At 34.4% G+C, this 144,179-nt stretch overlaps 3 protein-coding genes, 1 long non-coding RNA gene and 1 other non-coding gene across 10 annotated transcripts in view; 2 read left to right on the plus strand and 3 right to left on the minus strand.

The window, feature by feature from the left end:
- Positions 1-55,284: 55,284 nt before the first annotated feature.
- On the plus strand, positions 55,285-55,368 carry Trnal-cag (transfer RNA leucine (anticodon CAG)). Its single transcript has one exon. It is a non-coding gene; the product is annotated as a tRNA-Leu (tRNA).
- A 6,464-nt stretch (positions 55,369-61,832) lies between these two features.
- On the plus strand, positions 61,833-63,644 carry LOC127872463 (uncharacterized). The gene has a single exon (XM_052415796.1). The coding sequence runs from the start codon at positions 61,833-61,835 to the stop codon at positions 63,642-63,644; it is 1,812 nt and encodes a 603-aa protein (XP_052271756.1).
- Positions 63,645-76,756: 13,112 nt separating this feature from the next.
- On the minus strand, positions 76,757-104,867 carry LOC127870751 (dipeptidyl peptidase 3-like). Of its 6 annotated transcripts, none has more exons than XM_052413200.1 (18): positions 104,734-104,867; positions 100,751-100,926; positions 96,178-96,294; positions 92,109-92,198; positions 91,113-91,250; positions 90,013-90,169; positions 89,392-89,540; positions 87,992-88,122; positions 87,457-87,515; positions 86,163-86,357; positions 84,877-84,980; positions 84,082-84,174; positions 83,446-83,508; positions 82,801-82,925; positions 81,696-81,830; positions 81,053-81,215; positions 79,117-79,282; positions 76,757-77,281 (listed from the first exon to the last, which is right to left on the minus strand). In XM_052413200.1, the coding sequence occupies exons 2-18, from the start codon at positions 100,916-100,918 to the stop codon at positions 77,124-77,126; spliced, it is 2,211 nt and encodes a 736-aa protein (XP_052269160.1). In that variant the 5' UTR covers positions 100,919-100,926; positions 104,734-104,867; the 3' UTR covers positions 76,757-77,123. The 6 variants fall into 6 exon arrangements, with proteins under 6 accessions (XP_052269160.1, XP_052269161.1, XP_052269165.1 ...); XM_052413201.1 differs by having other exon boundaries at positions 104,617-104,747; XM_052413205.1 differs by lacking the exons at positions 100,751-100,926; positions 104,734-104,867 and adding an exon at positions 97,094-97,198.
- Positions 104,868-120,974: 16,107 nt separating this feature from the next.
- Positions 120,975-122,167, minus strand: LOC127870752 (uncharacterized). Its single transcript, XR_008044901.1, has 3 exons — positions 121,930-122,167; positions 121,455-121,672; positions 120,975-121,144 (listed from the first exon to the last, which is right to left on the minus strand). It is a non-coding gene; the product is annotated as an uncharacterized LOC127870752 (long non-coding RNA).
- Positions 122,168-130,978: 8,811 nt separating this feature from the next.
- Positions 130,979-144,179, minus strand: part of LOC127870753 (dipeptidyl peptidase 3-like) — a 68,056-nt gene continuing 54,855 nt past the window's right edge. The window contains exons 12-19 of the mRNA XM_052413207.1: positions 140,145-140,237; positions 139,560-139,622; positions 138,880-139,004; positions 134,805-134,939; positions 133,826-133,988; positions 132,990-133,155; positions 131,388-131,533; positions 130,979-131,185 (exon numbers count right to left, since the gene is read on the minus strand). Coding sequence (XP_052269167.1) covers positions 131,180-131,185; positions 131,388-131,533; positions 132,990-133,155; positions 133,826-133,988; positions 134,805-134,939; positions 138,880-139,004; positions 139,560-139,622; positions 140,145-140,237 — 897 coding nt within the window. The 3' untranslated portion in view covers positions 130,979-131,179. The remainder of the gene's footprint in view (positions 131,186-131,387; positions 131,534-132,989; positions 133,156-133,825; positions 133,989-134,804; positions 134,940-138,879; positions 139,005-139,559; positions 139,623-140,144; positions 140,238-144,179) is intronic.

Genomic DNA, 144,179 nt, shown 5'->3' on the forward strand with positions numbered 1-144,179 from the left:
GCCAACAAGTTATTATAAATACGTTTACAAACTTACAAAAAAATCAAACTGAATAGCGCCATAAAACCAACGTCCTTCTTTGCTTGAAAATAGGACGTCGATATAAAGGTACGAACAACCAAACGGTTAACAGTTTACGATGAAAATTTAGTATACGCCTTTTATGTTTGTTTTATGGAACATTGGTACTTCAAAACCCCATGATCATTTAGCACACGACGACTCGGAAGCAAACTCTTGAACCGTTAAGCTATACTTGAACCACGATAATACATTCCATATTTTACGCCAAAACATGGACGCGAATCAACATAAAATAGTTTTGCATTTAAATGTGCTATATATAATAAAATGTAATGTGGAATCTAACGATTTTGTTTAACAGAAAGGTTGCATGTGGATATACAGTGGCTTAAAATGTTGTATATATCTTAATATTAGTATACAAGTACATTAACTGTGTGTAAATCATTTAATAACACAATGTTAATACATACCATAATCGTACAAATAGTGCATCGGTAGCCATATAAATTTGATCAGTCGTTATTGATACATAAACTCCACAATTACTTTATATGGCGTGCAAATACCTGTTTGATACGAGCTTATTAAACTTTGATTTAACCGATACGTGTAATAAAGGGTCAAGACAATGTCAGGAAGCGATATGTCCAACTTTTGTTTATATTAAAAGAGGTTAAAAGTATGCATATGTTCTTGAGTTGTCTCATTCATTTTAAAACGATCTGCCAATGCTTTGCAATTGATACCCAGAGCTTTTGCTTTGAAACGCTGAACATAATAGGTATGAGCGTTGTTGAGTTTAGATTCCAAAGAAATGGAAATCATAAAACACTTGTCGTCTGGTTTCATAATCACATCAAGCCAACAGTTTAATATCGCACAGGAAATCGTCACAATAATTTCAAAATATATTTTTGGAAGCGCCTTTTTAAGTCTTCTTTCTTGTGATCAACTTAAACATGATTTAATGAGGACGCATTAACATATATTTCTTCTACCGTTTACAAGCGTACGGTTGCTTTAAATACGAACACTATGTCAAGCACATTTTGAAAATGCGTGTTGATAAATTACCAAATGACAACTCAATAAACATTGATTGAAGAAATCACATGAAATAACATACTAAGTAAGAAACATTTATAAATCACATGGTTTTGTGTAAGAAATCGTTAATCAAAATAGATCAGATTATAACGTGTCTATAACGTTTTCATCGTTTATTTTAATGCGTAAATTTGTTCACGCTTAATGACAAAGGTTCGAATACCGGCATTTCTTATCAAGTCTATTCTCGCATAAACACTCAGATTCTTAAAAAAGTTAACGTTTTGTCGGTAATAAATAAATAATAATTAATCTTATAATTGTTTAACCGCAAAATATTTGTTCATTTCAGTTTATTTAAACGTTCACGGTGAAAAGTTTTAGTTAGTTTTTTTATTAAGGACCACTAACTCCCTGAAATATGCGTTCTATGTTTTAATTAGTTATTTGGCGAAAGTTAGGAACCAATATATTATTCGAAATACGAAACAGATTTTAGTTGTAAGACAACATATAATATAAGATAACAACAGGTCATTGCTAAACGTGTTAATCTTCAGCTTGTTGTTTTTGCTAAACAATCGATACATCAAAACGCTGTTCTTGTGGCTCATAGCATGCAACATAATATGCAATGGAATAACCGAACAACGGGGGTTTTACAATTGGTCCGTATTTGCAGTTTAAACAGTTTAACAAGAAAAACAATTATTACATTCCTTAGTATCGTAAAAGTGCCAAGGTCCTGATAGAATGGAAGGTAATTCATCCAGAGTTGAGACAACTAAATTATCAGAACATGTGGGCCAGAAACATGCATAAGAGTCACGCATAAAAAGTAATCAAGCAGAAAAAAATTATTAATGACGTGATACGAAAGTGTAACAATATTAATGTGGTTTACTGGCAGACGAATATTTAGAACATATGGCTAATAAGATGACAAAAATGACACTGAGTAACCCGTGTTTTATGCAGTTTAATCCGATTGGCCTTATAATTCTGTTATGTATACCAATCGGTATTAAAATTATTTTAGTTTATTTGAAACATTTAATACTTAATGTTGGTGTTGCTATATCATTATTTATGTGTTACGATTATACGCGTTATCGTGTCAGATCTGTCAATTTTTTTCTACTTGAGAAGGTATATATCGACACATTCGTGCAAAAAGGTACCATGTGCATTCTTATTTCAATGTCACATGGTACATTTTTGCACCTATTGGGCGATATAGTAAATGCAGTGTCAAATGAAAACAATACTCCAATCTTATCCTTACTGCGTGCAATTTTGAACAACGCTTATACCTCAAGTGTACACAACGCAGAATTAACACTTAACCATGTATCTTGCTCAAATGGCATAGTAGGCGATAAAATGCCATTTTTGAGAATTTTACATATTATTAGGGCTTTACTCGTTCTTCAAGTAATTTATGTTCCACATACCTTCACTCGGTAATGACTTGATGCGTGCAAGACATGTGCCACTAGCAAATATGTAAAGGCAATACAAAACATTCAATACTCAAAGTGTGAGAATTAGAAAGTTTGTCCAAATTCTAACTGCACTCAACCAGCATGCCTAAAAATACTATTTTGAGTGGATGTTGTACACGAAATGCACGCGTCCCCATCTTAATGGGGACTATCATAGTCATTTTTTACTAGAGAACGGGCTCTACACTGTTTCTCGACATGCGGCAGATTTGTGAATGGTCAACGAAATTATGTTCAGTTTTCAGTGTAAACAATGTATATTGCTGGTTATAGTTCTGATATATTAAGTAATGCGTGAAAACTTATTTCAACGTATTTCAATTAATATGAATAAAATATTTAATATATCTAACATTTAATATTGCAAGAACTACAAGGCAATATTTGCTCATTTTTATGATATTAAATGGTGGCTTTTAAACGAAGAAACAAAGATTTTGGCACATGAATGCTATACGTAATTGCTCAGATAAGACGTTGATTGCAGCAAACTCGAAATGTAATAAAGCATTGCAAAAACGTCTATTTGTGCAACCTTGAAACTTCATCTCTGAACAATTAATTATATGCATCTGTTACGTAGCACACTGTCATTTCTGACATCCAATTTAATGTGTCCAGATTAACAACCTAAACAATTTAGTACCTTTTTATGACAACACCAGGTTCATATCTGTAAATTGTTCTGCTATTCATGATGATATAGTGTCAGTCTTTATAAACATAAACATATGTAAACAATCTAAGTTTAACACTTTCTTTCAAGATCTATCTTAATTCTTCCATCTTAAGATAAGAAATCCACATTTGTCAAAAGACCAATTATACAGGATATATCTTTATACAGCAGATGCAAAACTGCAAATCGGAAAATAGTCATCAGACAGGCTTTTGATCAAGCTGATTACACGTTTGTGATATAATTCTTCAGATGGCCCCTCAAAACAAAAACAAGTAAACTGAGCAACTCGATGAACATTTTTGAAATAAAAAAGGCGATGAAGTTCAAGGTTTGGTCTAAAGAAAAAATGAAAGCTGTAAAATATACTATAAATCGAAACAAATGGTGCAGAGCGCTTGATTATACCTGCGTTAGTTTAAGAAAGATGCATTTTGGGACATATAGTGTTTAAAAGTAGGATTTATTATTTCAATTGAACATCACGTATATGATATTCAAAAAAGACGATTCTAGTGAACTTAATTGACTAAGTTTGTAATGCAAGTACACAAAGAACATAGTTGTTCATTCACTAGGAAAATTGATGATGCTCAAAACCATGTTTAGTGTACAAGTCTGGTTCCTTGCTTATAACATGAGGTGCCCTATTTTTTGTAATTTATTAAGCTTAAATGGCGCCGTAGCTAAGGCTGTTATACCACATGCATTCTTTCCATGTAAGTATAAATTGTTTTATGAATCGTCTGTAAGTACTGCTTATTCTACGAGTAGAATAATGTTGGTCACAATTAACTTTGTATGACTTTGACAAACAATAGCATTTGTCCAAAATGTCTACCCTCTCGCTCTATCTGGAGAAGATATTGACAATTTAATTGTATCTATGCTTGAAGGAAGACATGTCACCATATATAATGTAGGCATTTTTGATTTAGAAAGGGTAGCTTTTGTGCATACTAAGCGACGAACACCTATCTGAAATGCATGGCTTATGAAAGGTATTTGCATATTCTGCTGACATTAATTAAAATATATTAAATATGTCGTAATATTATCTTTAGCTATTTATTCACTTTTTTTTTCTATACGCAGGTTAATGGTTGATAACTATAGTTCTGATACTGAACACGATCCAAGTCTAGAATTTGAAACAAGGATGATTATCTTTTGAACGTCAATGAATAATCAATAATAAATACATTTTTATACGAAACTATACGAAGTGCAAGGAACACCTATAATTTGTATAATTTTCTATGTTTATCTTCAAACATTGTCAACATCATCAAATGCCTCATTTATACCAAAGCAAGAGAAGTAATCGCAACAGAAAATGTGTAAAAAAAATGAAAACCACTTTTGGTCTCTTTAAAAGCCAACACTCACAGCGTTCTCGCAATTGCTGTCAATGACTGTATTTGCTATAGCATATTGTGTATACCAACAATTACTATTTGCGTGGAAGTTAACATACACTATTGCCTAGGATTAATTTTCTTTTTGTTGCTGAAAAATGTATAGAGTGTATTTGCTGTTACCGGTTATAATAATGTTCCAATAAACATAAAGCAGCAATTAAAATACATACGCTATTGCATAATTGCCTTCTAAGTTTATAGCAAAAGATTTGTTGTGGTCTCCGGAATTTCAAATGCTGACGACCCTGTGGTATCGCATTGGAGCATGTGTTGACATACATGTTTTGACATTTCCGGATGAGTTACGTTTGCGTTGATTAACAATTACATTAATAATCATTGCTTGGTGAAATGTCTGAATTATTGTTTCGTTTAAATATCATGGGTGATATATGATTATAGTTATCTATCAGTATCAATATATGTTCACTATACTGGGGAAAAAACGTAAATTTAACGTACATTTTGGGTTAACTTCAATCTTTAATGATCTATGTACCGCAAACACAAATGCAAAGTACATCACAAAGAAATATTATCCAAACCAATATTACAAAAGCAACGTTACTAGGAAAATATTTTGCGATGATTTAATGATAACCGAACCATCTAATACGTTGTATAAAAACCACCATTACCGAACCATTTAATACTTTGTATAAAACACCACAACATTACAATCATACACATATAAATAAAATGTTATCTTATTCCACATAAACTCTATCTAGCAAATTGCGGCGGCATTCATTTATGAAATTTGATTAAAAATATGACGAATATGTTTTTTATGTGATTGTAAAAGGGCTTTGGAGTAGCTGTACTTCAGATCTTTCTCTTTCATACTTCACTCCCACGCTCTTTATATCCTTGTTTATCACTATTAGGTTTATACGAGGTTTTGTGAAATAGAACGATGTGTACTTAAAAGATCCAAAAATAGAATGTGAAACAAAAATAGCACACGGGTTACTTAGACGTTTGTGAAGACTTGAATATCGTTTTTGATTCGGCGGTTGATATCCTTTATCACAAAAATTGAGAGCAATTATGGCTTAAAGTGTTCACCTAAGTACCGCCAATAAGAGACGTGGTCCGACAGCTGAATGACATTACCTACACATGTTTCACCTATCAGACATACAAGCAACTGTTATATCTGGTAATTGACAGGTGTGATGTAGAACTCTAACCTCAACCTTAGCCTTATAACCCCACCAAACTGTAATAATTTGATCTCAGTAAAAGACAAAGACTGTAAAAAAGATAACTCATCGTTTTGCATTTCCATTCAAACAGCTTGCAATTATACTGACTTTTTGTATTTATAATACAAACCCACTTGATGTTTAAGATCAGATAAAAAAAATGTTTTTTTGCCGCATTTTGCCAAGAAAACCATAACTCTCTGGATCTGTTTTGCTTTAGCCCAGTCTAGGGCCCAGGATATTCATGTCGTACACAACTGTGCACGTTAATAAATTAACATTAATTCACTATTGCGTCCGTCGTATCGACAATGGGCAGTTTTGCATTTTGCAAACAAAGTCACTAATTCTAGTAACATTAATATCGAAAATCTTTAATTGTTTAGAAATCTTACCCTTTTTAACATTCTGCGTAAGCATTATTAAGTTAGGATGAAAAGAATACATATCTTATGAAACACAGACTATTGGCAGGTATTTGAACGGGCAGTACCTCTGGTGTTGGCGACCGATTGGATTAAATATCGAAATTGCCATATATTCTAAGGACGTACACACGTTCGGTCGAAATGTCATGAATTAAAGTAGTCACTATGCCGTATATCTTACCAAAGGTTTGGCGCCAGACGGCCGAGAGACGGCGAATAAGATGTTAACTAGCTCACAAAACAATGTATTAATACATATGACTAACACGTAGGAAAATTACTAACGTAATGTATCGGTTGAAAACTATAAATCAGAACTAACGAAAAGAAATGTGTTTTTCATGTAATATACTGTTACATTTAATAGTTATTTACCTATTACAAAAACAATAAACTGGCGCTTTATGAAACATAAAGACTAAAGGACAAGTTATAAATGTTTGTCAATTAATTCATGATTCAGCTTTTGTAAGCTTAAATTGTTTGGAAAAGGAAATATGTTAATTTTAAATGTGAGTTAAAAAGTATTGCCTTTATAATGCCGTTACAATCGGTAATTTATCACGTACAATATAACGTACAATATATATATATATATGTGTGTGTGTGTGTGTGAATCCGATTTCTTATGAAAATATCCTTATGACCAAGATCAAAGAATATAAGGCGTGTGCGTCACCCTGCTGTACGGTAGCGAAACGTGGACGAACCTGAGGCAACATAATCGCCGCTTCAAACCCTTCCAAATGCAGTTACTGACACTCCTTACCCTCTGAATATCATTTGCAGGATCCTATCCTGCACATTGACATTCTAGAACGTGCTGGGATCCAAAGCATGATTGCCCTTGTCACTCAACCGCGCTTTCGCTGGCTCGGTCACGTGTGCCGAATAGAGGCTGAATGAATAGCTAAAAAGGCCATGAACGGCCAGCTTACCACTGGTATGTGATCAGTGGCTTACCCAGCCATCTGGTATAAGGGTACCTGCAAGAGGGACTTGGCAGCCGGCAATATCAATTTAGACGCCTTGGCGACTTTGGCCGAAGATCACACCACCTGACGGTAGTCAATTCACAGCGGCATCGAAGTAGGTGAAGAAAACTGATCCGAGCATGCAACTCGTAAGAGATCCCTGCAGAAGCGCGCGACGCTCTTACCCTGACGACAATCCCCTTGTGTGATTGACGTGCAACAAGTACTGCCATTCCCGACGGCATGATAAGCCACAGCAGGTTTGCCACCAGAAGTGACAAAGTCAAGATTGCATCAGCATTGTCTCCAGAGACTCAGCTCTGCCAACAACATATTAATGAGGTATAAACATACATTCTTTTCACCCAGCTTTAATCACACTATAAAAACCATAAATGCACTGTTTAAAACTCAGGAAAAACACAATTATCCATATCACTCTCAGAATCATCAAACTTATCATCATCATCGTCGTCACCACCGCAGTCGTCGTCTTATCAACTTTGTCATCGTCGGATCAAACTTAGCATCTGCATCAGTTTGCTATATTTACAGTCAATCGCCCATGATCTTATTTTGTCTGACGCTACGATAATCTTTTTAGCTTGCTTCTTCAACAGGTGGTTAGCATGTGGCTATGATATTAACTAGTTAAAACATCATTTTGAATGATAAATAATCATATTATAACACAAAACTAACTTTTCTGGAAAAAAATTACTATCAAATATATTTATAACAAGGTATTCAACTCGAAATCACCCGAAAACAGGGTGCATGGCTTTGAACAGCCATTACTTCATCAATTGTGCAATGGATTTCACGAGCTCGGTCTTATTCAACGCAGAAATGAATTTCCTTTCTGGAAATGTACATGTCTTGCAATATTTTTACAAATACTGGGTCAACTTTTAAGAAATAATACGATACACAACTCGCATGACCCACTTAACATCGATCAGACAGTATCTAAGACTGAAATCTTCACGGAGTAAATGCATTTTCCCTGCAAAGTTCACGGACCTCGATACCATAATTCAATAAAACATATAAAAAAACATTTTTACCGTGCATGCCCTTGCATTATGCATCAAACATTTGAAACATTTTTTTACATACATTTCAACTAACTGACATTTTAAACACACGAGTGATTTCATTTGTCCAATGCGAAGGTGTGTCTTTACAACTGGAGATTTCATTCATGAATTCTGTCTGATCGGTATCAAGTAGGTCAAGCAAATAGCGTATCGTTTTATTTCTTAAAATTTGACCCAGCATGTGTAGAAATATAACAAGATATATACATTTCCAAAATGACACTATTAACTGATAAAACGTAAAACATTTACAATTTCTTTTAATAATGAAACATCAAACCGGTAAAATTAGATCGATTGCAAAGTTTTACGTCGGTTGATTGGCAAATATGTGTGTAAGCAGCAAAGTGTTCAAATACCCTGAAGTTTAAGTCTGCGTAATACAGTGCTATCATCTTTTCGGATTAACACTTCGGAGAAGTCAGTACTTTTACGTAAAATATGGTTGCGTACCAGTTTAAAAATTAAAAATATCCCAAATGACATAGTTGTGTTCGTAAATGCATTTATAAACTAGTTCAGTTGGAAAAAATGTTTTAATGTCCTTCAAACACACTAAAAGCATGTACTTAATCGTCATATAACTTTACCTAAAAAACACTAACATCAACTGCACGGAAGGTTTGCGGTTTAAAAAGGTTATTAATTAAAATTATTTAAACACATAGCTATGCCAGCTTCGATTTATTTATGATGGCGGATATTAGTGACGACATACGGGCAAACAGCGTAAAAAAGAAAGCAACTTTGTTTGCGTGTCGTTTTTGCTTACAAGTGAGAATTTGTAAAACGCAGTCAGATTTGTTAGATAAAAATCGAAAACCTGAACTAAAATTTCATCTGAATACCCAATAACGAGTCTTTGTTGAAATAAAACGCAAATTGCGTGATTGGCAAAACGTACAGCAACAATAATTTCACACCACTTTACGCACACTTAAATACCTGTAAAACAATTTCTTTGTTTTGATCTTATCTTTAGTATTGACTGATCATTTTTTTACATAAATAATGGTTTGTTTTTAAGTTCAAGCTCATTATTTAATTTTAATTGTAATGAATGTCATCTTACCAGTAGCTCAATATTGTGTTTGTAAACTGTTCGGACACTGTAAATGAATTAAACAATAAATATATATATTTGCGTTAAATTTGTGAAGCATCGTTGTCTTAATGTGCATTCTCTAACTTAATCGTTTCGTTTCGATAAAATACATTTTATAACGACGATGCTAAAAACCATCGCAATCGCATAGGCTGATCATGTACAAAACTTTCCTCCTATACTGGAATTTCCTTACGAAAAAAAACATAATTTTTACTTCTTTTTTTATTGCAAAAATATTCTGTTGACCGCCAATATTGTTTTCCACACGAGGACTTAGTATCAAATCTTTATTCAACCCAAACGCTATAACTTTGAAAGTCAAACACGTATTTTTTTATAAGAGTAATACAGTTTAGAGACATTTTATCAGTTTTGATAATGTATATAGGACATAATATGGTTGTAAGCACACAATAATATTATTGTAATCTTGTTAAATTTGACGTATCACGGCAAAGTATATATTTGTGGCAATCTGTGCACAATAAAACTATATGTGTATGTGATTATAAGTACTACCGTATGTACTACCAATATTCTCGTCATAGTTGTGTCCATTGGAATGTAAGATGGGTATTTAATGAACACATACAATGATTTTGTTCATGTTAGTATTAACTTTTAATTATTTCTTTACTTCATTTGGAATTTATTTATATTTCTTAACACAGGGGACTTAGTTTCATTACACAAGTTTTAATAAGAAACACACTTTCCTAGCCTTAACCATTTCCATTTGTAAAAGAGATCTTTTGAGCAAATCTGGCTTATGGTTTAAGATTACTGACACTCAGTGTTGCTGTGACTATCTTTGCCAGACCAGTGAATCTCAGTCGAAAATAATCGACACTGCGATTAAGTGGCAGACAACTGGCTCTAAGTGCCAGACAGGTGTCTCATTGTCTGGAAAAAAAACTGACTAGAAAGCGCAAGACAAGTAACACTTTTTAATTTACAGATTATATGTTAATACGCGAAAGTATATGTTAAGTAAATGATATTCAACGTGATAATATTTATATAACCCATTCTTCATCGTAATGAGAGCATTAGACATACTGAACATTCTTTGTTTGATCTTGGATAGAACCGGTACATGGCGTTGTTGAAAAGAGGATGGGAATTATGTATAATAATTGGACCCAAAACTACTTCGCCAAAACATCAAACCATATTTTTCATTTTACTATCAGTTTGCGCGAAATATTATCGATTAGATATGCATTATGTGAATGTTTTTATTGAATGATGACCCTATTTCTGGGGAAAAAACTTTTAAAACATGGCTATTTTCTGCTTAATTTAAATCATGAAGCACCTATAAAAACCTGCACCTATTATTTAACTAACAGTTTTTTCTTCTATCCAATTAAATACGTCTAGTTTAGCATCGTTCACTTTGATCAGAAGGTTTAGAACAAAAGCGGAAAAAACGTGTGTTTCTTTGTACTTGGTTAATTGCATGGAATAATTCACGTTCGCGATCCGTTGTTTATAGCCGTATTGAAATGTGTTTCCAGAAATAAAGAATACATCCTATTATGTGATTACATTTAAACACTATGATTATGTCTGTCTTCTTTTTTAATAATCCCGATTTATTTATGTTCACGATATCGAAACAATTCAAGATGAAAACAAACTAAGCTGCATACGTTATCACACTATCTCATCTTCTGAAATTGCGATTCCTTAGATCATAGCAATCCTTGCAATGAAATGATTTAAGTTTTCAAAGACTCTCGTCTCTATAATAATATGTACTCATAATCAAAATGGTTTAATAGACGTTTACCGCGCGAAATACGACGTACAATATCATTTTGTTAACATACATGTAATGAACGTAAATCTTTGTGCAACAGTTGCAGAAATTGTCAATTAGTAAATAGACACCAATCGCATTTTTGATTGAGTATTTGACAAGTATTTCATATAATTCTCGTGGAGACATGGGTACGTTTAAAGGTAAAATAATGGTATAACTATCAGTAGCGTTTTTTGTTATCTCAAAGATACGTTGAAGATTACGCGTTTATCTCAATATACACAACGTGCCGTCTGTACATGTATGACAAGGCATATTATTATTATATTTGTTTTCAGGTTTTACGTCAATATATATTTTCTATCAATAAACGATAAATAATATAAAATAACCCTCTTCAGTAAATAGTGGTGTAATAAAATATATAACATATATTTACATATTTCATAGATCAAACTGCAAAATGTGAGAAATTGAATACACATTTATTTTGTACATTTATACATTTTATACATTTATTTTGTATAACTAAAACGCGTCTTTCATCAAACTAGATGCAGCACAAAGTTGTGTTTTTAAACGATGAAAACAACAACCAAACAATATATGCTTAATGGTATTATTATAGAGCAACCGTTACACTGTTCAGATTTTATTTCCTTCAAAACTACGAAGTAACCAAAATATGTTTGTATGTTCCAAGAGGCAGTACTCATGATATACCGATGTACTTCAAATATCCAGAGAAGTTTGAAATACACTGTTGCCCAAATGTGCTACAAATGCATGCCCTTGCTCCGACCTGCTTAGCTCTTTCTGACGCAATGTTGATTTCCTTGAACACATACGAAAGGTAAGACTAGTTTTAGTACCCTTTTAAAACATGTATGATTTTGTTTTACATGAAAACAAATATTTTAAATGTGTTATCTTAACGAGTAATATGTCTTGTTGATCATTATGTGTCTTTATAAAGCTAAGAAGGTCAAACGTTATACAGTACATATCACAGAATTAGAATAACGAAAGTGTGTACTTTTATATGAGCCTTTATATACATGTAGTTATATAATGATGTCAAATTTAATAATTGAGGGGAGCGACCGCCTCATACTTAACCAACTCGTCCATATTAATATCTTATCACGATATTGTATATTGTCCACAACTAGTCGAAATAATATCATTGCAATAAAGTAACCACCAACATTAGTGTAATGATCTACATGTGTTTGCTGCGCTTGCTGTTTTTAGTTCAGTAATAAAGGTGGTTGAATTAGATACTGCCACGCAAAGCTACCATCGAATCCCATGGAACATGAGCACATGTATTTTTTTACATGGCTATGGTTTTCAGTTACCATTCAAGAGTCGGTTACTTAGGTAACTGGCGACAGGCCGTAATTGCAGCGGTGTTTACTTACATTTCAAAACTAAGCTTGTAGTTCACATATTGCCGAGATAATATTGCTTGTCATAAAGTCTTGCTTACCACTGACATTAGTGTGGTCATCGTTCGATTATTTTCTGCGCTTGCTATTTTTATTTAAATGATAAATTTTGATACATCCATGCAAAGTTAGCATCGCTACACACTGTACATGAGCATATGTCATTTCAACATGGGTTTTGTTTTGCGTTACCGCTCAGGATTATGATCCTTAGGTATATGGCTACAAACCGTTCGACCCGCGATATACACATGAGTTTCAATCTATGTAACGTGCATCAAATATCTAGCATTTATTGTTTCAAATATGCGAATAACTTGTTTATAACCCCATTTTCTTGTTAAAATAATGTGTTGATAAAAGATATACCGCGTATAAAAGAAGTTACGACTACATAAATAAAAGCTCAATGTAATAAATGCATTAACAATTTACAGTACAAACCAAATGTGTGCGCCACTGGATTGAGGACATGTACATATTGTTTTATACCAGATTTACTTCTTTATTTCAATCCAAATCTACGACCCACATAAATAAACATGAAGCAACGGTTTAATCTGTGAAATCTTTACTGATATACCAAGCCTTTGTAGAAGATATAAAATGTTATTCAACTAGGCGCCAGCTGTGTAATGCTGTCTAATGTCAAACACTTTCGAAACTTTTATTGTTATTTTCTTTTCAGTGCTTTCTAATTGAAGCGTTCGGTCTGGTCCAGGAACTTAAAGTCAAATTCCAGACTTAAAATCCGTTTATTGCCCCCCAAAATGTTGCCTAAAGATAAACACATGCAAACTAAAGCGACACATGAATTACAACACTCCGCAGCGGATTACAAATTCGTAGATTAACAACTGCACACAGTTTATTGTAGCTTTATTGATCTTTGTTTGTACATGACGTTTGCATTACATATCGTTGTTGAGGGTCGTTTTTACAATTCAAATGTATATGAAAACCAAGCCCACTCAATTGTGATAGGCCCTACCGCACGTTTGGGTTTTACGGCATTACACTCAATTAAATATAAAGGTCATGTGTTTTGCGAGATAACATTACCTTATTGTTGTTTATCACATTATGTGTTTGTTTGAGTAATACGTTTACAATACGAAAAAAGCCTAATGAAACATAATGTATGAAAGGTGTACAGAATGATGTTACGAATATTTCAAGAATGATGTTGCGAACTACTTTATGTTAAACTGTATATATTATTTGTAAAAAGTTAATATCTATGTAATCTGCTATTTCGTCTCACATGTAATCACATGTTATTTCACTAAACCGTCGCATATACCATTACCTTACGTGCCAAGCACAAAACGGTGTAATTAACATTCAATCATCAATGCAATCGAATGACATAAGTACATCTTATAATGATTAATTAAAACCCACATAGAGCCGATAGGTCTTGTAAGATAAACTGACTCAAATTTAAAACATAGTGAACCACTACCTTAATCCCATTTATTTCAACCCAGGCGCCTCGGTGTTGCTTTTTGACGACCAGGTCGCTCACGTTAATTAAGACATTCAACGCAAACTATAAATTGATTCACAATTAAGTAGCCGTTCGTTACAATGATTTATGATTTTAAATCGGATAAAAGTCATTTTATTTGAAATATCAGTCACACTTTAAAAAAATGTTCATTTACGTGTCTGTATATGCAGTCTCTTCTTCGCCTCTCACATTGCAATTTTAAATAAAAGATTGTACCAGTTTAATGGATTATTCGTTCTTTATTGATCAATATCGCAATAAATACACTAGTTCTCATTGATTTTAATATAAAAAGAGCATGACTTGAAATTGAATCTATAGTCTAAAACTCACATAAAACGTTAACAAAGCTGATAACTCCAATGACATAATAAAGAAGGGATACTTCTCTTAATCACTACGATGTCCTTTGTAAGGGCAGGGACCGATTTCTATAGAAAAAAAAACATTTAATAAAAAACATTCACATTCATTAAAAACCTTTAGAAGAATATTTATTTCATCATATGTGTTTCATCGATAAACAGCAATGCCTTTTTGTTAATGATATATCTGTATGTGTTTAACGTACTGCTTTTCAATAATGATAGTCGTATTATGTTAACACTTCATGAATGCAAAACCTGCAAATTTTCAAAATGAAAATATCAGTATCGTTAAAGGCGTCAATATATTATCAATTATCTAGTTATAGCAAAACCCATTATTATAATTTTGATATATACTAACTGAATTGAAATAGACTACTAACCATCATGAATGAATGTTAACTCTTTTGAGGTCATGTCATAAATTACTACAGTAAATCAGTAAAGTAGTACTACAGTAAGTTATTATTAGATCAATAAATAAAATATTTGACAATCCACATTAGGCGAGGTCTGTTCTAAAAAATGTAAAAGATTCAATAAACAAATTATAAACTACCGGTGTTGAACTAAAATTGGTCATAATAATCATATAAATTAGCATTGTACGTCAATCAATAAAAATACACGTTATTGAATTAGACATATTTTACTTCCGACTTTCATACCTCAATGATATAGCAATGCATTTATAATTGTACACCTTGTTTGCTTATTAATGTTAAACAGAAAACTAAAATATAATAACTCGGCGTAGATACGCGTATAAAAGAAGACAAAAATAAAAGTGTAAAACAACACACAACGAAATTGGAAATAAAGAGGAAGATATTAAACAGTCATATTTTTTTATCATTCTTAATTAATGAAGTACAAGTCATTTGATTTAGTGCAAACAGTTGTTGCAAACGTAATATATTATTTAAAAACCATCGTGTGTCTACTCGATTTGCTCTTGAGGCATTACACGGAAGGTAAAATGTTCATCAGAATCAGTTTGTGAAAATCGGTGGATTGGATTTTCAACATAAGAAAGTATGATTATTGAATTGTGGCCTTACTGGTGAAAATCGCCTAGTCGTGTAATGACTAATGGTGTCGTGCTTTGACAGTTAATCGATCGACCCAGAGCGATATGTAACGAAATATAATGTTATGCATTTCGATCATCCACAAGGATTCAGGATAAATTACATGTCAATTGTCGATTATGGGTTTGTGTTTGAAAAAAATGTTTATATAGTATTTCCAAGGCAATCACTTACGTAATGTGTTTGCATAACGACATACTTAATTCGAAAGGCTTGTAATTTATTTTAACCAAACCACATCATTTAATCGTTTTATGTTATAAATTGCATACAAACATTCATAAATAGGTCTTACAACCCTAACGTACTGTAGATCACGTGAGTGACCTGAGTAACAAAACGGTTTTATGAAACATCTATCATCGATGCAAATCTTTGTTATCGACAAGTATAAATGGTTAAAGTACGCAACGACAAATCATATTATCCTTCGAATAAATTTATGAATAAATAAAAACATAGTAATTGATATCTTTGTAATTGTTTGTGTTAACCTGGCGCCTCGATGCTGTTAAACACCAAATGGGAGGTCATGAAAGTGTGTACCGTTTGAAGTTGATATGGTCCCTCCGCTTCTGAGATCACAGGATGTATTATGGGGAGGACCAGGAGTGTGTCTTTTTGTTCATACCATAATAAACTTTGTAGACTGACAAACAATTGAAAGAAGTGTATATTCCGGAATGTCGAGCTATTTTAAATTACTAAAAGTTATTTCTCTGCGACCCTGTGCTATGGGAGAAACCGGAGAACTTAAAGAAAATCCCACATGTCTATTGTGACGACGAGAAACAAAACTCATATGCGTCGGAAGTGGGAATTTTAAACACGGTCAACAAAAAAAGAAATATGATGATCATTGCGCTATCCGGAAAAGTTCTTGTCTTGCAAGGCTACAAAATAAAACATAATACCGCCTTTGTTCAATATATATATAACGATCATAAAGAAAACAAGATGTGTTTGTGAAACATTATGTCCCCCTATATATATATGACCTTTACCTTGACGTTTTAGCACGCAAAATATGCAGCTCTATGAGATACACATGCATGCAAAATATGAAGTTGCTATCTTCAATATTGCAAAAGTTATGGCAAATGTTAAAGTTTGACGCAAACCAACAAACAAACCAACAGACAGGGCAAAAACAGTATGTCCCCCCAGTATATACTGGACATAAAAAGATTCGTTCTTGTTTGAAATATAAATTTAAAAAAATGATTCGATGACATATACAACAAGTGAAGACACTATTGGTATACAAAAGTCTGGAAAGTAAGTCCCTGTTAGTAATTATGTTGTTTCAATACAACGTAAGAAGGGCGAATCGGCATCAACGTTTGCGTGCAGCCGAATGCGAACGCTTATTCTCAGTGTTTGACATTGTCAGTGAACGGCAGTGGGCCTTATCGTTATGCAGTGAGTTAACATGCGTTGTCTTTGGAATGGATATTCGTATTTTAATAGTGTTACTCGCGTGTCTGGTAAAACGATGCGCTCGCAAATCAGCAATGTCGGTAAAGCTCGAAGAGCTGTAATTTTGAGCAGCTGAATGTCCATGCTTTTCTCGTTTTTTTTGCATTTCGATAAATTTTGTTACAATGAGTCAATGTTATTATCGACATGTATGCGCTGCAAATTTTTTTAAATACTATAACATCACAAAGTATGAAATGCATCGAAAAGCTTACATGTGTTTTCAAAAGTAATACTCGCATCGGAGGTTGTGAAGTATTAACTTACTAAATTTGACCTTAGTAAACCCCATTTATATGACGCTTCTTGGAAAAAAAATCTAATTAATCGTAGATAGTAAACTAAATAGAACATGCGCGTGCTGATAAATTAGTATAATTATCATCAAAAAATACAAAACATTTTGTCTTGTCATGGTAGCCTTTCAATAAGAATACAACGCTCGTAAATACATTCATCGTTGATTTGATGTATTTCTCGTGAAATTTCCTCATTGTAATAAGCGCTACCGTCTAATTAATTTGAGGCAAGGTGACACATATTGTTAATAAGTGTTTCATTATCCTTCATTTGTTTAACTTTTTTTTCCACGATTATGTAACCTATATTATATAACGCTGGTAGGAAATTTTGCAAATACACAAATATCTAATTGTCTGGATACTTTAATTGCGTTTTAGCTAATCTCAATAAATTGCATTCTCAAAATTAATGTTATTGTGCAATCGACTACGAAACGATATTATCTGGGCGCAACTAGAGTTGTACTAGATTAAACAAATAATTAAACGTCTTAAAGAAACCTTTTCACATATTTTGCATGCATTGAAGTTGTCATTAAATGCTTGAAATTGATGAATGAAATTATTGGAACTTAATAGCTCCAGAAAAAAGAAATACAATTAAAAAAAGAATAAGAGTATAAATCCTCATCTGGGCTGGAACCACTGACCCTTGGATTAAAAGTATTTCTCGAAATGCACTCGGACATCCGTGCTCATACAGAGAGAGAAATCCACTCGGACATCCGTGCTCATACAGAGAGTGGTGTATTTGTATATCTCGAAATCCACTCGGACATCCGTGCTCATACAGAGAGTGGTGTATTTCCACTCGGACATCCGTGCTCATACAGAGAGTGGTGTATTTTAAACTTATATAAGCAATCCTCATAATTTCCGAATATGTAACACTAAGAACACAACTCTCCAAACTATTTAATCGTTTCGCGTTTTAAAAGTTGTATACTTTTTATGATTTAAAACCGTCAAAAGATGCATATAATGGATATTTTAGAGCATGGTTTCAACTTCTTGTACATAAGTTGAATTACTGTTAAGATCGTAAAGATAAGGCAAAAGATGCATACGTTAAAATATTATACAATTATTAATAATTTTATTTTCACAAAAATACTTTTAAAAACGACATATTGAAGATATTTTAAAATAAAAATGCTTTAATAGCTATTTATTATAGTCTTTAGATTTATAATTAAAATCACGTTCAGTTTACAAAACGAGTTTTTTTAAACCAAAATACTCAACCCTGTTTTCAGTTACCTACATAAGACTTTGTCTAGAGTGGTTTATATGTAATACTATATGATTTAGTGAATAAAATAGTTTGGATAGCAACCGGAGTATAAAATGATGCTTACCACAGTACATTTAGAAACCGAGTGGAAAATAAACTCAGTGCCACTTTCTACGTCTGTAAAACGATCTTCTAAATTCGAAATAGTGATGTTTACTGGGAATTATCATTTCATTATCCGTCAAACTATCCGGATTTTAGTTGTTTTAGTGATATAAAAAATTCTCCTTGTCGTGACTTACACAAAACAAAGTAAAAGGTTTATCGTACAGACACACGCGATACTATTAACACAATTTGTAGGTCACCGTGACTTATTGGATCTGCCTTATGGTGGCCGCCTAGTGACTGATTGGTCATGGGTTCGATCCCCACTGTGTAAACGTTTTAGATATCCCTACACTTTACCAAGTCCTTGTTCTACCCAGGAAATAGTCTCGAGAGCGTTTAAATAATCTAATGGATGCAATCGAGCTAAAATAAATATGTTTATACAAACAAATTTCTAGCCACTAACACATTACATCTTTTGTACAGTTTGGTGTATTTGTAAAAAGTTTGAATATTGAACTGGTAGAATATACCGCCCCATCCAAAACCAAAAACCTGGTAAGGCCTGAAGAATTGTGTTACCGCTTTGTAAAGATAAGCGATATTGTGAAAATTTTGATTAGAGATTGCACCTTCATGTGTGTGTGATATGTATATTACGAGAGCTACTGTCAATAAGGTAAATATAGTGGAAACTAGTTTTTGAATATTGCATTTTATATAAAGAAAAGTTTAACGCACGTTTTATCTTGAAAAGAAAAGGGATACAATTATCACCTCTTAACGAGTTATTTATTTTTTATAAAACGTAACATATGTGACATATAAAACACACGTCCTGAGATCTTCGTCATTATTTCATTATTAAAAAGCTTATAGCTTACAATGGCTGTGTTTGTATTGACATGGATATAATAAAACTTCAAATGGGTGCTTAATTATCCCCACGCTTTTCGGAGAAAAAGTGGGGATATTGTCGTTATCTCCGTCTTCCGTCCGTCCGTCTGTCCGTCCGTCCGTCCACTATCTCCTCCTACACTTTAAGCACTAAAACATTGAAACTTACACACATGGTAGCTATGAGCATATGTCCGACACTGCACTATTTGGAATTTTGATCTGACCCCTGGGGCAAAAGTAATGGGGGTTGGGGTGGGGCCGGGTCAGAGATTTTTACTCATTTTTTAGGTTATTTTAATATAATTTCTTCATTTCTACACCGATTGTCTTCAAAATGATACTGAACCTCTCTTATGACAATACGGTCAATCTCAACTATGCATGGCCCCATTACCAACCCTGGGGCGCCCCGCCCACATAGGCCACGCCCACCCAAAATTGCCTTTTACTATAATTTCTTCATTTCTACACCGATTCACTTAAAATTGATACTGAACCTCTCTTATGACAATACGGTCAATCTCAGCTATGTATGGCCCATTACCAACCCTGGGGCGCCCCGCCCACATAGGCCACGCCCACCCAAAATTGCCTTTTACTATAATTTCTTCATTTCTACACCGATTTACTTCAAATTGATACTGAACCTCTCTTATGACAATACGGTCAATCTCAGCTATGTTTGGCCCATTACCAACCCTGGGGCGCCCCGCCCACATAGGCCACGCCCACCCAAAATTGCCTTTTACTATAATTTCTTCATTTCTACACCGATTTACTTCAAATTGATACTGAACATCTCTTATGACAATACGGTCAATCTCAATTATGCATGGCCCCATTACCAACCCTGGGGCGCCCCGCCCACATAGGCCACGCCCACCCAAAATTGCCTTTTACTATAATTTCTTCATTTCTACACCGATTCACTTCAAATTGATACTGAACCTCTCTAATGACAATACGGTCAATCTCAGCTATGCATGGCCCATTACCAACCCTGGGGCGCCCCGCCCACATAGACCACGCCCACCCAAAATTGCCTTTTACTATAATTTCTTCATTTCTACACCGATTCACGTCAAATTGATACTGAATCTCTCTTATGACAATACGGTTAATCTCAACTATGCATGGCCCCATTTACAACCTTGGGGCACCCCGCCCACATAGGCCACGCCCACCCAAAATTGCCTTTTACTATAATTTCTTCATTTCTACACCGATTTACTTCAAATTGATACTGAACCTCTCTTATGACAATACGGTCAATCTCAACTATGTATGGCCCCATTACCATCCCTGGGGCGCACCGCCCACATAGGCCACGCTCACCCAAAATTGCCTTTTACTATAATTTCTTCATTTCTACACCGATTCACATCTAATTGATACTGAACTTCTCTTATGACAATACAGTCAATCTCAACTATGCATGGCCCCATTACCAACCCTGGGGCGCCCCGCCCACATAGGCCACGCCCACCCAAAATTGCCTTTTACTATAATTTCTTCATTTCTACACCGATTTACTTCAAATTGATACTGAACCTCTCTTATGACAATACGGTCAATCTCAGCTATGTTTGGCCCATTACCAACCCTGGGGCGCCCCGCCCACATAGGCCACGCCCACCCAAAATTGCCTTTTACTATAGTTTCTTCATTTCTACACCGATTTACTTCAAATTGATACTGAACATCTCTTATGACAATACGGTCAATCTCAATTATGCATGGCCCCATTACCAACCCTGGGGCGCCCCGCCCACATAGGCCACGCCCACCCAAAATTGCCTTTTACTATAATTTCTTCATTTCTACACCGATTCACTTCAAATTGATACTGAACCTCTCTAATGACAATACGGTCAATCTCAGCTATGCATGGCCCATTACCAACCCTGGGGCGCCCCGCCCACATAGGCCACGCCCACCCAAAATTGCCTTTTACTATAATTTCTTCATTTCTACACCGATTCACGTCAAATTGATACTGAATCTCTCTTAAGACAATACGGTTAATCTCAACTATGCATGGCCCCATTTACAACCTTGGGGCACCCCGCCCACATAGGCCACGCCCACCCAAAATTGCCTTTTACTATAATTTCTTCATTTCTACACCGATTTACTTCAAATTGATACTGAACCTCTCTTATGACAATACGGTCAATCTCAACTATGTATGGCCCCATTACCATCCCTGGGGCGCACCGCCCACATAGGCCACGCTCACCCAAAATTGCCTTTTACTATAATTTCTTCATTTCTACACCGATTCACATCTAATTGATACTGAACTTCTCTTATGACAATACAGTCAATCTCAACTATGCATGGCCCCATTACCAACCCTGGGGCGCCCCTGGGTCAAACATGCGGCGTGGGGATACGCGTCGGACTCTGCCGCGCCATTTCTAGTAATAACTTGTAATCATATCAATAATTTCTCGTTTTTTACGTGTCAAACCTTTATTCACACAATAAATAAAATGTTTCGATGGGAAACTGTTTCTTACAGTTTTACCTAAGTGTCAATTGTGATACGCTGTCTAGACGGTCTTATCAAAATATTATAATTATATATAAAATATTGCAACTTACTTTATAACATAGGCTATAATAATTATCGAATTCTTCGAGGTCAGTAATTTAATCTTCAAAGGTAATAAAAAATAGAAAATTTAATGTATTGAAATTCGCGCAATAAATTGAATATTAAACAATCAATATAGGCGTGGACTGTTCGCAATAATATACAAATATTCAATAATTACATTATTAACTACCGGTGTTGAATTTAAATTGGTATTATTGGCCCAATAAATCAGATGTATTCGTAAATTAATTATCAGACACTTTATTGAATTACATATTTTGCTTTCATTTTCAAATAAAATGGTATATTATTATCATTCCTGGCTTATTGTACGTGCTATTTTGTAAGCATTTATCTTAAATGTAATTTGTCTAATGACCCAAACACGTGAATTTTAAAATACAATTAAGAACACAATACGATTATAGTTGTTTTTTTTAAAGACAGACACACACACAATTTTATTGGCGAATACAATCAGTACATAGCCATTTAAACATAATACATATGTCAAGGAAATGTGATTGATAGAAATTAGTTTACATACAGAGAATGTTCTTAACATATTCGATGTGAACTTAATATTTGGAATCTTACTTACTGAAACAATAGATATTAAGTTAAGTATTATAACTGCTGATAAATAACATCTAACCGTTTCTATTAAAAGCGACAAACAAAGACAATACCAAATAGAAATTAACTTAATTATAATAATTACTGAAAATAACATTTAAGTGTTCCTATATAAAGTAACCTACAACAACGACAATACAAAATATGTATTTAATTAATTATAATAACTACTGAAAGATATGTACTTAATTATAATAATTACTTAAAATGACATTTAAGTATTCCTATATAAAAATACTTACAACAGCGACAATACAAATTATGTATTCAATTAATTATAATAACTACTGATTAATAACATTTAAGCATTCCTTTAAGAAGATACAAACAGCAATGATGCAATTTAACATACAATGAACATGAATTGACAATATCCGTGACTTTCAATAGCAGAGATTATATTAAACAACACATTTGGAAAAAACGCTTAAGATTAATATCAACCAAAACGGTGGTGTTACTGATTCATATTCATTAAGTCGGTTCTATGCATACTTGCGAAATATATATACTTAGACAGTCCTAAAAGTTCAGATTAATTTGTGGTCTTGATAAGCTGGAAGAATTTAAACATACTGGGCACAATAAGCATGTCCTCTCCTCTCTTGGGAGTCTATCAGAACCATATCGATCCTTAAACTATGCGATGATAATCGGAGGCAAGAAAAGGCGCGGCGGTAAGTCTTATTAAATAGCTTATCGAGATAAAGTGCTGGTTCAAACGGATCAGTTAAATGTATATAAAGATGGTTTAATAAAGCACTCAAGTTAATGTCGGCTCTAAGTTTCTATAGAAAACAGTCAACTGTTCTACGTTTAAATATTTGTACACATTCATTGAGGCTATATTTAAAGGGATTTGCCCACTTGTCGCTAAAACCATGAATTGTATCTTTTCTCGTGTAAATCTAGTGATGCATAATACGCTGTTTTAATTACTGCATTTTCTGAATATAGAATATGTAACCAGAATTTTATTATTTGGACATATTGCTGAATTTATATTGGGTACCGTCCTAATTCGGAATACACAGCTGCAGTACAAGTACTTTGTTTTACACCTAAAACTGATTTGCAGTATTTCAGGTGTACCCGTGCGATATCATTTGATTTTCAAAAAACTGCAAATCAATACGAGGAGTGACGTCATATTTATTTACATTTAATAACAAAACGTGTTGTGCCTATAGTGCCCTTCCGACAACATGCTGACTATTTAGCTGAATTGTAAGTTGTTACTTTGTCAAATATAACAAAACAATAGATATAATACCTTTCCGAGAATCACGAACAACTCCATTTAAGTAAACCACTGTAATCCATCTCCAATTATGCCCCTAAGGTTACTAAATACGTGAATTAAATAATGAAATCCCCGTTTTACTAAACTGTTACACACGTGTAAAATCACACGATACATGTATACATGATGGTGTCGCCTATTTGAGAACAATGGTTAAAATACACTACAATGGTAAATCGATAAAAAAACGGGTTACATTATACCAGGTTAACAAAGAACCCCATTCTATACATAGATGGTGACGTCACTACGTTATTGTCAGTAAGACCGGTGTGTACATTATGCAAAGAACCCAGAACTAGTTTTATATGTTCACCTTGTCCTCCTGAACGTTGTAATTTACCGTTGTTTCCTGTAAATGATGTGACTCTGTTATTATATTTTTTTTGTAAACTGTATTTGCTCATTCTGTTCACATATTGTGAAAATGTGCTTATGAAATAAACGAAACGAAACAAAACCTCCAGTGTAATTTAATACGACTCCAAGATAATTGAAATTATCCACATTTTGTAATTATATGTAATTGTAAGACCATTTTTTATTTGTAAGCGAAGCTCACAAATAGTGTAGACGCAATTTTGCAAATCAGTATGCCTTAGCTACTTTTTATTATTTTAACCTATGACTGCCTGTGTGGATAACTCCAGTCAAATTTAGCAGACGATACATGCCAGCAGACGAAAGCCTGTAATTATGTAAACAATAGGTTTAGGAGCTTGTCGGACATATTGGCCAGTCTAGTGTTTAAAACAGCTTGTGCGATGACATTGGTACGTTTATCATTGAATACATATTGGCTGCTTTCAGGGAAAACGGGGCTTAATGCCTCATTAAAAGTCTGTCATGTGGGCAAAATTGTTTCTCAATAATTTAAAGAAAATAGCTAAAGTATTAGATACACATATTACAACATGTACATGAGTATAGGCTTGTTATTCTTTAGCAAGGCAACAACAATTCTGAAGATGGTTGCCAGTGCAGCGACCAATTGTGAACAAAAATGACATATTGTTTTTATTTTGTCTAAGTTATCTCTATAACATAAATATGATGATAAACAGTCACACACATCTCGACTTGTGCTTTAAGACACACTCTTTAAAATTTGAATGGGTTGTGTTCATTTCAAACTTGCGATATAACAAGTTATAACATAAGTTTGAAAACTAAGATTATTCAATAGCGAACAAATTCAGTGCTTTCAGCGCTTTGATCTGTATTTTTTATGGGACCACGTTTTCTGAAGATTATAGTTTTTGTTTTTTCGGTATTTACTTCTAGACCCCATTTTTCACAATAAGTAAATACATTTGTAAGGCTTGTTTGTAACTCCTCAACTGACCTGCCTCTCAAGACCATGTCATCGGCAAACAGTAAAATGACAGACGACAAATCAAATAAGTTGAGACTGAAATCGCCTTCAGTATCCTGTTTTATAAATGATTCAATGTCTTTCAAAAATAATGAAAATAGGATCGGCGTGTTGTTTTGCCCTTGCCTTAATCCGACGGATATATGAAAGAAATCGGAAAGCGTATTACAGTGCTTTATGCACGATTTTTCTTTACAATACATGTCTTTAAAAATATATACAAGTTTTCCGTCTAGACCCATATTAAAAAGTTTAAACCATAAAGCATTACGATAACCGGAGTCAAAGGCTTTCTTTAGGTCAATAAATGCGCAATACAGGCGTGACTTTTTTGATAATATATGTTCAACTAAAGATTGTAATGTAAAAATGGCGTCGATAGTGCTAACACCGGACCGAAAACCAAACTGCACATTAGTTTGTATCTTATTTTCTTCAGCCCAATTTTCGACACGCTTTGTAAGTACGTTGGTAAACAGTTAACCAAAATTGCTAAGCAATGTTATTCCCCTGTAATTGTTAGGGTTGTTTGTGTCCCTTTTCTGATGTAGTGGCACGATATAAACATATGACCAGGCTTTCGGAAAATGACCCGAATCGAAAATCTTGTTGAAGCAATCCGTGATATTACCCATCAATATTGCCGTCGTCTCGATAATAAATTCATTTAATAAACTATCAACGGGGCATAGTGATTTGTTACGTTTTAACCGTTTAATTGCACGCGAAACCTCGTCCGTCGTCAAAGGAACGTTTAAAGATATGAAAGGTGGGTTATTTCAATTGAAATCATTGACATTGTTAAAATGTTCCACATCGTCTAAACTTGTAGCCTTAATATCATTAAATAAGTTTGAAAATTATTCACTGAATTTGTTCGGTGAAATGCTGCTTGATCCATTATTTCTTTTAGATCGAAAGTGATTCCATAACTGTTTCGGTTTATGTTTTCGAAGATCACATAACTCGTGTGACTTATTCATTTTATGTCGCCTTTTCTTTTTTCGAACAAGTACCTTATAACTCAGTTAAATTTCGCTCAATGCTATTCTATTTGATCGCGTTTCATTTTTATTAAATGTATTTAAGGCAACCAAATAATTATGTTTTGCGTTACCGCATTTGGAACCAAATCAGCCCTGGTTATTGTAGATAAGACGCGAAACTCGTGCTTTTCGTGTTTGGCTGAAATATGGCTGTGCCGCGTTTTCAATTAGCGAAGCAAAACTATTTACCAAATTATCAATACTATTGCTGTCTAAGATGTCATTGTTATTCAATATTCTGTTAAAGTCAGGTAATTTGGAGATAATTATCCGTCTAAAATTGAGTTTTTGTTCTTCATGCCATTTAAAGACCAGAGCTCCACATAATTTTTTCAGCCGAGGGGTATTTCATTCATGGAATTTTTAATTGATGAGTAAAAATCTAAATCCGATAATTTTAAGGAGTATTTATGTTCAAAGGATCACAATTAATAACAAATCGTACATGTGGTGTTAACTCGCTATAACAAGCAGTCTTGTACACAATAGAGCAATCACTTTCGTTTTATACAATGTATTTAACAGTTGTTCTGGGTTTTTTTTGCCCTTGGCTTATAAGCAGCCATTTATGGCTTTTTCCGTCCTCATTTGGCAAGCCACTTTTTAACACACACTTTACAGCCATGATCAAAGTCTTCAAAGCTTGGTCCACACAACCTGTTTATTATATGTGTATTCCGGATGCCATTTAAAAAGTGAAGTTGGGCGATTCGGATTTTATCGAATGAGATGTCAAATGTTTTCACCATAAGCGTATATCTATTCTCAACAATGCAGCGGGGAGCCCGTTGCGTTTACTTCGGCCTTTATTGTGGACCAAAATGAAATGATACCGTTCTGACTGAAGAGTAAATTAGGTCGGGAACCACATTCTATACGTTTTTACCGGTGTGGACAGAATGACGGGAACCAGTCATGTTTACATGCATTGTGTACACACCGGTCTTACAATAACGTAGTGACGCTACCATCTATGTATAGAATGTGTTTACATTAATTTATATGCATGTATAAACGGCTAATACGCATTGAAATTGCACACGATGCGTAATCCGAATTTAGTCAGGATTTTTTTATTCCAGAAAATTTTAAGTCATGCGTATTTTCTGTTTTTTTTAATGCGTATTTTACGCAAATACGCATCTTATCTGGCCCTCTGTCTAGAGCATGTGTAATCCGCTACCGGTGTAACGTTCGACGTATCTACGTGTAATGAGTTTACATCTAGTTCAAAATTAAGGGCGCATGGTCGCTGAAAGTGTTAAGAAAAGCACAAGATAAGTATTGATGCAAAGCATCAAAGGGCGTCGGGAATTTCAGTGTAAAAGGCACTCAATGAAGTTACATGGAACGATTTTTTTTCTTCTGTAAATATTAATATATTGGCCGATTATTTTAAACAAAATAGAAAAAGATACTGGTATAACCATTATCTATAATTTTGTGTTATAACCCCCAAACAACCATTATTTATGATGTTGTGTTATAACCCCCAAATAACCATTATCTATGATTTTGTGGTGTAACCCCCAAATATTCCATAGTTCATTTTATTTACATTGGTTTCCTTTTTTTTCTGGCATCCGTGTGCAGTTTTCATTAATGGAACAGAACTGTGTAGGTTTTTAAAAATCTGCTTCATCTTGTAAGCGTAATTTCATATTTTTCTCAACTTCAAGGGAAGATGATTCTGAACTTATTCTTACGTTGCTCATTTACGATAGGGGTTGAGTACTCATTGATATGAAAACAGTGTAAGTTTGAAAAAAAAGGAATGAAAACTGTAAATTGCATAAAGAAGCTGCATTTCACAATACTTTGAAATTCAGTAAAAGATCATAACAGATTGATTGCTCCGATATTCATCATTTTCAATAGGGATCGAGTAATACTGATATAAAAACACTTAACAAGTTTGGAAAGATTCAGACGAAAGTTGTGAAATCTTTTAAACAATTGGAAATTGTTTATTTTGTCAAATTCAATAGAAAAAAATTCTGGACTTATTGTCCCAATGTTTCTCATTTTAAATGAGGTAAACATGCCCATTGATATGAAGACACTGTAAGTTTGGAAAGAATCTGATGACAAATGTTGACATAATCACCTAACTAAGCAGTTTTTCACCTTTGTTTTAAATTCAAAGAGACATAATTCTGGACTTATGGTCCGATATTGCTCATATAGAGTTTGGGTTGGGTCCTCATTGATAAACAAAACCTGTGCAAGTCTGGGAACAATCGGATGAAAATTTTGGACTTCAAACAACGATTTCAAAATATTTCAAATTCTAAGGAAGATAACTATGGACGTCATGGTCGGATAATGCTAAAGGACCCATACCACCTGAATAGTAATACTTGTCGCGCTTCGCGCTCTATGTGTGGTTCTTAAAAAAAATCCGAGGAGTGCTTGACTCTAGGGAAACGGGTTGCTGGGACACAGCTCCTCCTTGATAAGCGGCTGCTTCCTTTATCGCAACTCATTGTTACAATCAATAATACGTGTCGCGCCTCGCGCTCTATATGTGGTAGGGATAGTACTTAGGGCCTATGATAGACAACCATAAAAATACATGGATAATAGATGTGCTGTTTGCATTTATTTGTTAATATAAAAACACGTGTATTTTTATAAGATATTTAAGTGATGTAAGAAATTTTAATTAACGTTGTCACCAAGCGGCATCCATTAATTTTAATAAAAATGTCCAATTGTAGTAAAATGGATTTTAAAATGTCTACTTAAAATAAAGCTGTCAGCCGCCGAACTGTTCCGTTCGTGCCGGAACCCGGGATAGAACCGGGGGCCTTTAGATGATTATTGCGTAAACAACTTCAGTCTTACGCTCTCCCAACTGAGCTATTCCGGCTAACATCATTTATGTACTGCTATTTGGTGAAGTTGTGTATTGCGATCGTTGTTATATGTCTATTAATAAACTAATACACTGTACGTTTTCGTACCACTACGCCTTCCAATAAACTTGCTTGCGCGATAGTTCGTCAAATATCGTACTACATTTATTCTCCACTAAATAAGCAAATTAGAAAAACCACAAAATAAACGTATTTTGATTATGTTTTGTTTTTATACAAGACCAGAAAGTTTCGCGTATTTTCCCAGTCCCTGTGATCTTTCCCCTGTGATCAGTTGTGGATCAGTTATTAATTAAAACAATTAGCTTTGCATTATTGGCAATAAATGTTGTAATAAATGTAATAGGCGCAAATGCAGTACTTTTTTACACTAATTTACACAAAAAAATCACCACTATGCAAGATATTCTTAAAACAAAAATATATACATTGATCCGTAAAATAACTTCTCCTCCCATAAGCGAAAAAAAATGCAGTACATACTAGTCGCCGCTCTCCAGAGCGACGCCAACAATACTGCTTCGACAGTACGATAATATTAACATGAGTCCCCTTACGACATAAGTAACCTTCAAGTAAATGTACTTCGAGTTTAATTAATGTGAGGGTTATTCGTCAACTGGCATTTGAACTCTGTAACATTTTAGGGTCATAAATAATAATTATAATAATAAACTTGTTTCAAGGTTTTGGGGACTGCCCATCTGATAATTTAAGATTACTCAATGTGAAGACAAAACTCGGCGAGACACACATAAAAGACCCATCGGAGAAATGCCGGTACGGAATTAAAATGGTAATATGTAAAATTAAATAAATCGTACAAACACGTCACTGTTTATTTAAATGTTTCTGGTACTAAACATGTTTCGGCCGTAGCCTTCATCAGTAGTACATTAATATAAACAAATACAAAGGAAGTGACGTCAACGTCATACAATAACGTAACGTCGTTTGGCGGAAAAATATATAGTACATAATATTACATAATACATAATACAGAGATGGATCATTGCTGATTCAACAGTCTATTAGTAATAATATAATTTATAAAAAAACATAGTAATAGACAAACATCAAATGTATATGTAAATTATGTTTATGTTCTATATGTCATACAGCAGTTTATTATTTAGACCGTTAGGAATCATAGTTTTTAATTTGTGTATCCAATATGTTTCTTTACATAAACGGTCTAGATTGTTTTGAACAACATCAATTGGTACAAAGGAGAAATCTGATAAAGTGCAATCATTGTCAGTAGATCCAAAATGTGTAGCAACATGTGAAATAGGATTTATTGAACAATTTCTGATATCAAATCTATGGCTATTCATTCTGCGGGAAACATTCTGATTAGTTTGTCAAACGTATTGTTATTACAATTTTTACAAGTAATAAGATATATAACATTGCGCGAAGTACAATCAACATCATAGCGTAAATCATACGATAAACCAGTAACACTACTGTTGAAACTTGAACATATGTTTATATTATTGCAATGTGTACAACTTGGTCGGTTACATTGACCCGATAAATGAATATCAGTACTCTTATAAGACACTGAACATCTTACAAGGCTGTTACGTATATTCTTAGGTTTTTTATAGGCCAAAATAGGTTTAAATGAATGTAAAGACTTAACACTTTCCTTGTTTGATAATCTGAACAAATCCCAGTATTTGTGTAAAATTTTAGCAATATTAGGAAGTGATGTGTTAAAACATACAGTAAATGGTATTATTGAATCAATATTTCTCTGAGTAACACATAATGCACTTTCCTGTGTCATATTTTTCACTTGAGAAAATCCATTTTCAATAACATTTGTTGGATAATTTCTACTTTTAAAATACTTAAATAAACTAGATAAGGACTGGTTGAATACATCATCATCAGAAATAATACGTCTGTAGCGCTTTGCCTGACTGTATGGAATACTCCGCTTACAGGACATGGGGTGAGATGACGTAAAATCTAAGTATAAATGCATATTAGTGGGTTTACAAAAAATATTTGTAACCACAGTGTCTAATTCACTTTTTGATATAGAAACATCAAGGAAAGATACACACTGTTGAGATATATGAGAGGTAAATTTTATGGTTGAATGGAAGTTATTTAAATTATTAATAAAAGTGTTTAAATCTTCTAAAGAGCCATTCCATATCATAAAAATGTCATCCAAAAATCTAAGCCAAATATATGGTTTAATAGAGGTATTGTTAAGAAAATCTTCCTCAAATTTACCGATAAAAAGGGAAGCATAAGACGGTGCCATAGGACTTCCCATAGCATTACCCATAGTTTGTAAATAAGTATCATTATTGAAATCAAAACAGTTATTTTCAAGAACAACTTGCAAAAGTTTGCCAACATCATCAACATTTACATGGTTATTTATAGTTCCTTTTCTTAAAAAATATTTACAAGCATCTATTCCTTCACTATGGGGAATGTTAGTGTATAAAGAAGATACATCTAAGGTTACAAAGGAGCAATCTTTTTTCAATTTAATATTTTTTATCTTGTTAATAAAGTCTGTTGTATCTTTAACATACGATGGTAAATGCTGCATAGCTGGATTTAAAACATAGTCCAAGTATTTAGAAATATTTTCCGTGCTGGAACTGCATGCAGACACGATGGGCCGACCAGGATATCCAAGTGGAAGACTGGCATCAAATGGCTTGTGTGTCTTTTTTTTTATAAATGGTAATATGTACACATTCATAATGCAATATTCACAAGAATTAAAAATTATAGTAGAACAAAAAAGATGCATGCTCAAAGTTGAATATAAAAGAAAACAAGGGTGATAAAAACAAGATAAAAAGTTATTCTATGACTTTTTAATAAGAAATTTTGTTGGAAATTTTAAAAATAACAAAATTAATATGTAAAACGAATGGAGCAAAAAGTTGCCATGCACTTGTTTATGGCACTTGTGTATTGAACCTAACGATGTAACTATCGTTCATGGATGAGCTGTTTTATAACTCACCGAAGATGCCGATAAATGTACTTAATGCAATTTTGAATACATTCATAATTACATTCATGTATAACAATAATTGTTGTACACTCATATTAATTGCTTCATTGTGCCATTGATTTATATATAATGTTCACCGTCAAATGAATAATGAAATAATTAATTGCTTAAAGTAGCGTCTATGTTATTCGGAGAAACTTTTTTGTTTAGCTGTACTTTACTAAAATAACTATTAAGTTTTCAATCATTTTCTACATTTTATCAAATTCTCCGAATAAACATTAATTTAACTGGAATAACAAAAAGAAATAATGTTAAATGATTCGGAACTTTTTGCGTGTCATTTAATATTCTTTATTTAACTGTGAATTGTGAAACAATGAACGACAAAAAACTTATAACGAGCTATATACCCTTCTTGTAAAGGTAATGTGAGTTGAACAAATTCCCTTGTTTGACCTTGTTTTAAGTGAGGTTATTTTTGGATGCATTATGGTTTAAGAGCACGGGATTTGCGATCCGTACTCGTAAATACAGTAGCTGGAATACATTTGAGAAATAGCTGGAAACAGTATTCAATCAAAGTACTGCCAGTACTGGTGTGACGATACTTTTGAAGAGGATTGATATAAAAGCTTCTATTTAAGCTAATCTACATCACCACAATTGTGTATGTGGGTACGAACATTTTTGGTTGGAAAAAAATGGGAACGAATATTTTGGGTACAAAAATAATTCCAAAAAATGGGTACGAAAAAAAATTTGGTTACGAAAAAAATGGGTACGAAAAATGTAGGGAACGAAAAAAAATTGGGGGTACGGGGAAGTAGTACCTGTGGGGAACTTGATCCATTCAGCGAAACTGGGAGGCGGGTTACATTCTCGATCAAATAAAACAAGAAATATCTTTAAAAAGATATTCGACGTGTATTTTCTGTACCTTCTGTACCACTTGTCTTAAAAAACGTTCTGTTACAGTAAAACGTTTGTGGGTTATAACATTACGTTTCAGCATACAAATACAAAACTTGACATGCTCTTTAATTACACCATGCTCTTTAATTTCACATGTATATCATACCAAACTTTATATTTCGTTGTTTCCTTTCCTAAGTTAATGATGCTATGTGTACGGACGTGATTTCACATGCCCATGTGCATGAACATATAATTTTTCTCTTTTGATTATTGTTTTTTTCTCTTATTCAATAAGCTTAGGCATGTTCGTTCGTTAATTACGGCAATTATTTCATGATGATTCCCGAAAGTAGGTATGAGCACATAGTCGTAAGAGCACTTGAATACGTGAGTTCGCCCATGAACACATGGTAAGGTTAACTAAATCTCCGCGATATGACCTAATATGTGTTTAAAACAGCAAACAATATCCAATTAACGAATGAATTATCAAACATAGTATGTGCACTGATGTGGCTCTGTAATTTCTGTTTGAAAAGTTTATTAAATATGCAAAATGAGAAAGCACGCTTTAGAGCGAGTTTCACAGATAGCATGTGTGTGTTTCAGAGTTTATTTACAGGTCCTACTGGCCTCTTCACGAGGTTACGGTAGCCCGACCTGATAGATAGCATGTGGCTATTATGTTGTTTATATACCATAGTTGCTATAACGTTTACAAACGGCAGGTTCGAAATAATTCGTTTTCTTTACACTCATGATCGCGTTGAAAGTTAATTATACACGTTTTAATTCGCAATTTATTTACTGAATCACGACAAATGTCAAATACAATAAAGAAAATGCATAGTTGTTTCATTGATCTATAAGCATATAATGGATTGAATATAACTGATTTAAAATTAACGTTTTCAAACTTCTGTTTAATCTTTTCCCAGAATATGCTGTCCTATTTATAGCTAGGCTTCCTCTACCTTTATCAATGATAATCAGCGAGGTAACTATGCCGATTAGAAAAATCTCAATCGGACTGGCTCGGTCTTTTACATAGGTCGCCATTGTGAAGAATTTTTGATGGTATGATAACTTGGGTGAGCTGCTTCGCAGCATCGTCAAAAACGATTATTTAGATTTAAGTCTTTTACTAAAGGATATTTTTAAAAACATTATGTCTAATAACTTCTAAACAATTCAGTCTTAAAGTGATATTATGGGCATCTTACAGTATATAGGTGTCTATCGCAACCGTTGTTTATTTTTGGTGTTTTCACTTCATATACACTTATATTTGTTAATGCAGCATCAACATACTAACAAGTAATCCATTTGACTATCAACCGTACTCTCGTTTTGACAACTGACGACAGAAATGATTCCATGTACGATGTCAGCCTAAATGAAGTTTTCAAGCAGATTCGTTCATACGACACGGATGACACAATTTTGTTTTACGGATCAATTCGGCTTAGAGGACTGGGTGAGTCATGTAAAATATCGAAATTAATATATATTTTTTATAGACAACTGGTAGCAAGATGAGTTGTAGATAAATGGTCAGTTACCACATTTTAACTAATTCTTTTGACCTGTTAATTCTTTTCAGCTCAATTCAACAGTGAAAAATGCCCATAATATCACTTTAATGCATGAACTTTAATACCTATCATTACAACATTCTTCATCTAGACCAGTTTGAAAATGAAATAATCATCATTTTATCTTGTATATATTCAAACTTTGCTGAATGTTTTATTGTGCCAAAGTCTCTGATTTAGTTTTAAATTTAAGAAGCCGTTTCTGAGAACGGGTTAATAATTCTTTCTGATGTTAAAATAACCTGACAACGAATAACAACGACTGTAAACTATCGACTATCGCCCGAGCCATTTCGGCAATCAATCAAAATAGTGCTAAGTAACCCTGACTAAAAAGTGAATGATTTTGTGACATAAGTACAATTTGTAAAAAAAAGCATTTATAATCGATGGAACCGGTGTTCGTAAAACGAACAAATGATAATGTTTAACCACAAATTGCCAATTTGCCATGCTAGATAAACTGCCAATGAAGTTAAACGTAGAAACAACTATTTATATGTGAATTTCTTAGAATCTGTGTGTGTAACCCAGGCGCCGAGAGATTGTACATTTAATTGAAGTTCTCCTTGTCGACATGAAGCTGTTAGGACAATTAAATAACACACTTCACGTGCGATTACTTATGTAATAAATACACAATAAGTACACTAAGGTCAACATTGTATTTAAATAAGAAATAAACCTTTTATGAGTTTTTGCACGGTGTGGCGTCACGTTGTTTTGATTTATTTTGTATAATAATTGAAGGTGTAAAATGATAATGAACGTATCATATAAAAGGTGTGTTGTTTCTTATCATGTGCAGCTTCTTTTGCTAACAGCACTTAACATTGCTACATAGCTATCGCACAGCCCTTAGTTGCGTGAAAAAACACCTTTCAACACGTGGCAGTTCAAAGGGTCGGCGGCTCATGATAAACCCTTACCATTATTTGCAAACAATAAAGAGTACTAGTTTCGGCAATTTTTGAAACAGCACAAAAAGATTGCAACCATTAGACTGACAATTACTTAGACTGTCGGTAGCTTCTCTAGCCATTTCTGAACGAAATCTGAGCACAAAGCCATTATAATTATCCGCGATGAAAATGTGTTAATTGACATTTAAACAAGTTGAAACAACATAAATCAAATATATTTTAAGTATTTGATTTAACCTTTAGATCTATAACAGTTAAACAGTGCCGCTTAAAAGTGTGAATTAATATATAAAGACGGTCTCATTGGAAAACTGGTTCATTTTCCAACCTGCGCTCAATTTCACTGTTTCCCCTGTGGTTTTATTTTGGTAGGAAAGATGTTAACTTTTATCGTTAGGTGTGCAGACATTATCCCACAAACTTACTGCCCACGCAATTTATTAATATTTAACCCTGACCTTATTATATTGATGCGATATCTTCTTTGTTACCGTTAAACCTTTAAACCTAACTTAACAGTTGTTCATTATCATTCAAATTCAAAATACATACGTGTTTTATGTGATTTTCATGTTTGACAGGCATGAAGTAAAAACCGATTAAGCCACACTTTAACTGTTCGTTCCAGTGCGTAGCATAGAAAAGATTCGAGCGTTTTCAGTGAATGTATTCCTTAATGTGAATTGCAATGTTCCAGTGCGTGCCATAGTGAAGATTCGAGCGTTTTCAGTGAATGCATTCCAAAATGTGAATTGCAATGTTCCAATGCGTAGCATAGTAAAGATTCGAGCGTTTTTAGTGAATGCATTTCTAAATGTGAATTGCAATGTTCCAATGCGTATCATAGTAAAGATTCGAGCGTTTTTAGTGAATGCATTCCTAAATGTGAATTGCAATGTTCCAGTGCGTAGCATAGTAAAGATTCGAGCGTTGTCAGTGAATATTTTCCTTAATGTGAATTGCAAAACAATTGAATACATGGATTACATTTCATGTTGAATAGCACAAAGCAAAAATAAATCGTTTGGAACAAACTGAATATATCAGTTTTGCAAACCGTTTTTAAACGTCCAAACATGAATAAAGGTAATTCACTTTCGTAAAGTTTGTTTTCCCTAATAGCGCAGTATCGTGTTATTAATTCGAATTTGCAGTTTCTTGTTAAATAAGCGATCGGTATTCATTAAATACTTGTAACGGATTGTTGAAATGATTTGGAATGTATTCATTTTGACTTTAATGATATAATAAACACATCGAGACTAACATGTAAGGTGTAATATAAAGAAAATAAATATAGAAGTAATTCATTTCAATGAATGTTTTTACGCAGTAAAGTCAAATCAAGTCAAATGTATTTTTTGGCGAAAACAACTTAAATGTGCCATAGCCTTTAATCGGGTGCATATTGTCCGGTTGGTAAGTAAACGTTTCAATAGGTGAAATAAGTAATTTTTCATCTTTTACTTTTCTGTTTTCTCATTTTTTTACTATATATTAAGAGAATATAGAAAATACAAGTATATGTCGAAACACCCAATGCTAATAAGGTTAGATATTAGCTGGTCGTATAAAAAACTAAAATTACTACGTTCAGTTATATTTTTTCTTGTTATACTCTTTAGCATACGTATATTACTAATTAAATGATGATTAGTTTCTTGAAAAATGTTCCCGCACTAGTTCAAGCATTTCCTATTTATTTGTATACTTTTACATAATTTATTAACTAACAACAACGAAGTTGAATTCTAGGTCAAAACCGTACTATAATTTGTAATAAAGCCTTTACAAATCGTTGTAAATATAATAACCACTCTATATAGCATATTTCATATATTACATTTTTAACTTCCAACCGAACTTTCCAGACAAAATATTCATATTTATGTCATATTGCTTTGTATTGAAAATTTAGATGTATATCATACATCTACCAAAATAAAATATTAAAGGAAAATTTTAAAGAAAACGCTTTATGGTCCGGAGAGTATTCTTTTACTCCATAGCATTTTGTGAAAGAAGTAATTATTTGTGTGCATAGCTTAATTCTTAAACATGAAAAACTGGTAGATTGTGGACGTGTTCCAATTGTTATATGCATGATATTTTTAATATCTGTTTATTCAATTAAATGCGCAAATTAGAGAGAAACAAATATTTGTTTGCATACCCATTTGTTTCAATGTTAATGGATTTGCCACATTACATTATTCCTTTATTCGCTACTTAGTGACACAAATGTTTACTCTGAACTAGTGAAAAAGCTTTGAGTAAGCGAACACATTATAATGTTTTCATGGCTTTGAACACATGTCTACAAGATATGTCTGAGTTGGGGTTGTTGATGTCTTGATATTGATATGCAAAATATTTTCACGAAACACATAATATGAGTGCAGTCAAATGCAAACTCCATCGCATGTGCTATGCATAAATAGTTATATAAAACATTAATTCGCGCAACATAGATACATTCACTTAATTTTGTCCAGGTCCTCGTATGTTGTTGTCTCGCGATGGTAGTGTTGTCAAACATACATTTTTTATCAGTTATTTCACGATTCCATCGACTCCCCCACATGAAACATTATACATTTATTCACTCTATTAGGAATAACCGATGCTGTTTATCTTTATTATGGTTGTAACAAATATAGATTCAAGAGATTCAATGTTCAATATTTTATGAAGACCAGTGCAAGAAGGCTATTGCCCCATGTGGACGGATTTTAGTAAATGTTAAAAGACAACACAAATAAACATAGTAGTTTTTGTACTGTGACAGCGCTATATTTCCCCAGTTCGTGAAGAGCCTTTTAAAGCAGATTAGTGGTGTTGACCATCAATATTTGATCAATGCCTTCCTCCCCCGCCTGTCACCTTTTCCATTTTGTGACATAACAGATGCTTACTCCCAGTGGGCATCCAACGTTGCTGCAACGTTGTATTTAGGTTGCATTCGAACGTTGCAGTTTGGTTGTACCAATGGTCTACATGAAAGTTTTCACGACGTTTTTTCCCAACGTTGCTGCGACGTTTTTTCCCAACGTTGCTGCAACGTTGTATGTAGGTCGCATTTAAACTTTCATATACACCATTGTGTGTTTGTGACAACCAAACTGCAACGTTTGATGAAACGTCCGGGTAATGTTTTGTATGCAACGTTTTGGCAACGTTCGGTAATGGTTGTCGACGTTGCGACCTAAATATTACGTTGCCACAACGTTGCATACAAAACATTACCCGCACAACGTTGCATACAAAACATTACCCGGACGTCCGGGTAATGTTTTGTATGCAACGTTGTGCCAACGTTCGGTAATGGTTGCCGACGTTGCGACCTAAATATTACGTTGCAGCAACGTTCGCACAACGTTTGATGCCCGCTGGGCTGCGGCTTAATTCCACATAAAAAATACATGTGTTTCCTAAGCAAGAGTAATTGAGCTACGCATTTAAGTCTATATGGAATTTATTTGTGACAGTATTTGTATTATTCAAAATTTTAATGTTTGTTTTTTAATTGTATTGTAACGTTGTTCTTAGTTATTCACCAAACACCCTAGAAGTCAATGTATGTTGAAATGTATACAAATTCACTGATTGTCCAATTTATCGATGATACTACACTTTGTGATGTTTTCAATATGCTGCAAACATTGTCGGAGACCGTTGAACAAATGTACCTTGCTGGGGTAAACTTATATAATATAGTCGTGTTAGGGCCTATATACAAAATTTTATACAGGAACAGCAATGTGAGCTCGATGTTTTCTCTATACGTATAAGCCCATTAGAGTTTTTTGGTTTTACAACGTTCTATGAATTCACCGATATAACAATTTGTTGATTCCTTTCCAATATTTTTTAAAGAAAATATGTACTTTACTTCGAATGCGAGTTTCATTTCGCGTCAGTAATTTCGATAAATAATGCAGCGATCAATATTATTTCGGATTTAAAGTAAAACTTGTTTGTCTTTTAATGAAGTGTTATGTTGCCATTTGAAATCGTCCTTTTGCACTACTCGTATTATCCCCTCTGTCGTTGAATTTTCCTGAAACGATATAGTTTCCTTCAAAATTTCCTGTATAAACATATACGTTTGTAACTATCTATGGGCTCGAGGTTGATATTCCTGGTTTGAGGTATTGCGGGCTTGTGGGCATTATGTCGGGTCTTGTTAAACGTTGTTTAATAATAACAATAACGTCAATACCGCTAGAGTTATTGCACTGGAATTGTGCGAGGGTTGTTTACATGTAGACCTAGCATTTCAATTCCATTTGGAACCACTCTGGTCAAAGTCAAGGTGTATACTTCTATAATTATTATACAATGTTTCCAGTTGATACTTCGATTTTTTTAGGGGGGTGGCAATGCACTAAAACATGTGTTTTGCGTTGCTTATTTGCAGATCAAGCATTAGATTGCATTTAGGGCGAGTCGTGTTACAAACAAATGACAGCCCATAATGGTATAACAAAACATCGGTCTTTAAGTATGGTTTTCGCTTGAAACGTATCATATGAAAATGCAACATAAATATTGACGTGGATATTTTCCCAGAATGTCGATGGAAACTGGTAATATATCTGATCACTTTGTAAGGCAATAAGTTATGGCTTCTGGTAATATATCTGATCACTTTGTAAGGCAATAAGTTATGGCTTCTGGTAATATATCTGATCACTTTGTAAGGCAATAAGTTATGGCTTCTGGTAATATATCTGATCACTTTGTAAGGCAATAAGTTATGGCTTCTGGTAATATATCTGATCACTTTGTAAGGCAATAAGTTATGGCTTCTGGTAATATATCTGATCACTTTGTAAGGCAATAAGTTATGGCTTCTGGTAATATATCTGATCACTTTGTAAGGCAATAAGTTATGGCTTCTGGTAATATATCTGATCACTTTGTAAGGCAATAAGTTATGGCTTCTGGTAATATATCTGATCACTTTGTAAGGCAATAAGTTATGGCTTCTGGTAATATATCTGATCACTTTGTAAGGCAATAGGTTATGGCTTCTGGTAATATATCTGATCACTTTGTAAGGCAATAAGTTATGGCTTCTGGTAATATATCTGATCACTTTGTAAGGCAATAAGTTATGGCTTCTGGTAATATATCTGATCACTTTGTAAGGCAATAAGTTATGGCTTCTGGTAATATATCTGATCACTTTGTAAGGCGATACGTGATGGCTTCTGGTAATATATCTGATCACTTTGTAAGGCAATTAGTTATGGCTTCTGGTAATATATCTGATCACTTTGTAAGGCAATAAGTTATGGCTTCTGGTAATATATCTGATCACTTTGTAAGGCGATAAGTGATGGCTTCTGGTAATATATCTGATCACTTTGTAAGGCAATAAGTTATGGCTTCTGGTAATATATCTGATCACTTTGTAAGGCAATAAGTTATGGCTTCTGGTAATATATCTGATCACTTTGTAAGGCAATAAGTTATGGCTTCTGGTAATATATATGATCACTTTGTAAGGCAATAAGTTATGGCTTCTGGTAATATATCTGATCACTTTGTAAGGCAATAAGTTATGGCTTCTGGTAATATATCTGATCACTTTATAAGTTATGGCTTCTGGTAATATATCTGATCACTTTATAAGGCAATAAGTTATGGCTTCTGGTAATATATCTGATCACTTTGTAAGGCAATAAGTTATGGCTACTGGTAATATATCTGATCACTTTGTAAGGCAATAAGTTATGGCTTCTGGTAATATATCTGATCACTTTGTAAGGCAATAAGTTATGGCTTCTGGTAATATATCTGATCACTTTGTAAGGCAATAAGTTATGGCTTCTGGTAATATATCTGATCACTTTGTAAGGCAATAAGGTATGGCTTCTGGTAATATATCTGATCACTTTGTAAGGCAATAAGTCATGGCTTCTGGTAATATATCTGATCACTTTGTAAGGCAATACGTTATGGCTTCTGGTAATATATCTGATCACTTTGTAAGGCAATAAGTTATGGCTACTGGTAATATATCTGATCACTTTGTAAGGCAATAAGTTATGGCTTCTGGTAATATATCTGATCACTTTGTAAGGCAATAAGTTATGGCTTCTGGTAATATATCTGATCACTTTGTAAGGCAATAAGTTATGGCTTCTGGTAATATATCTGATCACTTTGTAAGGCAATAAGTTATGGCTTCTGGTAATATATCTGATCACTGTGTAAGGCAATTAGTTATGGCTTCTTGTAATATATCTGATCACTTTGTAAGGCAATAAGTTATGGCTTTTGGGCATGATGATGTCAAATTACTCATCATGCTTAAATCGTCTAAATCATTTAACATTATTTCATCTGACTTGAAAATGCCTATATGAATGGGTTTGGTCAAATAGTTTATATTTACGTAAAATCATCGTTATAATTATACAAAAATGTTGAAAGAGTGAAAGTTAACAAATAATGTGTTGTATACACTGTTCGTTTGCTGATATATATTTGTGTTATTTGTTTGTTTTTTATTTTCTTGTATTACAATACGTAGTTCAATTGTATAATCCAGCGATTGTGTTCAAATACAATCAGTAGAATTAGCCGATCATTAAAAGTTTTGGATCCTTACTGATTCAATTGTGTCAGTCTTTATCGAAACCACATTTTGAACGATTTGCTAAATACAAAGTAAGCTCTGATTCAAACTGGTATGTTTCTTATATTGGTTTGAGGACAGCGTATATTATTGATAAATATGGCCTAGGAACAAAATTATTATTGCTTCTTTCATGTTCATAGTTACGACTTATGCTTAGGTGCAAACACAAACATTTAAAGTAATAACCTAGTAATTAGCATAACATGGTGAATATTGAGGCAATATGTTCATTATCGTGTACACGATTATTTCCAACATAGCTTTATACGTTATTAATTATGGTATTTGAATGATTGTTTTTATGCCCCCAAGTCTAAACTAAGGGACATGTTGTTTTCGCCCTGTCTGTTTGTTGGTTTGTTTGTTGGTTTGTTTACGTCAAACTTTAACATTTGCCATAACTTTTGCAATATTGAAGATAACAACTTGATATTCGGCATGCATGTGTATCTCATAGAGCTGCACAATTTTATTGGTGAAAGGTCAAGGTCATCCTTCAAGGTCAAATGTCAAATATATGGGGGGACATAGTGTTTCACAAACACATCTTGTTATTGCATTATATTGTTTATCTTATTTCGCAATATAAACTATTTAAATTGCGCCCATTTGATGTTTTCTTAGATGTGTTGTAGTCTTTTCACCGAGATCTCTGCGAAATGTTATCTTTACAGTATGTAATTGAAGTTCACCTGGTGTTAATGTGGTTGTATTGACATAACTTCCAATGAAAAATAGGAAAGTTTGTATTCAAGTACCTTGTTATTAAGTAGCCTAAGATATTTATGTAAGTTAAAGTCTCCTACTGTCTTCGGACGCTTCCGAAAACAATATATTGATGTGACTGTATTTTTAAACAAATACTCATGAGGTGAAAACAAACATTAATAAATGTAAATGTAAGTATAATTTGCGAAAACTAAAATGTTGTTAATAAATAATATAATTACTAAGATAATGTTATATCAACTCGTATCCATTTTTGAATATAATAATAATATGTGTTATATATATTTTCCATTGATTTAACATTGTGTAGATAACATTCAATTCCATTTAACTATGTAACTACATGGTATGTTTATTTAGACTCATTCAGAAATATTTTGGAATATGAGTAAAAAATTATTGGTAAACCATGTACAAAATTCCAATTAGTTCACGCAGTTCGTTTTCGTTGCTTATAACATTGCACAGATATGCATATTCGATTCCTTAAGCAAGTGTATTACAAGGTTTCAGCATCAAATTATGAATCGGAAATGAACTTAATGTGTACATACACCTCATTTGGGCGTTTTTTTATTACTTGTAATCGGTACGATTGTGTAGCAATTATATTTTGTGTCGTGCAAAATTCAAAATCTTCGCTCTTTTTGCTAAGTTTTTCGGCGCTAACATCTCGCAGCACTTTTTCCTTTAGTAAGTTATCTTTAAAATTAAGTTGACTACTTCTTAATGCAAACACTGCTTTATACCCGAGATATGAAAAGTATGTCAGTTAACACAATTTGATGTTACAAATTATATATTTACAGTATATAACTATATCGTATATTTGATCGACATGCATTAACATTCAATTGCTTGCACAAATATAAAGGTTACATAATTTTTGCTGTAATCTGGAAACGTTCTTCAAAATTATACTGCATGTTTATCATTTGTGATCTTTGTTATCAAACTAAGAATATGCTAAATTCTGGCATAACATTAATGACTTTGTTTACCCATGGATCATTCGAATTAAATAATACATATTTCAATAATACCTTTGGGAAACTGTAAATCGCAAAGAAAGAATGTAAACACATGTAAGTATTTCGCTTTTCGCCAATAAATGCTTGGTACAAAAGCGGTAGCATGATGCAGAATTCTTAAAAACGTATCTTACCCATAAAACAGCACAGTACATTGTTAGCATTTATTAACTTACATGTGGTTCGGAAGGACTATTGCAAGCAAACAGTATCCTTACTGTACGTTTGTAATTTCTATGAAATGCAACTGCTTAAATTACACTCACGGTAATCATCAGATAAGATGGCAAAATATGAAAGTAATGTATATCAAACTGTACCAACAAATGGATTGATGAAAACTGCAAAATACTGTTAAAATATTAACAATTTTGCAATCATTTTATGTACACATTTTGTGAAAAAAAAACTACCTATTGTATATATTATATCATTCATGTATTGGAATCAACGCAACAGCTAATACGACTGTTTTTTTCACAACACAATTCGCTGAATGAACATTATTCATTTTATAAATAAATAAAATTACTCATATAACGAATAATAATATTATTACGAATGAATTTGAGTACTCTCGCAAGTTGTGCGTGCATAGTGCTTGTTGCTCAAAAGAAAACATATCGATTTAAAATTATATCATTTGTTATTACTTTAAGGCGTTATTTTAAAATATATAAAATTTCATATTAATATTTTAAAGACGCGAATATTAAATATGAAAACAACTCGTAACCGCTATTCTTAAATTTCCTTATGAATGAAATGAGTTAACTATACGAAAGGTTGTTTGACTTGTAAAAATGATATATATGCCAATGCCTATGTTAAACCTTTATGTGACCTTTACCTTAACAATATACGGAACAACTTGAGCGTGTACATCTAAGGATTGCAAAAGTTACCTTACTTGTCAATATAGCTTTTACGTAGCAAAATATTCCATTGATTGATTGTCTGTTCATTAAGCATTATTGTTTAATAGTATTACCAAATACATCTTAGTAATGGTGTTTCGATATGCCACAGGGGAGTATTAAAAAACAATACATGCTGTTGTTGGTGGTGGTTTTAAAGTAATGGAACTAGTTTAATATAAATATAATTATCGTTGGAAAAAAATAATTCAAGAATATCTTAATTAGAAAATCTTATACAGTTTGCATTTGTTAAATATATATTTTTCTTCGAGTGCGAGTGGGTCAATGGGTTCCAACTTGTAGTATTACCTCAATAAATAGTTCGTTAATATCATACTGCTGCCAAACGAAATGTCAATAATATGTTTACAGACATAGTAAAGGTCAATTCTTAAAAGGCTAGTTCAAATTTCCTCCATGATGTATTCACCTTGTTCTCTCCCACGCGGAAGTCCCGCATGGCCGATCTTTCCGCTGCGTAAGCTGAAATCAATTACAGCACGTTTGGTGCAAGGATGGATAGCTGCGAATAAGTCGAAATTAATTTCGACAAACTCGGAAGGAGTAGATGATTGTTAATGTTGTTAATATGCATTAAAAATAACGTATACTTAAAAGTTGATTTTTATGAAAGCTTAAGAAACAACTATTATAATATAAATATATATCATTTAATATGTTACAATATCATTAGAAACATTCTGTTTTCAAAATAAAAGAAATAGTATTGGTGAGGTTGTCTTAACGTTAACAACAGGGTAATGATAAAAGTGGAATACTAATTGACGAAGACTTAAAATGGTGAAATAGTTGTTTATTCCAATTGACCCAGATTCAAACATGGTAAATTGTGTGAATTTGAGTAATAAATACAGCCTCTAGAGTGGTATAAAGGTGTATGTAAGATTTGCCAAAACTGCGCTTCATCGTTTATAAAGAAACTTTGGATTAATTTAAATCGTCCATATTCCAATTAAATGGCCTCATAAACAATGTATAGTGTTGTGTATATTTGCATACATGAAAATTGAGAGTTTTTGTTACAATGGTCATGTATTGCGCTGATAGTTCTGTAAACGTGTGTGAAAGTTGGAAATTTGCAGTGTGTATTTGTTAAGTTTATTTCGGGGAAACGCCCAATAGAATGAACTTTTGATAACAAACAAATCGTGTCATATAATTATTAAAAGAGGATGTGTATGCAAAACGATGTACATATATTATACTTTCAATATGATATTGAGGATGAAAATGCGTTGCAAATTGTAGCACATACCAGTCGAAGTATGCGTTGAGAATGTAAAGGCAATTTTAATCCTCGATCGTTGAGCGCAGTTTAATATATTATGTTTTCCAGAATGCCATAAATGTCAAATGATCAATGTTAAATTCCAAACAAACTTAACAGATAAAGAACACTTGTTTTTTTTTATTTGGTCAATAAAAAGAGAAAGACCAGTTGTGTCAAACTGACAAACATTCCGATGGTCTATATTTACCAAATTGGAATTATAACGACCAATGTGATTACATGCTAACATGATGTATGTTTTAGTGCCAATGTTTATTTCTCCCACGCGGAAGTCACTGATGGTTTGTCTTTCCGCTACATCAACTGAAAACAACTGTAAGCAGGTACATGCTGTAATGGGATATTTTGCGTGTAAGTCATTCACAGCGGATGACATGGATGAAAACGTTTGCTTTTTGTCAACATTGTTGGGCATCATCTTATTTCAAAGTGACCGACTGCCATGGACTATTTAAAATATAGTGTCAAGTTGGTTTCGTTTCGTTTGTAGTTAGAATTGATTTATGTTTTTTCAATTTTCTCTTTAAGCAATTAACTAGGTTTATGATATATTTGCGGATATTAATTAAAGACCAATTCTAATTACTATCATGATTCAATTGCTAATTAGACGCTAAGCTAATCGAGAATTCATACATGTCACTTATTGTCTATGCGCTGATGTTGTACCAATTCAATCGCACGAACATCAATTAAGCTTTATCCTCACACTTATTACAATGAACCACTGTACTTATAAAAATAAGCCACCGTACATATTACAATGAACCTGTGCACTAATTACAATTAACCACCGTACTTATCAAAATGAACCACTGTACTTATTACAATTAACTACTGTACTTATTACGATGAACCACTGTACTTATTAACATGAACCATTGTACTTATTACAATGAACTATTATACTTACAATGAACCACTGTCATTATTACCATGATCTACTGTACTTACAATGAACCACTGTATTTATTACAATGAAATACTGAACTTATTACCATAAATCACTGTACTTATTACAATGAACCACTGTACTTATTGTAATGAACAAATATACTTATTACAATCAACCACTGTATTTATTACAATGAACCACTGTACTTATTTCCATGAACCACTGTACTTATTACAAGGAACCAATGTACTTATTACAATGAACCACTGTAATTATGACAATGAACCACCATTCGAAGTCCAATGAACCACCGTTCGAAATTCAAATAATGGCTTTGCACACGTACTGGATGGTAAAATAAGCTTGGAACGTATGTTAAAGCTTTTTGAATATATATATATTTACAGCAGGTTTAAGAATTAATCTTTTAAATGATATGTTTATTTGTATTTGTTATATTTCACGGAAAAACTGACAACGTAACACACGTATATAAACAACAAATTTAACAAGTATTAAACAAAGAAATATCAACTTAGCAAGACTTTGGAATTATGAAGTCATTTCGCCAAAGCTTGTGCCAGGGTACTTTAAATTTAAACTATTGTTAGTTTAAATTCTATTTTACAAAATAGCTCTTTTGAGAGCATTCGATACTTGAAACATGGTCAAATATGCCTTGATAAAAGGTGCCGTGTGCATTTTCAAGAATTTATATTAAATCTAAATAAAATATAATATAATCCATCATCAAGTAAAATAGTGGAATTCTACTTCTGACAACATCAACAACCAAACATCGCATAATCTGGAAAATCAGATGTTTAATTTGTGGTTGATCCCAAACCTTAATTAATTGAGTATTAAAATAATTGGTATATACAATGGGGTGTTAACCTTTCGATATATTTTCATTGTCAGGTTCAGCATTAAAATACTTGGACTAGTAAATTATGACCTAACGCGTATAGGTGACGATGACATTATATGGATTTGTTCGATGCAATAGATACAAATATTAGGATCGATTATATCTCGCTTAATTTATTTATAAAACCCGTCATTAAGCTTGATTACGTACTATGTTTACATAATAACAATCAAGATCGAACTGTCAATTGTCACATTAACACAACACGTTCACAGACCACGTTAAGGCCATAAGATGTTTGGTCTAATTGATAATGGCTTCATTCCTAGACAGTCGGCGACATATTTAAGATAGACGCATTTTGGAGACAACTCATTCGGCTCTAAGAGCATTAATTAGTAGACCCATTTGTCATGAGCATTATTTATGTTTAATCTCTAAATCTATTTTCAACTTAATTTGTAAGAGATCGCACAAACTATATTGAATTAAATGTGTTAACACTGTGACGATAGTCAATGGCGTATGAGCTGCAAGGACAATCACGCAAATAAACAATAAACAGTCACGACGTGATGATGATTTCATGTTCGCATTTTGTAGTTTGTAAACATTAAATATTCCCGCGGAAGAAGGCTACTTTTACATCAATAAGTGCAGCCTAAACTGAACAATATGAGGTTTATGGTAGATTGTCTGTTAATAAATGTGTTTTGATCCATTATTAAAAGATAATCAATAATCATAAACCCGTAAGGTTACTTCATGCATATTATTATTAAACTGTTAAGAATGGTATTGACTGTGTGTCTTCAATTAAACAAAAAAAAGTTAAAATAGGATATTTACCTTGGTACGCAAATACTTCATATAATATAGTAAAAATCATTTTAATTATCATGTCATTGATCAAAGGCATGTTCCTAACAGAAACATCACCACAATTAACGTTTTCTGTTTATGTCTTACCAGTTTCATTTATGACAAGAAGTACTACTGCAGTCATCTTGGTGCACCGTGACAATACAAGGTCTAACTCAAGAGAGTATGGACCCGTACGGAGACTCCCACGCATAGTCTGGAAACCATACAGTCATCAGTGCAAAAGGAAATAACGGATAAATCAACAAATATCCGTAGACAGCGCTGAGTACTGAAATTCAATTACTCCATTATTTTCCTGTAAAAGGTCGCTACTTGTTCGAAGAAATGTCGCAGTAAAGTTCTGTTTTCATGTGGAAACAAATTACTATAACAACGAGAGAAAGCCGATTAATGTAATATTTTTTACGGGTTTAATGGTGCAAGCAATCGCATGCTAATTCAGTCAACTGTTGCTATTCTTAGAATAGTGTTACTCGGTTTAATCCTGTGTTAACTAAGCTTGATCGTTCACATAAATGGCAAAACGTGACGCGTGATTGAATTCAAGTAACGTAGTTAGTGTACGTATTTCGTAAGTATTAGAAATATAAGAAAACGATTTGGTGGTTAGGTTTTAATGCGATTTTTATACAAATAAATATTATCTATACAAAAAAGATTTTAACCAATATTAAAAAGCGATGTATCTTCAGAAAAAATGTTGATTAATTAAGAAATATCTTAAGTATATTTAATACACATTACAAAAATTAGCTCTACTGTTTACAGCCTCCGAGGGCTGAAATATGAACATATATTGAAAATCTACGTAAATCACCACGCGGTCTTAGCGTCACTGACTAACAAAGTGTTGGTAAGCATAAACTGTATTCATTTTTTACTTGATTTTAAGATACTAGATTGGAACATTTTTTCCGAACACGTCGCCATATGTCTTTCATTCTAATTTACAGAAAAACACACAGAAACGAAGTTTATTTTCAACTAAGAATTCTCGCATGTTTTTTTGTGAATCACTAATCAATAATATAAATAATTTCGCAGATTATAATAGCAGCACATAGCAGCAAATAGCATCAATACAACAGATCAGGTAAATCTGCTCCCAAACTTTTTACATAAACAAGCAACACGGGTTTTCATTAAAACCATCTCACGTACAAGAAATAAAACCAGTGGTTCAACAAAGGCTGTCATGAAGAAAAACACGAATTTAAAACTGAAACGCCTTTAACCGCATAAAAATGTAAACAGAGTATATTTTTCGAAACGATGAACTTTTTATAACAAAATAAGAAAATACGCAAAACTAAATATAAAATAGACCAAGGTATAAAACTTGAAAACATTGCAAAATCACAGCTTAGACAAGTAATTGAGTAATTAAATGGTAATTAAATTGAATGCGTTTTCATTCCCTTTAATTGTTGTGTAACTTAAGTTGCAATGCTATGAGTTTAAATTTTATGAAAACTTATATGTTTCGTGAACATTGCTGGGCTAAGTGTGAGGTTGAGCGCTCTAAAACCGGTTTAAACCCCCAAAGCTTTGCATTGACCGTTCCAAGGCGGCGACCCCAGCTTTATTCTTCTATGTGTGTATGTTGTTTCGTGTTGTGCTGTTTCTTACTGTTTTGGCAAAAGTCTAGTATCATGTTAATTTATTATATTTAGTATTTGAAATCATTTTAAGAACATTTTCAGATCGGATGTTGTTCATCTGTATTAATACTTTTGACTATGAAATAGTTATCGAACTTGATCCATCCGCACTAAGCATGGTGCGTCTTATTACCAAATCTGTATATTATAGATATTTTCTAAATCGGCATACGTTATATCACGCTAACCGTTTATTCCAACGTCCTAATAAATTCAACAAATCTCAGATATTGCACGACAGGAGGTCAAGGCGATTCGTCACAGACTGTTAAGTAAGCTAATTGATTGACATTTTCCCAGAGGTATTTATCCAATTATGAGTACCGCTGTTTTGCGGAAACGAATTGCGGGGGAGTCGAAAAATAAATTACTGGCGACAATAGAGTAAAAAAACTATTGGCGGCGACATTGTTCTTTTGCTGTATACAAATGTCAGCCAGTACGGTATTTTACAATAACATTACTTAAACTATATTTGTTAGAAATGGGATTCGAACCCACGCAGGGAGCACCGGATTACGACCTGAACGCAGCAAAGTAGACCGCACGACCCTCTTGACGCAGTTTTCAATTGATTCTCGTTCCGCGAAAACGGGATTTAATGCACGTGCGTGAAATCGTCATCCCAGATTAGCCTCTGCAGTCCGCACAGGTTTATCAGGGACGAACATTTCCGATTGTATTGTATTTTTCGTCGTCCCTGATTAGCCTGTGTTGACTGCAAAGGCTTATCTGTGACAACAATTCACGCACATGCCTTAAATCCCGTTCAGCCGGGGCGCAGCTCAATTATTTTCAGATGCATGTCACAAAGTCACGCAGGAGCTCTACTTTTGCTTATCGAATTTGTGATATACCCATGTATAGAAAATCGGATTGATATATGGTGTTAACTTAACGATTTACGGATTTGGTTCACGAACGTGTTTTTTCTTTGTCCTTAGATATAAAGACATTATTGTATTTAAAAACGAGTACAATCTGATTCGTGCCTCGGACTTTTACTTGGTATAACAATAAAACTAATGCACTGAATGAGTTGATCTCTCCATACAAAATACACGCAGTTTAGCTAACCTAGCATACGAGTAAACTGAACTAAAAACGTTTCGCAATATCATGTCAAAAGTAACCATTGACGTATAAAATAGTGATACAAATTTGATTGACAGGAGTCATTTCCATATTTGTATTTATCCATTCCAACAGTTAAAGTATCCTGGTGACTTTCTTGTATAATTTCAAATCATACATGGATAACACTTTTCTTTTAAATTACTCAAAACAAATAACCATTTAACCGTGTCCGTAACGACTATTTCACCGTTGTGTATGCTAGAAGAGTTGGCAAGTGAGTGCAGTTTTTCTTACTCAACGCTTTAGTGATTTTGTAATGTCATCAAAACAGAAAGTGCATAAAATTTCTACATGTTCTGGATATATCGCAAGTGCCGAGAGCGCCAGGTTTCCCCCGCATGTAAAAATACAGGTACATACATATTTTAACTTTGACACGGTAACATTTTTGAGGACGCCGTTGAGCGTCGTCGTGATACCGCATGAAGACGGCGTTCGAACGCGAAAATCGCCTAGGCGTTGTATACTTTAAGATTTTCTAATTAACCGCCGAGGTTCTGCATTGCTTAAAACTTCGGTAAATGAACTTAGTACTAGGCGCATTAGAAATGCAGTTGAAACTGAGAACTGCTTCATACACGACCGCGCGCTCTGCGGCGACGCATCTTGCGCTTCAAGTACGTCTGTGCTAGTCGCAGTAGAATCTTAGAAACGCCAAGCACGAGTGTTGAAGCCGTGATGTCGCAGATGAAAGTCGCGTATACGCCGGTAGTACGAATTATAAATTAAATGAACAAAAAAAAACGGATAGCACGAAGATGGTTTACGGGTGTTTTGTTTTAATTAAAAAAAAGTTCCTTACTTCAACTACCGCCGTGTTTTTTTTTACTTTCCATTTTGGTTGGGGTAAATACGCGAGTCCGGTGTGGTGCGCTTATTTCTCTAGCCGTGTACTTACTTGCATGCTCCGTTTGTAAATCGTCAAAACAATTGAGTACATTTGGAGACCTTACTTTGATAGAAAAGCACACATTCGTTGCGTATGCTGTGATAGACGCACACATTCGTTGCGTATGCTGTGATAGACGCACACATTCGTTGCGTATGCTGTGATAGACGCACATACGATATGATCTGGTTATTTAATACATACAATGTAGCTGATTAAATAAATGATCGGCCTGTTATCCTCTATTTTTGCTATTACAATATCACATCCGATATTAAAACAAGTCCATTTTCAATCAGATTTTCCTAAGAGAGATACAGAGTGCAAATAAAACAAATTAATTTCCCTTACTGGTTCTTCCAATTGCACTTGTAGCACGATAAAACCACAGCCGCGCGTATGTTTTTTTTTCACAAATACTGCATTGTTGTTAAGAAACGTTTGTTGCGTTTACGGTGTTTAAGACGCACAACATTTTTTTCGACGAAGCTGTATTAAGCCAGCTTTTCACCTTACCTGACCTTTGTAAGTGTCCAATAAAATTCAAATAAAATTTCCCGCGGCTAGGTACGAATGAATACACTTCATTTATTCCATTGGCTGATTTGAGTATACCACCAGAACATTGGAAACATATCCGCGTCTTTGCAACACTGTTTTACTGCATGAAACAATTTTATCTCTAATGAAAAGGCTTAAAGGGATCTTTTCACGGTTTGGTAAATTGACAAAATTGAAAAAAATTGTTTCAGATTCGCACATTTTCGTTTTAGTTATGATATTTGTGAGGAAACAGTATTACTGAACATTTACCATAGTCTAATATAGCCATTATATGTATCTTTTGACGATTTGAAAACCTAAAATTTATAAAGCGTTGCAACGCGAAACGATTGAATAATTTGGAGAGTTCTGTTGTTGTCGTTTACATTTACGAAACTACGAAGATTGCTTATATAAGGTATAAAATACTTAAACTGTGTATACTCGGTGGAATAGCCGAGAGGGCTACTGCGTTTTTACTTCAGACTAACTCCAGGACTCCGGGGGTCACTAGTTCGAACCATAGTACCGGCTACTTCTTTCCTTTTTTTGATTTTATTCTTGATTTTTTACTGGAGATTTTAAGATCCAATGTTAACATTTATCAATATTAATCATTTAATGACAAACTTCAAAATATGCCAAAATCTGTGAAAAGGCCCCTTTAATAGATAGAACAGTTTTACACTCAATTCTCGACATCAATACAGTTTGTGCGTGCACCTTTTATTTTCAGAGGATTGCCAGGGCAAAAGCGTTTATACTTAAAGGGTATGTTCTCATATTGAGTACTTACTTCCATATTCCTGTCAACATGTAAAAATATAAAGAGCAGTGGAAACGAGGCCTCACTTTAATGCATCGGATTTCAACCCGCGAGGTATCGGGTCAATTCGCGGCCAGTGTGTGAATGTGAGTTTATATACAGGTCATCACCGGAGTTCGCGGCCAGTAAAATAATCGTTATATAATAAAGACGCTATCCGTGAACAGGGGCGTATATAACATGTAATCTACGTCTCTGCCGTGAACTAGGTGACCTGGAATTTTCTTTAGACCAGAAATATGTTAAATGAAAATATTCAGCAATATAATTATGGTATGTCAATAATAGATTCTTAATGTGTTTACAACAATACAATGATAAGTATTATTTTTGATTAATTTAACAATAATTATTCCACCATATTGACTAATGTATTAAGCATGAGCGCGATGATTATCGATACTGTTAATACGAGCATAATAATCGAATCAAATAGCAATGCCCGACAAACCACTAAAACAGGTTTGTTCGTACAACGCGCCTATAAATACGGATACTTCGCGTGTGGCCGGTTGACTGTTTTGTATCTATAGGTTTATGACCAGCAATATGTAATAATGTAAAATAAGCCGCGAAAACTCCGCGTAACATCCCGTACTGCGTTTATGTCAAAGGGGAGTAAAGAGAGCGTTTTATACTGATTGTAGAGAGCGAGTTACCGGTGCTTGTAATCAATGTTTTACGAATACTATAAATAGATTTAACGTCACAGTCGGTAACTGCGTTACATCCCCTATCACTTTATATCTCGGGAACCGGACACATTTTTTGTGAAGTACAAAGGGAGAAACAACCGGCTATGTATTAGTATTTAATAATATTTAATAAAGACTTATAAATTTCAAATGTTTATGTGTACATAAAACCGAGTAATGTATTTAATTTGATTACGTTCTCTACCAACAATAGGTTTTAAACTAATGTTAAACAAGCATTATATATATGTCAGGATGGCCGAGCGGTCTAAGGCGCTGCGTTCAGGTCGCAGTCTGGTTCTCCAGGCGTGGGTTCAAATCCCACTTCTGACAATACCGTTTTTGTTTATAGGAATTTTTTTAGCACATATTCATATATATACACCGAATAAAGCTTTTTTCGGTTTGCTTAAACATATGTCATGCTGCAGCTTTTGTGTATTGTTTTTTTCTTTACAATGTAAGATCCCATCTGATACTCGACTCCCCAGTCTTCCATAACAATATATAGTACGATGGAAAATAGCAGCACTTCGTTAACTTGATTTTGACACTATTACATATATCTATTATTTAGTGCAACTGCCACTTAAAAATAAAAAATAACATCGAATAATGTACATTCGCGACCTTATGTTTGGTAAAACTAGCTTGGAATAATTACAGCAAACTTCCAAATTTATTAGATTATTTTTTGTTAAAATATTGTTTTGTTCAAATTAAAATCGGTCACTCTTTAAGCGATATTCCCTGGCTGCCGTAATAGTTGTTTCAGTTGATTTCCACAGTCCTTTATTGTGTATGCCTCAGAAGTTAAATACAGGCGTTAAACACGACGTGCTTAATGTTTGTTCGACCCAAATATTGCACTATTAACGATCATATTTTAAAAGTGTAAATTATGAAGTTTGCGTAAGCGTCATTGATGATGCAACGTTTATATCAGTGTTTGATGAATGTCAACATTGAAGAGTTCATGTGCTATAAATAAAATCAATATATTTCTGTATTTACCTGAGATAACGCATATTTATTAATTTATTGTATAAATATTAGCCCTATAAGCTCTCACCTCCTGCCGGCCGTAGACAGAGTAAGCTTTAATCCATACGTCACATACTAACTTTATATAGTTTATTCGGCAGGCGTTTTGAAATACCTTTTTAGTTTAATTAACCGAGTTATGCCTAGTGGAATCTCCCATCCGTCTAAATTGGATCAATTTATTTCCAAAATTAGGGATATCTAGTATATTTATTTCTATATTTAGAATATTTCTTACAGAAATTTCTTTAAGCAAACAACGCAGACCCTGGTCAGACGCCGCATTATGCGGCGTCTCATCTGGGTCTACGCTGTTTGCCAATGTATTTTTCTTTTCTTTTTTTCATAAATGGGTTAACATTTGCATTTGTGCGGAGTAAAATATTTTTAATTACCATAGAAGCTGTAATATATAAACATGTATGGTATTTAATAGTGTGTACATGTATATCGGTCTACCTAAGTGATAGAACTGAGCTCATTTGATAGTTGTTATTTAAGCTTAACCTGAGACGTTGAGAAGCATGGGAAAGAAGTGTGCCTATTTTTTCGTTATGGTTTTAGATTGGCATAAATTTGTTTAAAAATAATGAGAGATTGTTTCAGCTTGTATTTCTGTAATCGGCATTTATGCTCATGTTCTGTAGAGAAAGAAATCGTCAAAATAGAAAGATCACTGAAATCAATTTGATAAACAAAAAATAGCATTTATAGTTTCCATAGTTTAACTTACGCTAATCCATCAATGGTACATCCTAATCTGTTTTTAAACAAAAAATCATATATACGTATTAAAAACCAAACATAATGCTGTAAAGGCCTCAGACTGATGCAAATCTCTGAATTTGCGTACCGGTACTATTTACACGACCTTTGCCTTTTCGCACTATCAATATTAAAAGACACTATTTGTGCGGGTAATTTTCCGTTACCGTCTATTAATTTTATATGGTCATCACTTTCATCATAAAACGTGCATCAATGGTGTCTAGGTTTTTTATTCGGAGCCCTGTCTGCTGTGTAACCATATGGCCACTGCATGGGAACGTAAGGCGGGGGTTGGGCGGCGGCATATATACATGTAAATCTGTAGGCATTATCTTAATTTTTAGCACGACTTATGTTTTATCAGATTTTAGTGGTACTCACATGTAAATCTGCCTGATGACAGATTGAGTTCCCTTTAAAAAAATTCCTATGTATAATGTATGTATGTGTGCGTGTATATATATATACATACATGTATATATATATATATATATATATATATATATATATATATATATATATATATATATATATATATATATATATATATATACATGTATGTCATGTGGGTGTGCGTGTGTGTATGCTTACATATGCAAGTTTATGTTTTAGTTAAAATTTTAATTTCTTAATGTGTAAAGGATTTGTCTCTTAAAACTCTGTACTGAGTGGCAATACAATTGTAATATAATGAATGACTCGTTTGTGTATATAGCTGTTAAACATGTGTATTGAAGAGACGTTAATTAACTATTAAACTGCATACGGACGACTTCGTTCGTTACCCATTATAACAGTTCTTGACACAGTTCATTGGGCGCATTCATTGTGGAACAATTATTTCGTGTTCTTCAATTATATTGCATGAAGTATCCTAGGTCGTCGCTGTACACAAATGCAGCTAATTGGATCTGAAAACAATAAAAATTGTTGAATTATAAATGCTGTTGGCGGCTTCAGTGTTACAGTTTTGAAATAAATACGAAGCGAAACTTGAAACTAGTAAAAGTCAATCTGAACGCATCGGACAGTGGGCTACACCACAGACGATCGCCGATATGGCGGAATTGTCCGAGGTGTCCCGATTGTAGTAAAAGTATGCGGAAAATAATATCTACCTACCAGTAAGACTCGACCTAGACAAAACTTTGCCATCGGCGACTGAACCAAAAGTTTACTGATTCATTTTGAGCTGAATTTGTAAAAGTTAAATAATCTTAATATAAATGAGTCGTGCTCTGAGAAAACTGGGCATAATGCATGTGCGTAAAGTGTCCTCCCATATGAGCCTGTGCAGTTCGCACAGGCTAATCAGGGACGACACTTTCCGCTTTGAGACATTTCGTTTTAATGTCTCTTCTTAGCAAAACCCCAATTTAGGCGGAAAGTGTGCGGACTGCACAGGCTAATCTGGGACGGCACTTTACGCACATGCATAAAGCCCAGTTTTCTCAGAACGCGACTCAAATAGACAACGTTTTTAGTTACAGATCTTAGTGACTTCTTGCAAACTAATTCGCGATAATTCGTGCAGGCTTCAGTATTCCAGACAATATTCGTCTTTGAGCAAATACCGACCATTTCGTTCTCGTGGTATTCGAGCTTAAAACGACCAGGAAGACGCTTTTCGTGTTCAGTATGCGTCTAACAACAGTTGCGAAAAAACCTGTGGTATTGCGCGTCTGCCTCGATAGTAATGTTGGTGCAAACATCATTTAATCTTCATTATGATCTCAAGTTTGAAACATTCATTCAAACAGGTTCCGGGAATGGCCATCCATGTAGGCGCTATCGGTTTCTATCAACATTATTCTTAAGTCGGAGCGGTTCGCTTAAACGTCCATGAACTCTAAATGAAACTCGACCATGCGTAGTCATGGGGAATACAATTACACCGTTGGATCGATAGATTTTTTATTTTTTTATTTAGCCTTTTCGATTTCGTAAAAAAAGTGCTCTTCGTGTTCTAAACAGTACAGGTTGTGTAACAATAGCTCGATTGCTTTTCGGCAGGTTTCCCCTCTGAGAACCCCGCCACAGATTGCTGAGCCCACAGTACCCCATTGTGCCGTCATCTGTGATCGCAACTCAATTTAAATGTTCAGGCGGTTAAGAATAATTTGACCATCGACATTATTTTTATACACAGGGGATGAGACAATAGCAGCAGAGCGGAGAAGCCTTGCACCGTGGGACTATGTTGATACTCCTTGACAATAGCCGTCCTTTCCGTGGCACTTATATAAGAATGACGCGTAAACGTTTTGAAGCATTTGGCACACGCACTACGTCGTCCGCGAACTACGTCGTCCGTGTTAGCAGAATGTCGCAATACGCTTTCATCACGCACACTATCTCCCGGGCTTGAATTTAAGAAGCATCGTTTATTATACGCAGAATGTCGCAATACGCTTTCATCACGCACACTATCTCCCGGGCTTGAATTTAAGAAGCATCGTCTATTATACGACTAAGAAAACGCTTCATGTTAGTAATTCTCATAAAAAGTATGGAATAAACAACGACCAACACAAGAATGAGTCACAATTCAAGTTGATAAAACTATCGTTTTATAAACGAAAAAAGAACATGTGTCAGGATAAAATGTACATTGTACAAGAGGCCAATGCCCAATACAGATTTTCCTATTCGCTATCAATAATTCAAATTCAATGAAGCCCAAACATGTTATCAATAGCATGTATTAACCGAAGAGCTGTGTTCTCTTTATCCAGCCTGGTATTGTTTTATTATATCGGATTAACCACTGGGGTATTGCAATCAAAATAAAAGAAGTAAGTTCTCACACTTTCTTGGGGCTAATCCCAGCAATTTTTGAAATCGGAATGCCAGCAACGTATTTGTACAGAGAGATGACTGTTTGAATGCCTTCAAACTCGGTTTTTAAGTGCTGCGTCTTGATCAACCGATAACTAGTGATGGCATCGAATACATATATCGGTATTCGAATATTCGCAAATCCATTCAATCGAAAATTTGAATATTCGCATAAAACGGCTGAATTGATTTAACTTCTATTTCTCAGTTTCGTATCCGGTAGGGATAATAAATATTAATTGATACCGAAAATTGAATATACAATTGTGGTGTTGAGAACTAGAAAGAAAATGTAGCTGAATTGTTAAATCAAACTTTAAAAAAGCCTATTTAGACGAAATATATCAGAAAAGTGTGAAACTTGTTCTGTGTTAACTTCCATTGTTTTGTAAGTTATATCCGTTTGCTGAATACGAGGCTGTTTATTATCGTTGCTATCGAATAAGAGTATCGATGTCGGCTAATACTATGACCGATACTGTACTCGGGCACAAATAGAAGGAAAAACATCATGCAAAAGAATGTTATTTAACTTTAAGATTTTAAAGTAACGAAAGCATGTACGTGTATATGAAGAAACATATTAATAAGGCATGCACAGTACACGAAATATTCAAGAACAAATATAAGGAAACACATAATGTCATAGAATTTTATTTTTATTTGAAATTTTAAAATAACGATATCATGTACGTTTATAAAAAGAAACATTTTAATGTCTTTTTAAACTGTGATCACAGAAACTAAATTATTATTCGCCAGTCAATTGAAGCCCTTAATTGGCACCTAAATGAAAAAAAAGCATTTGTTTATTAATAAATGTTCATTTTGGGATATAATTTTAACAAGACCAAATAAGAAACTGTTATTTATTATTATTATTATTATTATTATTATTATTATAGTCAGTCAGTCAGTCAGTCAGTCAGTCAGTCAGTCAGTCAGTCAGTCAGTCAGTCAGTCAGTCAGTCAGTCAGTCAGTCAGTCAGTCAGTCAGTCAGTCAGTCAGTCAGTCAGTCAGTCAGTCAGTCAGTCAGTCAGTCAGTCAGTCAGTCAGTCAGTCAGTCAGTCAGTCAGTCAGTCAGTCAGTCAGTCAGTCAGTCAGTCAGTCAGTCAGTCAGTCAGTCAGTCAGTCAGTCAGTCAGTCAGTCAGTCAGTCAGTCAGTCAGTCAGTCAGTCAGTCAGTCAGTCAGTCAGTCAGTCAGTCAGTCAGTCAGTCAGTCAGTCAGCCAGCCAGTCAGACAGTCAGCCAGCCAGTCACTCAGTCAGACAGTCAGTCAGTCAGTCAGTCAGTCAGCCAGTCAGCCAGTCAGCCAGTCAGTCAGTCAGTCAGTCAGTCAGTCAGCCAGCCAGCCTGTCAGTCCTCTGGGTCATAAAGAAGTGTTTGCGTGTGTTGACTGCATGTACTCATTAAACGAAACCATTCAACCATTCAGTTCATTTTACAGTATTTCGCCTCTAGATATGAAGTGTTGATCAGCGTGAATATGTTTTCCATATTCACATGTATTGAGTTCTGCTTGGGGACGTTTTGAGATCGTATCGCAGAAAATCACGTTTACGAAATTGCTGTACACCATTAAGCTTAGAGGATGTGTGTAAGATTCCCATAAACTTCTATTTTATAGCTGACTGATGGAGTTTTACAACAGTTACGTCACGCATCGTTTCATATCATAGTTTGTTATGGTTTTTTTGATTGAAAATAAGCAGTTGTGCTCATTTCATAATTTGGAATATCCAGTCAGAAATATTGTTTCTGAATTATAAACCGGGCGTAAATCGTGTTAGGATTTAGGACATGGCGAAGTGGCACGTTATTGGTCAGGAAATTCTGAATGGTTGCTAAACCTTTTTTATAGCCTTTTATATTAACATTTGATCAAATGAATAAAATATATGGGGTTGAGTGTGACACCTTTTCTAAAAAACAAACACTAATTAAAACCAACGCTATCAAATAAACGATAATACAATAATACCTCAGTGTTCGTGCTGTTCACTTCAATCAGCGGGCTACAATGAGGCTTCGAACGTTCAAACGTATTATTTTTGGTTCTTTATTCGGGATTGTTGTGATTGTATCATTTACGGACATCAGCTTTGTTCCTTCTGGAGTAATGCATACACCGTGTAATATCCAGCCAATGGACCCATGGGACGAGTCGTTGAAGCCATATTTAGTAAAACCCAAGAAGCTGGCGTGTTCGGACAAGTTTGATCTGTTTTATTTTGATTATCACGGGATATTACACGTAAACGAGAGTGTGGCGATGCATTACAACATTTTGCACGAAGAACTGAATTGTGCGTATCAGCCAATCAAGAGACTAGATGGAGATTCAGAGGTTGTGTTTGCTGACAAAGTACGATTCTCGTTACCAACGGCAATAAAAAGCCACGTTTTTCGGATAACATGCCATCATTCTATGACGCAGAAACTTGTGTACGATATGACCCACTTTAATCCATTTTGGAACGAATATGCTAAACTGAAGAAAACTGTAGGGCACGAGACGCCATCCACACCAAGTGTGCTGTTACTTGGATTAGATTCTGTGTCGAGGTCCCACGCAACACGGAATTTACCGAAATCTTTAAATTTTCTACGAAACGAGATGGGAGCTTATGACTTTGTTGGGTATCGAAAAGTTGGCGAAAATACATACCCGAATCTTGTTGCATTGCTTACTGGAAAAAGCCATAGTTCGTTCCCGTTTGTCACGAACAATTGGGCATATGCCGATTCACTGCCATTTTTATGGAAAGAACCATTCATGAAATCTGTTGCCACTGTCTATTCGGAAGACCGAGCTGAAATTGCGGCGTTTAACTACATTAAAAGAGGTTTCGAGAAAGTACCTACGGACTATTATTTTCGACCTTATAATCTTGCGCTACATAAATTTCAGCCTGTTTTAAATGAACAACTCCCAAAACCCGACATGGACTGTTACGGGTATAGGAACTATTTTGAACTACTTCTGCAGTATTTCAAGTGTTTTTTACAAGTCAACAATTACAAACGCAAATTTGGAATAATTTGGAGCAACCAAGTAGCGCACGAAGAATTTACTGCCTTGAAACGAGGTGACGAGTCTTTACTCGAGTTCTTAACGTGGATGAAGAACAATATCAATATGCAAAACACCATACTTGTCATTTTAAGCGACCATGGTTACCGCATAGGCGGCGCTTCATTGACTCACATCGGTCGAGAAGAAAACAATAACCCATGGCTTATGATGATAGTTCCTCCCCATTTGAAATCAAACGTCACCATTGAAAGAGCTATACGGAAAAACACCCAGCGCCTTATTACACCGTTTGATCTCTACCAGACTATTTACGATATACTTAAATATGGGAATGTACCAGTACCAGTTCATGGTAACGACGTAAAGCCGTCATTGACACGAAGAAATCTGTTTCACCCAATACCTTCATTTCGCACATGCACAGACGCTGGTATACCTGATTACTACTGCACATGCCATGAGAAAACAATGGTTGCCAACAATTCTGAACTTGTAAAGGATTTGGCAAAATATATTGTTCAAACAATAAATGAAATAGTATCAGCGAACGAAAACTCGTGTGCTACATTTACACTCCTTAAAATCAGGGAGGCCAGCGTTGTGTATTCGCCAAAAGATAAGCTCAATATACCAACAAAACTCGCAAATGCGTGGACGTCGATTGGATATTTCGGCAAGCTTCTGCGGTCTGAAAATGATTTAGACCAATTAACAGGAAGGTACAATATAATGTTCATGGTGTCACCCGGAGACGCGGTATTTGACGGGTTAGTGGATTTCTCGCAGTTTTCTGACGACGCTGAAAGAATGACAATCATTGGACAGCCAACCCGACTGGACCGTTATGGTAACCAGTCACATTGTGTGGACCAGCTGAGTCTGAAACCTTATTGCTACTGTACTGACCTCATAGCATCTTAGCACAGGTTCACATCGAAAACCAGCGGAGATTACAGAAATACATAACAATTATTTATTGCGTGGCACGATCGTATGCCGCGAGTTCTGAGAACCAGATACCGATTCCTGTTCATAGGTCCAGTGCACGTTTAAACACTATTTGAATTATTGCACGTAAGATACAATATCTGATCTAAGTTAACAAATGCTAACTGTAGGTTTAGTGTTGTTTTTTTTTTAAAGCAAACGCTGTGTAAAATTCAATTGTACTATCGACTGCTCTGCATGTATTGAAAAATGTAAGCTACATGTAACGGGACACATGCAAACTGCATTTATGTCCAGAATTTAGTATAAAACTGGTGTATCCCTCTAGCCGTTTTTTTAAAGATGATATTGTTTCACACTTAACACGCAGTTAACATCGTTGCAAAATGCACTGCTGTATCCTTTTTCATAAAACCCCACACCGAATAGGAATTGTGTTTATACCCTATTCTTACCTATAATAAAGTCGGGTGAATTACCTGTCAATGTAAATGGGATAGCGTTTTGTAGATTGCACGTTTTTTGTTTCGAACAAGATATATCTTTAAAACAAGAGATGTGTTTGTCAGAAACACAATCCCCCCTAATGCGCCGCTTTAATTTTTTTTTACCTTTGACCTTTCACCACTCAAAATGTGCAGCTCCATGAGATACACATGCATGCCCAATATCAATTTGCTATGTTCAATATTGCAAAAGTTATGAAGAAGGTTAAAGGTTTGGGACACACACACACACATACAATAACAGACAGGCCAAAAACAATATACCCCCGATCTTTCGATCCGGGGGTATACAAATATTATCGGCGCATTTACTGACTTTGAAATAAAGATAGAAAATTGACGTTTCTCAGTTAACAAAAACAAAGGTTTAACCCATTTATGCCTAGTGGACTCTCCCATCCTTCTAAATCGGATCAATTTATTTCCAAAATTAGGGATGTCTAGTATATTTATTTCTATATTTAGAACATTTCTTAAAGAAATTCTTTTAAGCAAACAGCGCAAACCCTGATGAGACGCCGCATCATGCGGCGTCTCATCTGGGTCTACGCTGTTTGCCAATGCCTTTTTTCTAGACGCTAAGCATAAATGGGTAAACAGTCGCATTTCAACCGCATTGCATGTGTGTAATGAATTGCACGTATATTAAACCACATTAAAGTGTTCGTAGATACAAGTTTTACTACCTGAGATCACATCAGATGTGTCCTCTCATGGTTTATTATGAATTTATTTCCTCGTAATCGAATTATACGGTATGTTAATATTTGATCGAGACACAGTTTTCTTTCCACACATTAAAATAACACTTTTACATCCGCGTCACGCAAAAAGACTGCGCGGATTTGCATGCTGAGCTGGAGCTACACTGGCTTGTATACGACCCATTTTTGCATGACGCGGGTCTTTAAAAAACCAATTGCGTTATGTAAATAAAAAATCAAACCACGATACTTTCCTATAGAAAATTGAAATCACACTGTGTTATTTAAAGCAAACTGGCAAATGTTGGTAGCATATTCTGGATTGCATTCGTCAAACATGTGTGGTTAGAGTAATTAAACGATTTCCTTTCTATCAAGGACACTACTATTTCGGTAGGTTTATCTCCCAATACAATACAGATGGCATTTACCGATAGGTTTTTATTCATTTCTTTCCTAAAATTCGTGTTATTTGATACTGGCGGGATATTGTCCTCAAAATTTATTGGACGCTTACAAAGGTCAGCTAAGGTGAAAAGATGGGTTTACAGCTGCGCCGAAAAATATATACCTTATGATCAGGCGAATCGGGTCGAATTTCGACGAATTGGCGCATAATTGGCGCGCTGCATTTTTTTCGGAAAATCATCAATTAACGTATGAAAAGTGACCAACCACATATTCTTGTTTTATTCCACACTAAATTCAAATGAAGTGTACACAAATTATAAATTGTACTGATGTATGGCAGTAAAATATGCACACGGAAGACATCCGGATTACACGTGATTGTATATTTGCCAGGGCCGTACCCAGGAAATTTTGACTGGGGGGCCCAAACGGGGAGGGTTGCCCCTCCCGAATAGATTTTTTTTATTAGGCACTGTTCAAGGTGAATTTTAATGCATATAAAAACATTATTTTGTGCTATAAATTAATGGATATATAACAAGTAAATCAGCACTTTTCTGAAGTCTAAAGCATTAACCATTAGATCAGTCTATAATGTATGTCACGCTCCAGGTGGGGGGGGGGGGGGAGAGTAAGAAAGTGTGACAGTTTGTGACATGGGGGAGGGGGTCAGGCCATGTGTGATGTCACTCATTTATTAAAAAAATATATGTCTAATCTATTTATTATTTCTTTAGTAGAATTTTAAAATAATTTTTTAAAAATTGTGAAAAAATTGAATTAGTTTTATGTCAAAATAAGACGAATTGCTTATCTCCTGAAGGTCTTGTTCGAATGTTTAAAAGCCGGATCTCACTTGCTTGATTTTGCGGTGGTAAAATGATAACCTACATTAACTAGTGGGCTGGGTTTATCTGCCAGTGATTTGCTGATAACATTAATGTGTTTATTAACAGAAACATGTGTTTGAGCAGACAGCAATTGGTATAGTGTTGAATCTGTATTTACATGTAAACTTGATTAGAGTCATCCGCTAACTATTGGCTGAGAGAAGTTCATAACCTTTCAAGTGGGGGGTGCTTAGCATTTACAGAGAAATTTGAATTTCAAGCAGACAACAAAAAACTTTTTTCTGTAAGTCAATAACTATATAACTTACAACCACCAAATTACACATACATATTGTATGTATACTAAAGTATATGTATGTCAAATTTCATTGGAAAATATTAAATACATACTTAAATATTTTGAAAATAGTCATCTATATTTTCTGCTGTTTACATACCAGTGTACAACTGAAAAGTAGACATTTTGTGACTTTGTGGCCCTTTTATACTGCTTCTCTGGTGTAATAGGCAACTTGGCTGGGCCGGCTTATTCAATAGGCACAACCTCCACACATATTTCAATGACGAAAATAATTTATTGGACTGTTCCATTTTAGTTAGTAAAGGGTTGAGAGAATATCTAAATTATAATTTCGTTTTTATTAGAGGTTAACACGTGGATAAATATTCATACTGTCCATCGTAACAACCCTATAGACGAGTTAACGCGTGACGTCACACGCACCTGCAAAGTTTAGACTCCGCCCACTGGTTGGCAAAAGAGGTGCAATTTATATAAGCGTATATAGAGAAGGTTGACGAAATCTTCGTTTTTAATGATAATCATGCACAATATCAAATATAATTTTACTAATTATGTCTGAATAAAACATTAGCATGCAAGGAAATGCATCTTTGGTACGATTTTATTGTTGTTATTATTATTTGTTTTTACTGACAACGAACTCGGGAGTGGAGTGGAACACAATCTAAGAGCTCGGTATGTGGTTAAACAAAAATCTCTACTTGGCACTTCATCGCAACCTTTTATAGTTAAAAACTTCTCAGAAATTGAAATTCTTTCAGAATGAATTAAATTTAATGAACGAAAACAAATAAGGATAAAAACAAACAACGAATAGGTCAATTGTATGCGACATAGGGTAACTGATTTGAACCTTTATGTGTCTGGAAAAACTTACCTTCTTACACATTCAATAAATTATTTTATTTAATGTAATTGTTTTATTTAATTGTTCACACTAATTTTGGCACTCTTTGTTGCAGCATTTATATCCCGGTGTATAATTGCACCTTTGTTATCACAAACCGATTATCTCGTTATGATCGGATACTGTCCAGACAATTACAAAGAAAACATGGTGTCATAAACCCAGGGACCTACACTTTGACCCCTGCATAAACCACATGTTGCAGACGAGTGTCTGGTCAGTAAACATAAGTCACGATACCTCTATGTCATCTCTTGGCATATTGAGCAATCATTTAATATAAAGAAGTGAAACTCCAGCTGCTGGAGCAGTGTTGAATTTTCATTAAAAACAATTCTTAAAAAATAATAAAAACACAATACCGCCACCAGCCTCTGAAGGCTGAAAATATAACAACATCGAAGATATGTACGGGGATACACGCTATTGCATCCACGCAGCACACATCAAACTGTTGTAAGCCACATTTTAAAGCTAAAAATACTGATAAGTTATTTTTTTATGAAATATTTTAACATTTTAACAAAAATGAAGACATTTGTCGGAAATGTATTAACTGGAACGAGTGTATATATTTATTAGCCAGTTAAACTTAATAATACATTGTTTAATAACTATACATTTAAATATTGTGCAATTTTACTGCTATGCAATTAAGGTATTTAACGGGTGGGATCCAGACATAAGCCCCCCAGGACAAAACCCCCCCAATGAAAAAATGAACATTTGGACAATTGCCCCCCAGTAGAAATGACGGGTAGGATATAAGCCCCCCAGTGCTTATTTTGCATCTGGATATTTGCCCCCCAATGCTTATTTAAGACGTGGACATTTGCCCCCCAGTGCCTACTTCTAAATGACATTACTCGATTGAGCAGATAATCATGTCCAGTTATCACCACCTTTTAATCCTTTTTATTGATTAAATACAGAAGCCTTTAATTTTCATTAACAAGTATATTTTCAAAGCCACATGTCATACCTTTAACAAGCTGATAATCCTTTTGATTGATTAATTAAAAAACAATTCAAATTCTTTAAGATGTTTGTTTTACCTAAGATTAGGCAATTGAAGTGAGTTTCTGGACCTTTTTTATTTCGAATTATAATGATCCAAGTTTCTATGATTATATATTTAGGAGATATGAAATAATACTGAATCCAAATACAGAGATATACTAGTCTAATGGAAACAACATATGATATTAGCACTGGGGGGCTAATGTCCACTTCTAAAATAAGCATTGGGGGGCAAATATCCAGATGCAAAATAAGCACTGGGGGGCTTATATCCTACCCGTCATTTCTACTGGGGGGGCAATTGTCCAAATGTTCATTTTTTCATTGGGGGGGGGTTTTGTCCTGGGGGGCTTATGTCCTACAATCTTAACGGGTACCGGCAAAAGTTAACTCCGCTATTATGTGTAAAGATTGTACATTACTGCAGGGTCCGAAACACGATCATGAACATAAGCAGTCACAAAAGGGGCCGTTAGATAAATTAAATATATGCATTTATCATAAAATGCTATATTTTTATCACTCCTTATTACTAATAGAGATTTCAATATACATGCAAAGACAGTTACATTTGCGTAATTAATATGCAGGGTTTTTCCGTTTGTATGGTAAATTGAATTTATATTCATTCGATGTAAACGAAACGTAAATTCATTCAATGTAAAAGAAAATTACCCCAATATTAAAAAAAGTACTGTATTCCGCTTTTTAGGGCTTTTTTTTTAATTGATTAAATGCACCTCTGACTCTATTGATCGCTGATGAAATAAAACACTATCCACACCACTTAAAATTATAATACAATTAAAATATGTTTTATTAGTGTTTAAATATAATTTATTCAAGTCTTATTATCAGAAAGAATACGGCTAATTTATTGTTTTGTTTTGTGGAATTGTCAGTATTAAGTCTTCCGATCACGTTTACTCTATGCTAATAACTACTTCGTATTTTTATGAAGAGGAAATTTTATTTGTGAATATACATTTATTTGGTACTAAATATGCTATATTTGCACTTTTTTAAAAAGAGTTTTAATGTTTATTTCGTTTTTATTATCAATTTATTGACTAAACAAAAGCCCTTTATACATGTTTTACGTTACTGTAACCAGTGTTTTTGCCAACCAGTCAGTGCGCATGCGCGGAAAATCCCGAATGTAAACAATAACAATTAACTCGTCTATAGTCATAAAAGCTTGTAATGTGAAAGTTCTTTTACCGGTAAGTGAAATTTTAATACTGTTTAATAGTGTATTGTGTTTTAGATTAAATTTGAATTTGGTATTCATTTCAGAAATCTACAACACAGTTTTCACAGAAATGTATAATAAGGTTTTACTCTAGAGGAGGTTTGAATTCAAAAGACAAAACACTATTATCGTTCAGACCTACGACCCTCTGTATCAGTTCCATCCATTCGCTGTTTCTCTTTCCTCGTCCAATCAAAAGACGTGTTACACCAATCATCAAAAGATGAAGCATTGAGCACAATGGGTAACTGACAGTTTGGGGATGTGTGTAATTTAAGGTAATAAGAAAACATAGCCTAGGGGCTTATCTCCACTGGCGAGTAAATTAGCGCTAATCCCCTTGTGTATCAGGGGCAATAAAAACACATCTGCGCATTTGTATTGCGGGGAAGTGTACTGTGGGCCCTTTCATGTGAGAAAAATTTGCAGTTGGCCCATTATTAAACAAGAGCACCGCCTTGCGGGTGCAGACCGATCATCTATTTTCTTTTTAAAGGTGAAGGGACTCTCAATTTTAATCACAAAGGAGCACTGGGGGCTGACGAGGTCAAAGCGTAGTCCGTTTCGCTACGACGTCGAGTATATGTTTTACTACGAAAACATTGTTTAAATACACATGACATCGAGAACGGATTAGTCAAAAATTGTGTTTAAAACATGTAAGATTATGATTTTGTAATAACAAAACTCTGAATTTAAGCACAATGTCATTTCATAGGTCTGTTACATCAAATTATAATCCAAGATGTGTCTGGTTTATGCGGCTAAACATGAAATATACCGCTGATTTATCAAACCGAAGTCAAGTTTCACTTTAAAAAAATGCAATTAAGGTTTACAACTGTGTTTAATTGATACAATTTTACAATTTCCATATTGATCTATGTATTGTTAAGCCACTTGTGTGTTTAGAAATGTGTAGGGTGACCCAACTATCAGAAATAAAGGCTAAATATTATTATAAGGCATGATCATGTCTCTGACAGTATACGAATATGCCTCGCTACGACAACGCTTTAGCGTGCATGCGTTTCTCACAGAAGACGTATTGGTTATCTCTCAAAGGCAAAATAAAAAAAACAAACTAATACAGAGTCATGGAGTGGCTGGTTGTTTCCTTTGAGACAGAGGTAGTAACAACGGCACAACATGATCCGAAGCGCACAGTCGACATGGTAATGCACATTATTATGATATAATTACATTCACGACTAGGCCATAGGAAACGATTAAAATCGAACATCCATATATAAGATGACAGTTGAGAGTCGAGAACCTAATGTCGTCGGTCTCAATAAAAATGACGCATCTTCACCTTGTGACAATCCCATATACGTTCATTTTGATAGAGACCGACGATAGGTTTTCAGCATACGGTACTCTTTATCAAATGACATTCGTTTCTCGTTATCCCCAACTCGCTTATCTCGAAACTCTGCTTATGTCAAAGTAAATCCCATGTCCCAACTTCGATCATTATTTATCTCATACGGATTTTTATTGTATATATCAAAGCGATTTTCTTGAAAATCGGTTATCGTCAACTAATTTTGAGGTGAATTTCCTGTTCGTATACATGATTGTACCTGTAAAATCCACACCTGCAACAGCCGTAAGGTGTGGAAAGTAGGACCCCAATGGCACAAATCCGCAATTGCATAATCAATATATTGTTGTAAAGGTGTGGCAGTGGGTTTCTGTCACAGGTTATTGTTAACTGCCAGGGGTTTTTTTTTAGAAAAAGGGGAAGACGCTGGACGCTGGGTAAAAGGGGAAAATCGAGCGCGAAAGAGACATATTTGGGGAAAAAATAAAAACTGTTCATTTCAATGTCTATAACTCACCTACAGACTTAAGGGGTTTTTTTTAGAAAAAGAGGCATGTCTCTGACCTTTTTGTTCTTAAACACATGAACAAGTATGATATTAAAGTCAAAGTCCTAAATAAAGTTGCAGGTGTAGATCTAATAATGGGAAATGTTTTCAACTGGGGCCGGGGAACGATGTCAATATTATGATTTCAATTTTATGATGAATGGGTTGGCGATCTAGATCTGCTACAGTATTGGAAGGGAAAGGTGCGGCAGCTGCCGATTGTATACTTTCACTTTCATACTAATCCGACAGTATTAATCGATGTTGATTACATGTACCTCCGAAACCTGCTGGGTTTCAACGGTTTTTGATGATTCATTCTTTAAAAAATGCGTCAACGCAATTAATATTTTCCGAGTCCGAACGTTTTATTTTGTTCGTGTATGAACGCCAATTGTGAGACTTTTTTTCTGTTTTAACGTTTATATCTTGGCTTTCACATAACCCGGATGAAAATTCGACTGGTTTCCGGTAATTAATTGACGAAACACCCTTCTCGCGCAATCCAGTAAAATAGTCACATGATTAATACGATTATTTGCCCGGTTTCCATGACGTAATATAAGAGCTATATATAGAATCACTGGGATTCCAAGATTTGAGTGTTCGTCGGGAGAGAGAGAGAGAGAGCGAGATCGTTGTACATGGTACAACTTGGATAAGTGTCGACTTCCCAAAAGAAAAAAAAACATTTCTTTGAGGTAAAATATTATATTTTGGTGAAAAATTATATTTTTGGAGGGGAAATGGTATTTTTAGGGGAAAAATTCTGGTAGGGGAAGACGCCGAATATCGGCGTCACTTTCTTAGTAAAAAAAAAACCCTGACTGCGTACATGACGGCCGGTAAATTTACCTCGTGTTACAATGCGGTTAAGGCCCAGTCTCAATATGATGCCGGCGGAGCCCCAGTGCGTGATCAGGCATCTACCGGGATGAACTGGGGCCCTACCGGGATGAACCGTGGACTACCGGGGACAACCGGGGCTCCACCGGGAAAGTATTAAAATGTTTAATACCTCCGGGATGAACCGGGAGTCACCGGGTAGGACCGGCAGCGACCTGCGTGGCACCTGGAACAACCGGGACTGTACCGGGAACAACCGGGACGGCACCTTAGCTCCACCGGGGCCCAAACACACCCCGGCAAAGCTACGGCAACGCCCCGGTGGAGCCCCGGTGAATGCCGGCAGAGTCCCTTTATAGCTACGTTACATAAGTAAACCGGTGCTCTGACGGTACCGTCCCGGTTGTTCCCGGTGCAGTCCCGGTTGTTTCCAGTGCCAAGCCGGTTATTGCCGGTCCTTCCCGGTAACTCCTGGTTCATCCCGGAGGTATTAAACATTTTAATACTTTCCCGGTGGAGCCCCGGTTGTCCCCGGGCATAACCCCGGTGAGTGCCTGCGTAGTCAGGGGTTCCACTGGCCCAAAAAAAGTTGTCGCCACTTTTTCGCGGCGTGAATACTGTCGGTTATTCCACCTTATTAATAAGAACAATCATTTTAAGAAACCTTACTACATTAATGTCATTGACTATATTATCACTTTAAAAGTATGTTATTTCATATAAAAAACAATAAGTACCTTCATAAGTCATACCTTCATAAGTATTAATAAGCTTTATTTGTATATAAATAACATTTTTTTCAACTTGATAAACAACACAGATAACCAAAATAATATAATAATGTTAACAGCAATGTATTAAACAGTATGCTGCATAAATGTTTCGAAATTATTTAAACATAAAATCACACCAATGTTCATCATTTGAAAGGGAATCAGAAAATAAAGCATCTCACTTCAAATTGTTTAACAGTTATATTTGGTCATTTGGACATAATATACATCAGCTTCTGTTGTTAGCAAGTTTTCTGTTAGCGGTGGATGATTTCTGGGTTCAATTAAATGACTGTTGTTCACGCATTTTTCCTGACAGAAAGGCCCAGATAATTGCCACAATCCATTCTAGTTGCCTGAAATAACATAAAACATATTTTTACAAACTATCAACATCAAACCAACACATAAATGTCCCTATCTTTAAATGTCCGAATTTAACATATCCGAAATATAGTACATCGAGTGAATGTTTTATATTTAATTCAGAAATTGTTGTTATCTTAATCAATTTATATCCTTCCCAGAACATTACAATAATGAATCAGAAATGCTCACAAATACCTGTTGAAACAAGTTTTTATTTGTTGATGTGGAGTAATTAAAATTTATATGCTTTTGCCAGCCCCATGGTTTTGATTTTAACAAAGAAATAGCGGCCCTAATAATGATTATAATTATTGATCGTCGTGACAGTTTGTCCCCGTGTTACTTAACTTATTGCTCAATATCATAAAGGAGCCGTTAATCCGATAATAACCCCCATAAAACTTGACAATAGCAGTAAAAACACCGTTTGTAACACTTACACACTTCGGTGATTTCTAATGCACTCTGCACTGTAGGTCGCTTACATCGTCGTAAATCAATATTTACAACTGACAGACGCTGGCCGCTAATGCTCGGTCGCGTGCTTTCGACTCGCAGTACATTTTTGGATAGGATTTTACCGATTTTTTTTTATTCGCCACTTTTAAAAAATTGGAGCCACATTTAAAAATTTAGCGCCATTTGGCGCCAATGGCGATCGACAGCGGAACCCCTGGTAGTGACGGTTTACCGGGGCTCTGCCGGCTTTCACCGGGTTCAACCTTTTCGTTTGGATGTTGATGCGCACAGTGAAGCACGGTATCTTTTGCATTGGGAAATGGCAGTCTGCAGTAACTGCAAACTGCATGTGATATGTCCTGAAATGGATACAGAATCTTCGTTGAGCAACCTATACATTATATTTGTACTTCGTTGCGCAACCAATACATACTCTGTGCGAAACCTTTACATAAAGCGACTTGTAATTTTCTTCGAAACAAAGCATTTGAATAATTAAAATATATGTTCGTAACCTGTTTTGTACTTTAAAATGTGTAATGTACACTGAATCAAAGTAAAATGTAGTTTCATTTAATTTAAGTTACCGTAATTGGCTATTTTAACAGAATAACCACCTTATGCATTGCTTCAAATCAAAATATTTCGATTTTAGCTCAAAATAAACTTAAAGGTTGCAACTACGCGCATTTGTTATTAGTTTGTTATTAAAAATAAGTACCTACCATTACTGGATGTTCCGTTCTTTAATCCATAACCACCAGAAAATATGAAACTCGCCTGATTAAGTAGTGTATTTACAACATGTTTTCGTAGTAAAACATATACCCGACGTCGTAGCGAAACGGACTACGCTTTGACCTCGTCAGCCCCCAGTGAGGAGGGAGGGGTGGAGTGAAGAGGGGTGTATAGTGTGGGGGTGTGGACATTTTTAAAAAAAATGTAAAAAAAAAAATCGGGGGTGGGGGGGGAGGGGATTCTTGGGTGCAATGGTTGGACGGTATTTCAAAAATAATAAAAATAAATATTTGTGTTTTTTAACTGTTTCAAAAAAAAATTGGGGGTGGGTGAGGGTGTGGTGGTCATTTGTGAGATGATCTTAAAAAAAATGAGGGGGGGGGGGAGGATTCGGGGGGGGGGAGGGCACGGGGGATGGTTTGGGAGGAGTCTATTGTGGTATGTCAGGTAAGAGTAGTTTTGTCAAAGTATCAATCAAATCTAATCATAAATAAAGAAGTTATGGCAATTTCAGCAAAATTTAATAATTTGACCTTGAGAGTCAAGGTCATTCAAAGGTCAAGGTAAAATTCAACTTGCCAGGTACAGTAACCTCATGATAGCATGAAAGTATTTGAAGTTTGAAAGCAATAGCCTTGATACTTTAGAAGTAAAGTGGATCGAAACACAAAATTTAACCATATATTCAAAGTTACTAAGTCAAAAAAGGGCCATAATTCCGTAAAAATGACAACCAGAGTTATGCAATTTGTCCTTTTACTGTACCCTTATGATAGTTTGCGAGTGTTCCAAGTATGAAAGCAATATCTATGATACTTTAGGGGTAAAGTGGACCAAAACATAAAACTTAACCAAATTTTCAATTTTCTAAGTATAAAAAGGGCACATAATTCTGTCAAAATGCCAGTCAGAGTTACATAACTTTGCCTGCACAGTCCCCTTATGATAGTTAATAAGTGTTGCAAGTATGAAAGCAATAACTTTGATACTGTAGGAATAAAGTGGACCTAAACACAAAACTTAACTAAAATTTTCAATTTTCTAAGTATAAAAAGGGCACATAATTCTGTCAAAATGCACGCCAGAATTATCTAACTTTGCCTGCCCAGTCCCATCATGATAGTAAGTTAGTGTACTAAGTTTGAATGCAACAGCATTGATACTTTCTGAAAAAAGTGGACCTAAACGCAAAACTTAACCGGACGCCGACGCCAACGCCGACGCCAAGGTGATGAAAATAGCTCATAATTTTTTTTCAAAAAATAGATGAGCTAAAAATCATAACTTGACAGCCAGCTAGGGGGGTCCGGGCCCCTGGGCCCAGTGCCTGGGTACGGGCCTGATTTACACATATAACATAGTTTGCAAGTAAACAACAAACTATAAAATTTAAACGCATATATTTTAACAAACAATAAAATGAATTGAAGTAAGAAATCAAAATTACCAGTTCTGCACTAAAAACCCATGTACAATATGTTCTACAATCACACATTCGACATGTACATCCATGCTCAAGCTATCGGCTATTTTTTTGAAAGCGAACGTGCAATGTGAAAAAAATTAAACAATAAAACACAATAACGCAATAAAAAGGGATTCTGCTTATACATGTCGAGGTGCTAAGAAGCTGTTGCACGATTCGGAGAGAAACGCTTCCAGGTTTGTGTGAGACGAGGATGTCGAAATGGAGATGCTTTGAATGGTAGATTTGTGACTTATAATGGCTGTTTGATTTTTTTAGGCTCTTTTAATTTTCAGATACTACCAGTGGAAGCAACACTTGTGTTTTTTTCGACCACAGGTGGTAAGCGTGTGGCTATGATATTAATTAGTGAAAAAATCATTTTGAATGAAAAATTATCACATAATAACTAAAAATCAACTTCTCTGAACTTCCACGAACTTGGTCTTATAAAACGCAAAAATGAATTTCCTTTTTCGAAATGTAAGTATCTTGCAATATGCTGGGTCAAATTTTAAGAAATAACATAATACACAACTCGCGGACGCACAGACTGCAGGACGGATGATAAAACTGAAATGCTCGAAAAGATGGATAATAGTCGACTAAAAATATAGATATTTTATTCAAAAAGAGAAAGAAAAAAATGCTACATAGTGATAAGAGCAACAGAATACGGTAAAAACCGTTCAAACAAGACACTCAAAGACAAACGTTTATATCCTCAGTACATATTGTTATCTTTAAACTGAAAGTTAAGACATCGACAAAATCGACAACTAGTTAGAACCATTTCCAAAGAATATTATGCTTTAAAATTCATGATTGCATAGGAACTTCTCAAAATATTGTCTAAACAAACAAATTTGTACGCTGTCACAGACAGTGGCAAAAAATAACCCGTATATGTCGTTTTTTAGGCAAGTTAAATGCATCTGATATGCGAATTTCCGTGTTAAAGGACGCCCGATCACTATCGCTCACTTTCCATAGTGTCGTCAAAGTGGTGCCTATCCTGAAGCCATAGTTCTTCTATGATTTCGTCAACGTTGGAACCGAGAAACCTGTCCATGAACGACTGAACCATGCCTTCTGGGGATGCCTCGTATGATTTCAGCGCCACATTGTCAACTAAGGAAATGTAAAGGCATATAAAATCAATTTATTACTGCAACAAAACGCACCTCTAAATCCAATATGTTATAAAAAAATTAAAGTAAATATCATGAATAGCATAAGCATAATTTGAAAGATTTATAAATGTTTATTAAAATTCTCCACTTAATATGCTCAATTAAAATCATAACAACTAGAAGGTAAGAATATCAGTTTTAAACTAAATAAATATTGATAATACATATACATGCAAATCTATGAAACAAATCAAAGAGATGAATAATAACTGATATAAGTGTTTTCATAGCCCACATCTTGGTAATTAAGTTATGGTGTCACCAAAATTTCTTTAAACAAGTGTTCCCCCCCCCCCCCCCCCCCCCCCCCCCCCCCGAAATAGGGCTTTGACCTAGTGACCCCAATTTCAATTGTACTGTCCAAGGCCAATGCACATGTGAAGTATCAAGCCAATTGGTCAATTCGTTGATGAGTTATTGATCGGAAACAATTTTCACACTTATTGTGACAGTGACCTTGACATTTGACCTAGTGACCCCAATTTTAATAGGGCTCATCTACTGTCCAAGGCCAATACACATGAGAAGTATTAAGCCATTCGGTGAATCATTGACAAGTTATTGATCAGAAACAATTTCACACTTAGTGTGTAACACTGAACTTGACCTTTGACCTAGTGGCCCCAATTTCAATGGGGGTCATCTACTATCCAAGGCAAATGCACATGTGAAGTATCAAGCCAATCTGTTGATTGGTTGACTCGTTATTGATCGAAAATGATTTTCACACTTAGTGTGTAACAGTGACCTTGACCTTTGACCTAGTGACCCCAGTTTCAATAGAGGTAATCTACTGTCCAAGGCCAATGCACATGGAATGTATGAAGCCAATCGGTGAATCAGTTGAAGAGTTATTGATCAGAAACTATTGTACTCTAAATGTGTAACAGTGACCTTGACCTTTGACCTAATGACCCCAATTTTAATAGGGGTAATCTGCTGTTCAAGGCCAATACACATATGTTCAAAATCAAGCCAATCTGTCAATTGGTTTACAAGTTATTGATCAGAAACGATTTTCACTCGGAGTGCGATAGCGACCTTGACCTTTGACCTAGTGACCCCAATTTCAACAGAGGTCATCTTCTGTCCAATGCCAATGCATATGTGAGTATCAATCCAATCGCCCAATTGGTTGGCGGGTAATTGATAGGAAACAATTTTCACACTTAGTGTGATAGGTACCTTCACCTTTGACCTAGTGATCCTTATTTAAATAGGGGTCATCTACTGTCCAAGGCCAATGCGCATGTGAAATACCAAGCAAATCGGTCTATTGGTTGGTGAGTTATTGATCGGAAACGAACTGGTCTACCGACATTCAGATTGGTCTACTGACACACAGCCAGCAAAACAATATACCCTTCTTCTTCTTTTAAAGCTTGAGAAATAGACTGGACATAAACGTGTTAAGAGGAGAAAGATTGAACAGACAAACAATGCAGCAACTATATGTAACCAGAAGCTTTTTGGGGGGAACATAATACATTCTGCTCATAAGATACTTGTATTGATCTCCTTTTTTACATAAAATATGCAAACAGTTCTAGTTGCAAAATTAACTGAACCTGACATTGTGTTTCAATATTAGAATAAGAAGCATTTTTGAATTAGACCAGATAAAAATAATGTGACCGAAAATTTCTGAAATATTAAAAGTTTAAACTTGCATCTATACATATAATGCATATGAAAGATAATTTTTTATTATATATACAATTCTCTTTTTATGTCCTCAAAGCTGCCAACAAAATATCATCAACTTCACATCACCTTCATCTATCACAGTATTATGCTGCACTAAAATCTTGCGCGGCGTTCTATGAGCAACAACAATCTCTCGTAGTGACAGGAACTTAATGTCTCCGTCGTCGGTCACTTCAGAATAGTGATCATACAATTTCTTGCCCTCCTCAAAGTCGCCAGTGGATCGGTACACCTGCGGATAGTAACAGGACATTTGCAATGGAAACATTTCTGAATAACTCCTCTCAAACAAGAGGGCCTGAAAGGCCCAAAGTCGCTCACCTGAGATAACAAGATATTATTGGGACAAATCTTCTGACCAAGTTTCATAAAGATCGGAAAATAAATCTGGTCTCTAGAGTGTTAACAAGGTTTTACTAAAGCCATATAAGGAAAAATGCCCCGCCCCCTGGCAGCCATGTTTTTTAACCAACCTGCATCATTTTTGATCTTGTCCAAGATATTATTTGGATGAATCTTCTGACCAAGTTTCATGAAAATCGGACAGTAAATGTGGCCTCTAGAGTGTTAACAAGATTTTACCATAGCCATATATAGCCATATAAGGAAAAATGCCCCGCCTCTTTTCAGCCATGTTTTTCAAGCAAAGGTTACCATTTTCAATCTCATCCAAGATATCATTGGGACATATCTTATGACCAAGTTTCATGAAGATCGGAAAATAAATGTGGCCTCTAGAGTGTTAACAAGGTTTTACTATAGCCATATAAGGAAAAATGCCCCGCCCCATGGCGGCCATGTTTTTCAACCAACCAGCATCATTTTCGAACTCATCCAAGATATTATTGGGATGAATCTTCTGACCAAGTTTCATGAAGATTGGACAATAAATGTGGCCTCTAGAGTGTTAACAAGATTTTACTATAGCCATAGCCATATAAGGAAAAATGCCCCGCCCCATGGCGGCCATGTTTTTCAACCAACCAGCATCATTTTCGAACTCATCCAAGATATCATTGGGACAAATCTTCTGACCAAGTTTCATGAAGATTGGAAAATAAATGTGGCCTCTAGAGTGTTAACAAGGTTATACTAACGCCATATAAGAAAAAATGCCCCGCCCCCTGGTGGCCATGTTTTTCAACCAGCCAGCACCATTTTCCAACTCATCCAAGATATTATTGGGATGAATCTTCTGACCAAGTTTCATGAAGATTGGAAATAAATGTGGCCTCTAGAGTGTTAACAAGATTTTACTATAGCCATATAAGGAAAAATGCCCCGCCCCTTGGCATTCATGTTTTTCAAGCAAAGGTTACCATTTTTGAACTCATCAAAGATATCTTTGGGACAAATCTTTTGACCAAGTTTCATGAAGATCGGAAAATAAATGTGGCCTCTAGAGTGTTAGTAAGGTTTTACTATAGCCATATAAGTAAAAATGCCCCGCCCCCTGGGGGCCATGTTTTTCAACCAACCAAAACCATTTTCGAACTCTTCCAAGATAATATTGGGTTGAATCTTCTGACTAAGATTCATAAAAATCGGACAATAAATGTGGCCGCTAGAGTGTTAACAAGATTTTACTATAGCCATATATAGCCATATAAGGAAAAATGCCCCTTACCCTTGGTAGCCATGTTTTTCAAGCAAACTTGACCATTTTCGAACTCATCCAAGATATTATTAAGACCAATCTTCTGACCAAATTTCATGAAGATTGGACAATAAATGTGGCCTCTAGAGTGTTAACAAGGCAAATGTTGACGACGGACGACGCACAAAAGGCGATTACAAAAGCTCATCATGAGCACGTTGTGCTCAGGTCAGCTAAAAAGGGGTAAACGTTGTGCTAATTGAAGTAATTTACATTTCACAAATGCTTATTTGGATTGATCTCAACATACATTTTATTGGCAAAAGATATTTTGTATCAGCATATTAGTAGAATTCTTTGAAAAAGGTTTTATCAATAAAATGCTAAAAATCTTTTTTTAAATACCTGGAGTTTCCTGAGGAAGTTTCCAATAGCAGGTTTTGCTACAGTCAGTATCTTCTGGCGGTCCATTCGAATCACAAGGTCTGGTTTGCCGTCGCTACCTGTGATCTCAGAGATCTCCAATAAGCCTTGGCCTGCCTCCAAGAGCACGCGTAGTATCACAAACCTGAAGACAACAACTACCCATGTTAAACAGCTAGAAGTTTTGTTTAGTATAAATACATATAGACCATGATTACCACCAAACGGTCACTGGCTTTTATAAAATACAATCAGTAACTTTTATAATTATATGTCACAGAAAGATTTATTAATTTCAATAACATTCAAAATTCCAAAATGGCAAAATACTTTACAGAGTTGCATAATATAGGAACAGCAAACAACTCCATTATGCTCTTTTTATTATATACGATAAAATTGAAGACAAACTGCCCACCAAGGGGCCCATAAATGTATGCCCATTATCATGAACTGTGTTAATATCAATGCAACTTTATTGGGCTATGTTTAACCTAAACTTTAAGAAAAGCAGTCCAATAATTCTATGAAACCAATGAACATATATTTCAATGCAGACAACTTTTAATGAACCCCATCCTAAAAATTACATGATAAAGGATACTGCTAAAAGCTAAACACACACCGTGCGTTCATATGGGCCTGTCGCCATGTGGTTGTCTCCGGCGTGTAGAACTCCAGTGATACCAGACCAAGCCGTGCCAAGGTCAACCAATCAACGTATACCACGTCATCACCGTCATGCTCATGGCCAAAGATCCTGCAGAAAGCATACTTAAAAATTTGATGTTCTTACCACAAACTGTTTACAAAAAATTGTAGTATAAATAGAATAATATGATCTGATTGGTTTTAGAAAGCATCATAATGGCTCGACAAACCTCGCCATGTAGACCTCTCTTATCTTACCTTATCTTATCTCACAACTTATCTGATAAAATACAGTAAAAAAGACACACGCATGATATTTTCAATATGTTATACTGCATAGTTTAGCATGTGCATCTTAAACTAAAACAAGATGTGTTTGTGAAACACTATGTCCCCTCAACATATTTGACCTTTGACCTTGAAGGATAACCTTGACCTTTCACCACTCAAAATGTGCAGCTTCGTGAGATACACATGAATGCCAAATATCAAGTTGCTATCTTCAATATTGCAAAAGTTATGGCAAATGTTAATGTTTGACTCAAACAAACCAACAAACAAACAGACAGGGCAAAAACAATATGTACCCCAGTATAGACTGGGGGACATAAAAATACAATACCATAAAGACAAATATTAAGCATGTTAACATTATAATCATAATTCTCTCAAAGGACAAAAAAATGAAGTGTGCTTCAAAGGATATCAACCACTAGAGCTGGGCAAATTATGCAAATTAGAAAAGTGCAAAATTGCTATCTACAGTAGCTTAAAGAACAGGGACCAATACAAACCTTTCATATTCTATTGTATACCTTGGAACATCCTTAATGTCTATCAGAAACATTACCAGGCAGCATACATGAGAATGTTATTGGCATCTATCATGAACATCGCAACGCCAGTCTCTCTGACCTTACACAAGTGTACGGTTAGTTTACCTGATAATGTTGTCGGTGAATATCATGAAAACCATGAATAAGGCCAGGAAAGTGTAACCGAGTATATCGTTGGTCTTTATCATGTAAATGGTGACATATTCTGTGCAGCACTCCTCATACAAGGCCAAAATGGTCTACCTGAGTATGTCCTCGTTGTCTATCATGTACAGGGCAACACACTCCGCTCGGCACTCCTCATACGAGGCCCCGATGGTTGGAAACTTTGTATCCCATGTCTCGCCGGGTTTGTACCAACTCCTGATCTGAATTTTATGTTGCAAAAGTATAGATTCTTGTAGATTGATACTGTTTAAAGGGTTGTTTAACTTTCTTTAGTCTTAGGGTTGGGCTCAAGTTAAATGAAATAGTAAATGTTACTATTTTCATTATATCTTAAGGGACTTTAAATTGTCTTAAACTAATATGGATATCCACACACACCGATTTTTACACATAAAAAACTAGAATACATCTAATCAACTTGCTTAATTACATGTATAGTAATAGAGCCCGTAACAGTCACTGACGCAGCAGACATACCCAAAAGTGCCGGACTGTCGGACCTGACCGACGTTTTTAAGACAGGTCCGATTGAAAATGCTATGTGCATGCACATCAAACACTTCTTCCTATGCAAGTAAATAAGTTTTTTACATGGACCAGTCATTAAAATAATGATGCTTAGAATGTATACTTCTCCAGTAATTGTAATTATTGTGATGTTAAAATAATATATCTCCCCTATAGTACTAAGGGCACCTGATCCCAGGTGATTATTCCTACCTCTTCTCCGGTCTCAGTATGCCGTACAGTGTTGATGTCAAAGTTCAGGTTACCATCAAAGTCCTGGGATTCCAAACAATAATAACAATATTTTATCATACTCCAGTGAGGCAAAAATGTACATCTATAGATAAGAAATATTAAGGTAATGAGATGCCAGATGTGACGGCTAGTCTTTTTCACTTATGCTCATGATATGTTGTAAATTCAAGGAACAGTAGAATTGATCATGATAGTCTCATTTTGAACAGCACATACAAACAAATGTAGGCCGTCCGCAAATGTAAACTAATTTTTGACCCGGCTTGACCCATATTCAAACTTGACCTAGACATCATCTAGATACAACTTGTGACCAAGTTTGGTGAAGATCGGATGAAATTTTGGGGCAGACAGACAGACCGACAGACAGATCGACAAAGTGACTCCTATATAGCCCCCATTACCAATGGTAATGGGGATATAATGAAGGGAGTCACTGAAAATAGTAAAGTAAAAGTGAACACTACATATTTACAGTAGCCTAAAGTTTTTCCAGATTTTAAATAATTAATAAGAGTTAAGAAATCAACTGATTTAAGTGAATATAATGGTCAATTAAACAAAACCAAACATTAAAAAATCCAGGATATGCACCTCAGAAAACAATTTCCCACTGCCGTGACCGTACAGCTCGTGCAAGCCCACATGCAGCTCAAGGGTGTGCAAACTCATTTTGAAAAACAGATCCTGCAAGCAACAAACGAAGATCGAAAAATATTCTCGTGGCAACAGGGTCCAGATAATCAAAGCTAATAAACAGAAGAAAATGTCTGAGAGTAATAACAACATCATTCAATTTCGGATAAACACCATTTCACAAAAGTCTGACAACTGATTATCTTTTGGGTGTTTATTTAAATCTCATATTTTAAATGTGTGAATGTAATAGGCAACATGAACAGGATTTATGCTTCTTTTGATATTAGTTCAGCTTATACATGTACATCGTCAATTGCACATGTTTATCAATTTTTGTGATTGCCCGTGACAAAATGCTTCTATGGGGGATGCTGGTACACATTTCATGAAACCAAGTGACACCAGGAAATATGGCATGCATGTTTATACAGCCCCTGCATTTATCTAATAAGAAGATAAGCAGTGCTGATACTGTAAGTATAGTTTTGACCCAACTATGATATTTGCACTTCCTCTTAATGTTCCTTATCATTATTGGCCTTTATGATAGACCAGTATGATTCCCTTCAAAACTAAGACATTAATATCCCAAATTTACAAATATTGTCATCTCTTATATACTTAGAGCGTAACAAAGAACAATAAACTTGTCGATTGGCACAAAACACTTTTGCCTGTGTGACATGTGATTTCGTAGCTTTTTCATTTAAAACTATAAGTTTCATTATTTGTATAAGGAAATATGCATGCCTTGTCTCTGTCATCAATAAATGTTACTTTATTAGGAGATTCAATCTTGATTTTGTTGAAAAACATGGTGTTTTTGAAGCCGTCATCTTGCCGTATATCACCGTCTGAAGGATAACAAGTTTATTATTGTGAAACATAAAATATTTAGACATAACTAATAAATATGTGATTTACAAATGTTATCAATAGTTTGGACTGCATTAAAACAAAAAAATTAACACTTAACAACTAGTTGAAAAAGTTATTGATGTTTTTCTTCCTCTTCCTTTGGAAAACAAACAAAGAACATGGCATGGCAGGTTTTCAACATTTAAGTTGTTAATTAATTGCACAATCCCATTCTAGATGTGCATGAAAGCTACCAACATAAAATTTAGATCAATACTCTGTATGAACTCCACTTAGTAAGCCAAAAAGCTTGTCCATGTTTAAGACAGTGTTCTTGATGCTAACCTAACTGTTCCCAAAGGGAATCACAAGTTATACATGTTAGCTACCAGTAAGAAAAAAAATCAGCACAAAATCTCAATTCATGCACTTACAGTGACCTTGACCTCATCAGAGAGGAACAAAATGAACACCCATGCTTTGTTTGCATTTAAGCACCAAACATACCAAATTAAAATGTAATACCTTTATCCAAACTCATTTTATTCACCAGGAACCAATTTTTTATTTTCAGGGACATTGACCTTAACTCAACAAGCCCCATATACATATACAATCTTAGATAAGTCTCCGTATAAGATTGATATATTCTTCAGTTTCAGGAAGACTTGTAAGTTAAAACTTAAATTATTGACTGAATACAGCCTGTTCAATGATTTTCTATTTCAACTACATGTAACCTTGACCTTTACCAGAATGGCCCAAAATGCAATCCATGCTAGATCGTAATGTTAGCTAACTAAGCACAAACTGCAGAAAAATACCTTCATTTAAAATGTTTCTCTTTTAAGCAAGTTACCTTTACCTTGATTCGACATGTTTCAGGTGAACACCAAGTGAGGTATCTTTACAAGCATGCTAGTATCCAATTTTTCTATAGATAAATACATGCTAATTGTTGTTAATTCAACAGACATTGCCTGTTTGACACCATAAGCCCGCCAAAATAAGTAGCAAAGCGAGCTTGTATAAATATTGTAAGTTGAGAAGTGTGCATTTCCTTCGTCCGAGAACTTTGTGAAAACAGACAGACAGGTATATGTGCATATTGAATCAACTTCACCAGCGGAGTAATTAAACATTTCTTTAATTAAAGTTCTCAATGGTGATAATCTTACAGTTTGGAATGTTTGCACCACCAGGAACCCAGGACGCTCCATACGCGAGCAGATCGACCAACATTGTATCTGGTTTAAGGAATTGATCCATCTCGTATTCAGCCGGCCACGGTAGGTTCTTTAACAGCCTCTCAGTGTTGTTGACAAGTACCTCGTATTTAGCGCTCATTTCTTTATTCACAAAACCCACAAAAGCTGCAAAAAACACAAAGTGTTTCATTTCCTGACTACCATACAATTATTAATTCTACATTTTGTTGACATGAGACATGAACAAACAGATGGATTGAAATTTTGATAACAACTCTTGAAAAGAAATTTATATATTTATATTTTGATTGAAATGAAGGAAAGCTAGACAAGAAATCCCATTGTAAGAAAATTCACTTAATATAAATAGAAAAAAATGCAAGTAACAAACTGATGGTATATATCACACAATCTCTTTCTTAAAGGCTTATAATATGATTATATAAAATATTTGTGATATTCGTTAAGTGAATTTTACTTCTTGATCTTGTAGAACTAATTTGAAATTTTCCCCAAAAAATGTATGACCGACGTCCACCTTTTATTTCGAAATGAATTGACTGCATTGTCTGGAAGTCGCTAAGCACAAACGGACAAGTGAAAATCGACAGAAATTGACTAAATCACACAAGTCCTTGAAAAAAAACAAGTAATGAAAATGAAACTTTGCCATTCTTGGGACAGTTGGTGTTCAATTAGCTTTATACAGATCAACATCTGAACAATAGTCATTGAAAAATATAGTAAAAGAAGGTCATCTGTATATCTTGTGTGAAATTTCTGTTCAACTATCCTTTAGAAAACAGCTTTCGTAAATTTGCAAAGACAAATTTAATCTGTGAGTACCTAATGAGTATATTTGGTGATTTTATTTTCCCTATAGTTTAAGTTTGGTTATCATTCAATGTTCAAACAAATATTACAATAACAAATATGAGGTCAGGTGTGTGGGTGTGTTGATAGTGTGCATAGATGACATACATGGAAGATTTAAAGATTTTTAGGAAAGACATTGCTGTTAGAAGAAACAAATCATTTTAAGTCAAGATCAAAATAAGGTAAGATGATCAAAATCAATGAGAGTACTCATAAATTACATCCATGAACGTATGAAAGCTTTATAGAAAAGCGGTATTGATGTCAAACATGATTAGATCCAAGATGTCAAAGAAACCATTATTACATGTGCACATAAACATACATAGCAATATTATACTATGGGCAACCATCATTAGTCCTTCAAAGAATTTATTTCATGTGTTACCTTCAAATTCCCCACGAACACCGAATGGGTCCTTGTAACACTCCAGGAATGCAATAAACCTGTTGTTGTACAACACATAGTGTTAGTCATTACTAAATCCATAAGATCATTTTAAAAGGATTAATTATTAAATTGTAAATATTGTTTCAAAACTGCAAAACATAAAAAAGTCCAAATGAGATTTCATGGTTATACTGGTGGCAAATTCACACAATTTTCCTTAATTGAATTTGAAAGTGTTGTTGTTGTGGTCATTAAAAGATATGTTTAAAGATAAATAAGGACCTGTTTACTACCAGTTAAGTTTTATTTTATGTAAAACTTATGATTTTTACTGATCAGTCAAGATTTAATTATAAGTTGTTTCTTCTCAACAAATGTTGTTGTCCTGCTACAACATTTTTCCCACGATTCAATGCTATTTATATTGTGTGTCTGATACTGTAATGTAAAGAAGACACAATGAACAGTTTCATCTCAAATCTTGATATGTACAACAATTTCACACAAAATAACACACGAGTCCCATACTCACGTTTCCACTGCGGGACTCTTGTTCTTGATCCAGATTCTGGACATGTCCTTGTGTGAGGGGACAGACCCCATGGTGAAGCTGGCAATATACCCATCCATCATTAGAGATTCCGTCTCATTGGTTGCAAACTCCTGTAGTAATATATTGACAGTGCATTTTTGATTAACACAAAATGTGTTTACATCTTTCACCTCTATAACAGTGTAAGGGCTTTTCTAAATATCTGCCTTAATGTTAAAACATTTTACCATTTTTTAAAGTTGTCCGTTTTAAATATTTTAACATAAATTGATGCGAAAATCCTTGAATTTGATACAATTATCAGTGTCCAATGTCAGCAAAAAGTATTAAGTAAATAAGCAGATTTTGGCTTTCATATCAAAGTTTATTGCAGTTTGAAAATCCAAAAGCAATTTTTCTCCAAATTTGAACAAAAATTGATTGGACTTATTGTTATAATTTAGAAGAAGTACATCATGAGGATATACTTCATATTGACCCTTTCTTAATTTAAGTAGACAATGTTTATTATTTTCTTTTAAATTCTTCAGACCGATGTTTCAATATACAGGGCATAATTATGTTTATTTAATTCTATATAATATTGTTATATTATGTATTACTTCAATTTACTTGTATGTGTTTGTGTATTAACAGGTGGTTCGCATGTTTGAAAACACATTTATTGAAACCAAATACACACAATATACTGGTAGTCAGAAGCTAAAATGAAATTAATTTTCCCGTTTATTGAAACTATTTAGAGTGAAAATCCATTAATTTCATTTTTGCTAAATTGCATCAAAAGCCTTCAGCCTTGGCATTGGAAAAGTTCTGAGAACACTCTCTGAGTCATATTATATTATATGATTATATTACTACAGGATTCGAACTTAGACACCATATTCACGAAACAATTGTAGGCAACTGCAGATATATTTAAACAATTAAAACAAGACCTGTGTTTGTGAAACACAATCATACTCCATTTTGAAGCCTCACAGCAGCTATTTGAGATAAAACTATAAGGTAAAAGGCCCAAACTACGCCAAAATTTAATGGACCGGAATGAAACTTAGACTCCATCTGTAAGTCATGTAGGTAGACTCACACACCAAAAATTAGCTCAAAAATATCTGAAAGCGTTTCGTAAAAAAACTAAAAAAACGGTTAATATAGTAAAATTATTTAGGTCAAAGGCCAATAACTTTGCCAAAAAACAATTGAAAAGAACAAACTCACACTTCATCTGTAAGTCATGTAGGTAAACACACATACCAAAAATCAGATGAATATCTGAAAGCGTTGCGTAAAAAAACTCAGGAAACAGAATGCTGGACGGACTGACGGATGGACACTGCGTCTGCGATATGCCGAAAAACCCGGTACATTAAAACTACCTTCGCTTTTTCAAAGCAGGTGACAACTTTAGCAAGCAGCTTAGAGTAGTCTCCCCTGGTGACATGGAATGTGACTGGTGTGTCTGCTCCCTCCGCTGTGAACTCATGGCTGCCTAGCAGCCTTTCATCACACCCAGGAATAATGCCATCTGTAAATTCAAACAAACAGGACATTTTCATATTTGTTTGATACACGACAATATCCATGCCAACATTCAACACATGTACATAACAAGAGATGTGTTTGTCATAAACACAATGCCCCCTACTGCTCCGCTTTGAAGCCACATCTTTGACCTTGAAGGATGACCTTGACCTTTCACCACTCAAAATGTGCAGCTCCATGAGATACACATGCATGCCAAATATCAAGTTGCTATCTTCAATATTGCAAAAGTTATGGCCAATGTTAAAGTTTTCGGACGGAAGCACAGACTGACGGACTGACGGACAGTTTAACTGCTTTATGTCACCCTAACAGAGGCATAAAAAAGTGTAAAGGCTAGAAGACATGTAAAGCACAAGTTTACATTACACCTAGATTTTCCCTCTATAAATGGATTTAGTTGAAGGATAAAGCACCAGTCACCAGTTGTACACCACACCATAACATAATTTTACCCCCCGTCTCTGACGATGCAAGACGTATCTCGTACTCTTGCAAAGACTTCTTGATCAGCCTCGTGTTGAACGCGGACAAGTTCTTGGACAGCATGAACTCTTGTGCAAGTTTAGCATCGTCCATATCACAGTTAAAGGAGTAGTAAGTGGATGTACCCTGCAATGTACATAACCTGTAATAAATATTGTTACCACAGACAAACTGGGGTTAGGACAATTTTGACTAGTTGAAAAATAAACGAATACATATTTTGAATACAACATAAACCATGCTTTTTATCCTTGATAAATGTAATGCAACTAATAAATATCTTAAGAGTTTAGTTCATCTGGATATATGTCTGTTGCACGAAAATGTTCCCAAAATCTGCTTGGTGAATGAGAGTAATTTTGGGAAGAAATACTTTTAACTCCTCAGGTGCACACATGCTAATATGATCAAAGCAGTTTCATCATCTAGCTATTTAATTTTTTAGATACAAGCGCTAAAGAAAAACATGTCGTAGAAACATGTTAATTTTTTCAGGTTTTGTTTGTTTCCATGATGAGAGAAAAATCTGCAGACAACATTGCCATCCAAGACTACACTCTGAACACACCCAAGCAGGCAATTCATTGTGGATAGACCTCCTTTAACCAACTAACAAACCAAGGATTTATTCACTAAAGAAATCACCCTTTTAATTATATGTCAATTTTTTATAAAAGAAAAAGAATAATGCACCAAACTTTTAAGATTTAACTGTCTTTTAGGTCATTGGCACTGTTCTCAGTATGTCAATGGTTGAACAAAACTCGTTATTGCAAATAGTGCGTTATTTTAGAACATTCCAAATATTAAAGAAAAATATATTCCAACACTTGTATTCATATTTCATTATAATAATCCATTCTAACCCAACAAATACCGTAAATTATACGTTGTATTTTAATATCACTGCTTTCAAAATACCAAGGCGCTTGGGTCATTGAATTGAATGAAGCAATTAAGTAATAGTCACCAGACAAACAGAGATTTGTTTTGCATTCCGTTATTAAATTAATAGAAACGCATTAGATGCAGACAGACATAAGAACAAGAATGACAATTTTTTTGTTACCTTTGGACCCAGTCCGAACTCGCGATGTCGTTCCTCGAGCGAGTATATTCGGTATGAAATGGAGTTCCACAGCCCTGCTATCCCCTCTATATCACTCTTTCCTGCTTCACTTGCTAACACTAGACGCTCAAATTTTTCCTAAAAGCAGATATCATATTCAATTTTCATTCTGGAATGTCTACAATAAGGCATCGGATTATTTATTAAAGCAGAAAGATGTTGCATTCAGTTATGTCATGTTAATTCACACTTTAGTGTACCATAACTTACTGCTGATTCATTATTATTTGTTCGAGATTTAATTTGATTGATTTTGTGGGTAGACCAATCCATGAATGTAAGATCCCAACGAACAATTATTCCCCACATTAAAATTGTGTAAGACTGAGTTACCGTATGCAGGAAATACATTATTATCAAACAATTTCCAAAAACATTGTGTGTTTGATTGGCAGTCCAGATAAATCCAGATATAACACAAATGGTAGTAAAATACACTGAATACTAAACTGACTCTAATACTTACATGTAACTGACTCTAATACTTAACTGACTGTAATACTTATCTGACTCTAATACTTAACTGACTCTAATACTTAACTGACTCTAATACATAACTCCACAAATTTATATTTCAACAAAAAATTTATTTGTTAAAAAACCCACGAAATTTAATAACAAAAAATAAAGTATTACTGATCTTTCATTTACCAACTATAAATATTACCGGATTTTATTATGTTATTAAATACATTAAAAAATTTGTTCTTATAAAAAAAATACAATCTGTCAAGTGTGCTCTCAATTAAGCATGATTACTAATCTTCAATTTTGATGTATTACAGAAACTTAGCAGTAATAATATGGTATGCATATGTTAATATGAGCTATTTGCGTTTACATCTAATGATCTATGGACAATAACATCACTCTTAATGAAACCCCGTAACAAGACAAACACATGTTTTTTATAATCTTAAAACCTGTGCCACTTACCTTTGGAAAGTTTGGTATAAACTTGATATTTCCATATGACGCGTAATTCCCAAAGTTCATATAGAACCCAGCCACATAGATCCTGAAGGCCTGTAACACACAATCATGCATTGACAATATAGTTGTCAACAGTTTCAATTTTGCTTATATGTATGTTGGGTAAGACCAAGATAACTCTGCGTACCCCTAAGACTACACTCTGTAAATGTCAAAGATGACACTCAGACTCTGTACATGTCCAAGACTTTCCTCTGTACATGTCCAGGACTTCACTCCAAGAAACATTTTTACATGTTCAAGACTACATTCTGTACATAAACAAGACTACACTCTATACAAGTCAGAGACTACATTCTATTCATGTTCAAGACTACACTCTGTACATAAACAAGACTACACTCTATACATGTGAGAGAGTACACTCTATACATGTTCAAGACTACACTCTGTACATAAACAAGACTACACTCTATACATGTGAGAGAGTACACTCTATACATGTTCAAGACTACACTCTGTACATAAACAAGTCTACACTCTATACAAGTCAGAGACAACACTCTATACATGTTCAAGACTACATTCTGTACATAAACAAGACTACACTCTATACAAGTCAGAGACTACACTCTATACATGTTCAAGACTACACTCTGTACATGTTAGAGACTACACTCTGTACATGTTAGAGACTACACTCTATACATGTTAGAGACTACACTCTAAACATGTCAGAGACTACACTCTATACAAGTCAGAGACTACATTCTATACATGTTCAAGACTACACTCTGTACATAAACAAGACTACACCCTGTACATTAACAAGACTACACTCTATACAAGTCAGAGACTACATTCTGTTCATGTTCAAGACTACACTCTGTACATAAACAAGACTACACTCTGTACATTAACAAGACTACACTCTATACAAGTCAGAGACTACATTCTATACATGTTCAAGACTACACTCTGTATATTAACAAGACTACACTCTATACATAATAGAGACTACACTCTATACATGTTCAAGACTACATTCTGTACATGTTCAATACTACACTCTGTACATGTCAAAGACTACACTCTATACATGCCCAAGGCTTTATATACCTTAGACTACACTATGTGCATACCCAGGCCAACACTCTGTACATGTCAAAGACTACACTCTATGCATGTTCAAGGCTTTATATACATTAGACTACACTATGTGCATACCCAGGCCAACACTCTGTACATGTCAAAGACTACACTCTATACATGTTCAAGACTACACTCTGCACATGTTCAAGACTTCACTCTATACATGTTCAAGACTACACTCTGCACATGTTCAAGACTACACTCTGTACATGTCAAAGACTATGCTCTATACATGTTCAAGGCTTTATATACCTTAGACTACACTATGTGCATACCCAGGCCAACACTCTGTACATAAATAAGACTACACTCTGTACATGTTCAAGGCTTTATATACCTTAGACTACACTATGTGCATACCCAGGCCAACACTCTGTACATGTCAAAGACTACACTCTATACATGTTCAAGGCTTTATATACCTTAGACTACACTATAAGCATACGCAGGCCAACACTCAGTACATAAATAAGACTACACTCTAAACATAAACAAGACAACACTCTATTCATGTTCAAGGTTACACTCTGAACATGTTCAAGACTACACTCTGCACATGTTCAAGACTTCACTCTATACATGTTCAAGACTACACTCTGCACATGTTCAAGACTTCACTCTATACATGTTCAAGACTACACTCTGCACATGTTCAAGACTTCACTCTATACGTGTCCAAGACTACCTGCTGTACATATCCAAGACTAGACTTTGCACGTGTTCAATACATGTTCAACATGTATTTGCACATGCACATGTTCAATACTACACTTAACACATGTCAAAAACTAAACTCTGTACATGTTCAAGGCTAGAATCTGTACATGTCCAAGCCTGCACTCTGCACATGTCCAAGACTACACTCTGCACATGTCCAGGAATATACTCTGTATATGTCCAAGACTACAATATGTACATGTCCAATACTACACGCTGCACATGTGGAAGACTACACTTTGTACAAGCCCAAGAGTACATGCTGTACATGACCAAGCCTACATGCTAAACATACAAAAGCCTTCACTCTGTACATGCGTAGAAATACACTTTTAACATACCAAAGACTACAGTAAGCATATACCAAAGACAACTGCCTGCACTTATCGAATTCAACAATCTGCACATATCAAAGACAACACTCTCCAAATATCAAAGACATGACTCTGCACATATCAAAGACAACACTTTGCACATATCAAAGACAACTCTCTGCACTTATCAAATTCAACACTCTGCACATATCAAAGACAACACTTTGCACATATCAAAGTCAACACTCCGCACTTATAAAAAAACAACACTTTGCACATATCAAAGTCAACACTTATAAAAGACAACAATCTGCACATATCAAAGACAACACTCTGCACTTATAAAAGACAACAACCTGCACATATCAAACACAACAATCTGCACTTATAAAATAAAATTCAACACTCTGCACATATCATATTCAACACTCTGCACTTATAAAAGACAACACTCTGCACTACTATCAAATTTAACACTCTGCACTAATAGCAAATTCAACACTCTGCACATATCATAGACAAAACTCTGCACATTCCGAAGAATTCACTCTGCGCATATCAAAGTCAACATTCTGCACTTATCAAATTCAACACTCTGCACATGTCAAAGACAACACCCTGCACATTCCCAAGAATTCACTCAGCACATATCAAAGTTAACACCCTTCACATATCAAAGACAACACTCTGCAGATATCAAAGTTAACACCCTCTACATATCAAAGACAACACTCTGAATATATCAAAGTTAACACTCTGCACATTTCAAAGATACACTCTGGAGATATCAAAGTTTACACTCTGCACATATCAAGACAACAGTCTGCACATTCCCAAGAATTCACTCTGCACAAATCCAAGACAACACTCTGCATATATCAAAGACAACACTTTGGGGCCGTCCATAAAGTATGTCACTCTAATTTTGACCATTTTTAACCCCCTCTTTTTTATTTACAACAGGTGAGGTCAAGTTTAAGATAATCGTCCAATTATGCAATATTTTTTACATAGGAAAGATGTTTATGCAGCAGAAAACATATATAATAATAATACTTGCAGCATGACGAAAGCAAGGCTAAACATAAAACAAGGCTTCAAAACAGCAACTCTCCTAGCGAGATGAATCATGAACACCACACTCAGGAGATACTTATTTCATAATATTTTAACATAAAACTAAGTAAAATGTTTCACCAAATCATTAAAAATTATTTTTAAGCTATTAAATTCAACTAAAACAAACAATGAAAAATAAGAAATACAATTTAAAAAAATAATGGGTGACGTCACATGTGGCCTGACCACCCACCTCCCCCATGTAACAAACTGTCACACTTTCTTACACCCCGTCCCCCCTACTGGAGCGTGACATACTTTATGGACGGCCCCTTTGTACATATCAAAGACAACACTTTGCACATTCCCAAGAATTGCCTCTGCGCATACCCTAGAATAAACTCTTTTTTTCCTGTTTGAAAGTTTTATTCATGTCGTAATATATGATACAATCAGAATAAACTTTGTGCATGCCCAAGACTCTGAATATGTGTAGCTGTTGTAAATTGAATTAACATTATGCTGTTTTGTTGTTGTTGTTAATAGTCACCTTTACTAAACTGTGTACCGGGTATACTTAATAGGATTTACACCAATAATACAAAGTGGATTATACCCAAAACTTAACCAATAACATTATTATATTTTCATAAATACAAACATTTGGGTGTGAATTATCTATGTCATTTTGTACTAGTGTAAGTATTATTCTATTCTGGATATTAGGTTCAAAACTTTCACTAATGGGAGACTTCTCTTCAGATATACATATACACATTTTTCACAAATGTGAATTCAAAAGGACTAATGAAAGTGCAAGCAAGCCTTACCTGAATTTCATCTTCTGTAAATCCTTGAAATTTTGCTAGGTCCTGAATTTGTTGAAAGGTCTGCACATTAAACAGCCTGTGCAGTAGAACAAATATTCCTGGAGATTCAGGTGACACCTACAGTAATTAACAAATGCCGTCAAAAATAAGGGTCCATACTTTCAAACCAATATTGAAAACAGTTTTAAGTGTCATTTTTTAGTACCATATTTTTCTTGATTCATACAGAAACCCATTTAGGCTGTTTTATCCTTCTTTAACAGTGACCTTGTTAAGGCCTCCTCTCAAAAAAGGACTTCTTTATGGAGGATAATATTCTTAAAATCTTACAATTAAAAGGTATGTTTACCTTGGAGAATGTATTCCCCTTCCTTATTTTTTAAAGCAACTCTTCCATGCCGAAAATGGATTTCAAGCCCCTTTTCCCAAAGCAACAAAAACTTCCTGTTTTGATATATTTAACTAAAATTCAACCTCATGATCACAATGGTTACAAAACACTTGAATAATTTCAAAGCCATCTTTTAAATGGGATGATGGCTTTTTGTGGCCTATACATACAGACAGCAATCATGTAAGATGACCCATGCATAACTGTATGTGTATGATGTATTAATACTTGTACAAATTGTAGGCAACATATATATATATATATATATATATATATATATATATATATATATATATATATATATATATATATATATATATATATATATATATATATATACAGGGATCATATTTTCCCGCAACATCAATCGGTCTGGATTTAAATGGGGAAAGTGTCCGAAAATTTATATCCGAAATCATGACAAATTACGTTAACATATATACCATTGATTTTGCCATTCATGAAGGTGGTATAATAAATGTACAAGTTTAATTGCCTTTGCATATTTTTTTAAACGGAACATACGAGTTTTCTCAATTGGTTTTATGATTTTTTTTCTCTTTTATTGTTGTTTCGTGTGCTGTTGTATCTGACTTTTTTCATCGTTGTCAATATTATTTATCTGTGTAAGTCTATACCGATGTTTTAAATCGTTGTCGACTCGATAATAGCTTACATACATGCACTGAACCTAACAAATGTCTGTGCGTAGGTTGGATAATGGCAACAAAAAAACCAAATAGTTGAGAAATAATTGGTGTACGTTTTAGTTTGTTGTCAAATAACCCACGGCCGATAGTTAAGATGCGTAGGGATTAAATCACGAGTGCGAAGCACGAGTAATTTGAAACCACGCATCTAAACTCCGGTCGTGAGTTATTCAACAACAAACAATCAAGTACACGAACTATTTTGATTCTAACACGATTTTTACTAAAGATTTATACAATGTATATTAATTTTCGTGTGTACTATTTTATGTGATTTTCCGCCCATAAAAATAACTTTCGGCTGTTCTGTCAATCAGATCCGCAACTTTCATTTAGTTATTGCCAGTCAGTTCGCTGGTGGAAAATGTATCGGCATGTTTTGTTTAGTTACAGCGCGTGTTTTCAGTGTATAGGAGGTTTTGGTGTGACGTCACAAGAGGGGTTTTCCGTTACTAAAAATAGATTGGCCGTCAACCTCTTGATCGCGGCCAATTACATTGTATCAGAGTAAAGGTCGTCGGAAGACTTAATACTTACAATTTCACAAAACAAAACTATAAATACCCGTATTCTTTTTTAAAATAAGAATTTAATAAATGATTTTTCAAAAATAATAAAACATATAATAATTTGAATATTATTATAAGTGGTGTGGATGCGATAGTGTTATTTTTCATCCGCGATTGAAATTTAGTGTAAGGGATGCATTGATTTAGTTTTAATTCCCTAAAGCCCTAAAATAGCTCAATACATTTCAATTTTGAAATGTTTTTTAAATTTACTTTTACATTAAATGAATTTTCGTTTCGTTAACATTGAATGAAAATATTTAAAAAATTAAGCATTCAAATTGAAAAAACACCTGCATATTTTGCCATTTGAACTGTCTTTGCATGAACGCGTATATTGAAAACTCGTCTGTAGTGATAATGAGCGATACAAATCTAGCATTTTATGATACCAATAATCTACACATTAATTTATTTAACGCAAGTATTTTATATCCCTATAATGACCAAACGCGATTGCTTGTTTTCATGATGATGTTTCGAACACTGCAGTAACGCAAGATCTTTACACATTATAGCAGAGTTTACATTTGCAGGTACCCGTTAAATACGTTAATTGTGTAGCAGTAAATGTGTACAATATTTTAAATGTATAGTTAGTAAACACTACTTAAACTGGCTAATATATATACTTATTAGTTCCTTGCTGTTACTCCATTTCGGACAAATGTCTATTTTTAAACATGTTCAAATATTTTATTAAAGCAACTGTTAAGTTTTTTACTTAATATGTCGAGAGATGACATGGAGGTATCATAAATTGTGTTTAATGACCAGACACATGTGGTTTATGCAGAGACCCCATACAGAGTCATACAAGTATAGGTCCCTGGGTTTATGACACACTGTTTTCTTAGTAATTGTCTGGACAGTATCCGATCATATCGAGATAATTGGTTTGTGATAAACAAAGTGGCAATTAAACATTGGGTTAAAAATGCTGAAACAAAGAGTGTCAAAATGGGTGTGAACAATTAAATAAATAAAAACATTTACATTTATCAAGAGGATTTAGTTAATCTGTAACATGGTAAGTTTTTACAGGCATATAGGTTCAAATCAGTTTCTTTATGTTGATAGCATTAATTCAATCTTTTGTTGTTTATTTTCGTCCTTATTTGTGTTCGTTCATAAAATTGAACTTATTCTGAAAGAATTTCAATTTCTGAGTATTTTGTTGTTCTTTAAAAGGGTCGTAAATATGTGTCAAGTAGATATTGTTATGATAATCTAATCACGATGCGGTTCATCAAATGCAAACAATAGCCAAATGGCCGCAGTGTTGACGGCCAAAACTCGAGCATGCGCAAACGTGACGTCATTATCGGAATCCCCAAAACCTCCTATAAGGTCCGCCCACAATAGTATGAATTATTGCAGAATATCCGATTTTCTTCTTTGTTTATATGAAAGTTTACTGTATCATGCATGAAATGCACACTTTCCACGAGGATTATGAACATTGAAGTTTTCATCTCCGAAGTAACTGTCAACGATTTTATCGTGACGAGTACACATTAGGGACCGATAAGTGTGCTAGGTATAAGCCAGTGAAATTATCGATTGATATTGACACGGGGTTATTCACGCATGACTAATACACAACCGCGTGAAATTTCGCTGCTTGGTGTCATACTCTGATACTAGTCGGCTGACACGCGATAATCGAAATACTAGTAATTAGGGTATGTTAGCATGTGCACTGTGTAATCGATTTCATGACATGGGAATTTTAGCACACAGAATCGGACCGACTGTTTGGGATTTTCGATCGGTCTTTCATGACCCCAATCGGTCTAGGACCGACAAAACCGAAAAAAATATGATCCCTGTATATATATATATATTATCTGATAATGTTATTAATTAAAATATTAATGCATTAGCATTCAAGATACTGTCTATAAAAATTTAAATGTTATTAAGTTATATTCAGGATTATAAAATTCCATTCAGAAGTTCAAACAGACCACTTAAATCGTGTTCAGGACAAAAGTGAAATGAAAACACTTGCCTGATTGGGTGATTCGCTTTTCACATCAGATCATAACAATACCCAGTCAATTTCTGAGTTGATAATTGTTGTATTACCACCAATTATTGTCCCGCAAAATGTCATTACAGCTTGATACTCGGATTCTACTTAAAGATAAAACAAGCCCTTGTAAGAGTGAATGCAAACAATGTGAATCTGAAGGCAACCAATTACCATGAGGTAAGGGCTAGTAGCCATGCATGGCAAGTGGCTTTATTGAGATTTATACATCGCTGTTGCGTCAAATGGTTATATTTCACACATTATTTTAAATAAATCTCCTTATTTTATTTCTGTGATGCAAAAGTTATCAAAACAAAGTTTATGTGTGATAATTAACTTAAAGCGAGACTATACCATTTTTATATGTGTAAAATTGTAATAAATTGATAAAAATATGTTACAAGAACATAAAATAGGCCAGAAAAATTAAACATTGACGACGAATTTCATAAAATGCAGCAAAGACAAATTAGCGCACCGAGCAGATCGTGAAGAAGATACAACCAAAGTATTTGTCTTTTTATTAGGATTGAAGTTAGTGTTTGCGTGTCGTATGAATAGATATCGTTGCAGGAATTTTAAAAGAACCATTAAACTTAATTTAGATTCACATCGTACATGTACATGTTTGATATACATGCTTGCAAATTCGACTGTACAGTCATTTTCGATTTCAGAATTAAATATCTGGCTTATTTCGCATTTTTCGACACATGTTCTTCCTAACTTTTATTTTAATTTATATTGAAAAATATGTATAATAAGTTTTTTACACATTTAAATTATATAAATTCATAAATATTTAACAAAATCATATAGTCTCGCTTTAATCCAGTAATTCAGCACATTGTTTCTAACTTGTTACCTGATAGAGAACAATGAGCCCCCCATACCAGCAGGCTCTCGACAGGTAGTGGGCGTACTTCTTCTCTTGCTGGCTCAGCTTGTTGAAGGCTGCAGAGCATTCTAGCAGGCAGAACTCGGTGTCTGGTCTCAAATGGTGCAACTCTTCCATATAAACACTGTCAGACATTCCTTAAACTGGTAAGAAATATCTTAAATATTATATATGGTGGATGCAATATGTTATCTTATAATTTAAACTATTGAAAATCACTGAAATTTTGCAAAAGATTAGATGTGGAGGGACAAAAAAAAAACAATATTAATTTACAGGACAAATGTTTCAAATGGCAACAGTAGAAGCAAATTATTAAGTAGTGACAACATTTCTATTAGCTAACAGCGGGTACAATAATGTACACAAAATTCTCGGTTTCTAACAAGGATATCAGTGAACTGATTGATGGAAAGTCTTTGCCAAGTAATGAAAGTGTTATCAGCAGGGAAGATACATATTCAAATTATTAACAAAGCAACACTTTAAATATAGAGAAATAATTATTGTTTTTACTTCACTTTCAGCTCAAGGCAGAAGTTTTCTGATACTAAGTCCTGAATAAAAATCAGCAATTCTCAGGGATAAGATCAATAAGATTAAAATTGTGTATAACTGTGGGAGTAATCATGGAAGCAAACATTGTGGTAAAAGCAGCATATTTTGGAAAAAAACTGAATTCTTCTAGTTATGTTTTTGCATTTCATCCTTTTCTGATATATGAGAAAAGTATTGCTCATAAATCAATATCAAGGAACAAATTAATATACTTCAGTTGATTTGTTGTGTCCAATAATCAAACACTATCAATATGTTGTAAAACAACATTTGTAATCCCCTTGAAAATAGAAACGATTAATCTGATACAATATTCTATATGCTTTTTGAGTCGAGGGTAATTTTGATCCAGTTGTTACATCACAAATTTTATATATATACATGTATGACTACATAAATTATAAAAATAATTATCAACTTTTGGTTTTTATTTTTGTTGCTTTTTTTCTAATGTTTATCGACTGTCATAATAATAGATAATTGATTGTGTTTAAAGTTGCAAATTGGCATCTTGAAAATAGGTTCTTGTTCAGCCATTGATTCTGACTTAAAACTTACATTGCAGGGGAGGTTAAAGGGGCCTTTTCACAGATTTTGGCATTTTTTAACTTATTCATTAAATGCTTTATATCGATAAATGTAAACATTGGATCGTAAAAGCTTCAGTAAAATATCAAGAATAAAATTAAAAACAGGAAAAGAACATTGCCCGGACCAGGTTTCGAACCAGTGACCCCTGGAGTCCTGCCAGAGTCCTGAAGTAAAAACGCTTTAGCCTACTGAGCTATTCCGCCGAGTACACATTCTCAACGTATTTTATACCTTATATAAGCAATCTTCGTAGTTTCACAAAATTTAACGACAAAAACAGAACTCTCCAAATTATTCAATCGTTTCGCGTTGCAACGCTTTATAATTTTTAGGTTTTAAAATCGTCAAAAGATGCATATAATGGCTCTATTAGACCATGGTAAATGTTCAGTATTACTGTTTCCTCACAAATATCATAACTAAAACGAAAATTTGCGAATCTGAAACAACTTTTTTCAATTTTGTCAATTTACCAAAGCGTGAAAAGATCCCTTTAACATACATGTCAGATCTTGGCAGGAAAGTCCGGCTTTCCGGTTGTTTGTCCCTTCTTCCTGATATGAGACAATTTGTCCCGACATTTATTAAAAAACAATGTACATTCTATAAATTAACAATTAAATTGGTTATTAAAGCTCTGTCTAGCTTAAATTTACCATCGCTTATCCCTTATTGCCCCTTTCCATTGCCTGTACTTGAGTGCACCAGTGTTGTTTTAGACACCTTATCAGCAATTTATCGGCAAATTATTGATTTTATCAACCATTAACACCATGGTGTTTTTATGAAAACGGTCACTAATTGCTATCGATCAGATGCATTGAAGTGAATTAAAAGCCAATTGCTTATGTATTTCATGATATAATCAAGTCCAAAGATACCATTACACAGTGCTTCAGCTACTTGCCTAAATGGAAGGGCATCCCATCCTGCCCTTCCGAAGACACGCCCTGCCCTTCCAAGGCCCCGCCCTGCCCTTTTATTTATTAAAAACAGGAGATGTGTTTGTCAGAAACAAAATGCCCCCTTCTGCACCATTTTGAAGCCATATATTTGACCTTTGACCTTGAAGGATAACCTTGAACTTGACCTTTCACCACTCAAAATGTGCAGCTCCATGAGATACACATGCATGCCAAATATCAAGTTGCCATCTTCAATAATGCAAAAGTTATGACCAAAGTTTTCGGACAGACCGACAGAATGACTGACAGACAGACAGAGGGACTGACGACAGTTCAGAAACTATATGCAACCCTTCAGAGGCAAAAAAAATAAAATTTGAGACATTATAATTTATTAATCTAGTATTACATTGATATTAATGTATTAACTATTACTCATTGTAGACATTTTATTTACATAGTTTAATAAAAATGGAAATAATATTTTCTAAAAATTATTTATAATATAAAAATTAATATATGCAACAGGGACAATTCTGGATATGACCACGCGCTGGACAGTGCCCTTTTGACAAAATACTGCACCCTCCAAAGTGCCCTTTTGACAAAATAGCCCCTCTTCCTGCCATTTTCAAATCCAAGCTGGAGCACTGATAAGGTGGTATTCTGTGTATTATATCACCTGAGGATAGAACTCATGTCAAAACACTAATTTTTTAATCAAACAACTTGAGTGTTGAACGATAAACATTGATGTTTCACATACATTTACTTTGGTTTTCAACTGAATTTCAGAAAAAAGTTTGTACATATTGCATCAATCTAAATTAATAATTAATTGGGATTGGTTTAATAAAACGGTGCTCAATGCGCGCACATTGCATTACACAATTTCCACATGTTTAATTGGGTCCTCTGTCCAGATTGGATGTCAAAAAGAGGCATGCCCCACATTTAACTGTATGGAGTCATTTGTATAGTACACATGCATGTTTACTTCCGGAAGATGGAGAATGATTGTGTTCATGAAATTCTTAAACACATTAATCAACAATTTTGGCCAGAAATGATGAGTTTTTGTAAGTAAATTAATATACTGATTACTGACTACAGTAAAGGTGGCATGATAGATCATTTTAGGAGTCTCACTTTTTGGTAAACTGTCCCCACATTTTTTACAGTCAATGTCCTTATTTTGGCCTGAAATATTCTGGCATGACGTATGGAGATCTATTTCTTGTGAAAAAAATTGTAAACAAACAATGAAGTATAGTCAATACTAATATATCAAAGGCTTAGTGTTTCTTAGGAATACTATATGAACCATACAAATAAATATGAAATATTTGCTTAGAATGTATTGAGTTTTGATGAATTTTGATCAGCAAAACGATGGTGACTGTGTCAAAACTTTTTTCCATAACAACTGCATCATGTGGGAACCTTCTATCAGGTGATTTCACGCGATCTCATTAACCGTGACTCAAAAAGAATCCACCACTCAACAAGAACCTACCATATATATATATATATATATATATATATGAACAAGGTAACGCAAGTACCTCTTGAGACATAAAATTAAATTTACTTATCAATATAATCACTTTAGGCAATATAAATAGCGATCACAATATAATTCTAGATCGATGAAAATATAACCTAGATTATATTGGAAGGGTTGCCTCGAGACAATTTTTTTTTCACGAAAAGCATTTTGCCAATCAAACTACAAAAAAACACAAACTCGTACACTTCAGTCGTCACTCATGCACTCACGTTAGATTTGATCTCGTCTGATCGAACATATGAAATTCAACCATTAAACTATTGAAATCCCCAGCTACTGAACATACTCCTGACGAATAATACACAGATAGGAGTTTATCAACTTACCATACAGAATATCGTTTTGTTTGCGTCATAATGTTTACATCGCAGTAAGTCGGGAATTGTTTATCGTGAAGTCCACGTGTTCACAAGACGCTTGCAAGGGTAAGGGCATGGGGGTGTGTCAATGTGAGGTTTTTATGTGACGTCACAAGAGGGGTTTTCCGTTACTAAAAATAGATTGGCCTTCAACTTCTCGATCGCGGTATAGGTCCCTGTTTTCATGATAATGTTTCGAACATTGCAGTAACGCACGAACTTTACACATTATAGCGGAGTGGACAAATACCTAATTTTTTTAAATATTTTCAAATATTTTATTAAAGCACCTGTTAAGTTTTTTGACTTAATATGCCAATAGATGACATGGAGGTATCATAAATTGTGTTTAATGACCAGACACATCAGGTTTATGCTGAGACCCTATACAGAGTAATACAAGTATAGGTCCCTGGGTTTATGACACACTGTTTTCTAAGAAATTGTCTGGACAGTATCCGATCATGTCGAGATAATCGGTTTGTGATGAACAAAGGGGCAATTAAACGATGGGGTAAAAATGCTGAAACAAAGAGTGTCAAAATTGGTGTGAAAAATTAAATAAAAACATTTAAATTTATCAAGAGAATTTAGTAAATCTGCAACAAGGTAAGTTTTTACAGACATATAGGTTCAAACCAGTTTCTATATGTTGATTATAAAAATCAATCAATTTGTTGTTTGTTTTCGTCCTTTTATTTGTGTTCGTTCATCGGATTTAATTAAATCTGAAAGACTTTCAATTTCTGAATATCTTTTGTTCTTAAAAGGGTCGCGAATATGATTGTAACCTTATCACGATGCGGTTCATCAAATGCAAACAATAGCAGAATGGCCGCAGCTTTGACGGCCAAAATTTGAGCATGCGCAAAAGTGACGTCATTATCGGAATTCCCAACACCTCCTACTTTCGGAGCGCTTCTATATTCGCCATAACCAAGGTACGGCATCCGGATAGTACGGAATCCGGATAGAGCCATCTATAATCACGCCCTTCTTTCATCAAGGGCGACAATAGACACACGAATCCATACACGATATTTTGCGCGACAGTCGCGGCGACGCACGATATATTAAACACGATATATCGCCCTTGTGTAGGTAGCCCAAAAGGCGATATATCGTGTTAAATATATCGTGCGTCGCTAGAAGCGATACACGATATTTTTCGCGACAGTCGCAGTGTCGCCCTTGATGAAAGAAGGGCGAGATTATAGATGGCAATATCCGGATTCCGTAAACAAGTACATCTCATGACGAAATGATTTAAGCTCCCTTAGTTAACGCTAACATGCTACGATGAAAGCATGTTACTAGGTTTGTTGTTTTATATGACTACTGTATTGTACATCTATTTTTTCCGTTAAATTCGGCGTAGCTGTATAAGCCAGCTTTTCACCTTACCTGACCTTTGTAAGTGTCCAATAAAATTCAAATAAAATTTCCCGCGGCTAGACACGAATGAATACACTTCATTTAGCCCGTGTGCTGATTTGAGCATACCACCAGAACATTGGAAACATGAACGCGTCTTTGTAACACTCTTTTACTGCGTGTTCAGCATAAAACAATTTTATCTCTAATTAAAAGTCTTGATAGATAGAACAGTTTTACATTAAACACTCGATATCAATACAGTTTGTGCGTGCACCTTTTATTTTAAGAGGATTGTCAGCGCTAGAGCGTTTGTACTTTAAGGCTATGTTCTCATATTTAGTAATTACTTTCATATTCCTGTCTGTGTACTATTATATTTAAGTTCATAAAAATATCGATTTTCCCTATCCGGATATTCGTTTTGGTCAAACCATTTTAAATTGTTTTCGAAATTGAACATTTAACATGTAAAAGTATAGTTTTAAACAAGCTGTCGTTCCAGCAGTGGAAGCGTGGCCTCACTTTAATGCATCGCATTCCAACCCGCAAGGTATCAGGGTCAGTTCGCGGCCAGTAAAACAATCGTTATACAAGATAAGTATTGATGCAAAGCATCAAAGGGCGTCGGGAATTTCAGTGCAAAAGGCATTCAATGAAGTTACATGAAACGATTTTTTTCTACTGTAAATATTAATATATTGGCCGATTATTTTAAACAAAATAGAAAAAGATACTGGTATAACCAGTATCTATGATTTTGTGTTATAACCCCCAAATAACCATTATCTATGATGTTGTGTTATAACCCCCAAATAACCATTATCAATGATTTTGTGTTGTAAACCCCAAATATTTCATAGTTCATTTTATTTACATTGGTTTCCTTTTTTTACTGGCATCCGTGTGCAGTTTTCATTAATGGAACAGAACTGTGTAGGTTTTTAAAAAATCTGCTTGATTGTAAGCGTAATTTCATATTTTTCTCAACTTCAAGGGGAAATGATTCTGAACTTATTCTTACGTTGCTCATTTACGATAGGGGTTGAGTACTCATTGATATGAAAACACTCTGTCTGACTGTAAAAGTTTTAATGTGTTTACGACCCCCCACCCTCTCACACATATATTTCGTGGGCATAATAAAAACAAAAAATGGATACAATAAAACAGCATATTTTTTAAACTAAAATGTCTACATCAAAACAAAAAGTTAACATAGAACACAAATAAAATAATTTGATTCTACTGGGGCTCGAACCTTGGGCCTCTCACATGTAACCACTACACTACGGAACCGCTTGAAAAATCACCTTCTAACAAAGATATTAATAAGTGACTGTAGTGTAACGGTTATCAATAAAGCAATAAACCGTGTAATCGCTGTCGTCTTGTAAAATTGAAGAAAATACGCGTTAACCAAAACTCGAGCAGCAAAAGTCTGCGCAATTGTTAGAAAAACCACAAAATAAATATATTTTGATTATGTGTTGTCTTAATACAAAACCAGAAAGTTTCACCTGTTCGCGTATTTGCCCAGTCCCTGTGATCTTTTAATATTGCCCAGTCCCTGTGATCAGTTATTAATTAAAAGAATTAGCTTTGCATTATTGGCAATAAATGTTGTAGTAAATGTAATAGGCACAAATGCAGTACTTATTTACACTAATTAACACAAAAAATCACCACTATGCAAGATATTCTTACAACAAAAATATATACATTGAACCGTAAAATAACTTCTCCTCCTATAAGCGAAAACAAAAACAGTATTACATACGAGTCGCCGCACTTCAGTGCGACGCCAGTGATATAGACGCTATCGCGTGAACAATGTGAACTGAAATTTGGTTTAGACCAGAAATATGTTAAATGAAGATATTCAGCGATATAATTATGGTATGTCAATAATACATTCTTAATGTGTTTTCAACAATACCATGATAAATATTATTTCTGATTAATTTAACAAGAATTATTCCACCATATTGACTAATGTATTAAGCATGAGCGCGATGATTCTCGATACTGTTAATAATCGAATCAAATAGCAATGCCCGACAAACCACTAAAACAGGTTTGTTCGAAGAACGCGCGTATACATATTTAAAATATGTACGGATACTTTGCGTGTGGCCGGTTGACTCATATGTTTGAATTTCACTTCCATTCTTCTTTTGGTTTTCTGTTTTGTATCTATAGGTTTATGACCAGCAATATGTAATCATGTAAAATAAGCCGCGAAAACTCCGCGTCACATCCCTTACTGCGTGTGATGCAGCTAAGAACTGCACAGAAAAAGACATTCACTATCTTTGATCTCATTCACTGAACTCTTTACCTTTCACCTTTTTACAATCAACGCCGTATATCTTTTTTAAAAGATATTTCTTGTTTTAATTATCTATGAATTGTGTACCTAATTATTACAGTTGTTTTTACACTTTTAGTTCCGTTTCTTTTAATTTAATTTTATTAATTCCTGTCATAAGTTGGAGATCACTAATGCGCAAATTAAAGCAATTTGCGTGATGCGGTGTGCCCGCATAACAATTATATAATTCCAAAGTTTTAAACACGTGAATGGTTCATGAAAATGTGTTATGTTTTTGCAATTGAAAAAGCCGAGTATTCCGAATTCGAAACTACGGTAACGATTATCTCCGGAATACCCCGTGATATAGATCTCGTGTCTAATCAACCAATCGTAATACACCGACTATCTCCGGAACCTCCGTAAGACAGCTCGAATCCAATCGTGATACATCGGTTATCTCGGATTCCTCCGTAAGATAGGCCTCGTGGCTAACGGTCGCCATATTGCCTTGTATTACTACTTTACTACCCAAAAGGTTGTCAGTCTATTGTTATGAGGCTGTATACGATGCGCGTTGAACTAGCGCCAAACTTTTTACCGAAACTTTGATATTAAGAGCATTATTAACGTTCATTTGTGTAAAATTTTGACCTATTATCCAAGTGATTTACTTTTCCATTATTTTTTAATCACCCTATCATCCAATTTTTAAGATGAAATTACGGTGTTTACAAAACCAACCAAACCGAAAGTGAAACTAGATGCATTACGTTTCGCGATGTAAACATTAAATATTTGTTCAGTTTGAGGAAGCGAATCGATAATAGACGGTGGAATATGTATGCAATACAGACTATCATTGCCGATTGTAGTACTGGCTAAAAAATACCTTTTATGACAGGTCATGTATAGAACGTTAATCAAAATAGTGACCATAAATCACTACAAATGTCTGGGTTGATCATTAATATAATTAATGCACGTTTCTGATCTAATTGCCTGTATCTAGTTGTAATTACCATGATATTGATAAAATTAAAACGTTTTTTTCATAAATTAACATTACATGATTTATTTTTATCATTTAGGTAATATATAATTGTATCATTATCATCATTAAATATTCTGAAAATAATCTAAATAATCATGATTACTTTAAAGTAGAATTTTTAAAATTTTCTCATTATTTTTAATGAATTTCCACATTTGCTTGATTCAAAATAAAATGTATTAATAAGGGTTTCAGTTTTCAATTTTTATCCAATTTTTAGTTCGATTAAATTTTAAGTACTAACTACATACATGTATGTGAAATGCTCTTGAGTTCGTTTCCTGGGCCTAGAACAAGTACTTGGATGTCTCTTGGAGATTTCTTAAGAATGCTCCCACACTGGGGATCAAACCAGTGACCTCCAGATCATTAGGTGGACACCACATCCATTACACATCAGCGACCTTTAATTAGTAAATTACTTTAGTATTGCAGCATTATATGATATAATGTTGCTACATATTTTTTGAAAATGATTAATGTGCAGTACTTAATAAATCTAAATGCATAAAATTTTAATTGTGTATAATGTGTGATTATTAGTTACAAATACACTTTTTACAGGTATACTGGATTATGAAAGACTGATAAACATAAAATTGACAACTCATCTCCACAACGATACTTTGTGTGGCTCATTCTCAGAACAAACCCATAGTCAGTGAGAAAACTACAGTGTAAAAAGACCACTTGATTGTGACAATTATGGCTGACCAAGCAAATGTTATCATTTAAAATAAAGAAAACTTTCAGTTCAATATACATTTTATACCAATTATGACATTGACCAACACAGAAAATAATTATTAGGTTGTGTCACAGAGTTACAAATATTATTATGTTATTATTTGATTTTTATTGAGTACATTATGAATTCATACAATACAATAGTTACAGTTTTAAAGATATTGAATTGATTTCTGTGAATATGTTTGAATATGATTTCTTTGTCTACTGAATTGCAGTAGAAGGTTACTTGGAACCACATGTTTAACTTGATATTGATTACATTGTGTTAGTTACAGTCTTGGAAGTTTTCTCATGTTAAATTCACACTCAATATGCAGACTGTATGCTGACTGTATGCTTATCAGCTCTAGCTATAAATAATGACTGTGACTAAAGATTCTTAGACTAGGTGCTAATTAATTACAGTCTTATAGAAGTAAGGAAGTAAGGTACTGTATGTTGGATGAGAGATAGATAGGATTGGTCAGTGAGATGTGTGGGTGTGACTTGGCATTAAGGATCTGTATGATCGATGGATGAATGAGAGATAGGATTGGTCAGTGAGATGTGTGGGTGTGACTTGGTTTTAGGAATGAAAGGTTTTCAATAAAGTGACAAGTTAGTTTATGAAGGAAGGAAGTAGAAGTCAGTAAAAAAAAGTTAGAAAGTCAGTTACAAGTTAGATAGACGGCTGGAAATAGGAAGATGGAATTTGTTAAAGAAGATCTGATAAGAATTTAATAGAGTTAAGAAGGAATGCTTAAGAATGTAATATATGAAGATGGAATTTGTTGAAAATTATGTGAACTATAAATGAAAAAAAGATTAAACGCAGAAAGCGAGTTGTGTTGTGCTTATCATAACAAGGGCACAGATTTCCCCGGTCCGGTTACATAATGGTGGAGAATACGGGTATATGTGATTATTAAACAAGTGGACTAAATTGGTAACATAAAGTTTCAAAATGCCAAAAATGGACATTCCGTTGCTAAAATTTGATCTTGAACAAAATCCTGCTTTCTTTTTGGCAAAATTCAATAAAATAGCAGACTTAAACAAATGGAATGACGAACAAAAATGCTTACAGTTGTGCTTAGCAATACCAAAGGAAGGCGAGTCATGGTTTATGTCCTTAAAAGAAGACACAAGGAACAATTATGTGCTATTAAAGGATGCGTTTATGTTGAGATTTGAAGAACAAGAGTCAAAACTGTCATTGTACGACAAATTTGTATCAGGAAAGCAGGACAAACAGAATATAGTTACGTATGTGGAGAAGGTTCAAGCAGTTGGCCAGAGGCTTGGAAGATCAGACAAGGAGGTCTTCGACCAAATAGTCCATGGACTGGATGATGATGTTAAGAAGCTTGTCTTCTTAAAAGACGTCACAAACGTTGTTGAGTTGGTAAAACTGGCAAAAATGGTGGAGGGCAGCAAAGCATCAGTGAACCAGACGACTGCTTTCACGGAACATAACAGTCGAGGGACCGGAAGGCAGGCAAGACCCATGTTCAAGCAGGCGTATGACACACCTGGGCGGCGGCAACCACATGAAGGAAGAAGACAGGCGGGGCGATGTGAACATTGTGGTAGGTACAATCACCTATCTATTGATTGTAGGCATAGGGGTGCCAGATGTTATAAATGCCATGCAATAGGCCATATAGCAAGAACACACAATGTTAGGCAATAGGGACGCGCGCCTGTCCCACACACTTTTGGGGATGGGCAAAAAGGGGAAGAAAATCATAAAATTGGTAAATGTTCCACATTAGGAGAAGAAAGAAACCTAATTGATATAAGACTAGGAAAATTTTCTGTGGCTGCAATGATTGATAGTGGAGCATCAATTTCATGTTTGACTTATGACATGTATAGGAAAAGTGGACTGCACAATGAATATGAAATACAAAATTCTGAAATAAAAGTTGCTCAGACAGTAGATGGTACAGAAATGAAAATCATGGGTAAAATTGTTATCCCTATGGTAATAAGTAGGTTAACAATTACACAGACCTTTCATGTATTCAAAAAGCTGAATCAATCGGTCATTTTAGGTCGTGACTTCCTCAAGGATCAAAAGGCATGGCTTGACTTTGAGAATGATGTCGTTGAAATTCAGGGTGGTCTTGTTGTAGCGAAAATGTTTGCTTCACCTCGCAAATCGAGTTTAGCAAGACTGGTTAATCGAATAAGTATTCCACCTCAGTCTGTTACGGTTGCTAGAGTCAAGGTTAAAGGTGATGTTTCAAATTCAATGTCAATCATAGAACCCCTTAGAACATTGCCAAGTTCAAACAATGCCGTAGGAGCTAGAGCAATTGATGAGGTTAAAAAGGGACAGTCTTGTATGCAAATCATGAATCCTAGTAATGTTTGGGTCCACTTAAGCCAAAATGAGCCAGTAGCGAGAGTAGATAGAATAGATTCTGACAGTAGTGTAATGGATTTGGAGTCTAAAACTGAAGCTATAGAAAATATAGATAAAATATCTTGCAAGAATGATGAGATGTCTGATGAGGAATACATACATATTGCAAAGTCTATTGGCATAGATCTGGAAAACTCAAATTTAAACAAAGAACAAAAACATAAATTATGGGTTTTTCTCGGTAAAAATCGAGATGTGTTTGCAACAAATACTGCAGAATTAGGGCATACTAAATACTTTCCGCATAGGATTGAAACTGGAGATGCTGCTCCAGTAAGGCGACGTCCGTATAGGGTTACCCCTGAACAAAGACTTGAAATTGAGCGCCAAACTAATGAGTTAGAAGAACATAGCATCATAAGTCCATCAAATACTCTTTGGCAAAGTCCTGTTGTGCTGGTAAAGAAAAAGAATGGTGAATATAGGTTTGCTATTGACTTTCGTGGTGTGAATAAGGTTACTAGGCCTATGAATTTCCCAATCACACATTTCCAAGATGTTGTAGACTCCTTAGGGCAAGCTAAGTCAAGTTTTTACTCAGTTTTAGATATGGCACAAGGTTTCTTCCAAATTTCATTAGATCCAGAAACAAAAGATCGAACAGGTTTTGTAACCCATCAAGGTGTCTACGAATTCAATAGGTTACCCTTTGGTCTCATGAACAGTAGTTCGGCATTCAGTTTGGTTCTAAATGAAGTTCTCAGAGGGATCAACTACAAGTATGCACTAGTGTACATTGATGACTGCCTGATTTTCAGTCGTTCATTTGAAGAACATTTGGATCATTTGTCTGAGGTCTTTAAGAGATTTTGTGCGGCAAATTTGAGATTGAAACCAAGCAAGTGTATGTTTGCTGCCAAAGAAGTAAAATTCTTAGGACATGTTTTCACAGAGCATGGTTTGCTGGTAGATTCTGAAAAGGTCTCTGCTGTCACAGATTATCCTTGCCCGAAAAATCAAACTGATGTCCGGTCATTCTTAGGACTTGCAAATTATTACAGACGTTTCATTAAGGATTTTGCCCATATTGCTAGACCTTTGAATGATCTGTTAAAGAAAGATGCTGTGTTTCATTGGAATGAATCATGTGAGATAGCATTCAAATTGTTAAAAGAAAGGTTGACAATGGCACCCATACTGTCATTCCCTGATTTCGAACAAGAATTTCTTTTGTATACAGATGCTAGCCATCAAGCCATTTCTTATATTTTGGGTCAAAAGGATGACAAAGGTAGGGAAAAGGTCATTTCATATGGTGGTAGAGCTTTGCGCCAGGCTGAAAAGAATTGGGGCATTAGTGATCTGGAAGGTTTAGCTCTGGTAGAAGGGATAAGGCATTACCATACATATTTGGCAAACCGCAAATTCACAGTCATTACTGATCACATAGCTTTGAGAACACTAAAAGAAAATAGAATGAGTGGTCGTCTTGGAAGATGGGCTGTTTTTCTGCAAGGTTACCAATATGATGTAATACATAAACCAGGGAAACTACACACAAACGCAGATTCTTTGTCTAGACGTGAATATGAAGCTCAGAAAGATGATACATCTGATGATTGTGATGATGTGGTGATTGATCCACAAGTCTGTTCAATTCAAACTGATATGATTGTAAAAGAATACAAAATTGAATATGTCATAAACAACTGTTCTGAGGTAAACTCTCTTAAAGTTGGTCACAAAAATGATGCATTATCAGAAATGATTTGTGCAATAGACACATACGAGAATTTGGATCCAGCTCAACACATGTTCAGCATATGTGACTTAACAAATGAAACAATGAGGGAAGCTCAGTTAAGTGATGCAAGTTTTGGTCCAATGTTTGACTATAAGGAAAACTTGAGGGTGCCCGATGATAGAAATGATGCAAATAGGCTAGTGTCTGAGGCGCAGTACTATGAAATAGAGAATGGAATTCTTTATTATTTCTATCATCCCAGGACAAAAGGTCACAAATGGGATCAAGTCAAAAAGCAGTTAGCCGTTCCCCATCAATTTAGGAATATGGTTTTAAGGTCATACCATGATGCTCTAAGTGGAGGTCACTATGGCATTGAAAGGACATATGAGGCAATTAGGATGAAGTTCTTTTGGCCATCAATGTACAAGGATATTAAAATTTACTGTCAATCATGTGAGCCTTGCCAGATTTGTCAATCACAAAAATGCACTGCTTCAACCCATGCCAATTGGTGATGTTTTTAGCCGTATCCATGTTGATATATTAGGCCCTTTGCCTAAGACTGAGGAAGGTTACAAGTATGTTCTGCTAATTGTAGACTCATTCACAAAGTGGTGTGAAGCGTTTCCATTAGTTACAATGGAAGCAAAAGAGGTTGCTTGGAAATTGTATGATGAAATTATTTGCAGATATGGATGTCCAGATTCGATTTTGACGGACAGAGGTGCAAACTTTATTTCTAAGCTGATGAAAGAGTTGTGTAGTATTTTCGAAATCAGTAAAATAAATACTAGCAGTTATCATCCAGCAACAAATGCAGCTGTTGAAAGAATGAATAGTGTGGTCTTTTGTAATCAAAAGCAAACAAACTGGGCTCAACTACTTCCAAGCATCATGCTAAGTTACAGAGTTAGTCCATGCATTGACTCCACAGGTTACTCTCCCTATTATATCTTGTTTGGTAGAGAATGCAGGTTACCGTTGGACACAGCTTTGTTACCTACAGAAACGGCTGGTACATCTCATGAGGCACACCTAAGGCGCATTCTAGAAAATCAAGCTGTATGTAGGGATCTGGTCAAAGAAAATATTTCAAAAGCACACGAGAAATATAAGCATCAGTTTGACAAGAAAGCTAGTGCTGTGGAATATCATGTTAGAGACAATGTTTGGCTGTATAATCCTAGGACACAGCCAGGACTGTCACCAAAACTGACCAATAGATGGGTTGGCCCCTTTTACATATCTGAAAAGATAGGTAAAGTTAACTACAGGCTTCGAGATTTGAAATCTCATGTGGCTATCAAAAATGTAGTTCATGCCAACAGGCTAAGACCGTATCATAACCCAAATTTAAGACCGACAAATGTCCCTGTTGAACTAGTAGGACAGGATATTGTTCAATTCGATTTGGATCAATTTGATCAGGCCACTAACGATGAGATTATTGCAAACGAATCTCTGGATCAGTCATGCAGTGATGAGACAAGGCTGGGTAGTTCATTGCAGTTTGATAAAATTTTAATGGCTGCATATCATAAAGGACATATTGTGTACAAAGTAAGATACAAAGATTGTAAGGGTAAGACTATGTCACAATGGAAAAATGCTGATGAGGTACCAGAAAATAGTAGGAAAGATTTTCACATTAAGTACACATTTTCTGGTAAGGTTCGCAAACGACCAATCATAAAGTAAAATCAGTTAAAATAATGTACACATATTCAATGTAGCATGCTTTTACAATGTCAATGTAAGAAGTGTACGGGGGTGAACACGTCTCCAATTATAGCAGGCACTTGAAGTAAAAAGACAATTCAAAAACCAGTTACTTACCAAGTAAGCTACCTTACCATAGCAATTGACCTGTAATGTTGGGTTAAATGTCTAAGTTAAGTTTTATTATTATATTACTATGTATTGTGTGTAAATTCAAAATTCGACTGCAGTCATGATTTGGTTATTTTGGGGGGAATGGGAAATATGGTACTAGTTTTATAAGTAAACTAATGCTTAACTTTTATATTTTCAACAATATTATTTAAGTTACTTGTGTAATATGGGGTTCTGTTAACCATTGATATCTATAAGGTTAGAAGATATATACAAGGTGTATATATGATCAAGGTGTATAAAGGGTGATCACCGACTTAATGAAGGCGCATTTTCATGATGTATGTAGGTAGACATATATATAGGCGCAATGGAGAAATATGATGATGTAGGTCTTAATTACAATATGACTATTATGGCATATCATAATTCTTAATTTAAGTAAACCTATAGATGGTTACAGAATTAATAAGGGTACTGTAATGATGAATGTAATGAGTTCAAACTGGGAAAGTCTTTAATACAAGAATGTGTGTGGCCTTGCTATATGTACATCGTTTAAAATATTATATGTTGTCTCAATCTTTTTAGAAACTCATGTTTTATCATGTATTTAAAAAAAATGGCACTATTATGCTTGCAACCAATAGGGTGGTTGTACTTACAAACTGTGTAAAAGTGAAAAGTGAAAAATGTTCATATGAAGTGACAAATATGTTTGAATATTTTTTTTCTTTGTCGTATGATTTTAATGACATTAATTTGACAGACATATGAATGAGTATTTATTTGTTGTTATAAACATATGTACTAAAGAATGTTCAATTTTAATGTATGACTTTGCCTATTGATGAACTTTGAAATTCAAGAAATAACTTCTGTGAGTATGTTTGTATATTATAAACAATGACTTTATTTGTTTATGTAATTTACTTTGAATAATTGTGATTTTAATATAGCTTTGCTTTGTTAATTTGCGGAGCAAATTGTTTGGGAGAGTGAGGATGTGTCACAGAGTTACAAATATTATTATATTATTATTTGATTTTTATTGTGTACATTATAAATTCATACAATACAATAGTTACAGTTTTAAAGATATTGAATTGATTTATGTGAATATGTTTGAATATGATTTCTTTGTCTACTGAATTGCAGTAGAAGGTTACTTGGAACCACATGTTTAACTTGATATTGATTACATTGTGTTAGTTACAGTCTTGGAAGTCTTCTCATGTTAAATTCACTCTCAATATGCAGACTGTATGCTGACTGTATGCTTATCAGCTCTAGCTATAAATAATGACTGTGACTAAAGATTCTTAGACTAGGTGCTAATTAATTACAGTCTTATAGAAGTAAGGAAGTAAGGTACTGTATGTTGGATGAGAGATAGATAGGATTGGTCAGTGAGATGTGTGGGTGTGACTTGGCGTTAAGGATCTGTATGATCGATGGATGAATGAGAGATAGGATTGGTCAGTGAGATGTGTGGGTGTGACTTGGTTTTATGAATGAAAGGGTTTTCAATAAAGTGACAAGTTAGTTTATGAAGGAAGGAAGTAGAAGTCAGTAAGAAAAAGTTAAAAAGTCAGTTACAAGTTAGATAGACGGCTGGAAATAGGAAGATGGAATTTGTTAAAGAAGATCTGATAAGAATTTAATAGAGTTAAGAAGGAATGCTTAAGAATGTAATATATGAAGATGGAATTTGTTGAAAATTATGTGAACTATAAATGAATAAAAGAGTAAACGCAGAAAGCGAGTTGTGTTGTGCTTATCATAACAAGGGCACAGATTTCCCCGGTCCGGTTACAGTTGATTATCCCAAAATTGACTGTTACAATTGGATACTGTTTTAAGCTTCACTCTACTTTGTCTGAAAATAAAAGTCCTAAATGATGTAGTAGAAACATACATATTTAATTTTTAGTTTTACAAGTATATATATATATATTATTATATCTTTTTATCGATGGTCAATCAATTTAAGTTTAACTAATATATATATATATATATATATATAAATATAAATAAATATATAAAAAAAAAAATATATACATACACATTGTATACATGTGTATGCTTTGATTTTTTTCTATTGATGCCAAATTAATATCCCATTAGATAGATAGATAATATCACAGCAGTATTCCTAGTTTGTCTGCAAGTACTGCAGAAATCATGGATTATTATTTTACTGAGTCAGCCTTAATCTTTATATTATAATTGTTATAACAGATTAAGATGTGCATAATACAATTGAGGATGCATCTAGATTAAAAAATGGTACATGTATAAATTAATAAAGAATCAATAACAATCAGAAACTGTGCATTTTTTTTCAGTATTGTGTGAAAGGATTTGAAGTAATTATGTGTTTTTGAAATATGATTTATGTGAATTTGAATAAATATATAAAATTTAGTGATTTTTTCAGACAAAACTGTTAATTACATACCAAAGTATTCAGAATGTATTATTGTAATATTCATTCGATTTTTTTAGCACAAAAAGCACTTTTCCCTGGCATTTGTATTTATAGTAATTGCATATTTTATTATTCTGACAGCATTTATAAACTGTGTTCATGCAAGCATGAACACGGTTTCATTTTTTGAGTTTTTAAACAAGAGGGCCATGATGGCCCTGTATTGCTCCACTGCTGAAAAAAAGGCTGAAACAAATTTCTCACTTTTGTGACCTTCTGGGCTGGGTCAAATTTAACCCCAGGGGCATAATAGAGCAAACTTTGTAGAGGACTACTATATCTCACTTCATACAAAATGTGGTAGCCCTAGGTCCTTGAGTTAAGGACAAGAATATTTTTAAAGTTTTCACAAAATAAGCAAGATATAAGCGTATATAATGTTCAATTTTGTGACCCGCGGGTCAGGATCAAATTTGACCCAAAGGGCATAATGTGAACAAACTTGGTAGAGGACTATACGATGTTATTGCATACCAAATTTGGTAGCCATAGTCCGAATGGCTTTCGACAAGAAGATTTTTAAAGATTTCACAAAATAGGCGCTTTATAAGCGTTTATTCAGTTTTGTGACCTCCTGGGGCAGGGTCAAAGTTGACCCCAGAGGCATTATTTGAACTAATTTGGTAGAGTTTTATTAGATATCACTACATACCAAATTTGGTAGCCCTAGGCCCAATGGTTATGGACAACAGGATTTTTAAAGTTTTCACAAAATAGGCCCCATATAAGCGTATGTTCAGTTTTGCGACTCCGGGCAGGGTCAAATTTGACCCAAGGGGCATAATTTGAACAAACTTGGTAGAGAACTATTACATGTCACTACCCTTCTCGAAAAAGTGCACTAAATGCGCATTTAATGCGCATGTTATTGGCACCGTATTTTTTGCTTAACAAGTGCATTTTAATCTGTTAAAAAAAACACTTTTTACTAGTGTGTTTATACATTTAAGTGTATTTTTTTTCCACGAAAAATACACTAAAGTGCGTTTATTATGATAATAAGTGCGCTTAAGTTTATTTTTAAGTGCATTTATACACTTGAGTGTATTTTAAGACATACAAATAATACACTTCATGGTCAAAGTTAATTTTTTAAAGCGCATTAATACACTTGAGTGCATTTCCAGTCATTCAAATAATACACATTACAGAATTAAAAGCAAATTATTTAAGCGCATTAATACACTTGAGTGCATTTCCAGTCATACAAATAATACACTTATCGGTAACTAAAGTAATCTTTCAAGTGCATCAATACACTTGAGTGTATTTTAACTCATACAAATAATACACTTCATGGAGTATTCAAAGTGAATTTTTTAAGCGCATTAATACACTTGAGTGCATTTCCAGACTAACAAATAAAACACTTCATTGAGTATTCAAAGTGAATTTTTGTAAGCGCATTAATACACTTGAGTGCATTTCCACTGATACAAATAATACACCTTACAAAATTGAAAGTGATTTTTTTTAAGCGCATTAATACACTTGAGTGCATTCCCGGTCATACAAATAATACACCTTACAATATTAAAAGTGAATTTTTAAGCGCATTAATACACTTGAGTGCATTTTCAGTCATACAAATAATACACTTTTTGAAGTGTTGGAAGTGAATTTTTTAAGCGCATTATACGCTCAAGTGTACTTTTCATCACTTCAAATTAATATGCTTAAAAATTAACCAAATTTAAAAAAATCCCAGCATTTTGAAGTCAGCATTCATTCTTTAAATGAAAGGTTATTGTAAACACATACATAAAAAACAAAAAGTACAATTCAATAGATAAATACACACTTTTATTAGAATGTTAAACCTTAAAAAACAAAAACAAATGTTACATATCTACATAAAAGAGAGGATTCAAACGGGCTATTGCCTATCTGGAATTAACAATTGAAAATATCAAGCTCATACCAGTGATTTTTCTCCCCTCTGATTACCGGAAACTGATTAACAGCCAAATACAGATGGTTTCCACTTCAGAAATATTATATTTTCCCCTCCTTAAGCTGAAATGTTTTTCCTATAATTTACTAGATTTTTATATATTACATTAATTCCAAATCCCTTTTTGATATGGACAAAAGCAGCACATTTAATTCAATCATATTCTGGATCCTAATATATGATAAATGAACAGTATTCATGAAATTTATATAAATCTATGCCTTATTTTTAAGATCTTCCTTTTTTTGTTCATTATTGCGCTAAAACATGCCCTTCTGAGAGCCAGTACGTACAGGTTGGTTTGAATTTCCAAAGAAAATCACTGCATACATGCTGACAATATTTAGCAGCTTAGCCCCTGTCACTATATTTGTTGTTATACACTGTTCCTTACAAAGAATGCATTCATAAACAACCCTTTATAGAGCACTTCACCAGCTGATCAGGTCTGAATACTACTGTCATGGTCTGTGAGGCGCTTCTCGTGCATGATCTCATTTGAGATCAGGTCCTGAAAGATATTTTATAATGTAAGTGTTAAATATTGCTGTTATGGTAATCTTGTTCAACAGTTGCTATAAATATCAAAAATTTAAATCAAAACAAGTTTGTTGGCTTGTTGTTTTTGTTTGTTTATTTTTGCAATTTTAATCTCGTGATCACATGTGACTTTACGCTTTTCATAAATAATTTAAAGAAATTACGTTTGATAGAAAATACTATTAATAAATGTACTAATATATGTGGTCTCCTTTGGCTGTGTGGACTGGTCGGAAGTGTGACGTCTTTGAATTGCAATAACCTTTATTATATAGTTTTACCTCTCAACAAATCCATCTTTTCTTGGTCAAGGACAAGCTACAGGGCACGGTTTCCCACTCCTGTTCCCCTCAAGTTGGCCTGCTCGTGCAGGGTAAAACCTGGTATACATGTCCATACATCAGGTAGTCCCCTTTTTGCTCCCTTTTTTGGCAGGCGATGATGCACATTCTGTCCAATGGATCTTCCGATCAATGTAAATTTCACCTTGGGGTTTAACCTTCAAATATAAAATATTAAAGTTCTGATTAAATATGGGGGAAAGAAATCTGTTCATTAATGACAAGAAATAGGTATAAATAAATTTTAAGATGACAATAACCATAAAATACAACAATAATAATTCAAATGGTGTTTTTTTCCTTAAAATTGCATTACATTTACTCATCCAGTTACATTTCCCAGTGACAATACATAAATATGATAATGATCATAATTAATATAATTAAAAAGAGATGCAGAAATGAAAATACAAACCTGTTACAGCTGTTCCTCAGCATTCCAAAAAAACAAAAACGGCAGTTGTTGATCACTTTAACCACCCACTATGAATCTTCTTTGCAACAAACTTATTGTTGATTTACACATTGTAGTAAATACACATTGTTTTCATCACACAATAGTTCATGTGCTGAAAGAATTTCAAGACATTTGACACTAGAATTAATGTTGCTGAATTATACCTAAAAATTTAGCTCAATTTAAGTTGCTGAAACCAAATTGTTTACAAAAATAACTTCCTGTCCTCCAAATAACTTGCTGTGCTTCAGCCAATCAAAAGTGGTTTGTTTTCAAATAGATGGTCCCAGAACCAATCAAAATTCTATAAACACCCCTTTGTTTTGGCTAGATGGAGCACTGATAGGGATTAGTGTTTATGATGCTAATTGATCTCTTATCTGATCCTGATCTTATCTGATATTTATTGAATAATACACAGCACACTTAGCATATTATATTTCAATATAACATACTGAATGGTGTTAGGAAATAAATATAATATTATAAATATTATTTAAATTGTCTTTTAAAATGTATGTTAATAGGCAATGTGGTAGACATTAATTGAATTGGGGTTAAATATCAGTGTAAGAAAGTTCAAATACTTGTTTTTTATGTTGTGGAGATATAATTGATTCTGGCAAGCCCACATAATTTTCTTGACACTTTCAATTTTTTTAATTATTTACCCACAGCCTGATTTAGTTGTACTTTTCCCTTTAAAAGCTGCTCTACTGATTCACATATTTTATGAGCAGACAAATTGCAATAATAAGACCATAAACAGTATGTGAAGATAAAAAAGAATTCAGTACAATCCTCCTATTAAACACTATATCTCTGTCCTTTAACTTCAGTTATTTGCTATAGTGTTGCTCTTTTTTATGAAGATGCTCTAAAACTACACTTGTACAGAAAGAATATTTTTTTTGCAAATCAGAAGATACACTAATATGCACAAAAAATGCACTTCATTAAAAAAAAGCACTTATTGCATAAAAAGATGCACTTTGTCTACAGAAGATACACTTAAAGTACAGTAAAATACACTTAAAGATAATGAAAATACAGAAAAAATGCACTTTAGTGCACTTAATTATGAAAAAAATGCAGAAAAAAATACACTTTTCGGTAAAAATGCAGAAAAAATACACTTTATAAAGCGTATTTTGTTAAAAAGTGTATTTTATTTTGAGAAGGGTACATACCAAATTTGGTAGCCCTATGCCTTAAGGTTAAGGACAAGAAGAGTTCTAAAATTTTCACAAAATATGCACTATATAGTATATAAGCATATAATTGATTTTGTGGCCCCCGGGGCAGGGTCAAATTTGACCCCTGGGGCATAATTTGAACAAACTAAGTAGAGGACCATACAATGTCACTACATACCAAATTGTGTAGCCCTAGGCCTAATGGTTATGGACAAGATTTTTTTTAAAGTTTTCACACAATAGGCATTATATAAGCATATGTTCAATTTTGTGACCCACGGGACAGGGTCAAATTTGACCCTAGGGATTAAATTTGAACAAATTTGGTAGAGGACTATTAGATGTCACTATATACCAAATTTGATAGCCCTAGGCCGGATGGTTATGGACAAGAAGATTTTTGAAGTTTTCACAAAATAGGCCTTATATAGGCATATGTTCAATTTTGTGACCCTCGGGGCAGGGTCAAACTTGATCCCAGGGGCATAATTTGAAAAAACTCGGTAGAGGACTATAAGATGCCACTACATACCAAATTTGGTAGTCCTAGGCCCAATGGTTATGGACGAAAAGATTTGTAAAGTTTTCACAAAATATACCCTATATAAGCATATGTTCACTTTTGTGACCCCCGGGGCAGGGTCAAATTTGACCCCAGGGGCATATTTTGAACAAATTTGGTAGAGGACTATTAGATGTCTCTATATACCAAATTTGATAGCCCTAGGCCCAATGGTTATGGACGGGAGATTTTGAAAGTTTTCACAAAATAGGCCTTATATAAGCAAATTTTCAATTTTGTGACCCCCGGGGCAGAGTCAAATTTGACCCCAGGGGCATAATTTGAACAAATTTGAAAGAGGTTCACCCCAGGAACATTCCTAAGAAATTTCATCAGAATTGGACCAGTAGTTTAGGAGAAGATGTTTAAAGGAAAAGTTAATGCACAGACGCACGATGGACACAGGACCTTTGGCCAGTGGAGCTAAAAATCAAATTAAACATTTAGTTTTGATGTAAAATCAGTTTTTATATGCAAGTGTCTATTTCACTTATAAATTAAAACAGCATATTATACATTATTGAAAAGATAATTCCAAGCTTGATGTCATATTTCAACTTTGCATAGTGTAGTTAATTGAACATTGTATTGAACTGTATGGGCAGCTATATTTTTTAATTTATGTATGTTGTATAATACAAAATGCATTATTTCTACCACAAGTAGACCATATAAGGCATACTGCTACTAAATAGGCACTGGCATGAATTTGACACTGTTTTTGATGCTCATACAAAACTTTAATTATTACTTCACTTTAGTATATTAAATATTTTCAAGTTTTTGTTCAACATTTTTTGCAAAAGAGTGTCTTAATGCATTTGAAAATATACTTAAAACAAACTAAAAATGCATTTTAAAATACCTTTTTCCTGATAAAGTGTATTTGGGATGATAAAAAATGCACTTGAAGAGTATTAATGCTGGAAAAATGCAGAAAAAAAACAACATTTGTTTCTGTTAGAAGTGTGTCTGGTCTGCATTTTTAAGTGTATTAAATGCACATCAAATGCAGATAAATACAATGCCAATACTGTTACATGTATTGTAATGGACATAAAATGCACTTGTTCTTGTAATTAAATGCTTTAGTGAATTGAAATAACCTTTTATAACGTTTTAACAATTAATAATACCTTTTTATATAAATTTTCTTTTGAAATGTGACACTTAATTGATTTTTGCACCACTAGTAAGAGATATAATTTGTGCTCATAATGCTTTATCATAACACTATATAATATCATTTGTTGTATGAAAATTACCCGTAAAATTCATGTGAAAGCTCAAGAGATCAATAGCAGCGTGCTATACCCTGCTCCTTTTTACATGACTTGATGGTATTTAGTCCCCAATTCTACATGGCCAAGGGCAAATTAATGTGCAGATTTGACAAATAAGTCATAACTGGGATCCAATAGGCAGACTTTTATATTACTTGTATTTAATTTAAATCATGATCTGAATTACTCTTTGGCAAATCTTCGTTGGTCACAGTATTCAACTGAATTTTGTTCACGTTGTAGTGATAATGATTATATTTTCAATATTTATCAGACAACATCTTTCTTCAAAAGTTTAACATTGATTGCTTGGTTAATTTAGAAACAAGATCAATGCATCATAACATAAAATGAAAAAATGTGTAATAGTAAAAATGGCAGCAAAAAGCACTAGATTATCTGCCTTAAATCTGAGACGTTAATCTAGATAATCTTGATGTATTGGAATTTCTCATAAATAATGTGTTCCATAGTTGTATAATTGTATAGTCGCATGCATGAGTGTTGTCAATGTCACAATACCAATTAAAGCCTATAATTTACTAAAACAATTTGAAGTTTGATGTGTGTTTTTTTCAAGATCTGTTCAAGATATATATATTGTTGAAAAGTTAACATGCAATAAGTTTACTGTAATTAAGTGACAAATAGTTTTACTGATTTGGTTGGATGCATATATGCAGATTTATCATGGTTTGTGCAGAGGACAGTAGCAAAAACAAGAGCTGTCTCCGTAGAATGACATACGCCCCCGATAAACGCTTTGATAGAAGTTATGAGCATTTTTCAAAACCTAAACGCCGACCCTAAGTTCAAGGTCAAAGGGGTCAAAAGTTGTGTGTGTATGGGAAGGCCTTGTCCATATACACATGCATACCAAATATGAATGTTACATCTGAAGCGACTAGTCCAAATAATTAGACGTAAGCTACCCCGCGTAAATCGACCTCATATTTATAGGAGTACTGAAGCGACATAGAAGTTATGAGCATTTCGAAACCTTAATGCAAAGTGTGACGGATAGACAGACGGACAATGCGATCACTATATACCCTCCTTTGGGAGCATAAAAATGTGTTTCACATTGTTTTGGTAAATTAGTAATGTAGTTAAAAGAACAGAATCATCAATTATAAAGTTATTGATTATAAAGTGTTGCTGGCATATTTGATGCATTCATCTAGCTATAAGAAGGTCCCTGTTTTTTTCCCCACTGGCACTGAGCGAGGGTTCTCAAAATCTTTAAACAATATGAATAAGTACAGAAAGCCTTGTTGATATGGGGGCTAAACACCTGAGATCAAAGCGACCCAGGTTAAAGGCCGAGGCCAAATAAATAAACCAGAGGCCGCATGAGCCTGCTATACTCTGAACAAGTATTGTTTCTTCTCAGAAGACTGGCTTAAGTGTCTTACTAAGCTTAAGACTTTGAGTTTCAGTGCAATCTATCTAAAATAAATTGGTTAAATTAAATAATAATTTGTAAAAAATAAACATTTTGCACAAATTCAATTATTTACTTTACCTGTGTGCATGAATCATTTCAGTCTTGATGGTTAGTGAACTATGTCAAAAGCACCATAGCTATGAAACACTTGTTTTTTTAATATTGCAATGTTCCACAGAAATGATGCTGATGATAATTCTACACGATCATGACATGAAAAATGATGAATTATTAGATATATTTCTAAATTCCATTTCCACCAACAATTCGGTTATTCCACTACCAGTTCACATGCTTCGTACACAGTTGAAAATAACACTATTCCACTCAACCACCGTTACACATGTACTCAATTTTTCAACTTTTCGCAATTAAAATTGTCTTCTACTGTTATTGTTGTTGTTGTACTTTTGAAAGTAGTTCGAAAGATGGCGGCTATTAACCCAGAGATTGATTTATGAAATAAATCGTCTGCTGATCCAGAGTGAGCTCGAATCGCAATCTGAACGCATCGGACAGTGGGCTACACCATACCGTCTAAATGTAGACGATCGCCGATATGGCGGAATTGTCCGAGGTGTCCCGATTGCTCGAATCGCCGATTCAAAACTTCGGCTTTCGGTTTGATAACGTTTTTTATCAACTTTTTGGTTTGAGTTTATCCACAAACAGCACGGAAATTGATCTCGATAGAAACAGGTAGTGTGTTTGTTACGCATTTTTATGTTGATTGAAATCGATTTTATAGCCAAACTTGATACATATTCGTTTTACATTGAATTAGATTTCATCAGGAAGAACTCTGAGCTGTACGTATGTACCCATAAAAGCTTAGAGCATTTAAAAAGAACTACGTTTTCCTATGAATAATCGGTATTTTCGACATCATGTTATTTATTTTAGTTATGATTGATGAGGGAAATTGTATCTGATGTGTGTTTTATAGCTTGTGATTCACTGTTAATGAAATTAACAGCAGATTTTATTTACCAACAATATAATCAATACACCAAACATCAGAAAAACATAATGACCAACATTCTTAGTTTAAACTGAGACCCATGTGAATTCAAATACACTCGCCGTTGTTTTTTTTTAAGAAGGTTAAAAAACGGAAATGGAAATGCATTAAAACATATCTATTTTTAAATACCCTTTAAAGGTCTGTCCCATTTGATACTTTAATTTAAAAACACAAGAAAAGACTAAATGTTTATGTTAAATTGTGTATGTAATAATTATTAGAACATACATATTAAAGAATTTCAACTAAACATTATCTTGAATGTAAAAAGAAATTAAAGCATCGCTTTAATAATAATAATAATAATAATTTTATTTGTGCACATAACATATCAATACAATTAACAGTCACAAATAGTGGCAAATTTATAACAAATCAGATATATCTCAGATAGCTAGTTAACATCAGATCTCTTAGAACATATATATATATATATATATATATATATATATATATATATATATATACCAATACATAGTGCCAGTTACGCGGTCTCTGTAGTTTTCAGACTGTACTTACGAGGTCAATATAAAAAACGGGGTCTATATACAACCCCGCAATCTAGGCTCCTTTAATTACTATGAGGGGGGTGTAGGGGAGGTAATGCAATCAAATCTCACAATAAGGTCTTAAATCGAAAACCACAATCAGGTCTGAAATTGAAATTGTATATACCTCGCAAATAAGTTCGCTATATATTTCCTTGTATAAGACGTTAAATAAATGACGTATTTATATACAATAATAATAGTAGGTACCCCTATATACCTTAATTCGTGTTTATATCGGATAAAAAAGGGTATGGAGATACATGTATTTAAAGTGGGAACCCCATAACCTATTTCTAAATCAGAGACCCCGTAACTGGCCATATGTGTGAATATATATATATATATATATATATATATATATATATATATATATATATATATATATATGTATGGTTCAAAATCTATCACATTTTATCACACCTATTGGTCGATATTACATTATCATTAATTATAGGAATATTAGTGCGTACAAAACTTATTTCCAACGGGGTCCAAAGCCGTCACATGTAGATCTAAGTGACTCAAGAGTATGCCATAAATTCGACATATATGATGGAATAAATTGACAACGGTCTTTGAATGTCATATTATAGTATTAATAAAATAAGTCTTATTGTTGAATAAGAAGAGAGCAAGACGTCTGATGATGAAATTGACAGGAGTGCACAAACACAGTTTAAAAATGTATAACAATATGGTTTACAAATCTAAAATATGATAAAAAGCTAATAATAAAGATATTCTAGTTTCTCAACTATTTCCATTTCTTCTAATAAATTCTTCTTAAGTTTTTTAACGTATTCTTAGACTTTGTAGAACGTATATTTTGTGGCAAGTTATTCCAGTCTTTTATTGCATTATGTTAAAAAGATTTGAAAGTAAAAGTATCAACTGGATGTAGGTGATAATCACCCTTATCATTAGATCTAGTCCCGTACGAGTGGATATCACTACATTTAGTAAAATTGTTGTGCATGTAACTGGGAGTTATATTGTTAACAAGGGCTGTTTGTAAAACATGCATGCCCCCCATATGGGCTCTCAGTTGTAGTGACAGCCATTTTGTAAATATGTTTTTGTCACTGTGACCTTGACCTTTGACCTAGTGACCTGAAAATCAATAGGGGTCATCTGCCAGTCATGATCAATGTACCTATGAAGTTTCGTGATCCTAGGCATAAGCGTTCTTGAGTTATCATCCGGAAACCATTTTACTATTTCGGGTCACCGTGACCTTGATCTTTGACCTAGTGACCTGAAAATCAATAGGGGTCATCTGCCAGTCATGATCAAACTACCTATCAAGTTTCATGATCCTAGGCATAAGCGTACTTGAGTTATCATCCGGAAACTATTTTACTATTTCGGGTCACAGTGACCTTGACCTTTGACCTTGTGACCTGAAAATCAATAGGAGTCATCTGCGAGTCATTATCAATCTACCTATCAAGTTTCATGATCCTAGGCATAAGCATTCTTGAGTTATCATCCAGAAACCATTTTAATATTTCGGGTCACCGTGACCTTGACCTAGTGACCTCAAAATCAATAGGGGTCATCTGCGAGTCATGGTCAATCTACCTATCAAGTTTCATGATCCTAGGCATAAGCGTTCTTGAGTTATCATCCGGAAACCATTTTACTATTTCGGGTCACCGTGACCTTGACCTTTGACCTAGTGACCTGAAAATCAATAGGGGTCATCTGCGAGTCATTATCAATCTACCTATCAAGTTTCATGATCCTAGGCATAAGCGTTCTTGAATTATCATCCGGAAACCATTTTACTATTTCGGGTCACAGTGACCTTGACCTTTGACCTAGTGACCTCAAAATCAATAGGGGTCATCTGCGAGTCATGATCAATGTACCTATGAAGTTTCATGATCCTAGGCCTAAGCGTTCTTCAGTTATCATCCGGAAACCACCTGGTGGACGGACCGACAGACCGACCGACCGACATGTGCAAAGCAATTTACCCCCTCTTCTTCGAAAGGGGGCATAAAAGTCGTATATACATGATTAAGTCGCAATTGTTTACATCTATATTCAATATTCAAAAATTTAATATCCTTAAAATCTGTAACACAAAGAGATGTTCTACAATGGTAGTTATGAATAAAACGTACAACTTTGTTTTGAGCCACCTGCAGTTTCTTTTTCAAAGTTTGTGTTAGACCACAGAACCAGAAAGATGATGCACAGTCTAGATGGCGTTTTATTACGGAATTACAAAGAGATTTCCTAAGAGACGTATTAAAACTTTGTTGACGATATAAAAATTTAATTCTTGAATTAACTTTACTTAGAATACTATCTACAATAGTTGTACCTGACAAATCTGCATCTAGAAATGAACCGAGATATTTAACTGTACTTGTAGATTTTATTTCTTATACATGAAATAGTAAAATTTTGGATTTTGCTTAACTTTCTCTTGGATCCAAAAACACAGATTTCAACAAAAACATTCTTAAAGCACTTAGGATCATTCAAGTTACATTTGATATTAAACATATTACAGAGGCCATCATTATTGCTGCAATAGTTTTATAACAAAACAGAAACAAAACTGTTATATATTGTTATTCTAAATTTTTAGTACTGACAAGTGCTAATATTGACATGTACAAGAATAACACATTATACCGATATAAATTACATATATTGTCGTGTCAACACAATCAATTACTAGTATATGCCAGTTTGATTAAAATATTTCTCTATGACTGTCATTCTCAGGACTTTTCAAAGTAGTTATTTATACCATGATGATTATTTATCTCTGGACGCTTTTCGTGGTCAAGCTTCTGATTTATTTGAACTACGAGCACACCATAATATCATGTAATACTTAAATGGCAATTGCCATACCCGTATTGTTAAAGTCATTCAAATTATAATCTCACCTCCTCCCCCCCCCCCCCCCAAAAAAAAAAAAGAAAAGTAAAAAGATAGTGGAATTGATAATAGACAGCCAATCATTTAAGGTCAACAAGTAAACGTAAACTGAGACCAGATGATACGAACATAAATACAAATGTCCTCAGCAACCATTGATATGTCTAGTGAACATCACCGCAATCGATTTGTTGTTGGCATCTACGGTAACGTCTTGTTGGAAATTGTGTTGTACATTCTAATATCAGTTCTGAAATAGTAGGATCATCACAGAAAGTGATAGTCGCTGTTTTTGCTGGCTTCGATAATAACAATTTATCATTATATTTTATACTGTGTGTCAGCTTTCGGTTTTGAAATGGTAAAGTGGCGCTTCAAAGCGACGGCGCAAGGCCGCTCAAAAGCATTGAGTAAACACTCTAAAATAATTAAACCAGTTATATGATATTCACTTTTATAGTGTCGTCAAAGTGGTGCCTGTCCTGAAGCCAAAGTTCTTCTATGATTTCGTCAACGTTGGAGCCTAGATATCTGTCCATGAACGACTGAACTATGCCTTCTGGGGACGCCTCGTACGATTTCAGCACCACATTGTCATCTACGGAATTAAAAGCGTAACATATCTATCGAATGTTAGTTCCTTGTAATTTATAAGTGATTTTTTCTCCATCATGGGAGTTGTCCAATGACCTTTGGATTTGCAAAACGCGTCTCTTTTACAGTATAATTAAAGTCTCTATAACGCTCAAAATCAACGAAAATTTCGTTTAAGTATTTCGTAAAATTAAGTTAACACCTTTACAATCAGAGTTTCTTATAGCAATAGCCAAAATAATAACGCTAGATGTGGTATGATTGCATAGATTTGTGTAGATACAAAATGCTCGTTTTTATTTATTTGTGGCCACAATTAATTCCAATCTATTCATACGACAAACGAACACCATTTTAGTGTTCATGTGTCGTATGAATAGATATGCAAAACAATAATAAAAACGAGCTTTTTGTATCTACAAACATCTATTTTACTAGACCACATCTTGAAATTTCGGCAATTGCCATAAGGAACACTGATTTTTAATCGGTTAAGATTTTTTTACGAACAATTGTACGAAATTTTCGTTGATTTTGAATAGTAATGTTACTTTTAGAAAAAAGCTTGCTGACGCTCATCTCGTAGAATGAAAAAGGAATTATCTAAAGGTTAAAATTCAAAGTTTTGACTTAAATTTGAAATATGAAGGACTTTGAAAATACATACTTCATAGAATAGGAATGGCGCCAATTTTCAACCCCTAATTTGACCCCAAAAATGTTGATGACAATAAACAAAAAGTGAATGTTATTATTATGTAAGTCTTTTTATAGCTACAACACAATTGAAAACTTGTATGTATATACATGCATCTTGTCATGTTTTTGCAGTTAAAACCTCGAATTATAACCACTTTCATAAAACATTTTGAAAGATCAATTAATACCTATTTCAATTGTCAAAGTATGCATAAAACGAGGATATAAAACATTAAAACTTAGAGAAATACTCCAGTGAACATTGTTAATGGAGATCAGTACAATTCAAAGAGCAGAAATATTAGTATTGAAATGACAACATAATATTTTATAAAACGAAAAACAAAAAATATGAACAGAAGACATATGTTCAGAAAAACAAAGCAGCGACTATATGCTCCCGGCAACTTTTTGGGGGGAATATTACATAGTCTGGCCATTAGACACTGTGTTCACATGATTTATCTTTATTTAATATGCAAACATGTCCAGTCATCACTTGATGCATGTTGCAAATTAAACTCAATCTGAGAATGTATATCTATAATAAACTTTGAGGCAACTGAGAATAAAAACGGACACAATTTTGCTAAAAATTTCTTAAATAGTGTACATAATATAAATTCAGATAAAAACTTCCATCTTCTTGTTTTATGACAATGCCTGGTATTTGTTTATTTTGTTTACAATTATATCTATATGTATTCAAAGATGCAATTTATATTGCATATTAATATATGAATACCGTTTACTTTAATCACCTTCATCTATCACTGTATTATGCTGTACAAAAACCTTGCGTGGAATTCTACGAGCAAGAACAATGTCTCGTAATGATAGGAACTTGACGTCTCCATCGTTGGGTACTTCTGAATAGTGATCATAAATCTTCTTAGCTTTCTCAAAGTCGCCAATGGCACGGTACGTCTGCAGAAAATACCAAGGTGCAATAGCATGCCCCAGTGCGGAATTATGAAACTGTCAAAACTTTCCCTTGGTGAGTATATTCTTAAACTAAATTTACAAAGCACACACATTTTTAAGTTTAAATTTAAACTACAATACTGCGTTCCGTCCCTCGACAGGCTCAGTAAAATTTCAGGAACCCGAAATCTCGCATGGACTAAGAAACAATTCTTATATATAATGAGTCATAGCAAACTTTTAAAAATTGGAAGAGAATAATTTATATTATACAATAAAATACTACTGTTTATCTTAACAAAAATACGATTTGAATTACAAGTAACGTGCACACGTATTTTTGTAGCGGATAGATAAAAAATAACTCCTTTAAAAAAGTGCGCAAACAGTAAGATAATTGATTTTTATTACGTTGACGCATATAAATACATATAAATCGCTCAACTCAATTAGATGTGAAAACTTAAAGAACATAAATTTACTCTAAATTTAATTGTACTCAACAGTGATTTAAATACAATTTGTAAGCATGCAGTTGAAGGATTTGTCGGCTTAAATTAAAGGGGTTTAAAAAGAAAAAAATAACGCAAGAGAAATTATGGAACATAATGTTAGTTAGATATGTTGAAAACAGCTGTGTTAATAAAATGCTGAACAATTTCAAATGAAATACCTGAAGTTTCCTGAGGAAATTTCCAAGGGCAGGTTTCCCTACTGTCTGTATCTTCTGGCGGTCCATTCGAATTACAATGTCTGGGTTGCCGTCGCTCCCTGTGATCTCAGATATTTCCAAGAAGCCTTGGCCTGGCTCCAAGAGAACTCGCAGTATCACAAACCTGGAGACAACAAGTGCACATGTCACAGAGTAAGAATAAACAACGACCTCAATGGCAGACTAGCGATCATCTCATTATAACAGCTAGCTCACACAGCCAAACTGTGTCTTTCTACATGACCCTACAAGGCCTGCCCCCTAAGGACTAACGATATCACAAACCTGAAGACAACAAGTACACATGTCGCATAGTTAGAATAAACAACGACCTCAATTGCCGTCGAGCGATCATGTCAACATTAAAGCAAGCTCATACAGACAATATCATCCTACTGGATCTGACAAAGCCTGCCTAAATTTGGCCTAACGGTGTCACAAATAAAGTTAAAAACACACACACACACACACACACACGCACGCACGCACGCACGCACGCACGCATGCACGCACGCACGCACGCACGCACGCACGCACGCACGCACGCACGCACGCACGCACACACACACACACACACACACACACACACCAAATTGCGAGTTGTTTTGTGAAGTGATTGAGCAGAAAATGTATTTAAAATTTTAGATTAAATGCAATCAGACCATGATAACAACAAACAGGTCACTGACATTTAAAATATAGTGAGAAACTTTCATCAGAATAAAAGGTAACAGTAAGATTTTGTTTCGATTGGCAAAATATTACACATAGTTGCATCAGAATCCTTACTTGGACAGAAAGCAGCTCTATGCTGCTCATTTTATATTCTACACCGACATTAGAGACACATTGCCTATTAAAGGACTCTTACAGTAATGCCAATTGGTAATAGTAATCAAAATAACACGAGTAAGCATGCTACTGGAGACTAAGCACACACCATGCTTTCATATGGGCCTGTCGCCAAGTGGCCGTCTCTGGCGTGTAGAACTCAAGTGCTACCAAACTCAGGCGCATCTGGCTCAACCAAACCACATACACCACGTCATCGCCGTCGTGCTCATGGTCAAATATCCTGCAGCGAGTACGCACAGTGTTATTGGTTCTAATTTAAATACAACAAAAACATTCATAGTTTGTGGTCATCTATTTGTGCTATTCACTTAAATTATCATGAAATTTAGTGTTTTACTGATTTTGCATAGTGATATAATACACTAATAACAACATCTACAAATTGATGTGTTGTATGTCAACCGTGAACGTTCATGCCAATCCATAGCTGTATATTATAGTTATCAATCATTCAGCCACAACACATTCACAGAAGAAGGCTGAGGTTCATTAAACGTTTGTAGGCTGATAGTACGGTCACCTACTTTAAGAGGAGGCACAAAGTGATCTTCACTTTTCCTTATAGAATGGCAAAGCTTAAGGTGAAGGCATGGGTTTATATTCTGATTATGATACAAGACTTATCTTCAACCGACTTTCACATTTACCCCCCCCCCCCCCCCCCCTCATCATTTTGACATAAGTCGTCCGTTTACATTAAGCGTAGTGTGAAGCCGAGACACTTTGGCTTATTTCCCTTTCAGGTACCCATTTATACTCCTGGTGGAGAGGAAACAGCATGGAATTTATTTTGTGCGCAGGAAATTGCATTGGTCTAAACGGGATTCGAACCAGCGACCTTCCGATTCCTAAACCGGCATCCTACCACAAAACAACGGTCCCTCTTATATTATACATCACATTTACTACGTGTATTCTATAATAAAAGTATAATACATAAAATAATATTTAGCATGTTTATATCATAATTGTTCCTGCAGTCCGAAATTGAATTTTCTTCAAAGATTTCAAACTATTTTATCTGAGCTGCTACCAAAATCCAACTCATAATGCAAAAAAACAACAGAATTTGGAAACCATTTCTATCAATTTCGATAAAATACAATATTCGAGTCATTGGGTCTTTGATTCAGGTACAGGAGTTTGATATAGTGTTCAATTATCCCATATATTTTTGGAATTTCGTATACAGTCCATGTTAGTTCACCCAACGGCATGGAAATCCTACGCCCAACTGACCTTACACATATCGTTAATATTTTAAACTGTTAAGGGTTTCCACTTAGTCGTCACGTGTCAATATATAATAAAATTGTATACAATTGGAGTTGATTACAGATAACTGTGTACTTCCAACATTTCAATCATGCTAAAACGATAATTAACTAAGAGGGACATTATGGCCCTTAAGCGCCTAGCATATGTTTACTGACACAAACTAATGAAGATTTGAACAGGTTATTTAAGTTTTGACCATACATGACCCAAACTTAAAAAATGGCATTCATATTGTCAAGATGAACATTCAGACCATGTTTTATCAAGACTGAGTAAAAAACATTTTTTTAGATAAGCCCGGTGACATCGTTTTTAAGATGCATCTGACTAAGATTCAAAAATGGCCTCAATATTGTCAAGATCAACATTCTGAACAAGTTTCATAGAAATTGAGTAATATACGTAGCCTCTAGATTAGTAACAAAGTCTTTCTTAGATCTGGCCTAGTGACCAAGTTTTGGGATAAACATGACCAAGATTTGTTCTCGGCCTAGATATTGTCAAACATATTATGACTTCGGCCTATTTGGACATAAGGCCGTTTCTTGGGCTGAACAAGGACTTTGTCATAAGTGAGCTATTGAGAAAGCTCGAACAGCGCGAGTCCAATCCATGAACTCATAATTTCTAGGAACCACTAGATTAACTATGTAACCATTAAATGTTCATCAACTATATTTAGAACAATGCAATATTTGTCTGGTTACAAACTTTCGATATTTTTTTCAGCTTAAAGTGTTCTAAATTCGAGGTACCCGTAAAAAGCACCCAAAATAAAAAGGATCGTTGTGTTATCTTCAAGTTTTAAAATTGGTTGTCTACTATGAATATGGCCTATCTAAGATCGCCCTTGGTGTCTTTTATGAACATTGCTAAATAGCCTATCTGAGACTGTCCTTGGCGTCGACCATGAACATGGTCAGATAGCCTATCTAATATTGTCCTTTGCATCTATCATGAAGATTGCCAGATAGCCTTCCTGAGATCCTCTTTTGTGTCTACCAGGAACATGGCCAGATAGCCTACCTGAGATTGTCCTTGGTGTCTACTGTGAACATGGCCAGAAAGCCTACCTGAGATTGTCCTTGGTGTCTACCATGAACATGGACATATAGCCTACCTGAGACTGCCCTTGGTGTTAACCATGACCATTGCCAGAGAGCCTACTTTAGAGAGTCTTCGGTGTCTACCATGAATATGGCCAGAGAGCCTACATGAGATTGTTCTTGGTGTCTACCATGAACATGGCCAGATAGCCTACCTGAAATTGTCTTTGGTGTCTACCATGGACATTGCCAGATAGCCTACATGAGATTGTCCTTGGTGTCAACTGTGAACATGGCCAGATAGCCTACATGAGCTTATCCTTGGCGTTTACTGTGAACATGGCCATATAGCCTTCCTGAGATTGTCCTTGATGTCTCCCATGAACATGGCCAGATATCCTACCTGAGATTGTCGCTGGTGTCTACCATGACCATGGCAACATAGCCTTCCTGAGATTGTTCTTGCTGTCTTCCATGAACATGGCCTACTTGAGATTGTCCTCCGTGTCTACCATGAACATGGCAAATAGCCTACCCGAGATTGTCTTTGGTGTATACCATAAATATGGCCAGGTAGCCTATCTAAGATTGCCCGTGGTATCTACCATGAACATTGCCAGATAACCGTCCTGAGATTGTCCTTGGTCTCTTCCACGAACATGGCTAGATAGCCAACCTGACATTGTCCTAGATGTCTACCATGAACATGACCAGATAGCTTACCTGAGATTGTCCTTGGTGTCTACCATCAACATGGTTCAATAGCGTACCTGAGATTGTCCTTGGTGTATTTTATGAACATGGCCGGGTAGCCTATCTAAGATTGTCCATGGCGTCCACCATGAATATTGCCAGATAGCCTACCTGAGATTGCCCTTGATGTCTATTATGAACATGGTCAGATAGCCTTGCTGACATTGTCCTTGGTGTCTACCATAAGCATGGCCAGATAGCCAACCTGAGATTGCCATTGGAGTCTATCATGAACATGGCCAGATAGCCTATCTGAGATTGCCCTTGGTACCTACAATTAACATAGCCAGATAGCCTACCGGAGATTGTCCTTGGTGTCTACCATGAACATGGCCAAATATCCTACCTGCTATTGCCCTTGGTGTCTACCGCACACATGGCCAGATAGGCTCTCTGAGACTGTCCTTGGTGTCTACCATGAACATGGCAAGATAGCCGTCCTGAGATTGTCATTGGCGTCTACAATGAACATGGTCAGGAAGCCTATCTAAGATTGTCCGTGTTGTTTACCATGAAAATGGCAAGATAGCCTACCCGAGATTGTCCTTGGTGTCTAACATGAACTTGGCCAGATAGCCTACCTGAGACTGTCCTTGGTGTCTTCCATGAAAATGGCCTGGAAGCCTATCTTTGATTGTCCTTGGTGTCTACCATGAACATGGCCAGATAGCCTACCTGAGATTTTCCTTGGTGTCTACCATGAATATTGCCAGATAGCTTACCTGAGATTGTACTTGATGTATATCATGAAAGCCTTCATGAGATTGTCCTTGGTGTCTACTATGCACATGGCCAGATAGCCTACCTGAGCTTGTCCTTGGTGTCTACCATGAACATTGCCAGATAACCTACCTGAGATTGTCTACCCTGAACCTGGTTTAAGGTTAGATAGCCTACCTGAGATTGTAATGTAATGGGGACACAAGTCTACCTTAGTATGACTTCGATGTCTATCGTGAAGATGGCCAAGCAAATCCAATTCAGAAAATAATTGGTGTCTATCGTAAACATGACCACGCACGTCTACCTGGGTGTGTCCAAACATTGCCCGTGTCATTCCTCATACAGGCACCGATGGTCTACCTTAGTATGTCCTCGTTGTCAATCATGTACAAGGCGACACACTCCGCGCGGCATTCTTCGTAGGAAGCCCCGATGGTTGGGAACTTTGTGTCCCACGTCTCCCCGGGTTTGTACCAACTGCTTATCTTAATTCAAAGTATCAAAAGAATATATGCCTGACGCTTATTGACTGTTAAAAAAATGTTTAAAACTGTGTATCGTCTAAGGTCTGGACTCAAGTTCAATAATGTAGTAAGTAAAAGCTAAACATATATTTTCTTTGAACCTCAAGGGACATTCAACTGTCTAAAACCAATTTGAATACTGCCACAAAGACGATTGTTAACACACACAAACTGATGACAAGAACACATTTAGAGTTCGCTCGCTTAATAACAGTATTTGGGAACTCATTGGTCAGTTCAAACAATTCAAAAAATATCCAAGAAACAATTTTAAAACTGTGCATTTAGATTCCCACATCGAAAATATGCCATGACTTATAAACGATCTTAATACAAGTTGAAATTTCTACTGAATGTTAACGTTAAAAATTATATATTTATCAATACGTTTCTTCAAAAAGGGATATGTGAAAGATGCTTAGAATGTATTCTTCTCAAGGGTATCGTAAATATTGTAATGTGAATATGTATGTCCTATGCTGCTTAGTACTCCTGATCCCAAGTGATTATTCCTACCGGTTCTCCGGTCTCAGTGTGCCGTACAGTGTTGATGTCAAAGTTCAGGTTACCATCAAAGTCCTTGGATTACAAACAAGAAGAGCAAAAACATTTTTGTATTATGCTTCATTGAAGCAAAACTAAAACACATATAAATTTAATTTAAATAATTAATCTGCAATAAACGTCAATGAACAATATAATTGATCATGACATTCAATATTCGGACACCACTGGACCAGAAAAAACAATCCATAAATTCGGAAATATAGGTATCCGGTTGGTAGAAAAGTCATACGTGTATGATTAAATAATAATTCAGATATTCAATTAAAAAATGCGTTCTGACGTCATATTTTTATGCATTAGTCTCATTTATACCTTAACCTAATCAATAAACATCTGTAGATTTATAAACATCGTTGTGCCTTTATGTATGTTTAAGAAAGTATGTCCAAGATGCGAAAAAAGCATAGTTGAGTGACCATTTGCTGCTTGTTACAACTAAAAAAGACCCACATTATTCAACTAATTATTTGATTCACGTGATAAGAATGGTCAATTTGACACAAAATAAGACATACTACCGGAACGGACATGCACCTCATTGAACAATTTCCCACTGCCATGTCCGAACAGCTCGTGCAAGCCCACATGCAGTTCATAAGTGGGCGCCATCAGTTTCAAATACAGATCCTGAAAACACCAAATACAGTTTAGAAAATATCTTGGTGGCTGAAAGAGCTAGATACTCAAAGGTTTAACTTTAGGAATATGTATGACGTAATTAAAAGAAAATCAGGTCTTGAATTAAAACAAATACAAGTAATAGGAAAGACTCTGTCTCTGGGATCCCAGTTAAGACTTATTTGTAAAATCCACAATTTTGCCCTTGGCCATATATAATTGGGGACTAATTACCATCGAGTCATGTAAAAACTCAGGGTGTGGTATGCTGCTATTTATCTCTTAAGCTTTCAAATGAATTTCATGGGTAATTTTCATACAACAAAATAGAAGTGGCAGATAAATAAAATTTTAAGCAGAACACATGAATCATACGAATGATATCATATAGTGTAATGAAAAAGCATATGAGCACAAATTATATCTCATATTATAGGTGCAAATGTCATTTAAGTGTCACATTTCAAAAACACAATATACAAAAAGGGAATTTTTAATTGTTAACAAGAGCTGTGTTCGTGGAACACAATGCCCCTTACTGCGCTGCTTGAAGCCATATATTTGACCTTTGACCTTGAAGGATGACTTTGACTTTTCACCACTCAAAATTTGCAGCTCCATGAGAATGCCAAATATCAAGAAAGTATCTTCAATATTGCAAGAAGTTATGATCAAGGTTAAGTTTTTTGACAGACACACACAATAACAGGCAGACAGACAAATAGGCCAAAAACAATATACCCCGATCATTCGATCCTGGGGCATACAAAGGTTATTTAAAGATTATTATTATTCACTTATAATTAAGTGCATATAATTACAAGAAAAAGTGCATTTAATGCCCATAACATGTAACAATACTTGCATTGTATGTTTCTGCATTTAGTGTGCATTTAATACACTTAAATGCAAACAAGACACACGTTTAACATAAAGAAATGTATTCGTTCTGCATTTTCCAGCATTAAAACTCTTCAAGTGTATTTTTTATTATCACAAATACACTTTAGTAGGAAATAATTATGTTAACCCTTTCCCACTTAAAGCCACAGTGGAAATGCCTATGTGCAAACAGCAAAAAAACATAACAGCTTATGAGTTACTCACAGTCTGTTCAGGTTTTATGCTGTTTGCTGTTCATCAGTATCTAACGTATGGAGATGAAGCCTTAAAAACTTAAATCAAATAAGAGAGGTGTTAAATATAACTTTTCAGGTTCTAAGGCACTATAAATGTGCGAACATACGGACATGTATTTAAGTGGTTAAGGGTTTAAGTGCATTTATAGTGTGTTTTAAGTATATTTTAAAATGCATTAACGCACTTTTTTTGCAAAACATTATGAACAAAATAATACTCAATATGGTAATATTTTTTTAAGTGCATCAAAAACAGTGACACATTTTTACAGTGCCTAATTAGTAGCAATAGGCCTTATATGGTATACTTGTGGTAGAAATAATGCATTTTGTATTATACACCATACATTACTTAATCAATATAGCTTCCCCTACAGTGCAATACAATGTTCAATTAACTACACAATGAAAAGTTGGAACATGACATCAATCTTGGAATAATCTGTTCAATAATGTATTATATGCTGTTTTAATTTATAAGTGAAATAGACACTTGCTTATAAAGACTGATTTTACATAAAAACTTATTGTTTAATTTGATTTTGTAAATACTAAAAAAAACAGTTTATAAATGCAGTCAGAATAATAAAATATGCAATTACTTTAAATAATAAAGTAAGAGAAAGGCGCTTTGGTACTAAAAAACCAAATGAATATTACAATAACACATTTTGAATATGTAATTAACAGTTTTGTCTAAGAAAATCACCAACTCTTTTCATATCAATGTACATGATTCTGGCATAGTTTTGTGCAACTCTTAATAGTATTCTATGCATTGAAGTAAATTTTTCATTTCGAGAGCATATATTGTTGAATATGGCACAGTAAAATTGATATAAAATTTCCATCTAAGTCAAATTTATTTTTTGGATTTCTCTTAGAAAATTCTAGAATATAAGCCCAGGTACTCACAAAATTTAAAGGTATTTATTATGTTTATGTGATAACCATTAAAATGTGTTCCTTTGCAAAAAAAAAAAACCCGTTTTTTATGTACTTTTGAAACATTGAAATCTAAGTATGATCTCAGATACTGGACATTTTAATCATTAAAGTTTTTAACACAAAGTGATTATCATTTCAACATGTATGAGTTTCCTGATGATGTAAGTCCTGCATTTAATCTTATACACAAAAGCCGGGGCATATTTTTGTAAGTAATGATTTCTGTGATACTTGTGAATAAGTAATATGTATATTTACCGTTTGCATTTATTGCCTCATCGGAAAAATATATACAGACAATGGTTATGTTCATTTCAGTCCAAACAGTATTGTTACTAAAACTTAAATAATACAGAAAAAATCAGTACAAAACTGTTCTACTTTAAGAGATATCAATTTATATAATATATTTAATCAATATAGAAGCGCATATATATTAACAATATTATCACAAAAATAAAAACATATAGTGCTACATTTATGAGTTAACCCAGCAAATCCAGATAGAGCTGTTTATTGTTATTGTAAAGATTTTCAATGTACATATAGTGTGATAATAGCATTACTTAAATATGCAATAAATTACAAAGATATTAAACATGAATGTCATGTTTTTATGAGGCATTTAGTAACTACTTGTAATGCATAAAGAAGGACCGATATTGATAGTTGCAAAATTGAATAACATTGTCCACTTTTGACCTAAATTAGTTGGACTACTGTAACATTTATGTATGCATTAAGGAAGTCATCATAATCAGAACTGATTAGTACCCAACACTAACACCTTGTTATTGACCTGGGTCTGGTTGCTCAAAAGCCATTAAAATATGATTTAGCTTAAAGCTGTCAAACGTTTATAGATATTTAATACTCCAGTAAACATAACATTGTCTTTTGCATTAAAATACATCTTTTTTAGACTATTTTCACAAAACTTGACCAGGAAACATCTGGTATTTCTTATACAATTTCAAGTAAATTAATTTTGGATTGATCAAATGTGAAAGGTCAAGCAACTGTGTCATGTTGAATGATAGGTACCGGTAGTCCCTATTCTTATTATATACTTTAAATTGCATGTTTATTGTAATGTAATGTATGTAATAGTGAATAAAAACAAAGAAGTACTTAAAACATAGTTGTGAATAAATTATTTCATGGTTCAGAGTTAAAATGGCTCTAATTGGCATCTCTCAGTCATTTAACCATCCATACAATTACTACAACAACTATTTTGGTTCCTCAAACCAAGAAACTGCAGTGCTGAAGCCAAAATGATTAACCAACTTTAAGGGCAAGTATGTGGAATTGTTTTGAATGTATGAGCACATTTTATTGTCCATGCCTTTCCTGTTTTCGCAATGTCGCCGTTGATATAACACAAGGCACTTGCAGGTTTACCGTTGCGACCTGCTCTACCGATTCCTTGCATGTACTTTTCAAGTGTTGTAGGTAGTTGCATATGAATAACTCTTGCAATTGAAGGCGCGTTTAGACCCATACCTAAGGCAACTGTTGCAAGCACTAAACAAACTTTTGGATTGTTCTTTCTAAGCTTAGAAATAATGTGAGCTTTCATTCTGTCCGTGTAGTCATTGTGAAATTGTGGTGCAATTCGATCTTCTGGTTGTGTACTGGATTCAGGACAATATGCATGTTTTCCTAGTTCATGGCAAAGTAGTTTAAAGCAATAGCCTAGATATTCCAAATTATCACAGTACATTATGGTGACTAGAAACTCAATATGTTGGTCTTTTAATTCAGGCAGCACTTCATGCATTATCCTTAGCTTTGCGCAAATCTGAACCCCTGTAATAAAAACAAGACACATTACAACAATGATGTTGTTCTGTCGTAATAC

The sequence above is a fragment of the Dreissena polymorpha genome, chromosome 3 (assembly GCF_020536995.1).
Source record: "Dreissena polymorpha isolate Duluth1 chromosome 3, UMN_Dpol_1.0, whole genome shotgun sequence".
NCBI lineage: Eukaryota > Metazoa > Mollusca > Bivalvia > Myida > Dreissenidae > Dreissena > Dreissena polymorpha.

What these genes read in the sequence shown, in the direction of transcription:
- LOC127870751 (XM_052413200.1), bottom strand. Translation starts at nt 100,918, where the DNA reads ATGTCTGACAGTGTTTATATGGAAGAGTTGCACCATTTGAGACCAGAC. An exon ending in AGTTCGGACTGGGTCCAAAG is followed by an intron (nt 90,170 to 91,112) that starts GTAACAAAAAAA and finishes TGTACATTGCAG; the next exon opens with GGTACATCCACTTACTACTC. An exon ending in AAGAGTCCCGCAGTGGAAAC is followed by an intron (nt 87,516 to 87,991) that starts GTGAGTATGGGA and finishes GTACAACAACAG; the next exon opens with GTTTATTGCATTCCTGGAGT.
- LOC127872463 (XM_052415796.1), top strand. Translation starts at nt 61,833, where the DNA reads ATGGACCCATGGGACGAGTCGTTGAAGCCATATTTAGTAAAACCCAAG.